Source organism: Patagioenas fasciata, chromosome Z, assembly GCF_037038585.1.
Source record: "Patagioenas fasciata isolate bPatFas1 chromosome Z, bPatFas1.hap1, whole genome shotgun sequence".
In the NCBI taxonomy this organism is placed as follows: Eukaryota; Metazoa; Chordata; class Aves; order Columbiformes; family Columbidae; genus Patagioenas; species Patagioenas fasciata.
This window is the reverse complement of record NC_092560.1, coordinates 2,086,475-2,230,653: the sequence shown is the minus strand read 5'-3', so window position 1 is coordinate 2,230,653 and position 144,179 is coordinate 2,086,475. Positions and strand designations below refer to the sequence as shown.

Below are 144,179 nucleotides of genomic sequence, written 5' to 3'. Positions count from 1 at the left end.
TGCTCAAGATCTGAATTCATTATTATAATGATGTTTCGGGTTGTGTTTGCCGGAGTCAGCCGTCTTGGCCCATCCAAGGTGCCGCTCTGTGCATCTCCAGCTTAGAGGCTCTTGCCACGGAAAGGCTCAGCAGCTGTGGCTCTTATCGCAGCATTCCCCAGCAGAATTCACCCACCACGGCCGCTCTGCTGAGAACCGAAGAGAGGAGCACCACGATAGGAAAGTCAGAATAAATTCTGTACGTCTTGAAAGCTGAAATTACAAACCCTCGCATGCATATGCAGAACTCTGTAAGATATTGACTAAGCAGATTAGTATTGGAAAGCGCCTTAATAAAGGAAATATTCGGCAACTTATGTCGAGATGCTGAAGAAACCCATAGGGGTTAAAAACTTTTTTGAATTATTATTTAATAAGGAGGATGTAGCTTTTCTGAAGCAAGTGCTCCCTCCTCACGAGACACATGGCTTCATGCATTCAGTCTTTTCAGTAAGTCTCGCCTTTCCCTGCACAAGGTTGTTTTAGTAATGGCTGGTATTGGGTAGTGTTTAGCAGCGAAATTAACTGAATGACCATTGGTGTCTATTCCGTTTGCAAACACACATTTCCCCCTCACTACCAGGTTGTGCATGGCATTGCCGTTTTCCCTCTTGCTCATTTATACATATATGCTTCTCTGATTTCTCTTGTAGCACCACTAACTTGCTCAGCTTGCAGGTGCCTAAATATTGCCATAACACCATTTTACCACCAGCCCTTCAGAAATGAGGAGGTCAACTTCTGTAGGTAGGTAACAACACAAACCTGGGGGAGGGTTCAATAAGCAGGATTCCTCTGATGCCTCCATGTTTCAGGAGCAGAAAACCAATAGCAACTCCAGAGCCAAAACTGCTGCACAAAATTGCACCTCTGTGAAACCCAAACCTGAACATTAGCAGCGGTAAGGGCTAGGGGAAGTTAGTGCAATTTAAATTTAATGCATGCATCTGACTCCCTGGTCTGCCATTGTGCAAAAACAAACTGCAGCAGACTGAGGTACAATAAAGAGCCAAATCCCACTTGCTGCATGCATTACCCTCCTTGAAGGTGGTAGGACTAATGGAGTGAGTAAGGTGAACAGAATGTAGCACAAATATTTTGCTTTGAGTTACTTGCAAATACCATGTCATGAAAGGGGAATTTCACACCTCACTTATTAATATTGTAGCCAAGAAATAAGAAATACATTTGCCTTCAGCAGACTGAGTTTTCCAAATTGCTGGTTCAGCTGAATCTCCCCTAGAACAATATTTATATAGGCCCTATAGATGAAGAAATGTCTTATCCCATCCGGATGTATGAATATCAAGATGCCTTTAATACCCAAATCAAGCTGTGTGTCTTCACAAAGAAAACTATACTATTTATGATGGCATACATGTGGAATTTAAGGAACCTAGAGATTTGTATGAGGAAGTGAAACGTTGGTAACACCTCTTTTACTCCTTGAAAGACAGATTGTATGCAAAACAGATGTCTTTTCTGTGAAATGTTGTTCAAAGGGACATTGTACTACTGGCCCCCCGTTTGATTGCCTCTAGCTATCATCCTCACGAACAAGAAAGACGGCTGTGAAGCAACTCAAGCATGTATACATCAGTAGTAGATAAGTATTAATGAAGCCAAATCTTCCCTCTGCAACATGCAAAATATAAGCAGTTTTATCATGTTATTTTAATAGGAAATTATCAATTACATTTGGGTTTGGGGCATGTTAGGTAAGACACTGACATACCCACACTCTCACATTTTCTTCTGTACATTTTTTTAAGATGTCACAAAAAATGACGTGTGTGTCAGAAAATGGTTTTATCCTCATCCCCCAGAGATAAAAGAATTAAACCTTCCTTTAAGCACCAATGAAATCTGGAAGTGTAGGAAGAGAGATCCATTTGCTAAAAGTATATTTTTCCGTGTCTAAAGTTGTGTTAAAAAAATGTATTTATGTATATATTCAGCCCCACAAACCTTTGCAGATTTTTGTTACCCTGCAGTACACTGAAATATTAACAGAAATTGCCTCTGTCATTATTTCTTGTTAAAATGCTATAAGGATGCTCATTCTCCTGGTATTTTAGTGAACAGCAGTAGATTTTCCTCCTGCAAAGGAGAACAATTCTGTTTAGTTCTGTTAGCATCCTAAGGGAATCATGTATGATAATACTTATTTATTCTAGGAGACTTTCTAGATGCAAAAGGATGGGCCTTGGCCACTGGGCAGTGATGGAGGTGCAGTAGAGTCCAAACACCGTGTTTTATGCCACTTGCTATAGTAAAAGCACTATTTTTCCACATCTATTACATAGTGCAGAGAGCACAGAGACATGTAAAGCTCTCTAGCTTACTTCCTGACACTCCTCCCTTCCATTTCAGCCTTTTTCAAATTGTTTTGATGAAAACTGATGTTTTTCCTGCTTGCAATTTTTGCAATTTTTGGCACTTGAGAAGGGACACTAGAGAGTGAAATCCTACCGGTTTCATTTGCAAATCAGATACAATATTATATGCCTCTTCATGATATTCTAATATTGACGTGAAACACATATTTCTCGTCAAGATTTGTCTCCCTTTAATGTCTAAATGATTTTGTCTGCTTTTGAAGCTCCATGTAAAAATATCAAGGTTTTGGAGTACTTTGCTGGTTCCCTGAATGCAGGTCCCTGGAACCAGTAGTATTTGGCAGCTTTTCTTGTTAAGTGGCAATTTCCAGCACTGAACAATTTCTGATATAATTCTGGGCTGAAAGCAACCTCGGCTTCCTGAGTCAACACAAAAATTTGACTGATAACACTTATTAAAAGGTGGATTGTCTGGGACTTAATTATATAATGCCCGTCTTTCCTCTTCCTGTTTGCTGTCAACTGTAATATGCTGAATTCTAATGTTAACGGGTATTTTTTAAGTCCACTTCGAGGCTTTTGTAGTTTTTCTCGTATTTATGGTAGCCTTTTCCCTTAATTATCTGTAAATTATTATTCTTGGCCATGCTGCACTTTTCCATCGTGAACTGTTTACCTTCCAAAAAGGTTTTACTTCCTCCTTATCTGTGCTGGCTCATTGATAGTTCCTAACCCAGCAGCTCTTTTCCTCCCCATGCATTGTGCACAAGCCTCCTCCTCCTCCTCCTCTCCAGCCATATCCTCACCTTCACAGCTCACTTCTCTCTTTCTTTCTCTCACTTTTTCTGAATAACAAACTGTTTCCTCTCTCATTTCCTCCCACAGAAGACTTTTTGGTCCCATTCCCAAAAGAAAAAAAAAGCATTAAAAAATGCCCGTTCCTGTCTTTCCAATGGGCCGGCTTCCAGATGTGTCTCATCTGGCCAGCAATTTGGGGCCAGGTCTGGCTCAGTAAATCACGTTCATTGCTCAGGTGGCATTCCTGGCATCCCTGGGTGGTGGGGACAGGGCTGGTGGTGCTTGTCCCTCCTCAGAGACAGGCTCTCCAGTCCACGTTTTCGAATCAATCTCAAGAAGTCTATTGTGGTATAATATGAAACCAGGGCTTTCTTTTTATTTTTTTTTTTTTATTGTAAGGGAAAAGGCTGTTAAACTGGGAAGTAAAGCGATGACTCAGCTATTTTTATGCTGCTGAAATACATCTCTCAATTTATTGAATGGTAAATGTATTATCCAATTACCTTTCTATCCTTAATAAAGTTACAGGTCCTTGGGAATAAGTTCAACAATTCTGGACAAAAACAAGAAAGATCTCTGAAGTGGAGGATTCCTCAGAAGTAGAGTTAAAGGAGATTGCCTTTGAAAATGCATAACTTTGAAAGGAATTGTGTTTACTCTGCTTCATACTGTTTTAAGCAGTTCTATTTTGTCTTTCACTTAAATGACCAAAAGAAATCAAAATTTCCTAAACAGCAATTAAATAAAATACTGTTTTTCTGATTTCCAGTTTCAAATTTTTGTTTGAATGGCCATCTCACAGAAAACATTTAGCTTTTTTCTCTATTGATTCAAATCTGTTAACTTAATAATACTAATCGACAGCCACTAGGTAAATAAGAAAATACATGAAGCAAGGATCTTACACAGCCCAAAATGCACCTTTAACTTGACTGAAATTATACAGTGTTATGCTATTTTGATCTTCACCTTCAGGATGCTGATAACCACAGACCTGAGTGTATGAATAAATTATCAGTAGGTAGACCTTCCTGTGAACTTCCAGCACAGCAACCACTCCATCGCAACTATGTCTGTATGTGCTCAGAATAAAATACAGGGTGATTTGAGTTGGTTCTTCCCCAGCAAAGAAAGGGAACCCTTCACCCTCACATTTACTGTTGCTTAAGGGTGGAGGTCCAGAGGGAAAGTTTAGCACCAAGGGCAAGAAGCTGTCTCCATTTCCAAACCCTTTAGGCTCTGACCTACAACCAGCACCCTGCCATCAGCACCCCTTGTCCACTGCCCCAGATGTCCCCCGTGAAACATATGACCACCCATCCCAGAGAGCACAAGGATCTCCCTCCTTCCAGTAAAGGTCCAACTTGTGCCCAACAGCTCCTTTGGAATACCATTCCCCTGAACTAAAGCATTTCTCAACAGTAATGCAGCTTGGATTGCACCAAGAAGTTGTAAAGAAATGCACTGACGAGACTAAGTTCATTAGGAGTTTGAGTCAGCTTCTACTATGCTAAAGGACAGGGGGTTTTATGAAAAGAGTTGTACTTCCGTCAGATGGCCAGTGGGCTCTACCCTACAAGTAGTTAGGCACTGAATTAATTAATACTGGGTATCCAAACACCTTCAGAAGATGGCTGCTTTAACTGAAACAACCGTTTTCAGATATCCCAATTAACAAGAGACCTGAGGTTAAAGCTCATTCATCAAATCTTGCGATGTTTAAGTCTGAGTTGCAAACAGCTCATTTTAATAGCAAATGGAGAAATAAAGACTGGTCAGGAGGCCAGCTTTGATCCTGGGCCAACTGAGAAGAGTTGCATCCTTGTAAAACCAGTACATCAGCAATGTGCATCCAAATCAGAGCCCATATTTTAGTCAAATATTTTTTGTTGAAAGAAGATAAATGACATGTCAGAAAAACAGGATTTCTGATGAGTGATGAGTTCATGTTTCACTACCTGTTTTCTAACAAGTAATATGGATTACCTTTTGTACGTCCTTTTTATTTTTTCCCTACAGTTTTCACAGTATCCTCGCCTTGCATAAAGTTTACAACCAGTCCGGGAACCCTAAAATTATGTATATAGACAAACTCATTCTAGAGGTGGGTCAGATTTGGGCCCATACCTTTTTCTAAACAAAGCATCTATTTTCCCAGGTGTAATGGCTAACAACTAAACTAAGCAGAATTTCAGCAGGTTTGTACAAGCCAACTGATGTTCAGAGAATTATGGAATAGAATCATAGAATCATTTCAGTTGGACGAGACCATCAGGATCACCGAGCTCAACCGTAACCTAATTCTGGCACTAACCCATGTTCCTAAGGACCTTGTCTAAACAGCTTTTACACCCCTCCAGAGATGGTGACTCCACCACTGCCCTGGGCAGCCTGTTCCAATGCCTGATAGCCATTTCTGTGAAGATTTTTTTCCTAATACCCAATCTAAACTTCCTCTGGCACAACTTGAGACCATTTCCTCCTGTCTTATCACTTGCTACTTGGGAGAACAGACCAATACCTTCCATGCTACAATCTGCTTTCAACTAGCTGTAGACAGCAAGAAGGTCTCCCCTCCCCTTATGCTGGCTCTGGGTTTAAATCTTGAACTAAGAAATATCTCTAGTACCATGTGTAAAAAATTATGAACACATTTCCATCATTTTCTGGTTTGAGAACTGCACTGAGGACCCTTTATAACTGGATCTCCCATTGCTTTTCTCATTCTTCCTGAAGACTCAAACTTACTGCAACACATTCATCTGGCTTTAGTGAAGAAGTTTGTTTCATTAAAATGCAAAATCAGTCCCCCAGTGCCTACTATGTCCCACTATTTCTAGATGGGTTTTGCTCTCTTTTCTTTTTGTTCATAAGCAGGGTTATATAAAACAAAACATTTAGCATTACAGATACTAGAATCACTTCTAAGCAGTGCCTTCACTTCCAAAACATGGTGTTTTTTTAGATGCTCAGTTAGTTACCTCAGCATATTTTGGAGGATCTAAGCTAACTTCCTAAACTACATATTGAGAGGCAGTGATTTGCTTATACTTGTCAAAAACTCCTGACTCTCAACATCATTTCCCATAGGACTAGTTAAAATGAGACAACTTCTCTGAAGTTATTTTCCACCTCTACTTTCTAATTACACACAGGTCTAGTGTTCTGATTGCTGTGCACATCTCTCTGAAAAACATTGTCTTTGCTTTTCTTTTACACTTGGCTGGAGCTGGATGTAATCACTTTGAGCACACTGGACTTTCTCTACAGATAAAGAAGAGTGTTTATGTCTCATCAGCTGTTTAAACATACATTTCATCTGCAAAATTCTGCATGTCATCCTTTATTCTGTGACTGTTCCCCCTTTTCACCTGTGCATTTGTTGCCCTCTCCTTCAAAATCTACAAGTTGTGGGTGAAGTGTAGAAAGAGTGGAGAGGACACCTTATCCAAAATCTGGGAACAACAAATTATTTAAAGATGCTTCCATCATTTCAAGCCTGCTCGTTCACATGAGGTACCACATGGTCCTCAAGCCTACTGCTGCTTTCTGCCTTATCCAAATTACCCACTATGTCACTATTCCCCTGCCCACTACGTCATTATTCCCCACCACTTGCCCATTGCCCCAGACATCCTTGGACCCACATCCTTGTGCAGATTCAGGTCTCCATGGACTTACAAACCAGACAGCATGAGACTTTGAGAAGAACTGTAGTGGCTCAAGCAGTGTCTCATTCCTTCTCCAAGAGCAGACAGGCTCCGACAGAAAGAGTCCAGGAAAATTAAGAGGGGCATCCTTCACCATGTCCACACAGGGTCCAGGATCACTTGGATCAGTCCAAGACCTGGAGATTTCAGCCCTCAGTAGCCATTATCAGGTCAATCCCCATCAAATTTATCAAATTTCCTCTGTGGTTCTCATTATACCTCTAGACTCCACAACACTCTGTGGCAATGATTTCCACAGTTTTGTCATGAAGACAAATAATGTATAATTCAGACGTTTGAGTAGTTTCACTGTAACTAGTAGTTTAACTATTCCTTTCTCCTCCCACACAAACAATTCAAAAACTTTCACAGTAAGGTTTTTACAAATATAATTCCGAAGCATTATCACCACTCTTTCATGTGTCATCAAAACAACTCTTTTTTTTTTATCCCCTTCAATGTACAAAATACATGTAAAAAAATATTTCTTTGTGTTAAATGTTGTAGGGAAGGAAAAAAAGTATATATATTTTTTAACACTTCATTGAGCAATTTAAAGGGAGAAAAATCCAAATGCAATAAAATAATATTTTGGAGGACACGTATGTTTTCCTCTACTCCAATTCTAGTGTCTGATTAAAAAGTTATTATCCCCACAACAGAAAGAAGATATAACAGCGGTTGTACGGAAATACCTGGCTGTGTGGTAGTCCCACTTGTAAGATCCAGGTTCACACAACACCAACACATACCAACAGCTTTCAAGAGTTAGGTTAAAAATGCAAAATTCGTGTAGGAAACAAACAGTGATGCACAGAAAACAACAAAACAGTAAGCAATTTCCATTATTACATTTCTAACTCTGGTATGTGCTATACCTCCTGCTCTTGATAAAACAGAGTAAATCCATTATACATAAATTATCTGAAAAGAATAGAAAAGAAGAACACTACCCACTGACCTTAAGGGTGCATGAGAACAGGAGGCAGATGAAATTGTCTTCTCAGGCCTTGATAGTGGCAAGACAGACGAAGTTGCACAAAGTCAAAAAATAGATAATTAACCCTGGGAGTATCATAGTTTCTACAAAATTCTAGGTTGTTTCTACACAATTCTAGGTTTAAGTCATCTCCTGTAATCTGCCAGTCTTCTCGACTTGTATGGATTTTTATTTAATGCTGTTTTGGCTATTCTTACCTATAAAAGCTTTTTTATTTTTGATCTGTTGGTCTTTGTACAGCACTGAGCTGTAAGAGGTTTTGCATAAGGACAGGAATTCCTCTATTTTGTTTGAAGTTTTCTGCATTACAACTTCACTGACAGGCCATTTCTTTACCATTGACTGCCTCTACACCTTCTATTCATGTATACATGTTTCTATTTTCTGATCACCCTCTGCATCTGGATCTTTATGCTCCATAAAGTCAATGAAAATTTTGCCATTGACTCCAAGGGGAACAAGATCAAGCTTTAATTCTTTTTCCCTCTAATCTAATCGATCTTTTCAGTCTCACTTCACACTGTCACATCAAATCTTCCCAAACTTCTCATTATACTCACCAAAGCTTTGTTGCAATTAGCTACCTCTGTGATTAGTACAAAAAATCCCCATTTATATCTCGTGGAGCCTCTGTAATCCAACCCCAGCTGTTTTTATGGATGTAGTATCACTTAGCCTTTATTTTGTTCTCTGTCTGAACCTGTTTCCAAGATATTTTGGAGTTTCATTATCACAGTTTTAGAGAAGATAAATTCATGCACAGAAGAGCAATTGATGGAAAGTTTTTCTGCAAGTCAGCACATCAAGCAGGAACAAATCCACTGCATCTCAAGCTTACATCTTCTCTACCCTTTTAGAAACAGGACCAAGCTTCCTTGAATATTTTTTCCCCCACTTTATGGACAAAAGGCACAAATAACACACTTAGTCAAATCAACTAAGCTAATTTACAATTATTTACTAACTACACTGATCTCTGAGAGTGGACTCCTTCTCCTCCCATCAAATATACAGGGAGTTTACCCTTGTGGCACTACAGCAGCAAGGAATTGTGAGAGAAGAAAAAAGTCCTCTAATTTCAGTGCACATTAAAAAAATCAAGGAGTCTATTACTATTTTCTGTGCACAAAGATGTGCATGAAGCTCTTGTCTTTATAGTGTGTATATCTCTTCAATCTTAAAATTTAGAAAATATGTATAATGTGGGCTTGGGGCAGGAGGGAATGAAGTGCTTGAATTGTAGTGGACTCATTTTCCTTATCACCAACTACAGAGTCAGTCCATTAGTTGGCTGCCGGCAGGTCCAATCATGCTAAATCCACGTGTATTAATGGATTTGGAGTAAAGGGTCAGGAGTTACAGAAATTCAGATTTCTTCTCTCCTATCCCCTCAGTGATGAGTGTGGATTTAGCACCTGGGAAAATATCCTTAGTTTTACATCAGTTTGTCTCAAAGGATGGCACAGAACAAAACACGGGCAGTAAAAAATTGCTTGGCCATTTTGAATGGAATATAATTTACAGAAGCATTATGCAGCTTATTGATTTATTTTTTCTTTAGTTTTGCTCACAAACAGAGCAAATCCAGCAAAAGAGGTAATAAGAAGCATCTGCTTGGCAGTTCTGCCCACAGCTCTCTCCACAGTGACAAACACCTGATAAACCTGTGGCTGATGGCATCGTAATTGGGTACCGGAGCCACGGCATGCAACGAGTGGGAGCACAAAGCACGAGCCCTGGGAAACGGCACTAAGCTGTTTATGATAAATCCACCGCATGAAATAATTTGAAAGTATGCATGTAACTAAATATATTTTTAATCAAACCCCAGATGTTGTTCGGTATGGTCCAGGATTACAGCATGTTACAGATTCATTGGCTTGGCCTCCATCCAGCCCCTGGGACGGCGATGCCTGAGCACCGGTGCGGGTAATCGCTGACTTGATTTCTCCTCAAAGGGGTTTGGTCCAGCTACAACTTCTAAAATTTCTATGAATGTTAGTTACTATCATCAGTATCTCAGACACAAAAGCATAGTGCGTGTTCATTCTTTCCTTTTAAACCACGGCCAGAGGAGAGGTGATTTTCTTTCCTGTCTCTGCGATAACTCAGTGATGTGAGAGCCCACCCCATCTGAAGCTTATCTTCTGCCTCTCGTATTCGAAGTCTTCATCTTTGAAAAAGTGTCTTATCTACCACGCAAACCCTTAATCAGAATATTTTCCTCTTGTCTGATTGAAGCAGCTCCATCACCCATAAAAGAATTCATCAATCCAGAGAGTAAGTAAGAGAGAAAGCGTGACAAAGAAAGTGAAGAGGAGAAATTAGAGGCAGCCAAGAGGATCTCACCCATTAGGACATTGTCTGGAAAGGATGCTGGTTCTATTTCTCCTGTAAGGACAGTTTATTTAGTTGACATGGAACAGTTTCGAGATTACCATAACGTAAGCATGAAATTGGCTTCAAGTCCCTCATCACTGTAAAAGCTGAGGAACTTGCGGGCAAAAACGAAGGCAAAATATTAGTCTCATTAGGAAAATACAATATAAAGCAGTTACAAAACTCAGATGCATCTAGCTTCAGCTGAAATGTTGGCATCAATTTTAGGACCATCAGTTTGGATCTAAGCACAAAACATAGATCATAAATTTGCTGATTATGAGAGAGTTGCAAACGCAGAAACAGAGACTGGCGGGCCACCAAAAATCCCATTCACCTCCTCAATTGTATTTTTTCAATTTATTTTGGTTTGTCGATTAGATCTTCATGGATAGCTGCAATGGAGATGAAAACTGCAGGAGGGAAGGGGGAGGAGAGAGAAGGAGCAGCATGCTGATAAATGCATTTTTACGGAAGACAAGAAATGTTTATTTGGAAGTCTTCTAGCAGGAAGCAATGAAGTGGATTACAGACTACTGAGCAGGGAAATCAAAAGAGTAGTTAGGAGAAAATAAAGCCAAAATAAAGCCAAAGACTTTGTAAACACTTCAAGTGCATCCTCAAAGTAGGACAAACCTGGCTACTCTGTCCCTGTTTAACCTGCCCTTAGCACCTCAACATGTTATGGTTGTCCTGTCTTCCCATAACGACCCCCAAAAATCTGGCTTTTTTGCAGTATCCAGCCTCGTTCCACCTTTCTTCAGCTGGAGCCGATAACTAGTTGTTCTACGCTCTGTGTTCAGCGAGGACAAATATCCTTACTCTTTTGCACAAGGCTTTTTGGTAGGGGAAGACTGTGACCATGTCCCCTGGTAGTCTTCATTTCTATGGGCTGAAGACCCTTGATTTAGGGTTTCTTCATGGTTTATGTTTCTTCTACCTTGTTCTCTGGACTTTCTCAAAATGCCCTCAGTCGTGTAGTGTCTGAAGTGAGATAAAGGATGACAGCAGAAGCTTCATTAACGTTGAGCGGAAAGATGGCTTCATGGGAGGGATCCTGGATATTTAAGTCATTGGGTCACTCTCTGAAACTGTGTCTCCAAATATTTGAGGTTCACTCATTATAATTCATGAGAGCAAATTCAAAGACTGAAGAGAGAAGGCATTTATATGCATGTGTATGTTCTGTCTGATATGCAACATACAGCTGTTCTGTTTTATGTCTGAAATAAGGGGAGAAATCATAACAGAACTACTCCCAGCAAGCATAATGAATTCCCTGACACAGTGGGTTTTTCCCTGACGAATACGAATTTACTAAAAGATTGTTTCTCAATCTGAAATAATAAAAAAAGCTCTAATTAGTCTTACCAACACAAAAAGTCAGCATGTTTGCATGAACTTTGCCAGGCCTGAGTAGAACTACTGGTCCTTAAAACCAGTTTAGCTGCTCAATAGAGGCCATTCACACATAGAAATGTTGCCATGAAGGTAGACCTAAAGCAACAGAGTCCTCTGTCACTGCTGCCTGTTTAACCTTGCAGTCTGCTCTTCTTTGCTACCCATTTATTATTTACATGGTCTGTACAGTCTTTCTTGAAGATTTCAGAAAAGTCCTTGTGACTTCTACCTCCTTAGAGAATTGTGTAGCCATATTTTCTCCACAAATGTTGTAACTCACTCTGCTTGCATAAGGTCATTCTTTTATTTCAGAGACACAAGTTTTCTAGTTTGTCTGTTTCTACGAAAAACAAAACATGAAAACTTTTTCTAAGTTGATTGCCCTTTTTTTGTGAAAAAAAAAAAAGAAACAAAACACAATCATGTATGAAAATACTTTGATTTTTAGTATAGTAACGTAGGCACTGTCACCCAGTATATAAGGGAAATTTAAAATTAAAGCACAAAAAGTAACATGGGCCCAAACCACCATTGTAATGAAGCTTTCTGTCACTGTGTGTAATTCCTCTAGCAGCACAGTTCTCCCTACTTAACTCAGTTTAGGAGGTACTATTATGAGTGCAGTTAAAATACCTTCACCAAAATTCAGATGAAGGATCTAAGTGCTGCAGAACTTTCAAGTGTGTGTCCATCCCATGTTAAAACAGCACTGGGTTCTAAGTGTAGGTTTGAGTTTGAGTTTGAGTTTGCACTGCTTTGTCAAAGAGGTGGTTAAATCATGCACGCGTTTAAACTGGCGTTCAGTCCTGGTGCTTCACAGAATGACAACCTGAAAATTTACAGGCTAAAACAAAGTGTTAGTAGAAAATTTTGTCTTGACATCACTGCTTTGTGAAATCCTTCGTGCGCCAAAGTATAGTCCCAAAGAAGTGGAAACATAGAGATAGCTGATGAACTATTTTTTTTTTAATGCTAATTTTCTTGTTTCAAATATAGATGTGTTATTGTTTCAGCTGCTATCAAATCTGTGTTTTCCATCGTGATAGCATTAAGTGTTAATGTGGGAATAGTTAAAGGAAGCACTTTTGTTTCCACAATTAGAAAGTTCCCAAAGGCAGATATAATCATTATGGTCTTCTGGGGACAGATGTTCAAAACTATTGAGTTCTGTGGCTTCTTTTGACATTGGACTCGGAGTATTGCAATATATCATAGCCAATTTATTCTTCTAACACCCTCTGAGATTCAGAAGACATTTTTCTAACCATTGAAAACAGTAAGAAAGTAGAATTAAACTCCTAAAACATTTCTCATTGAAAATTATTTCCAGGAGTATAGAAAACAAAGTAGTGTACTCATCCCCACTATCTAATGAGCATATTGCTCTATTAATCACGTGAATATCTGATTGCATGAGATTGTAAGTTTAAGAGTGTGAATCTCAAAATTCTGGTTTTTAAAGAAAAGTTTAAAATGCTCTTTTGGCTCAGGTTTCCTGCTCAACTGCAGAGCAGGTGGGTTCTTCCACACTCACAGACTGATCCTTCCCAAAGCGTCCACCCCTTCCCCGGGTGTCAGTCGCTCTTAATGAGTAAGATCTGAATGTACAATCCAAGCCCGGTTGACCCTTGGCTTCCTTCACCATTAAACCATTCAGTTTCATGAAGAGGTGGTGGCTTTGAAATGTGTACCGCTGATCTTCGGGGACAGGGGAGAGCTCATCAAACTCATTCCACTCGACAGCCTATTCTAATATGAAAGTTGAAACAGAGTCTTGCTGCTGAATTGAAATGTGTGTAAATTGATGCCTAACAACGAACAAATAAATAGACATATAAATAACTGATTTGTTCAGGCCCTCCAGTAAATCACTGACGTGCCTTTATTTAATTTACACGTTACTTTTCAGACTTCTCTTGATGAACCTCATCACACGCAGAAAAAAATAAAAATAAAATAAAATAAAAATAAATGCTTCTTCAAGCCACTCAAAACACAGGAAAAACCTTGACATTTTATATCTGCAAGACACGGCTGGTACTCATGCAGTGCTAAATCCAGTCAGAATAAGAGTAGCTCCTGAAAGTTTATTACCACTAAATGTTCTTTAAAAGCCTGGGCTTATTACGTCAAGAGGCAGAAGAGGTGGAGATTAAATGAGGCATCTGGTCTCCTGGGTCTCTGAAGTCGCGGGGAAATGCCCTCATCCCATCAACAACTACCAGCAAAATACACCCACACAGAAAAAAGAGGCTTTTTATTCTTGAGGTAAATATAGATCCAGTTTTCTCTTCATTGTTCAAAATGTGTGGGATTTTATAGCTTAGTGCTAGACAAGCTCAATACCTGACTGAAATAACCTTAGAGAAAGATACATATTGAGGGCTGAATTCAGACTGCTCTGTGAAAGTACATCTGTTTTATATGAGACACACAATCTGTCTCATTCCAACCTGCATTTCTGGGTCACTTGAGACATTTAAACTGCACTTATAATTAACAGCTATTTTTAAACAGCGAAAAAATAGAGCACTGGTAAGGTACAAAAGCATTAAAATTGCCCCAGTTTTGCTTTTCAATAGGACACACCACTGCAATATGCTTCAAGATCAAAGAGAGCTCAGAAAAAAGAGACAGGCCGATCAGTGGGGATAAATTGTTCCCATTATGATGGTGTAAGAATAGGGTTCTTTCAATTGAAACAATTTAATAACCACATTCATTACATTGGTGTCCACTTGGTTTTATCTGAGCAGTTTTTGCATAACTGGGGAGCAAGTTCAATTGAGCTTATTCTCTAGAAATTAAGATGTGCAGGGTTTGACATTCAGAAATTAGGCACTAATAGTCGGCAAAGCAGTTGTCTTGAGATTCCCCCTGGATGTAGCTGGATCTGCCTACCACTAATTATGTCAAATGCAAATGTATTCTCTAAAAGATATACCAAAAAATTTCATTAGCTCATTTCCAGACAGCTAAGGTTATACCAGAGCAATGACAGCTATCACAGCTTGGTATTTTCCGATTTTATGACATCATTTTCACAAAAGCAGAAGTCAGGCAAGTGCAAGACTGCTGTTTGTAAACTTTTTCCTTCACTGTCAACAGCAGCAGTGCTTTTAAGGGTCGTTCTTTAACAATCCTAAGCAAAACAACCAAGCAACGTCTCCGAGTGACATTTCCAGCAACATTTTTATAAGGAGAAAGAGTCATTGATGGATTTCCTTCTTCCTCCAGTGCTGACTTCAGCAGCCGACACCTACGTTTTAGCAAAGAGGAGAATTCCTTGCCTGGGCTGAGCGTGATTGAGTTTCTCAGTTCTCAGCCGCACGGCGGAGCGCGGTGCTTGATGTACGACGAGGGCATTAAGAGCAAATCTGCACAAGAGTTCCTGAGAAGAACCCAACCCGGAGTTGCAGACAATTTTAAAGTCCACCTTGTCCATTTCTGTCTGGTGGGCTCATTTTATAGACATTTCCAAGAGTACACAGAATCCTTTCTTGCGTTCCCCCTGCTGCCAAACCCGTGAAGAGCAGAGGACTGTTGAAGCATGCGTTGGGTGGCAACTGCATAACAGCGGCATTTCTTCCCTCTCCCTCTGTCCCCTTTCTTTTTTTATCAGAAGACAAAGTGCAAAAACCGAGAAGTTATCCTTGCCTCAGTGAAAGCTTTTAAATGGATGGCTTTTCCAGAAACAACAGTGCTTCTCTGACTTGGCCGTTTCCCCAGGTGGGATTTGCAGTATAAAACCATACATGGATCCGATATCAAGGAAAGGGAATAGTCTTGTACAAATTCACTGGAAAGATAAATATGCCGTATAGATCAATAAATAAAACCTGGTCCCCAAGAAATCAAACTCCAGCATTCCAGACCAATTAAGATGTTATTTACTGCTTACATGATTGCTAGTTTGACGCTCTCCTTATTCATTTTTACACTATAGGCATTTGTTTTGGTGAAAGATATATAACTGATTTGTAAATAGAAAATGATATAGATAGATTTTATGTCTCATAAAACTGTTAATCTGTGCTCCATATTAAATATATACTGTAGTATTTTTTTTTCTTAGACACAGCTCTAGTATAATTAAAATAAAGTATGCTGGCTTTATTTTTTCAGTAAGTCGTTTCCAAGCATAGAGCTCAAATAACAGTGCAACTGCAGCATGAAATGTGGTTATAATAGCCTGAGACCACATTTCCTGAAACTAAAACATGGGAGATAATAGTGTGAAGGTACAAATTAAATGCAAATAAAACAGATTCCCCATTGTTGCTAATCCCTGGATTGGATTTCAGTGAGAAAATTAGCTGTAATATTTAACTTCTTTGTATAGTAATCATTGACATATTATCAGTTACATTTTCAGAGTTTACATAGGAATTAATGCACAGGAATTTGAGAAAGCCGCATATCCACCTTTTACATCCTGAATGGACCTATTCTGTGGTAAACAATATAACATCTAACACAGAGACAGTTAGGCAGTCAGTTGTGATAGAAAGAAATAAAGGGATTTTTTTGGTAATGGATACGCATTCATTTGCTACCACTTGACTTACTGGATGTATGCTAACTTAGACCTTGTCTTACATTAAATAAAAAGTTCACAGATACAACTGCCATTTTAAAATTAATCTATCTGTTTAATAAGTCTATTAACAACACATTTATTTAGATACAAATTTAGGAAAACTTAGTAATTAACCAAGTTCATAAAGTTGTATCAACCCAGAAGAAATTTATTTGAAAGTCCACATATCATTTTAATAAAATGAATGCAAAATAAGTAAGGTAAATAGATGCACATTTTGCACATGGACAGCACTGTTTTGAGGAAAACATCTGGATGTTTAATCAAGTTACACCTATGTTTGTGAGAGCTCATTTAGGACAACTTATATTAGCAATTATTTTACTCACAGCATCACAGAAATGTGATAAATTTGTAGCATAGCTGGAGAGTTGAGTATTTCGATGCACAGTTGGAAAATACACTCGAAGGAATTAGGCAAATCATTTTAGCAAGCCCTGTGTCAAAGATCTACATACTAATATTTGAACAGGAAATCTTTTTCCTTTGGCCTTTCAAATGGTGTTACACAAGGAATAATACTACAGGTTGCACTTTTCATAGCTATGCTTATTTTGACAGAACAAATCACTATTTGATTTCTTTGGCTGTTAGTTTATTTCCTGACTTTGTGTGTGTTGTGGTTAGATCACATCTATGAAATTTTGAAATCTGAATTTGACATGTTGGTCGAACTCTAACACATAAACTCAGTTCTCATGTTCGTAGGCTACAAATGAATCTTGCAAATACGTGTTTCACCCTTAGCCAAACTAATTCAAAAGCACATGAAATACTGCAAGATCTCGCTAGAGTGAAGGAAATACTCCTAGAAGCATTTTAGGGAAAATCTTTCCGCTCTCCCTTTCTTTCCTCTTCCTTCCTTCCTTCTTTCCTCCCTCCTTCCTTCCTTCCTAAAGATCACAGATCATTAGAAGATCAGTAAATAATCCAGTGTCACATTTCCAGTGATGGAGAAGAAGCAATCTGGTCTTAATCCACTAAAGCAAACATCTGCTGGCCTCAGTGTGATCAGACTACTCAAGACACCTGTCTCAGCTCATCTGAATATTATAATGTGAATTTTGGTAACCGAGAGCAGGCTGTGGCACAACGTGGCTGTGATTGTAGCAATTGATGTTGCCAAAAGTGTCCACTTTCTCTTCTGTTTTGGAAGGTTTTTACTCGAAAGGTCGTGTGGACTTCACCATGCAAAGATGCCTGTTTGAAGTATCTCTAAAATACAGCAAGACTCTCATTTTTACCTTTTGTCCAGAAAGAGCAGTTAACACTATCATCTGAGGTAAGTAGGTGGCAAACAGAATGATAAATAAAAGCTACTCCCGAAACATCAGACACTGGCATTCCAGGACTTTGAAGATATCATTTGTTGCTCAAGTGATTGCTAGCTAGAGCTTTGCCTGGCTTGCAAACCTACTGCAAGGCCTTCCCAAGAAAATCACCGTATCAATGATGCCATTGTTATTCATATGAAGAAAATTCCCCACAGACAGATGAAAGCATGTGAATCCTGCACTCAGTGAAAGCAGAAATTGCGGTTTAGTTGAAGAAAATGGCAGTGCCCAAACAAACAGGGTGTTCTCCTCCCTGAGGAAACGTATCTCAGCAGTCCTGATGCCAGACAAGATGACAAAAGAAGGACAAGGCTTCGGTCTACCCCAGGGATATGTGGCTCACTTTCCTTGTCAGCTTGCTCTCAAAAGCTTCTCATACACCAGGACAGCTCCCACACCACTTTGATGGCAGAAATCTATTAAATTATGAGGTATAAGCCTCTGTTTTGCTCATCCACCCTGCTCAGTTTCTGACCGTACTTGTGCTTCTGGCCCCGCTCCAAGGCTGCCCCTTGGACATCCAGTTCATGGCCAAATTACCCAGAGCAGCAGAGGAGCATTAACCCTGGGTGACATTGCTGCTCAGAAAATTTTCCCTAATATTTCTTGCAAAAGGTGTATCTGCACATTTTTGCCAGCTGAGGTGCTGGTCTTTTCCAGGATTCCTGTATAACACCGATGCTCCCTCTTCTTTCTTCTGCTTGTTCAGCTCTTCCTTCTGTACGATAGGATGCACTGTGATTCTTACCGCTACTTTTAGAGTGTGGCTTCTACAGCCTTTCTGGGGTAGGCTGTGTTCATGGAATTCTTTTTAGTTAGTTGTAACCATTACACATTATTCCTACTGTCTACGGTTGGTACAAGTGGTTATGGAAGTATGGGGTTTTTCTAAATTCTTCTATACCATTATTTATAAACAAGCTGCTCTCTGTGCCTATGAAGTAGCAAGTGATGTGTTTTTGCATGAGTTCAAGCCAAATCTTGCATTTTTAGGGACACTGGAAGTATGAGCCTAAAACAAGCCAATTTTTTATGATGGTGCTTGGCTTGACTGAAAGAGGAAGAAAACATGAAGAGACCATGGACAAAATCACTGATGCAGAATTTATCCAGAAATAAACAGGAAAACATCTGGCAGCTGGCTTGGATATTAATAAGCCAATTGGCATATTATGGGATGGGACAGGACCTGCCACATGCATCATTTGGAGGTACCTGGCCATGGTGTGATACCAGTGCAAACAGTTTCTCATTCTACTTCTGGGCTCACAACCTGTTCTGTACCATTAGCAATTCAACTGCAATTAGCTAATGAGTTGAAAGCTTACTAGGACATGTACACAGACTTACCATGACCAAAAAAGCTCTGTTTCTTGGAACCTGGGGTGAAAAAAAAAAAAGGCAATAGAAGATTTATTCTTACTCTTATGTCTTTATTTTTATAGGCGGCTGTGGCAGCGATGGCTGCATCCCCAGCCCTCATGGAGGTGGTTGTGCCAACCAGGCTCAACTTTACAGGCAAAAGAAACCTGGTTTTAAAAGTTTGACTGGAGTTTTGGACTTGTGGCAAACAGCTGTCACATCCCAAAAGGCCAAGGAAAGTCAGCCTAGGTCACCTGACAATATATGAAAGACGAGCTGAAAGAAAAGTTTTGAATTTTTTTCTTTTAATGTATTTTTTTCTTTTAAATGTATTTTTTTCTTCATATTTTGCTTCTTCATGACTGTCAAAGGTCACAAGTATCCCAGAACAAAGCTCTTTGATATTATTACTAGGAGTACCAAACTGAAATGGACTTGCATCTCATTATATTGCTGAACTCGAGGGAATCTGTCATTTGGACTGTCACCAACCTGGGAACAGAGGTTGTGAACAGAAATACATTCTTCACCATGCATTGTCAGCTTTGATGTTGTGGCTGTTCAGTATTTGTTTTATGTCTATATGGTTTTTAATGGTTTAAATTATAATTTGAAGAAAGACATGTCAATCTTAACTTGAAATACAACATTTTAGTTGTTTCTAATGCAGTGAATAGTATTCTTTTAGTTTGGTCCTGGTGTTGCAAAATATTCACAAGCCTTCTCTAGAAGGCTCTTTTCCTTCCAGAGAAGAGAAAAATGAAGTAAAACAACTGGCGGACAAAAAGCTGAACCTGTGCGAACAAATCAAAAAGCAGCGGAGCAAGCGTCAAGGTTTTGGTCACAGGAAAAATCAGTTACTGGGTTTTCTTTTGTCAGAAATAAATCTGTCATTCCTAAAGCTCACCCTCTTTTTTCTTCTTCTGCTTTACATAGGTGCTGCCGCAAAAGTAAAAGACCTTCCACAGCAGAACAGAAAATCATTGACACCTCTACGCATGCTTGAAAAATATTTACCTGCATTTTGGCCAAACACTTATGTATAAATAATGAGGGGACTGGTCTTCTACCTCCTTGGTTTGCTCTCTGGAGTGAGACACACTTCTCTGTACAATGAGTGCTTTAAATGCTACCCTTTAAAATCTTTAGCATCCAAAAATCTGATGGTCTTCACCCTTCCCTACCTCTCAGTCATCCAACCACCCATGCATTATTTAAGTGTAGTTAAGTTTTCCACTGATCCTAACATAAATTTGAGCAATATATTTTTAAAACCCTCTCTTTTTCCTCCTGTTTTACGTGTTTTGCTATGCCAAAGTTTGAAGCAGAGTTCTAAGGAGCATGACACCACTCTAGTAAAGCTTTCAGCCATAAACTAGCACCCTGCTTTAACCGTGGGGTAACCAGTTCTGCCAGTGACTGTGTGTCCAAAACTTACTGTGTACACAGTACCAAATATTTAGTGTCTTGCAAAACTGAGTTGTAGCCCTGTTGTTAGGAAAATGTCCACTGCTCCACACCCTGAATGTAGGCCCATTTTCACAGATTATTTTTCACTGCACTGTATTCATAATATCAGAAGAACATTACAAAAAGAAAAAACCACCACAGCTTAAGCCCGGTTAACATGAAGTCCCTATTAGGTTCCTTTCTTTCACTAACTTCTTTAATTCCAACTCAAATGTGGATAAATATAGAAGTTTCACCTATGCTGAAGTTCATTAATGAAGATACTTGCTTCTAAATGTTCTCAACATCATGAAGTTAAAAGCAATTCAAATACTCTGCATAATAGGGGCTTTAAAATTTCATACTGGTGGACATATTAACATCAACATTAAATTTGTGTGGAATGTTATTAAAATCTTTCTAGACAAAAGCATCCATTTTATCTTCAGATCAGGCATCATCCTTCTAGCAGCTGTATATCAAGATTTTTAATGGTTGGACTCAATGATCTTAAAGGACTTTTCCAACCAAAATTATTTTGTGGTTCTACAGTTCTATCCCCTTGAATGTTGTTGGTAAATCCTAGATTTTCCAGCCTGGAAATCTAGTCTAGTCCAGTCTGCATACATCCTGTATACATTCCTGTCTTGGTAGACCCTGGGATACAGGTCCTCTGTCACTGCCTGCAGTGATTGCAGAAAGGTTTTACCCTTGGGAAAGGTAGAACTTTTGCTCTGAGAAGGTACCAAGACCACGAATTATTGTGCAGATGTCTTGTGGATCAGAGTTACTGAACATCTGTCCATTGATCTCCAGGTATGACAATAGTAGGCACTCTCAAGACCTGGGGAGAATTGAATTTATTTTTTCATTTATTTTACTTGCTGACCCTTAATCTTGAAGCTTTTAGTTGCCCTAGATAGAAATGATATTGAACAAATAATGCCAGACAGACCATTGCATACGTGTTGCTACTACATCTATGCACATTGTATATGTACATCTGGATATTGTACCTACCGTACCTGTAATTGTACTGTAACTTAATTTTTCTCTTACCAGTGCTCATTTAGGTGGAAACATTCGCTAATTTACGTGGTAGGCGTGGGTTTTACTCCATTAAGTGGTTTAATATGCTGAGATTGGATCACTCATATGCTGCAGTTTTTCTACCATTATGGACTCTTGGTATTAGCAGTTTTGGATCATTGGTCACAGCAGTTAACAGATAGATATCTACTCCTTAAGTTAAAATTCAGAAGCTTCTCATTTTCAGAGCACTTTAAATCAAATTTCAGTTTTATAAGCTTTTTTGTTGGTTTAATTAACTTAAGAATTGTTTTCAATAAAGCATTTTACAGGTGCCATTGTATAACAAAGTTGTTTAAGAGTATGGGAAAAATGCAGTACAAGAGAAATGCAAATCTGCATAAGCCTCATTGTGATTTAACCCTTTTAGAGTAGAACATAGCATAAAGGGCTTGACTTTTTTTTCCCCCTGCAAATGTATATAGACTGCACACAGACTGAACCCCTCACTTATCCTACAGCCTTGGCAATAATGTGTTCAGTTAATCTGCACAATGTAGAGTCATCCCCTCAAAAAAGTAATTCACTTCTTTAAAAACTAGGAGGAAAATAAATATGGTGCAGTAAAATTGTTGAGTAGAGGAATCTATCTGGACATTTCACAAAACATTTCATTATGCTGATAATTCCCAGAAGTGCTCTCAAGAGTGCTTTAAGCTGAGGATTACTGCACTGGATCTGATGGACTTTTTTTGTAGCCCCTTTAAAAGGCAGTGAACCGTTTTTCTATTTTATTTAAATAATGCCCCTTAAAATGGATTTTTAGAGGTATAATAACTCCTTAAGAGTCAGTTATGCTAAACAGTTTCTCTTGATAGAAATGTTGTAAAACTCGTTAACTGCACAATTTCAGATGCCGGCTTGGTGAACACTAACTGACATGTGAATGGCCAGAGTTTGTAAAATAAATTGAAATAGTTGTTGTATCACACAGCTAGCAATGCACAAGCTGTAGGCCACAAGGGGCTCAAACCTGACAGAAAATTACTTCAAGATGAATGAAAAGTGCTTGTTTCTCTTTATTAGTTTTTAGAGAACAATGAAAATGTTGAATTGTTTACAGAAGGGTTGATTAAATGTGGTCAGCAGGGCCATGTCCCTACTGCTAACTGTTAGCCTTCCCAGCCCCCAGCCCCTTCCCTCCACCCCATGCATCTTCTTATAGACTATTACGGTCACACATCTGTGTGTGAAATGTGCTCATTTTGACATTCCTCTGCTGCTCTGAGCTGTTGAGGCCTTTGTTAGGTAAAACACTGTTGTCAAGCCTAACAAGCAGGTCATGCAATTTGCTGGACACTGCGGCAGAGAACAACCCTGCTATGAATTGCTTCGGTGTCTAACAATGCTTGGTTCAATATCAAAATACATATGTATTTTTTGTTCTGTTTTGTTTTGTTAGGTCCTGATACTTTCTGTATTTTGAAGAAATACATATTTTACATTTAAAAAAAAAATAGGTTTGACATGACAGCACACTGTTTTATTTTTTTGCTGTTAGATATATTACATTGGGAGGTGGGGAAAGAAACTCTATCTGTCCCTTTGAGGCCTAAATTCACATTCTATGTGGTACTATATGCACAAGGAAAAGATGCATCGTCCCATACCATATTCCACCAGATTATTTGGCCTGCTTTCAAAACAATTCAAATTAAGGCCACTTTAGGAGAAGTGATATTTGCACAAGATGGCAACAAGAGAAAATGTCCCTTTGAGGCAGTGGCTTTAAAAACAGCTTCTTAAAGATCAGGTTAATTTAGCAGCAATCAGGAGAATAAAAAACACTGGACAACTTGCTATGGTTGTTGAACAAAATTGTCTTCGTTTTTTCCCTCCACCCTATTCCATAGCCTTCATCCCTTCCCCCTCTCCCCCAGAAGAAAAATCAACCACTAATGTGCAAAGGTTTGAATGCTATTTGTGGTAATCTGTCACTTTACACAGTGTTCCGCCCTGATGTGAAAGCAGGATTTTCTTCTTTTTTCCAATCTGCAGAACATGCTTTTTCAGGCCTATTATGTATATAAACAATAGCATATGTAATTACCTTTCTGGGGTGGCAATCATTTCTCTGCATCAACAATTGAAGTTCAGGCAGCCTGTCCTGCTGCCCCCCACCTCCAAATAAAGGATATCCTAAATATATGGGAAAAAAAAACCACATTTGGGGATCAAATCAAGGCTGCTTATGTCAGCCTGGGAAGGGACAGATACTATCACTGCAGCCTTTAAATGTCAGCATGATCTTTTTTTTCCTAGCAGTAATTGCTTTACATTTTTGCTCAGATTGAGTCATTTCAACCTTTGCCTACAAGCCAGTTTTTGCACCCCACCTCCTTACACAGAAAACTTTTGCACTTTTGCTAGGGTGGATTTCCTTGGCAATACTGTGGGTAAGAAAATACCATACCTGTCATGTCAAAGCTGTTGGAGGGTGCGAAGCACTGAGTTTCTTGTCTTGCTTCAAGCTACGAGAGGTTATGGTGGTGGATTGAGAGAGTGAGGGATGAAGGAGAGTTTTCCTTTTCTTCCCCCCATTATGTGTCCATCTTGCTGCGCATGATTACAGTCCTCAGTATTACTGAGGAATATCCGAGGACATCCACAGACCCATCTGTCACCATTTCACTGCGTCTGACAATTTAACCTACTTCAAGATTTCTACTAGAGCTTTAAATCCAGGATCTGACCCTGCAAATCATTATAGGATCACGGAATTGTAGAACGTCCTGAGTTGGGAGGGACCCACGAGGATCATGGAGTCCAAGTCCTGTCCCTGCAATGACAACCCCACAGGTCACCCCGTGTGTCTGAGGACGTTGTCCAGTCTCTTCTTGAACACTGTCAGGTTGGGCTGTGACACCTCCCTGGGAGCCTGTTCAGTGTCCAGCACCTCTGGGTGAAGAACCTTTTCCTCATGTCCCACTGACCCTCCCGGGCACATCTTCTGCCATTTCCTCGGCAAGATCTGTGCTGAGATTTCAGACCAGGCTACCCCAGACCCCTTAACCACATTCTGTGAGGATGGTCCCATTCCTGGTCCTCTGTTCAGAGACCCTGGGATGTTCTTGCTGCCTCCAGCGAGAGCCGTGCATGGGTAGAGTTGCAATGAGAGCAGTGCAGTGGTCCCAGTAGCCAGGAACTGAAGCTCATGTAATTCAGGCTCATTGGAGCAGCTTCATCATTAAGCAAAATGTCAGGGCAGATACTGCCCAAACACATGTTTACAAAGGCAGTCCAAACTATCATTTATACCTGGGGTAGTGAAGGGTGTGATACCGGTGCTAAAATGAAAGTCACACATCGATGTGCACTTCTTTTTCGCTGTTGATGCAAATTCAATTTACAAAATAAAAGTCTGTTCATCCAGACAACAAGTGCTTATATTTGAATCGGTGTCTTTCATCCTTTCTCAAATAGGTTTTGGTGGGGACTTTCCTTGGCAAAGACAATCTTAAATCTATGCTTAATTCTCGGGAATCAGGGTCAAACTGAAGTCAATTCTTGTAAGTTCCTTTTGCTCCTGACAATGTTGGTGTCAGCGTGTCTAATGAGGTACTGCTAATGCAGATGTGGTTAAGCGAAAGGTGGTTTAATGATGACTCTTTCACGCTCTCCCACACCCCGTGCACTGAGAGGATAGCTGCATGAATGGCCTCCATGTGTTATATGCTTATACGAATCAAAGAACAAAGGGAGGAACAGGACCAAGAAGAAGGATAAACAAGGTGTAAACTCAAATGCTTAGAGCAGCATCCACTTCTTGTCTCATATATACAGTCATTTTATTGCTCATAAAGATGTTAACCGGCATACATCCTAGTTTTCTATTTATCTGGCAAAAAAAGACGCTACACAGATAGAGGAAAGAAGCTGAACAGGTTAAAAATTTCCTTCCCTTCTCTCCAATTCCTCTGCTAGAGGGACAGTGAGCAGCAAATATAGGTAGTTACACACATTCTCCAGCTCAGGGACAACACCAGCATATTAATTGAACTGAATGCTGTGAGTAGCTTTCCCAAATTTATATCTGGTGGTGACGTCAACAGAGGGGAATAAGAATTAGTAGAAGTCTTTGGGTTTTGTCTGCCTGGTAATGGATAAAAGAGAAATGAAAAGCTCCTACAAAATGGAGATCACAAACAGGTCTGCTGGGGAATACAAACACAGCTTTGAAACCTTTCTTTTGCTTTCAATAGCTGTGAACATAAATCACACAAACCAAGCCAGGGGAAATATTAATCCTGCCACCAGGATCTGTCTCTAACTCTCTTCCTCGCCAGTTTGAGTAGGTGGTTTTGGAGTTACCCCAAGTGCTGATTCCACCATTGCTTAGAGTGTTAATGAGCTTTCTCCACAAGAAAACATTTTCCTTTGTCTCAGAGATGGTTCTGAGGGCAGCGCTCACCTCTCCATCTGTGGGAATAATATCTTTATAAGCTTTGAGCTAAGGTCTGTTAATGGAAAGGGGGAGAAGGGTATGCTGTGAGGTGATGGTATCACCCTGAGGTGGTGGTATCGTAAGCTGGTGTTACTTGACAGCTCATCTCCAATTATAGATTTCCTCTTCTATACCTTCTTTCCTACAAGGATCTCAAAATACTTTACTTGTCTAAATCAAGACCCTAGCCTCAATATGCAATGGGAAAGTATTCATACACCCGTTTTCAGAGGAATATACTGAAAAGCAGAAAAAATAAATGTCATTATCAAGAACACCAGAAAAGTTGTTGTTAAAGCTGGAAATAGAAGGGAGACTGGAAGAGCTCTCGTTCTGCCCAAAGCGTTGCTTATTCTGAAACCTAACTGAGAACTTCAGGTCACGTCCCAGCTGACAAGAATCACTACTGAACTTTCTAACAGAAACATCAGTCTGGTCCGGAGCTTTGTGTGTGATACACAGCATTGTTCGTAGTGCAGGGTGAGGATGTGATGACTTCATCTCCCCTAATCCACCCCCTAAAATTGGGAGTGCCTCCAGGGTTTTTTAAGCAGTGATGTAGTTTTCCCATTTAAAGTAACATTATGGGGTTTTGTCTGATGAATAGAGGAAGTGTTGTTTCTCACCCGTTTTTACAGTTCCAGCTTCCAGAAAACACTGTAGAGGCTGCCTTTTGGTAAAACACCAAGACTTCTCCTATCAGTAATCGTCTAACAAGCACAGGCACCTCCCTACTCCTATTTCAGCTCAGTGTATGTCCGATTCACCACTGATTTCATTCTTATCAGCTCAGGCAATGGGTTTTGACTAACTGCATAAACCTGTCATTAAGGGGAGGACAGGTTGTAGTCACTCCTCGGGATGTTACAGCTTTCTTCATTGTTTATTGCAGATGGCGTAATGTACCACAAGCAGAGACAGAGATGATAAAAGTAAGGTTAGTTAAACACTGAGCTACTTTGTGATTAAAAAGAGTGATAGTATCAGGCCAACAGTTCAAAGGTTCAGTGTAAATATTGTTCATCTGCTTGGCTTTTCAGTTGTGACACTGTTAGTGGAAAGATACCAAACTTCCATGTAAGACAAACCCAAATTTTGCAGAGGAAAGCCACACACATAAAAAATGGCCTCCATTCCCCAATGCGATAACAATTACAAATTTAAACCTTTGACCTCTGTAAACATTTTTATTTCTTGTTTCCTTTGCCTATGACCTGCAGGTGCTTTATGTCTTTCCACGGCCTTTTTACTCCAGTTTTCTTATCAGCAATTACTTACACAGTAATTCAAATCCAATTTCAATATTGACTACTAGGTTGTAAGCTCTGTGTCAGATGCTGGCTCACTAGCATGTTCTGTTTCCATTAGGAACTTAGGAAATAGTAAGGCTTAGGAAAGGGAAAGGAAAAAATATCTAGCAAGTGATGGCAATGAGTCAATTATGCTTGTGCAGCACAGTGCTCTGAGCTCACATTAAACTCGTATTGCTCCTAGTACTTTAAAAGGAACATTTCTATTAAAAATTAAAACAGGTAAGGAGTGTCTACAGTGCATAACATGATTTTTTTGATTTTTTTTTCAATCTGGCAGCAGATCACAGCTTTGTCCATCTGCACAGAGCATGTGTCCCTCCTTGAATGATTTCACCAGCATGTCTAGGCCAACACTAATTAGCCTTCTTTGGGACCGGTCTTTACTGGTCTTTGCAGAAAAGCCCTGAATGAGTCACAGAGGTCACTTGGCCCCGGTATCCAGCCAGCTGCGAGCATGGTGCCTGGAGGAGCTGCTTTGGTGATGCTACACAACAGTGCTTTACTGAAAGTGCAGGACCAGCCCTGGCCAGGCCAGACTCAGAATCAAATATGTGATAATAGGAGTGCATGGATGCCGCTAGAGTGACATGGGGATGAATTTTTACCTCTTGGGTTCAGCATCACAGCCAGTAAGACCTCAACAGGATGGTGAAGTATCTCCAGTTAACTCCTTGGTGTTGTAAGCTCTTGGGCATGAAGAGCAGGTGTTTTGGTCCCACGTTTGCACAGTACCTAGCGCAAAGGGATGCTGGCCCCTCACTGCTATGCAGTGTGCCATTTCAAATACTTTTAGCAGCAGATGAACCCGCGTTGCTGAGTTTGCCAGTATTGCAGAAAGCAACTGTGGACAATGGTCTACAGTCTACAATCAAATATTTGTTCCACTGATGGCCTTAACTTCTGCTATGGGGAGTAGCCAGGGAGAAGACCCACCACATCACCAGACTGCCTCCCTGCTCTCTTATGTACCCTTCTTTTGTAGTGTGGATACTCCCGATTATTAAACAGAGTTTATTCTGTGGGTTGGTGGGTGTATTTCTGTCATCCGCTCTTGCAAACACTTTCTGCCTCTCCAGAAGCATCCTCAAAGAGAACATCCTTCTGCTTCTACATTATACCCCTCATGGTGAATGCTCCCTAGTGTGATCTGAGGGATTTCTCAGATATTTTCTTCTGATCACTCCCATTTTGGTTAAAGGTAGGGGTTAAAAATGAAAACTTTCCAGACTGATGATGACCAACGTATGGAAAACATCTCATATTCTTCTGTTTAACAGCACCACTGAAGGTGAGAACAGTATGTCAAGGTCTTGTGTGCAGCTGCTTGACAGGTGGCTAGCAAAATAACCTAGTGTTCTGATAACACTTTAAAGGATAAATACATTATTTTGTCAGGTTTGCAAAAAAATGCTCTGCTTTCCTTTCTACCTGGATATTTGTTAGTGACTGTCCAGGTTATTTGTGCATCACTGATTTCACCTGAAAACACTGGATTCATTGTTCCATATCTGGAGTTTAAATGCATTTATGCTGATAATAATATGAAAAAAATCCAAGTCGTCAATCCGAATTGTGTATGTATGTACATCAGATGGTCTGGCTGATATTCTTAGGACAGCTCTGCTTCCCCAAATTCTTAGACTAAATTTCTGCTTACTGTATGTCAAATGCTGCTCTCACTTTTGGAAGTCCTTGTGTGAAAGGCAGCAGAACTCTTAGACTTCTGAAAGATTCTGTATTAAACTTTTTGTGTTTCCAGAATGTAGTTCCTTTCTTCTCATACCAAAGTCCAGGTCCTGATCACATCTCATCACACCAGGCACTGAGAAAAATATATCAGTGTTGGGAGACCCCTGCAAGCACTTGAGTCCTGCATCTTTCCTACCATCTACCCCTCTGATGTTTTAGAGACAGTATAACCTATTCATGTGAAGTGAATCAAGATGTAGCACCAGCCAAATATATATCCAGGAGAATTCCTTTAACTATTTGAGTAAACAGCCTAAGAAGCTGCACTGCGTGCTGAAGTTTGTCATGTAAACAACCCTGCAAATTTTTGCATTAAAATTATGAGAAGCAATGATAATAATTACTAACTCACTTGTCCATCAGGAAATATCCCCAGTATGACTCACCCATTTTTTTCCTTACTAAAAATGTACTTGGTGTCTCCTCTGTCCCAGGATGCTGTTTCCATTTATAGGGCTGGGGTCTTCTTCAAATGCTGAAGTTGTGCCTAATTTTGCCAGGAGGGCAGGCTGGACCCCTTGCAGAACAGTTTGCTCTGACATCTCCTGCAAGGCTTCCAACCACACCGCCCTATTGATCTGTTCCTTGTCAGGGGTGGGAAGCTCAGCATCTCACTGACATCAGAAGCCACAAAGACAGGTCCTGATGACAGTGATGGCAACGCAGAAATGAGTGCTTTTGCAGAGAATAAAATAAAATAATAATAATAAAAAAAAAAAAGGCAGTTTTACTTAAGAAAAGAACCGTTCATAATTGGGCCTCTGTCACTTTAAATTTTAATGGTAATAGTAGTACTGGAACTTTAAATTACAGCTTTCAGTGGCTTCATGCTGAATCTCTCAATTACGCTTCGTAACTCCCTTCCCGGAGCGTGTGTTCCATGACATTGATATCGCCGTTCAGATCGAAATTCACGCCCAGGGGCCGGGCTGCGAGCTACATGCTGTGCACGGATCCTGCCCGACTCCACGGCCAGCAATATAGCAGACACATGGGAGCTGTCTGGGCAAATCCTGGTAGCTTCATGTAAAAATAATTCTATATTTCTGACATTGGTGTCCAGCCCATTCACACTCTTCCCATGGGATGGGATGGGGGATACTCCTTTAGGAAGAGCTTTTGGCGCAAGGGGAAGCAGCCCTGGGAGAGACGACACAACCCTGCCAGCGATTACAGCTATTATTGTTGTTGCTGTCGTTGTTGTTGTTGTTAGTATTAGTGTTAGTGTTAGTGTTAGTGTTAGTGTTAGTGTTAGTGTTAGTGTTAGTATTAGTATTAGTATTAGTATTAGTACTAGTACTAGTACTAGTATTAGTACTAGTATTAGTACTAGTATTGGTGGCTGTTGAGGTTGGCATTGCACAGAGCTGCTGGAGGCAGCAAGGTGGTTGGTGTCTCGCAGCTGGGATGCAGAAGGAGTGAGGAAGGATTCTCCGTCAAATACAGCGTGGCAACACACAGAGCAACCCAAGAGGATGAGGAATGAACAAAGAAGGACGGAAGTTTCAGGTGTGTTACATGGAGTCCCTGGAGGGGTTTAGAAGGTGTTTAGATGAGGTTCTTAGGGACATGGTTTAGCGGTAGAGTTAGGTTATGTTTGGACTCGATGATCCTGATGGTCTCTTCTGATCAAAATGATTCTGACGTAAATTAAGTTCGTATTATGGACTTTTTTTTTTTCTGTTGTTGTCACCACAGGTGGGGTTTTATTAATTACCCTGCCATTGTGGTATTTGTGCATAACCAGTGCCCAGCCCCTTCACCAGCAGCTCCAGCCCTTAGCCAAGACACAAGAAAACACTGGCGAGGGAAACACTCGCTTCCATATAACCTGAAAATACACTTTTAAACTCTAGAATGAAGATGGTCTCAAAAAACATTGCTGTAAAATTGCTTGTGTGAGTAACCAGCTTTGAAAATGCGCAGGGTTGATGGTAAAGAAGAATTCCAGTGGACGCAAAGAGGTTATTTTGTACATTGATGGGAGTTAAAAGTGGCTGAGCCTGCAGTTTACAATAAGTGGGTGGGAATAAGAGACCACTTTGTCCTTCCAGTAACCCTGTCTGGATAACTGGAAATCTGCATACGGCAGCTTAAAATCAGCTCAGACAGGGCTCCTATCTATTCCCACTTGAAGCCTGGATGAAAAGCACGAGGATGGAGGTCACTTGAACTCACTCTCTTCGTACAGTTCAGAGATATTTGCATAATCCAAGCTTTCATTTTAAACAAATTAAGTGTCTGGTACTTTGTGGTTGTGAAGAAACCTCCCCGAGGTGTGAGTGAAGTATGGAGATGCTGAAAGCAAAGTCCACTACAGGTCGAGTGGGAAATGGCAGTGCAGGGGAACAAATGCTTCATAAAGTAAACAGAAGTGCAAGAGACGGGAAATTTTTCACATTTTATTAAATCAGACTTTTACAGTAGTTGTTGAAAGCAAAAAACACTGAATTATATTTAGATAATCGTTCCATAAATAATGTGTGTTTTCACAGCAGTCACAAAGTCTGGAATTTATGTGCTAATTACAGACCCCAAATCATCTCTGCACAGATTTGCAATTAAAACTGAAATATTTTCATATACAATGTGAGCCCTGTATTCATAGCAACAGCTAAGAGACATGCTGGTTACAGTTTGCTCAGTAAATCTGAATATTTTATGTTTGAACACAATTGTTTCACTATTGTAGTCCTTACATTCGGTATTTTAAAAGCTGAAAGACTTTAAAGCCTAGTGCCACATTGTGGACTGCTATTCTTTTTAGAAAAAATATTCTCAATATAGTAATGTATATACTGCAACAATCTAAGGGAACAAACAATTATTGAAAGACATAGAGAAAGCAAAATTCCTGCGTATGGTTATCTTCTTAATAAATATTGTAAAAACACATACTTTTAAAACCCTGCAGTGACAGCAAAGTGCAGGAAGAATGCAAAATTAGGGAGAACGTTGAATAATTCAGTAGCTTGTTATGTGATTAGATCTGATTGGCCCACACTAAGATGCTGCCCATAAAAATGATTTCCCATGGTAGCATTGGTCTAGGGGTGGAGGGTTTATGATGTCCATAAAATGGGAGAACAAGGCTTACTGGAACTAATAATATCATGGCTGCGCAGAATGATTGATGATCTTTAAAAAGGCCCAGATTGGTTTCATCTTTCTTCAGATTTTATCACTCACTCTTTCTTAGTCACGTGCAATCACTAAGGCCAAGAGAGGTAACAAGTGTTTGATGTATGATACTTGAGCCACTTTTGTCAGAACTGCATTTATTTTAAACCGCTCTTGTATTTGATACTCCCAACATGTAGATGTTCTTTATGTTTATTTTTTCTCCAGCTGATGAGAACAGGCACTCCTGGGGCTGGGTCAAGAGGTAAGCCAAGCTTACGTTAGAGCAACGGTGCCAAAAATCGCAGTAAAAATTAAACAGATCCTCCTTCCTTGCACTGGGACCATTTCCATTACTGATTAAATGGATAAAAAGCTGCACAGGGCTGATATCTTCTTGGGAGAACCTCATATACTTTATTATTTGTAGTACACGCACACCTTTCAGAATGCCACTTACACTTCTTGGAATATATTATCTGTTTCAATTCACTCTATCCTTCACAATCTGCAGAGAGCCACAAAAGCTCCTTTTATGTCAGAAGAAATTTCAGATGAATAGGGGAAAAAAATACTTAATTTAACCAATTGGGAAAAAAAAGGTCATTTCCACTTGTTTCTGAAAGCTTACACATCTCCTCAAATATGACAAATCAAGCCAGATATCTTAATCATTTGTTGGAAACATCCTTATCAGTAACTTATTCATAAAGATTGCAGATGTGTGAGCTGAAAAATGTTTGGCAGGGTCCCAAAGGGGAAAGGAAGAGTATTAAAGGGTTGATCAAATAGCAATGTATTAGAGTCCTGCTCATTTGGAGAGCTTTCCATTATCCCCGTTTGTCCTGATTGGAAAAATAACAGATAAATCAGCAGGATGCCGGGTTTCTGAGGCCCATCACCGATAGGCACACAAGTGTTTGTACACACAGGTGTGGTTACAAGACCATACACACACCTGTGCCACACCTGGGAGCTCGTGCACGGCCACGCGTATGGACACGCGGGTCCTCTCGCCCGCGATGATCCTGTCTCCTGGAGAGCCTAATGGTTTTCTGTTTTGACAATTTAAACACTGTCTCAACCCTGTTGCACAAAATCAAGAGCGGTTCGTGGCAATTAATTTCTGCCGTCAATAGCGTTCTCAAACCGGGCAACTCCCCTCGGAACAGGGAGCCGTAGCAGCAAAGGCTGCGCGAGTGAAAGAGCAAGACAATTCATTAGACGACTCTGCAGCAGCTAAAAGTGGCGGGGGATGTCAGCCCGTGCTCCTGTGCTTCAATACTAATGAGTGTCATTGCATATTCATAACCCTAAATACAGTCAGCTTCTGATAAAAACTTTTGTCATCGAAGCTTCACACAGCGAGAGCAAAGCATTGCAGTCCTCGTGTCGTGGCACTTCCACCAAGCCAGTGCAAGAGCAAGATTGATTGTTTTGCAATGCAGCCTGACAGGGAACTAAGAGATACTGCCCCAAGGGTCCCAAAACTAAGCTTAGTTTGATTACAGGGCTCCAAGTAATCAAAGAAACAAAAGAGAGGGGGGAAGTGGGGGGAAGAATGTTGTTTTGTCTTGTTGGTGTGTTTGGGGGCTTGTTTTTTGTTTTTGTTTTTTTTTTATTGTTTTTTAAAGATAAAGGAGGCTCTAAAGATGTAGTTCTCCTTATTGAGTGTTGAGAGTAATTATCTGTTAGGCGTTTAAAACAGTTCATACCAATTTTTATCACGGAGGAAGAAGAATGGCAGGCGCCAGCAAACTTGTTCCCGTGTTGTAGGAACACTGCTGCATGTCTTAATAGATACAAATCTCTAAAACTGTATGAAGTTTCATGTCAATATGAATAGCAAAGATTAGTGAACTCAACCTGTCAGATATTAAAATCAGCTCTGCCAAGTGTTGTGCTACCCAGAATTCACTTCTTGCGGGTTCCTTTTCATTTTTGTTGTCAGCTCCTTCTTCTTCTCATCATTGTTGCTATTTTTATTATTAGTTTTGAGCAACTACCCGTCTACTTTGCTGGCAGTCAAATCCTGGAGGTGCACAGCTCTGCTAGCCTTTGACCCTGCAATACCTGTCTGCTGGGGCAGCTGTTAGCATCCCCTGGAGTCAAAGAAGAGAAATGTATGTTTCAGCACCCACTTTGAAAAAGCCTTGAGCATTTTCTCACTCATAATGATGTCTTCAGCTGGAATGCCAGCACATTTCCACATCTTTTTGACAGGCAAGCAGACTATAAAATATACATAAAATTAAATAAAACAGGACATTAACACAAAAGGTTTCAAAATCTGATTACAGTGCAGGGTTGCATTTTTTTTTTTTCCCACAATTATAAAATCATGCATTTGGGAAAAAAAAATAAAGATAAAAGAACTGCACAACTCAAGAGAAATCATGAAGGATTAAGGATAGGGAGGTTTCTCTAAACTTTAATATCTCAGTCATATGTATACAGGCTCTGAAAATAGAGAAATCTTGTAGTTATGATTGATTGAGGTAACTGATTATCCACAGATATTTTAAGTGTTGAGACATTAAATTGTCAGCCATATCAGTTTGATTGCAGTAAAACATGAAAACATTGACTTTTGTCTAGTTAGAGAAATTTATTTTTCCCAGAATGACAATCCTTTAAGTAGAAACCAGGCAGCTTGCCAGCTCTCCATGTCATACATTGAAGTTTGCAAATGCAACCCATATTTTCAAATGTTTCTCAAGGTTCAATGAATGGTGTATAGGTCTTAGGAAAATAGTCTTGTAATAAACAGATTTCCATATACTGCTTCAATCTTCCTTAAGCCTGGTGTAGACTAGTATTTATTCACCACGAATAAATGAATGGCAGAGACGGTGGTTTGCATTCAAGGTGTATACGTATTCAGAGCTCTTCACTTATGTAAAACATTTCTCTAAAAGAAACAGTAACCCTCCTTGGACTGAAGCTATAGGAACAAGTTTGATTAATATGTTTTACAAGCCTGAAGTAAATGCTCATCATAACTGTCAGCAAGCTGACAACTTTCAAAAAAGAGCCTTTGTTCCCAGAATGAGTAATTTGTGTGATCTTCTTTAAGAAACCACACTCAAAACCTTAGAGGAAGAAGGTGTTACATTCAGGCGAATTCTACTCAAAATGTGATTGCTGTTAAGTCTGCTTTGTATTCCAGATCCTTGATATGCACACAGTATTTGACAGGATAGCGATTTTTTTTATTATTATTATTATTTGTTGTTCTTGCTTGTCAGAACACTCGTGCTTTCTCATTAGGCAGAGGTGTACTCCACGAGTTTTGTACCCATGTGCTCAGGAAAGCCGCAGTTACCTCACGCCCTGCATCACTTACGTGTTTGCTTGTGGTTTAATAGGGCACAGAGAATTACAGGGTACCTTAAAATTCACATTTTATTGACTGAAAGTGTAAGGAAGTAGACAGAAAGTTGGAGGACCATAGAGGAGCAATTCAGTCATAGTGTGAGAAGTAAAGGGAGCAACTATTCCCTGTTTTCTGCGGTGTTAAATGTTTCCTCCTAACTGGAGTAGTAACACCCCTGCCACAAAGAATTGAGCAGTGGCATGTTGTGTGTCTCCAGCATTAACAAGCAAGAATCTCAGGAACATGTCAAGTGCTGAGAAATAAAACTGAGGTTACCCATTAGCACGGGAAAATATTTCCTTCCTGACCTCTTCAGGCAAAAGGGTTACTGTAGAGCATGAAGCATTGGGTTTGATTGCTTTTAGATAGCCAAACTCTGCTCTCAGTTGTATAATTTTGAAACCAGAAAGGAGCATTCAGCTTCAATAGTCACATAGTTATCTATTTATATGAGTAACTACAGTGAATAATAACGATGGGGTTGCATCTAGACTATTGTGTCCAGTTCTGGGCTCTCCAGTTCAAGAAGGACAAGGAATTACTGGAGAGTCCAGCAGTGAACTACAAAGATGATGGAGAATCTGGAGCATCTTTCTGGGTGAGTGTCAGAGGATGGAGTAGACTCTGCTCAGTGGTGCCCAATGCCAGGGTGAGGGGCAACGGGCACAGACTGAAACACAGGAGGCTCCATGTGAACATGAGCAGAACCTTGTTTGCTGGGAGGTACCAGAGCCTGGCCCAGGCTGCCCAGAGCGGATGTGGAGTCTCCTTCTCTGAGCCATTCAAACCCGCCTGGACCCACTTGTGTGATCTGCTCTGGTGAACCTGCTTTAGCAGTTGGGTTGGACTGGACGATCTCCAGAGGTCCCTTCAACCACAACTATTCCCTGACTCTGTAATTCTGTGAAAGAACTAATCCAATCCTTTTAAAAAATCCAGTTAAAATATTTGACTGAATGGTACTGGATTCCAGTTTGATTTCAAGCCAGATAAAAGAATTAATCTTTATTTCTGTCAGTCTGTGTGCCCTTCTATTTTTGATCTGTGGGTCTGCCTTGAATGGAGGAGATGTTCTTTGTTGTTCACCTATCTCCACTCAACTAGTCTTCTCTTTTACAGTCTTTGGGTGAACCCAAGGTGAGTTAGTCCCAGACTGAGGTCTAACCACTTGCTTTGCAATCCAACTCGCTAAATAAAACCTGTATCCAAGGTGTGTCACTGAGTGACAAGGGTGTCCTTTCCAAAGTGAGCTGAACAAACCTGGATGTGCTCCTACACCCAATGATGTAGTTAGTATGACAATATGACACTGATGCCTGTATTTTTACAGGTTTAGAGCACAAAAAACAACGCCACCTTATTTAATTGCTGGTTGAGGTATTGCTATTATTTTAAATATGGCAGAAACAGTCATAAGTTGACAGCCATCTTAGTTGCCCCAAAAGCCTTTCACTGGCCAAATTAATTTTACAGATGCCCCAGAGCAACGTGTTGACAGTAAGCCTTCTCCTTCCCAGCCAACTGTATAGACACATCCAGAGTAACACAGCAACACAATTTTAATTCAAATTCATGCTGTAGGGAGAGGATTGATGAACTACAGATAATAAAATATAGCCCAGTTTAATCCAAGGTAGGAATCCGTTCCTACCTACACAGCAATTGATTTCCTTCAACACTCTACTTAGATTATCCTTATTGTAAGATTTTTGAAAGTCCAGGGATTTTTTACTCCTTCCTCATTTCTACCTGTTTTGCCCTAATTCTGGTCCTGTTTGCAGAAACATTATTGTTTTGGACCTTTCAGGTTATTCTCCTGCCAAGTCCTGCGTTATCATCTTCTTCAGAAGTTTTCCCATTACTGAAATGAGCCTCAAATTCTGCACCATTTTTTTTAAATACTCAAAACCCTGAAATTAACAGTATTAGTGCCTTTCAAGCACTAAGAAGGAGAATGGGGGTGCTATATATTATTATTACTATCTTAAAAAGACAATATATATTCTCATCTATACACACTGTACTTAATAATTTCCTCACTTCAGAATTCTGGAGGGAGGTCATTCAGTCCTGTAATTTGCTATTACTGAATGCCTCAAATTGCTCCATCGGTTTCATGCCATACATCAGCCTGTTAAGGCCACATTTTTATTTTCTGTTAAAAGTGACCTTGGAATAGAGTTTAGAAACAAAAATGCATTAAAAGAGTGGGGGAACTGATTCACTAGAAAAAGGTTAAGTTCTGAGTATTGGTAAGTGTTGACAATGAGGACATGTAACAAAAATCTATGAATACTTGAGTGCTTTTAACAATAATCATGGAGAAGAAAAAAATTACTGACTGTCATTAAAATATTTATCCTGATGTATCTATCTTATTGGAGAAAATGGGCTCAGTATTTCAGACACCATGGTATAGTAACTGGTGTTACTTTAAATGTTTAATCACAACCACTGTAAGATAGTCAACTGAGATAATGTGGTGAAAATAGCAAAAATAAAATAGAAGGTAATGTCTGTAGACTTTATTTGAAAGCATAGTCCACTGGTTTATGCTGTAGCATCCCAGATTAATTTGCAGAATTGTCCTTAAACAGGTAAAACTCTAGTGAAATGCATGGTCAGAAACAGCCCTCACATATCATTAATGAAGGGGACAAAGGAAGAAACGAAGGAACACAGAAATCCAGCATCTGAACTGGCTGTCCCCTTGCTTTAGCACGTGGTACCGTCTACAGATGTACCACTTGCACTGGTAATTAATTTAATAATATTTTATCCGTTCTAGAGATCTCTGGTTATTTTTATTTCTCATAGCTTCTTTGATCTTTTATTCTTAACTGCTCCTGGCCTGTTAGTGTATGCGCTAATCTATTTATGTTAACCTGGCAGAGTTTCAATTCTGAAATTTCTTTGAGTTCTTGAGGTCCTGCTTTAACTTTCTACTTTCCTAAAATCAAATTAAAACAAATAAAGCTGAAGCGGGATTGTTTCCAACTGCTTTGGGGTGAAACATGAAGGCATGGGAGTTTGGCCCCTCATTTGATTTAAAAACTGAAAGTTCTGGGGAAAGGTGGACCCAAATGAGGTGAAGTAATCACAATTGAAACTGTGGTAGAGCCATGCAATCATTTCAAGTGTTTTGACCACAGATTTATTTATTATTTCATTATTTGCACCCATATACCTTATATTTTGATGACACCAAGTTGAGTGGTCCAGTTGACACATTTGAGGGACGGGATGTCATCCAGAGGGACCTGGACAAGCTGGAGAAGTGGGCCCATGTGAATCTCCTGAAGTTCAACAAGGCCAAGTGCAAGCTCCTGTATCTGGAGTAGGGTAACCCCCAGTATCAGTCCAGACTGGGATGCAGGGGTGGAGAGCAGCTCCCAGGAGAAGGACTTGGGCACAGGACACACATGGAGCTGCTGGAGAGAGGCCAGAGGAGTCACAGGAATGATCCAAGGCTGGAACAGCTCTGCTGGGGAACAGACTGAGAGAGTTGGGCTGTTCAGCTGCAGAAGAAAAGCTCCGAGGACACCTTATCGTGGCCTTCCCAGACTTAAAAGTGGCCCGTGAGAAAGATGGGACAGACTTTAGAGCAGGGTCATTGTGACAGGACAAGGGGTGATGGTTTAAAGTAAAGGAGGGAGATTCAGGTCGGACATGAGGAAGAAATTGTTGCCCCTGAGGCTGGTGAGAGCCTGGCCCAGGTTGGGCAGAGAGGTGGTGGATGAACCATCCCTGGAGACATCCCAGGCCAGGCTGGACGGGCTCTGAGCAACCTGAGCTGGTGAAGATGTCCCTGCTCATGGCAGGGGTGGCACTGGGGGAAGATTTGTTCTAACCCAAAACATTCTATGATTCTATTACTCTCTATTAGTTAATAGAATACCTTGTGGTACCATCATTTCCTCTACTTGTCACGACATAAAGTTAACTACTTGATGCTGCAAAAGGTTTAATGACTACCAAATTGCTTACTTACTTTTGAATTAAATAGGCATTAGCAAAAGGTAACCCTTTCGATTCACAATCAAAAAATAGACCAACTTCAGCTGGTCCACAGCAACCCTTGCAGTGAGATCCCTCCTCAGGTTTCCACAGCCCAGTGGTGGCAATCGGCTAATTGTGGGTGACACCAAACCTGCAGAAGTGTCTGCATAGCTGTTACGTGTGTCACCAGGAAATTTGATCTCTTCTCATTAAAACGGATGGATGGGTTTGCTCATTGCTTCGGAAGGATGTGTTTGAGTTTGCAACATCCTTTTATCCGTTAAGTTTCCTTACCTCATGCCTGGGAAGGAGGAGATTGCCTGCTTTCTGCCCATTTTGTTCTTGAACTTTCTAGGGTTGCAACCCTGGTCACCTGAAGTTATACAAGAAGTAGAGAGTTTCTATATTTCTCATAAATATATATGTTCAATCTAGCTGTTGTCCAGCCCTGTGTTACCTCATGGAAGAGGACATACCAGCAGCCTCTCATGGAAGAGGATGCAAGCTCAACAAAGATGAAACAAAGGTACCCTAGACATTTCCAACAGTGGGAATTGTTCTCTGCTTTCCACTGCTTAACAATCCCCCTTTTCTTCTTCAAAAATGCAAATCATCATCATTATATCTGAAAGGTACACATTTAATAACTTATTTTGAAAAAAAAAAAATCAAATCATTTGTTAATTTAATCTTTTTCCCTGAATCTTCGGCAAGAAGTTATACTAACATTGAAGCACATACCAAATTTCAATACTTCCATACATATACCACTTCCAGTTATTTTTCTACCCAAAATATTATCAGTCTTTTTTTATTTTGTGTTTTAAAAAATAAAGCATCTAGTGTTCCAGACAGGATATCTCTTGCAGGTTTTAAAACACAAAGAGGAATTTGGAAAAAAAATCAGAAAGTCAATGTTTTTAATTCCTGTGGGATACCTACTGTAGGAATAGCTACTATTCTCACCCATAAATATTTTCTGATTTAGCATCTTGGAATTCTGGCACATTCTTTTAGGTTTTTGCTATTATTATCACACTAATCATGTGTGCAAACAAAACTTATCAAATAAACCCACTGAGAACAATTTTCAGAAATAAAACCAACTTCTTTTTCATGATTCCTTTTTTTTTTCGCCTTTTCTAAGCATCATAGCTTGCTCCAGAAAATTACAACAAGCCTTTTCTGGAGCCAGAACTCACCCTTCCTTTTCCTTTGTCTCTGGTGTAACCTTTACTGAAACAGCCCCACTGTCAATTGATTAATATTTTCTTTGGTACCATTTTGTGCCTGCAGACTGGCACAGCAAAAGGAGCAGGTGGGCACGTAATCCAGTCATCGATTGACACAGGGAATTAACCATTTGCTAATAGATGGGTTGTTCGTGTGGCACTTTATATTTGGGTTGTACTTCTGTAAAGTAAATATTTATATACGTTGCTCATGTAATTTAATTCGTGTGTCCGTGTGTGTGAAATATACAAAGGTTATTCAAAGGTTATTTATGGTCTGTGTCAAAAGGTTATGAACAAATTGAATTTATGGAGAGGGATCACTGTTCCCTTGTGACCATGGCAGTAGCTGTTTTTCAAATCTTTCTGGAAAAAAAATACAGAGACCAGTCTTAGCCTGTTTGGTGCTCATCAAAACCAATGGCTCTTCAGCTCCTGACAGTGGTTCTTTAGACTAAGCAAGGCTATTTGTCACTAACACAGACTAGGAGATGTTACAGCATCAATTCTTAAGGGGAAGAAGCTTCCACTTGCAGACCACAAGTCACAGCACCAGGTACGAGCCGTGTTTCCACTTTCGGGAGACCATCACCTGGAAATCTGTAGGTCTTTCCTTACCCTCTCATTCTGCTGCAAGAAGTTCTCCATGTGGATGCGGTGTCCTATGATAAATGTTCTGATGCTCATGTTTTGAGGGAAAGAGAGGAATTTTTGGTTCAGCAAGCATCTTTCTCCTACCAGGACAATCTCTGGAATGCATCCTTGAGCCAGGTGGAAGACCTGTTGAGTAATACACAAATTCCCCTTACACAACATCAGTTCCTGTAATTAATATAATGGTCAATCTAGGGTAGAAAACTAGTAATTTTCTTCCCAAATAATTTTCTTTCCATTCCTTTGGTTTGCTAAAAAAACCCATGGCATATTATCAAACACCATTTCAATAGCTCTGATGTTCATCAATGAAAGTAAATGTGAACGTTACCAACAATTGTACTTGTTGTACTAGATGTCTGGAAAGATAATATTTATCAAGGTATGCACAAAGCCTTTTCTGTTGAATTTCCAGTCCATTACAACAACTTTTTTCTATGTATTTGCATCAAATCATATTCTGCTACTCTTCACGACAGGTCAAATGTGTTAAATCTGTATTCACAGATTTTAAAAGTTGTTTGCAAAGAAGTACCAGCATGTTTTTCAAAATTATCCGTTAATCATTATATATTTAGGATTTTAATGGGATTTTAACACATGACTATTGAAATTCAAATGTTTTATTATATTTTGACACATTTATTTTTACAGAAATTTTAAAATTAAGTTAGAATGATTTTTTTTCTTTTGTAATCAAGACACATGCTTTTAACTAGTGTGTAACTTCATCTATTGCACAGTGATTATAGACAATGCAACAGCTTAGAGTGTTTGCATAAAACGGTCAGGCACAGTAAACAATCAGCAAAAAATGTAATAACATCAGATTAAATCTTGAAGTTATTAATTCATTTTTAGTCAGTACTTAAATATATAAACATTTGGAGAAGTGATTGCAAAGAGCAGGTGATGACCTCAAGATTTCACCCAGTGCTAACAGATTTAGTCTGAGGTTTCTCTGCTGTTAGACATTAAACGATCTCATCGTCAATTAATCTGAATGTTTGCTTTAATATAGTTCTTGTATGACTGAAGTTTGAACATATTTCCTCAAACTAGAGATATCTTAGCGGTTTAATCTCATAATAAGTATTAAGCCTAACTTGACAATATAGATTATCAGACTGAATGGTTTTAATAAACTTAGAGTTAATTTGCTGAAAAATTATAATTACTTCTTTTTTAATCAGAGCTTGAGTTCATGAAGGGGGGAAATTAACTTTTTATGTATAGCCAAATCTCTATTTCTTCAATTTAGAGAAAATTCCTTTTCAACGTAGACTTGCCTGAGTGAGCATTGAATAAGGATTTGACTGTGGTAAATACAGCACCCAGGAAAATTATGTCTTTTCCTGATGTTACTATCAAGACAGTTGTGTTTCATAATAAATTGGCTTCGCCAAACCACACTAATGTTTATAAGCTATCAGTACTCAGTTTGTCCTGTTCATAAATAAGAGGGCAAAAACATTTATTAGTTACTATAAGTCAGTTTCTTTCTTTTTCTTTTTTTTAATTTTCCAAAGGTTTATGACACCAGTCTGTCTGTATCTCAGCTACCAGTTGCATAAATGTTCAGTTTAGGAGAAGCAGGAATTTTTGCACTCTGAAGTTTATGTGGTAAATTATTTTTCAAGAAGTGCACAAGAGCAGAGGTCTTCCATTGACAAGTCTGTGAGATGAGAGATGTGATTTGATACCAGGACAAAAGAATTGCTCACTGGAAGGCCCCAATTTTCTAACAGAAACCCTAAATTTATTTTAGGACCGCTGTCTATCACTATCAGTTACAGTTATCCCACAGCTTTACATGGAGGAATTTTGTCAGAGAAAGTCATTAATAATTTCTATTATTAATATGTGTTTGATTGTGATTTAAGAGTTGTTCTCTTGTCTTTTTTGTTTGGTTGACTGGTTATTTTTAGCATATGAGGAGTAGGTAAAGTCCATACTTGGTTATTTAACTCTGGTTAATCTAACCAGTAAGTCTTCAGATTGGAGGTGGACTGCGAAGAAATTTTGGCGGTGTCTTCAAGATTTTAAAAAAATCCATTTTTCCTGCTAATATTTTCCATTCTAAGTCAGTCTCATACCAATGTTTGTGGTGACTGTCACAAAAATACAGGGGATAGGTTGATGGGAGATCCTTTAGAAATCAAATCACATGAAGAATTTTATTAAAATGCATTGTATACTGAGTCCAGCTCTCTATTGTTCCTCCCCTTACACAGCTGCTGCAAAGCGGGTTTGAAATTACCGAAGCTGAACTTTGGTAATCTCAATGTCAACATGGTTATGAGTAATGGCTGTGTCAATGCGGGTAAGTTATCCCACACTCCAATCCCAAACTGCTTGCAGCCCAACCCAGATGTCTCTCAGACCCTTAAAATGTGAAACTGATGTTTGCGTTTTGGTCCTCTGGGAGCCTTGGCTGGTCCTCAAGACTTGAGCCCTTGTACTGTGCATGATACCCCCGGGCTGTCAAAAATTGCCAACACTCATGTCCAACTAAAGCAAGTAAACTAAAGGAAAGGAAATTCAGGCTGGACATGAGGAATAAATTGTTGCCCTGAGGGTGGTGAGAGCCTGGCCCATGTTGACCAGAGAGGTGGTGGATGAACCACCCCTGGAGACATCCCAGGCCAGGCTGGACGGGGCTCTGAGCACCCTGAGCTGGTGAAGATGTCCCTGTCATGGCAGGGGTGGAACTGGGTGAGCTGGGAAGGTCCCTTCAACACAAACTATTCTATGATTCTGCAAGTAAATTGCCATTGCTAGGACATGTTGCATTGCCATTCTTTCTGGACAAAAGTTTACAAACAACCTATCCCTGGTACCCAAGGTCCTGGCACAGGCAGGGCATCAAATTGCTCACACGTGATGTTTCTCCTGCCCCTTCTTCCCATGGCTCACAGCAAAGTAAACTGCTTTTAGATAGCACAGTTTTCAAAAAAAAATTAGGTTCATGTTCTATAAGAGTACTTTAGATTATTTTTTTTTCCTAAAATCCTGTCATTTTGTAGTACCTCATATATATGTATATATGTAGAAGAGATCATATACGTACATAATCTCCATGACTTGGAAAGTAAGAAATCATGTATATGCAGATATTCTTGTGCATGTCTGTGTATGATCTCTCCTAATTTAAAGGACTATACAAAAGGCTTGTCAGCATTTTGCTACAAAAATAGAAGTGGGAGAGAACGTGGCTTATTAACACCTGGAATATCACCCACCATCTGGTGAGGCTGAAGAGACACTGGAGATGTAAGATTTGGACACAAATTACTGGTGTGTGGACCCAGACCACAAGCTCAATCAGTTAGACGCATGTTGCATAGTTTTAGTCAGTGTTTTACACCCATTTGGCATCAGCATAAACGCCTACACAAGGTGCGGAGAAATAGAGAATTAGTCCCATCAAGCCTAATAAAAACCCAGGGAGGGAGGGGAAAAAAATCATAGTTCATTTGTGAAGCCTTGACATAATTATGTTTTTTATAACCTAAAAATGTTCTGGGACGTGCTAGTATAAAACAGAAGACCTCCTGTACAGCCAAGAGGAAAGTGTACAATACAAATGAAAACATATGGAGACTTTTAGAAACAAGCTAGAATTTGTCTTCTACAAACCCCCAAACACACGGTCTCCTGTTCTTCCTGCAGCTCGTGAGGAAAGGGTGGTTCTGGGTTTCCTCTCCAGATGGAGAGCTCAGCAACATATTCCCATTCCAGCATTTCTTCCAAAACTGCCACATTATCCCGCTTCCTCTAACACCTGCTACAAAATATTTCACACTTATTCTGTCTTGCTTGAGGTACAGGAGGAAAAGAACACTGGCACCATCAAAGGTTGTGCCCAACAGTACAGCTGACACTTCCAAAGCAAGAGGTCTCCGCCACCCTTGCGTTATTGCAGAAGGATGTTTGTTTCATGGACAACATCCAAGGAACAGCAACAACAGTACAGCTGCTGACACCTCAAATTCAGTGTAAATGGATGGACTCGTGGGATTCCTCTGGCCAGCCTTTCTTCTCTGATTTTATCTTCTATGATACGTGATGTTTTGAAGATGGAGTGCTACTGCTGCTGCTACACACAAGTAGCCCGTGGCTATGGGTGAAGAGAAGGCTTTTCCAAGCCTCACACAAGGAAATGCATTAAAAATGTAAACCACTCTAGCTGTCAAATATTTGCATGTTCAGGTGGCTTATTGGGATGTAGCCTATTGTGACACCACAAAATCTATTACATACATCTGTGGTTGCTTAATGTCGTACAGCTCTCATTAAACCCACGTTGGCCAAGGTTCTCCTGTCCTTCCAGATTCAGCTTGGTTCATGTAGATGCAAATCTCAGCCCAGATCCTCCCGTGTCCTACTACTAGTCAAGAGTGGAAGAGACTGAAAGCTGTTTTATCCCATCTCAAGCAACAGGGTCTCCAAAGCCCCATGAGCAAACTTGGAATTGCCACATCTTTATGTGAGGGCCAAAGCAATTGCTCCAAAAAGGTTCACATTCAAAACATTGTGTGGTAGAAAAGAAAGAGATGTTACAGATGCTGAGTATGTTGTCTAAGACCATCCTTCATGGACTGATCTCCACTGTGAGCAGCAGGTGGGAACACTGCAAAAGCAATGCAAATGGTCTGGGGTGCCCCTTAGATGCAGCCTCCTCATCTTGAGCCATTAACGCAAGTATGAGTTACAGGAACAGAACAGGAACAGAACAGAACAGAGCAGAACAGAGCAGAACAGAGCAGAACAGAACAGAACAGAACAGAACAGAACAGAACAGAACAGAATAGAGTAGAGTAGAGTAGAGTAGAGTAGAGTAGAGTAGAGTAGAGTAGAATAGAATAGAATAGAATAGAATAGAATAGAATAGAATAGAATAGAATAGAATAGAATAGAATAGAATAGAATAGAATAGAATAGAATAGAATAGAATAGAATAGAATAGAATAGAATAGAATAGAATAGAATAGAATAGAATAGAATAGAATAGAATAGAATAGAATAGAATAGAATAGAATAGAATAGAATAGAATGAAAGAGAAGAAGAGGAGAAGTGAAGTGAAGTGAAAAGTGAAGTGAAGTGAAAAGAGGAGAGGAGAGGAGAGGAGAGGAGAGGAGAGGAGAGGAGAGGAGAGGAGAGGAGAGGAGAGGAGAGGAGAGGAGAGGAGAGGAGAGGAGAGGAGAGGAGAGGAGAGGAGAGGAGAGGAGAGGAGAGGAGAGGAGAGGAGAGGAGAGGAGAGGAGAGGAGAGGAGAGGAGAGGAGAGGAGAGGAGAGGAGAGAAGAGAAGAGAAGAGAAGAGAAGAGAAGAGAAGAGAAGAGAAGAGAAGAGAAGAGAAGAGAAGAGAAGAGAAGAGAAGAGAAGAGAAGAGAAGAGAAGAGAAGAGAAGAGAAGAGAAGAGAAGAGAAGAGAAGAGAAGAGAAGAGAAGAGAAGAAGAGATTTCAGTTGAAAGGGACTTACAATGACTAGCTAGACCAACCACCTGACCATTTCAGGGCTGACCAAAAGTCAAAGCATATTATTAAGGGCGTTGTCCAACAGCTTCCTAAACACTGGCAGACTTGCAGCATCAATCACCTCCCTAGTTCCAGTATTTCATGACCCTCTCAGTAAATAAATGCTTCCTAATGTCCGGTTTGAAACTCCCCTGGTGCAGCTTTGAACCATTCCCACACATCCTGGATGTCAGGGAGAAGAACTCAGCACCTTCCTTTCCCTGTCCCCTCTTCGTGAAACTACAGAGAGCAATAAAGTTGCCACTCAGCCGCACTTTCTCCATACTAGACAAACCCAGAGTCCTCAGCTGCTCCTCACAGGACCTGTCTTCCTTTCACCAGCTTTGTGGCCCAGCTTGGGGTATTCTGACTGGAGAGCAGGGGCCAAGCTGCAATGCATAGGGTCTGTCTCAAAATGGTAGACCTATCACAACTGTAGACCAAGAAGGACCACATGGGAGCTTGCCATCTCCTGTTGGCAGCCCTGTATGCATCTGTCCAAGGGTGGTTCCTTAGAAGTGGACACTGAGTCACAGAACCACAATAGAGTTACTCTAAAGGTTAAGGATAAAGGTGTAGTGCAGAGTGCGATATGGGAATGGTTAATAATAGATCAAATAAAATAAAGCAAGTTGCCTTATTTTGCTCTCCAAAACTGAAACAATTGTTGACGATAGAATCACCATACTAAGGTGCAGATTTCCCAGAGGAGCCCAACGGTTGTACTTCTGCCCCCTATTAGTGCTGACCTGTACAATGGCCTGCTACGTAAAACGAAGCGGCCACGCAGCTACGTGGTGCTCCCCATGCAGATGAGCACCATGTCCACCCCAGTAGTGCTCATTTACACGTGTCAGCAATGAGATCTGGGCCCAACACAACGACTGACAAACCCTCCGCTTCCCAAAGTGAGGGTCACATTCTCCGCTCAAGGGTTGCATACATTGGGGCAGACATAGAAGGTATTTTAGAACACACAACAAAAGTGTTTTAATAGAATATAATAATTTGGGGAAATTAAACTCTGGTATTATTCTGATTTTCCTGAAAGGTGGTAGTTCCCACATTAACTGTTCTAGACATTGAATAAAACTTCATCCCACCAATAAGAGATATAAGTAGTATCACGTTTTTTAGCCATTGTCACATGGAGCAATACAAAAACATAAACTGACATACTTTTGTTACATTAGATATTAGATTTTTCAGTACTTACACCACCACAGAGAAATGATTTTCACACAGTACAAAAAATTTCAAACAACGGTAATGGGGGGGTGGGAGGAATTTGTTTTTCTCTTTTCTATTGTAACTTGGTGTTAACTTAATGATATGTGACATTGCTATCAGTGCAGCGCAATAAAAATGAAATGGTACCCAATGTGCACAGACACTATGGAAATTTCAAATGACAACAGCAACAACAAAAATTATACTTTCCCTTTCCTTTCCTATGCCCTTTGCATTAACATAAGGATATGTGACTTTGCTATCCATGCACTGCAATAAAAATGAAATTGGTGGCCAATGTGCCCAGACAGAACCTTCAAATAAAACAAAAATAAAATTATACTCCTTTACATCACGTAAAGGATACATGACGTGAGGCACAAATTTCACTTCGCTGCCATATCACAAATAATATGCCAGCTGAGAACCTATATTTCTTTCTCATCATAGGGGAGAAAAAAAGTGTACTTTGGAACAATTTTTTTATAATTTCTCTTCTTTTATAAACACTAAAAAATGTGTTTTAAAACAGTTTCTTATATTAGACTCATTGTGTTTATACATTTCCTAAATGAATGCTTTTTTGGTAAGATGTTTGTGCCTAACATTACTCAAATAAATAAAAATATACAGTCATTTTATGGGATAATAGGCAAACAGACATCTGCATGCAACATTTCCCTCATTAGATGTTATCATGTTAGCATATTTTTATGACTTCGCTGCAAAATACAATGTGCTGATTTGAAACCTTCTTAAACATAACTTATTATGCATGTTAACAACCCAAATGCTTTAGTTGCACTTGGAGAATTGTTTAATAACAGAGTAGTTAAGGGTGCTGCAGCACAAGGCGATGTGACCTGGAGGAATGTGCCCTCAGACAGCATGGGAGCAAGAACGGCAGCTCCTCATCCATGATCAGAGAACTGCTGATGGTCCACAGGTCCCTTCTTCAAGAGGACAGGGCAGCCCGCTGACCATCCTTGTTCACAGCTACTAAACCACGTTGCAAATAATTAAGCATATATTAAGTGCCTTGGCATTATTTTTCCACTAACTAGTTTTCATCATTAACACAAAGATGTTTAGCCGAAAACAGCTGGTGGAATGAACAGTTGTCCAGAAGATCACAGAATCACAGAATCACAGAATTGGCTAGGTTGGAAAAGACCTCAGAGATCATCAAGTCCAACCCTTGGTCCAACTTCAGCCCATTTACTAGATCATGGCACTAAGAGCCATGTCCAATCTCAGTTTAAAAACCTCCAGGGACGGTGAGTCCACCACCTCCCTAGGCAGGCCATTCCAATGCCTGATCACTCTTTCCGTAAAGAACTTCTTCCTAATATCCAGCCTAAACTTCCCCTGGCAGAGTTTAAGCCCATGTCCCCTTGTCCTATTGCTAACTGCCTGGGAGAAGAGACCAGTTCCCACCTGACTATAACTTCCCTTCAGGTAGTTATAGAGAGTGATGAGGTCACCTCTAAGCCTCCTCTTCTCCAGGCTGAACAACCCCAGCTCCCTCAGCCTCTCACCATAGGTCATGTGCTCAAGTCCCTTCACCAGTCTTGTTGCTCTTCTCTGGACCCGCTCCAGCACCTCAATATCTTTCCTGAACTGAGGGGCCCAGAACTGAACACAATACTCCAGGTGTGGCCTCCCCAATGCAGAGTACAGGGGAAGGATCACTTCCCTTGTCCTGCTGACCACACTATTTTTGATACAGGCCAGGATACCATTGGCCTTCTTGGCCACCTGGGCACACTGTTGGCTCATGTTGAGCTTGCTGTCAATCAGTACCCCCAGGTCCCTTTCTGTCTGGCTGCTCTCCAGCCACTCTGTGCCCAGCCTGTAGCGCTGAAGGGGGTTGTTGTGGCCAAAGTGCAGGACCCGGCACTTGGCCTTGTTGAACTTCATCCCATTGGAATCAGCCCATTTTTCCAGTCTATCCAGATCTCTTTGCAGAGCCCTCCTGCCTTCCAGCAGGTCAACACTGCCCCCCAACTTGGTGTCATCAGCAAATTTGCTGATGGTGGTCTCAATCCCCTCATCTAAATCATCAATAAAGATGTTAAACAGGACTGGACCCAACACTGACCCCTGGGGGACACCACTAGTGACTGGCCGCCAGCTAGATGCAGCCCCATTTACCAGCACTCTCTGGGCCCGGCCCTCCAGCCAGTTCTTAACCCAGCAGAGAGTGCACTTGTCCAAGCCATGGGCTATCAGCTTTTGAAGGAGTATATTATGGGAGACAGTGTCAAAGGCTTTGCTGAAGTCTAGATAGATCACATCTACAGCTTTCCCCTCATCCACTAGGTGGGTCACCTGATCATAAAAGGAAATCAGGTTGGTCAGACAGGACCTGCCCCTCCTAAACCCATGCTGGCTGGGTCTGATCCCTGGTCCATCCTGGAGGTGCTGTGTGATTGCATTCAGGATGATCTGCTCCATCACCCTGCCAGGCACCGAGGTCAGGCTGACAGGCCTGTAGTTGCCAGGGTCAGCTTTGCAGCCCTTTTTGTGGATTGGGGTAACATTTGCCAGTTTCCAATCATTTGGGACCTCCCCAGTGAGCCAAGACTGTTGGAAGATGATGGAGAGCGGCTTGGCGAGCTCTTCTGCTAGCTCCAAGATGGTGGGTTTTGAGACAATCTGGGCCACGCTTCAAAACAACAATAGTACATAAAAGGAATGGCGCTGCAGGACTGAGAGTAAGGAACTCTCCCAGTTTAATGGGAGGGAGCTCCATCTTTAGGTGCCGTAAACCAGTTGCTATAATGGTTTAACAGGAGCACAACTGTCATGGTTAAACACCCTCCTCGGAAAAGGAGGAAAGGATGGAAGGTTCAGCTGCTGGCAACACCAGGCCAAGGAGCCAACAGCACATGAGCAGATGAAGGTACCTGCTGGTTTCAATTACACTGGGATGTATACAGCCACCAAAGCAAAAGTCAAGGAATCAGAGAGGTTGATAATCTGGCCGCAAAAATGCACAAATTCACTCTTTGGTAGCTGTTGCATCACTGCACAAAAGTCCCAGGCAATTCGATCTGTGGAGAGAAGAAACTACTGAGGATGTGATTTACACACTGGTCAGTTTGAACAAACTGTTCTGTTCCGAATGCATTTAAAGTCTTTCATTGCCGTGATTGTAAGAACAGAATGAATCCTCCAAACCATTAGTGCTTTCAGCTGGGTTTGATCAAATTGTTACACCCTCCATGCCCGCGCTCTGAAAGATGAATGCATAATTGAGAAATTCTCTCTTCTAAAATATTTCTTAAATCCAACAACAAAAGAGTTTAATCAGAAAGTTACTCCCTTTTCAGAGATAGTTCTGCCATAGCTGTTTGGTTAAAATGACTGGAAATCAGAGCTACAGTCATTTAAATAATCTGTTAAAAAGCTATTACATTTCCTTAATGCTAGTCATTTTTTAAATGGCTCTTGGTTTGATTCATGAACAATACATGAACAGTACATGATTCACATGGGCAATTTTTATTAAGCACTTATTCCAAAAAGAATGTCAGAGCTGGTGAAATCCATTGCATAGTGCGACATTTTCTTATACATTTTTTCAAATAGCGTATGTTAAGGTTCAGCTTCTCATGGACTAAAGTTAACAGAGAAGTTGGGCCTGCCACAGAAGATCAAGGAGCCAACAGAGGCTGAAAGATATTATATAGATAATTATAAAGATCTTGCTGCTGTTCAAGTGCTTTTGAAGTTCTGTAATGACTTTTTGCTATCAGAAACTGTCAGGTTTAATTGAAGTCAAAGCTTGCTACTTAATCATGAGATCCATAAGTGTGTAAATATTAGTGCTGCTGCTAAGCAATGAATTGCCTTATTATTAGTTAGGGGAAAAAAATGCTTTGCACTGCTTTAAGGGCACGGCACACATTGGGCTGCACTGGCAGGTGCATTAGTGTGTTTGCACGGAGGATCATACAGCTTCAGGGAATCGGGAGCTTCTGCTTTAAATATCATTTCTAACTGACTCACTTTTGGGCTTAGCTAAGTTACTTTCCCTTCACACAACTGCTTCTCATTTGTCCCAGTCATAAGATATGGATTAAATAAAAAATTACCCACCTAACTGGGATAGTGCAAGGATTAAAAATCTCACTGTAATCTGAGAATATTCTACATCTTCAAGTGTTCAGATATTCCTAAAGTTTAAAGTTCTGCACAATATGTGAGCATAAAGGCTGTCACCTAATGTTTCATAACCCTGGTGGTGAACCTACCCGCGCTTCCTATGCACAACCAACGTGCGGACGATCCCAAAAGAAGAGTTATTGCTAATTGTCATTTTGAGACAAAAAATACATTGTGGGTTGGGCAACGTGATCAAAATCCAAAGCATTGTTTCTGCTGTGTTATAAAAGACGTTGGATTATGCAATTCAGTGCCAAAGTGACTTAGATCTGCTTAAAGAGTTCTAAATTATGGTAATCATTTAAACTGATAAGCAGAGATTTAATATGAGCCACAATAGGATTAATGAATAAATATCAGGGTCTTATGTTACTTATTTACAATCACATTTAAAAGCAGTACTACAGCTGTTAGTTATACTCAGGTTACACTGGACAGTGGGCAGTGATGTGTCTCCCAGGATGTAATTTTTCAGTTTTGCAGATCACCTAGTTAAAGTTCATCCAGTTTTCCAAGTTTTGTGGAAATCTTAACACTTTTTTAGGACTAGGCACTCTTACAACACTACTACCCACCACATACCGAAGACTAACACTGGGGGAAAAAACAGTGTGGTTAGGATCCTATGCAAAGTGTTCTTCTAGGACACATTCAATTTTAATGCATCCCAGTGGTACTGTATTTTGGGAAACGATGCTTTGTTCATTGTTGAGTTACTCAGACCCGTAATCAGGTCCTTAATATGTTCAACAAAGCATCAGGATACATGAAATATCTTACTAGATAATCCTCTTTGGAATCCACAGTTCAGTTATTAAGTATTCCTTCTACTAATCTCTGTAATCCTCTGTTGATATAGGTCAGTTAAGCAGTGGCTAAACCCCATATGATAAAACTAAGTCAAGATTTCACAATCATTCCTTTTTTATGTTTTGTTATATTTTTCTCAGCTCTTCCCGCTCCTGACGGGATGTGACTGTCATTGCAGGTGTTGCACATGGCAAATCCAGAATCCATGGGGAAGGTCTTGATGCCGACCACAAACTCACACGTATTCAGAAAATGTATGTGAAAGTCAAGACCGGGATTATATGCTGTTTGATAACTGAGATGACATTAGCTCACTAGTGTTCACAGCCACTGGATTAGCAATCAGTGTTAAATCTTCACATGCAATGAAAGTTAACAATGCTGGTTTTATATTGTCCCAAAAAAACCATCGAGTCTGCTTTCTCCTTTTGATTACAGTTCATTTAAGGGAAGAACGTTGCTGCATGCTTTGAAAATGTTTTATGTGTCTTTGGCTGATAGAACACACAAAACGTTTGAATAGGCCCATTTATTTGAGCAGACGTATTAAATAATACTTTAAATGTGAACACGCGTGTCATAAATTTTGTAGTCTCTTTAAAGTAGGATAAATCTGTGTATTTAAAATAGTCTTTCTTCAAAGTCATCCTTTTCTTTTTTTTTTTTTCAAACAATCATAAAGGAAACTGTGATTTGTGCTGCATGAACAATGCCAACACCATCATTTTAATGTTATCCATATGGGCTTCTAATAATAGATAAGAGACTACATTTGTATTGTATGTCTTAGAGACATTTAAAATCTTGATAAGGAGAGGCTGATTTCATTGGCCCCACAGTTAAAGGAAAGCAGACCCTAATTAAAAGAATTCTGTTCTGAATTAACTAGTTTGACATGTGCTAATTGACAGTTCCTGTGAAATGGTTCTAATTAAAGTCAATATGTCTTTTTCAATTAAAAGGAAATTAAGAATATACTAATATACATTAACAACTTAATCTGCCTTCAATATCCCATACATCAGCTGCTTTTTTTCTAATGTTATTGGAGAACCATCTGACATGCATCTTCTACTCTTTGGTTATGGTATCTCATTATTACTCAACAAGAACACAAGCTCTGGTGGATATCCCCTAGAGCAAGACAAGGACCTGCCAATACTCCATGCGTGCAACTCCTTATCTCTCTCCTGATAAAAGGTAAACTCAATTTTCCATGAAAAAGAAAAAAAAATGCTTTTCTCATGACCAGAGATCTCCTTATTAACTGCACGCTGGGGCAAGTATTGACAATTAGTCAGCGAATTCAAACTTTTAATAGAAGCCTCAGAAGTAACAGCGCACTGCTGGGCTGTTCTTTCATTATTTGGCCCAAGGAAAAGCAGGATTTTGACTTTCGAAAGACATCTCTCATGCTCTGTTTCAGAAGTGAATGCAGGGCACAGTTCTCTGGTGGGAATGCTTTCAATTGTATATACAAGAAGAAAATAGAAAACATGCCTGCTTGGTAGAGCGGTGCTGAAAGCCACCCCATTGTTGTTGCTGGAAATGTGATGTGGCTGTTTATAGCCACAGAATTAAGTATTCAAATGTGCAGTTGACTTTCTGCTACCAGTTCCAAGGTTCTACTGCTACTGACTTTACAAACTAAAAAAAGCTCCATTAAAAATATCAGGCCTCATGTCAATAAGGTCACTATCTTGAATGTATGGTGAGCTACGCAGAAGATTAACTTTTGTTCATGTGAACTTTGCTATTTATTTTTCAGATTTTGTTTTCTTGTTTGGGAAACAATAATGAAAAACTCAGATACATTTTGGGGAGACTAGAATCACCGGGTAAACAAGCAGAGTAATTGACTTAAAAGATAATCAGATAGCTGCTTAAAAAAAAAAAAACAACACGCCTAATATAGGCCATTAAGAACACAATCTCATTTCTATGATAAATTTTGGATTTCAAGGAACACTACTTCAGCTATGAATATTCACTCTGCTGGATTTATCCTAAAGAGAATCTATTATCTAGCCAGATTTTACCAAAGCTTGACATGTCTCCAGCAGTCTATAACAGTTTTGGTTTTTTTCAAGTGACTCTTTTAAATCGTAACAAAAACATGCATCCTTTTTCAAGAAGATGAAAATTCAGCAGGTAATCATTTACCTGTTGCATTATTAGACAAATTAAGTGATAAAGTAGCTCCACAAACTGAACCAGTGGATTGTGGAGGGTGCAGCGAAGCTTCAGAAACCATATAAAATGTTCTGGGAAGATCTGGGGGTTGTGGTGAGGTGTGATTTTCTGCTCTTGTTTGAGTTTGTTTGCTTTCCTGATATTTGTTGAAAATCATATTCATATCAAGAAGCAACAAATATCTAAAATATCTCATACTATTGAAATAAATACGACCATGTTGTGTATTACTGCCTGGTTCTGTTTAACAGAAAGAAAACAGCCAGGTTTTCAGGACTGTATGACCAGGTTTCATATAGCCAGCTACCTAATTTTTGCAAAAACAAATGTCCATGAAAGGTTTAAGTCTTTGTCCCAAACTACATACTATACAGCTTAAAATGCCTTATCTTAAAACTTAAAATAATTTCCTTGATCAAACCTCTTAAACTCATAAGGACCACTTACACAAGGTTTTGGTCCTAGCAAGATACTTGGGCCAAGCAACTTAATTCTCAGTCTAAACTAAATGTTTCGGCTAGTCCTGAGATCAAGGGCTTCAGAAAGTTTCTTACCCCTCTCTTGTGCTGCTGGTGGGTCCCTGAGATTCTAAAGGAAGATTTTAAAAGGTAAAAGAATTCAGAAAAACCTGAACTAAAGAAAAGGAGCAGCTGAGATACAGACCTTGAAAAGTGTCGGTTTGAGTCTGCCAAGTGGGGTTAAGTGCCCAGCTCCCATTGAGGACTTGGGATGAGGACTTGACCAAACTAGGTGCTAAGCTTATCAGGTCCTAGAATCATCCTTCTCTGAAGGAAAAAAAGAGCCATACATTTACAGCAGAAACTCAAATTGTATCATATTTTTTTATTTTATTTTATAATGCTGAACACTCCCAAAGCAAACTGGACCGGAGTCTTTTATGCTATGTCTTCGTATCCATTGAAATATTTTAATATCTCATAATCTGAGCATGGGACAAGATTTTCAAAGATCTTTTATACATTTGCCTAGGACCATATATGACTCACAAACACCACTCTTCTCTGCATCAGATCTTTAACCATTGCCTCAGTATGGTGCTGGTACAAATGCATCACTGAAGTAAGATGTTAAACATGTCTCTAAATTAGTAAATAAACAAACCTCTGGGAGACAGCAAAAATTCTGACTACTTGTATTCATTAAAATTCCATGGTGCTTTGCACAAGAGGAATGCTAATCCCAGAGCCTAAACTGAGACCCAACCTCACAAGCCCCTAAAATGTGCTTAAAATACAGAAAAACTTCTTGCAAGGTTTAGTTTATGGACTGCAGCTCAACAGAATTCTGCCCGTCCGAAATGCTGCTTGTTTTTCACTGGCTGCATTATTCTCTCTTCTCTCACCTCCTTTCACTGTGGCTTTGCTGTAAACTGCTAGAAACTTTTTTCATATATTCCATATTTCAGCCGTATTTCATGCAAAAGCAAGAGGATGAGGGAGGGTAATGGCACGTAAAGCACTCAGAAAATCACTTCCCTCTTACTCGCCTAGCTAAACCTGGTTCAGTATTTCAACTCCTTGGCCTAAAAGTGGGGAGAAAGGCGGAAAGAAGATGGGGCATAGTTTAAAAAATAGTTGGCTTGAATCTGAAAACACCTATTAATGAGTTTCGTTTGGACTCATAAAAGTAGTCATACTGATTTGAAGAAGCCACTGTTTGCTGGGGCATGTCAGTGAAGTGCATTTCCAGGACGTGTAAGAATCTTCTTCTCATAATACAAAGTTTTACAGTAAGGTCAGCACTCGTAGCTCTGGAGTACCACAAGTAGTCTCAAAATCCAGTGGGGCAGGTAGGAAGGGAAAATCCTTGATCACGTAAGGATCCTGTTTCATACAAATACTTCACCATTTAATAAGCAGTATCAAAACTCTCAAGAAAAAATAAAATAAAATTAAAATTAAAATAAAATAAAATAAAATAAAATAAAATAAAATAAAATAAAATAAAATAATAAAATAAAATGAAATGACATGAAATGACATAAAATAAAATAAAATAAAATAAAATAAAATAAAATAAAATAAAATAAAATAAAATAAAATAAAATAAAATAGTCACTGCATTAATCAGAGCAGTAAACTTGTGAATTACCTTCCTGTGGATGAAGTTCTAGATGCTTTTCAGAGGAGTCTGACAGCCCTGAAAGTCAAAAACACAATAAGACAAAACAAAATAAACAAATGAAAAACAATCCGGTTCCTACGAACCTTCCAGAATGCAGCTATCTTTGTCTTTGTATAAATAATTAGTGAAGCAGTCTTTCTGTTTATATCCAGCCTCGCTAGATAGAGCTGTTTGTGTGGGGAAGGAACTGCTGTGTTCTTGATGCAAGCCAAGCACATCCTATAAATTCTAGGGTCCAAGAAAAAATTTATCTTGGCAACGGGTCTGCCCAAGAAATCAGCATGTGGGACACGGGATGTTGTGGTCCATGTAAAAACCTCTGGTTAGCAAGCTTTTTCTCCTCAAGCATCTGTCCTTTTTGCGACTCTTTCTTGTTTCCCCCTCCCCTTTCACAGCTCTTAGCCGTGGATGCTGTGCAAGCTATAGATCCTCTTAATACATACATCGTGGGATGCGTTTGTTTCTGCTGCTAGAACAGATAAACGTATTTTCAACATGGATTTGCTCATGAAGTGAAAAACAAAGTCATGTGGGGTGTTTTTAATATCTTGTTGGCTTTGCTATTGAGAGCATTTGGCCCCAGGCAGCATTCATTTTACATACCATGCCCCACATCTTTTCTATTATTGTTAATTGAATATTCGCATTTCAGTGTTGCTGATCCTGACCCCTATTTGTTCCACGCATTCATTTGTACTCCGTGGCATTAATTTTTCTGGCATTATTATTAATATTTTCATGTAAATAATTATTTTACTAAAGTTATCCCCTTCACTGACAGCAAAATCAGTTTAAAATTGGTAATGTGTCTGTCTCCTCATTTCATACAGACAGGTAGATTATTATAGAAAATAACCATGGCTAATGAGGTATACCAGTTTCCAGCTTAAGTTCCTACATTTAAGTATTCAAAATTTCCTAAGCTTTACTTTCAAGCCTTTACGTTTCAGGCTGAGCTTTGTGGTCTTCACCTTTGCTCCGAGGTGTCATTTTTAAGTGAAAGCAAGAAGTTAACCAGAAATATATACTTTTATTATCCATAACAAAAGCTTAATCCAAAACAACTGACAGTTGAAATATAACATGGAGCAACTTTCCAAGAATCTTTCGTTCCACCATGACAGAGAGATCTAATTTGAACTGTGCCTTGATGCAGATTTTGATGGCTGTATTCAGGTCATATGGAGTGCACAGCCAGGGAAGACTGTGCTGAACATGTACATGGGTGACAATGCTGCCGAATGGAAAATGGAGCAGTAACACTTCAGAAAGCCTGTCTAGATTACCCTCTGCAGTGTGCTCAAAGGTTGAAAAGAGCTCCTTGTAAATCCAGCAAGGAGTAACCCCACTGGGATACCCTTTGAAATGTTCTGCAGCTCCGGGTAGATATCAAAATGACCATCCAAAATCAGGTAATGGTTTGGATTCATGCTCCCTGAAAATATGATTTGTTCAACCTCTGCACCTTTGTGGGCAGCAATGTGGCTTTGCATGAGCCGAGGAGATGCAAAAAACATTGAATGCCACGTGGATCCATCCCAAGACCTTCCAGTCCTGCTCTAACCTGGACAACTTATTGTAGACACATAACACACCAGCGTTACTTCATGAGACAACAGACTCTGAAGCCTTAAAGCAAAGTTTTTCTTCTTAGTCCTCCACCATTTTTGCTTACACTCAGGGAAGGTATATTTAAATACTGAAACTGTCAGTACATACAGATTTCATGACAGTGTACTTAACAGCTAGTAACCAACCAAGCTTACACTGGTGTTCATGCTTTGGAAAATAACGGTCAGATAAACTCACTAGATATCATCTTGTGTACAATGTGACAGGACACTTTTATTTAAGTCAAACCCCAGTCTCTGTACTTGCGACGCATGCCTGGTTGCCTTACCAATGCACACTGACACAACAGGGTTCATGCAGGTGCATCCATATGTCTGTAGGCCATATATTAAAGGAGTGAGATGTCTGATACATCTATAAAAAGAGACCATGCTGAAGTGCTGCAGCGACCAGTGAATGTGCCAGGCAGAGTCCAGTGAAAAGTATATGGAAAGTAAGTACCCTGTAGAGAGTACTCGTACTTCTGAACACAGGTGATGTTAAAATGGATAGCAGTGAAAGCAGATTGGCACTGTGAAGCTCTCTAAAATGTGTAGGTACCTTTGCTCCACTGTCACAGAAATTGTGTCTCTGTTCAACGGTCTGACAAATTTTTGGGGTGGCTAATCTACCTTCCAAACCCGTGGCACCCAGAAGGGAGACCATGCTGGCAACTGAGGTGGAAAAAAATAGGCTGTAGATTTCAGGCACAACTCATTCTGTTTTGGAAGTCAGTGGGAGAGTTTCCATGGACTTCAAAGGGTGTTGGCTCAGCACCCACCAAATTGCAAGAGCAGATCCCTGTGCAACACGGGAGAGATCAGAGTTGGCCTCTAAGTGCCAATATCTCAAAATCTAAAGCTAGAAATTGCATCTCCAGCACCAAAGTATAGCTGTTTTTTTGAGGTTACATCCACCTTTTTGCGAACTCAGCAGCATTCATAGAAACTCCTTATTTCTGAAAACAGGCACCTAACTGCTATGATAGCACATACAGAAGCAAGTTTGGAAACTTCAGTATAAGGCAGCGAAGACAGAGAAGAATAAGCGTGCAAGGATTCAAGGGGAGTAATGGATGTCCTGAAAGAACCACCTTTTCTGTAGATACTGCCATTCACCGCTGTGTATACCAAATACTCCTCATTGTCTAACCTTTGCATGATGTTCGTCTGTCTTCTTAAAGCCATGGGAATACTGAAAGAACATTATACTTTTTTGGTGGAGAACCACCACACATCTATGAAGCTAAAAGTTAATGTAGTCTCACAGACATCAGAATAAATGTTGCAGCGGAGCTTCGTCATGTTCTTGTTTGGGTAGTTAACGATTATGGCCTTGATCCATGAAATGCCTTCCCAAGCCAAAAAAGCAGCCCACTGACATCAGTTAAGTACACGTCTGTCTATGCACAGATCAGATTGCAAGGCTGGAGCCCTGAGGTGGTCTTAAAACAAGGCCAGATGATGCTCTTACGTGAGACCTCTTACTCAGCCCAGCAGAAATCAATGGGGTTGTTCAACGGAAAAAAAATTATTTACAAATGAGAATGAGGAATTTCCAGTCTGACCTTTCACGTTCCACATGGTTTGTGTATACGGTTATTGAAAATGCGATGTAATTTTATATTTTATAGTTTGAATCATATAGAATCAGCATAATTTATGCAGGATCCCACATGCCTGTTAAGTAGTCAGAATGCTTTTCATGAAGAGAAAGCGTATATGAAGACAGATCTGAGATATCTATATGTGTATGCGTGCAATGAGCAGACCAAATTTACTGAGAATAACTTACTGGAAAGAAACTCTCTAGCTGTGACATTTTACACCAGTTCTCAGAACACAAGAGGACAATCTTTATACGTATCAATAATTAAGAGAGTTTTTTAAATTCACTCCATTTTTTTCCCTGTTTTTCAGTGAACGCGAGATTGCAGTTTGCTGCGATGATGGGGAAGCACTATCCTGCGGTTTCTAAAAGGCCAGGCTCAGCAATGTAAAGCAAGACATGTCGATGAGTTGTGTTTGAGGGCGTGCGAGCGAGCCGAGCGTGTGCGGGGAATGCCAAAGCAGAATCCGGCTTGGGTTGCGGCAGAGGCGTTGTGTTGTGTTTCTATAGGTCAGTGCGTGAAAGGTGAGCCCTCCCAGCCCTTTTTCATCACCACAGTTGTGATTAAAACATCTCCTGTCCCTGCTCTTGTAGGCAGCTGCCCATCTTCCAGCTCGCTGGTTTGGGGGTTGAGAGGACACATCCCTGTTTTCAGTGCGTTTTCATGCTCTGGCGAATTAAACTGGAATGAAAACCGAGTCTTTTCTTTGTGCTTACGTTATAGCTTCCTCCTCATCTCTGCATACACGGCACAAGTGGTAGGTCCTAGATCTGGGGTACCCCTCATGTTGAGGTCTTGTTTCTCACTGCCATGCAGAGTACACGCTTGTGTGTTTTGTCCTCATTTCTTGAGAAAGGTTCTATTTGTTGCCCATGTATTTGAGGTGTGCATGCATATATTCAAACAAGAGCCAATGTACATTCACCGATGAAACGCAAATCCCACTCTACATAGTCTATGGAAAACATCTGCAGATTTTAATTAAACTCATGCATTGCAGTCAGGGCTAGAGCCAAAATCTTTTAAAAAGAGTGAAAAGGCAACAGAGGTATAAGGCAAAGCTGTAGCCTCACAAATTCAAGTGTCCTATGCACCTATATACACAGTACATACACGAGTAATTGCATCAGTGTAGTCCAAATTGAACATGACAAATAAAGTACTCAGAGTTTTTTTAAGAATAACATTTTTGACCCTTTACCAATGTGTTGTCTACAAATATCTCTCTTTTATGTACCTGCTATTTGGCATGGGGTGGTCTGCACAAATTATCTTGGCAAGAAAGATACAAGAAACAATAAAGGAAACAAGCCCAAGAAACAATACTGTTCTCCAATAAATTTTTAGGATTTGCACCAAACAAAATGACAAAGTAAGGAAGAAGAGCGCAATGTTTTAGCTTCAGAGCTAGAATTTGGATGCATGTGAAGTGTACATTATTATTATAGAGAGTCTTGTGATCCTTCTCTGTGTTTTGCTTTGCAGCCATAAGATGAGGGGGTGATCAACAGTGGGAAATGAACAGTCACTGCGGTATCAGATTGGGCTGGAATCTGTCATACTTGGAAACCAGTGTGAACTACGTGGTCTTACACCCAGAATAAGAAAGGAATGTTGAAGTTCTGATTGGGAAAAACGATCCCCCGATAAGAATAAAGCAAGACCACTCAGTTCTTGGCGTGTATTTAAACATATTTTGACACTTCACATAACCTAACCTTATACATCTTCTTAAAATTTGGCTGTTGTGGTTTTGTTTCTTTGTTTGTTTTTAAAAAGCGCAATTTTTAAAAAAATAGCTGGATATTTGTAATTGCTCAGGACCTTTTCTAAATATTCAGTGACTTACTCTTGATGACTTACAGTAAATCCAGACTTACAAAGCCGTGGTCTTCAGGAACTCGGTCTTTTGTAATGTATGGCTTTTGTTACAAGTTATTCTGATGAAGAAGGCACAGCCCTTTCCTGAACGCACCACACACAAACAAGCCCTAGTGCAGATTTGAGCTAAGATAATATTTGTTGGTATAGGAAGAGGTTGTAATGGTTTAATCTAGAAAAATAATTACAGTTCTTTCAAAAGAGGTTAATGATATATTTCCTTTTTTTCCCCCTCCAAAGTGACAAAGTCAACTAATCAAACACAAATTAGAGTCACCTTGGCACATAATCCATTGACTTGTTGATGTCAACAGATGCATAGAGTTACTGCAAACTACCAGGTGATCCACAGGACAGGTCAGGGATGAGCATTTTACTCTAAACTCCCTGTACGTTGTTGTCTATTGGAGTGATAGACTGGTCTTTGTAGTCTAGGGCTAACCTTGCTTGTAAAGAAACCATAATTTTAACAACAATGGTTGAGCGCTTGAAGTCTTTATATGCCTTTTGTGACCACACTGATTCGAGGCATTTGTGACCGTAGCTTCTTGAGGTAAAGGACATGGCGTCCAAATGAAGCAATTTGCAAACTTTACTTGGAAAGCTTCCCAACTTGCATCAAAGCAAAGTTTATGTTTGGCACCAACAGGGCCATAATTTTGCCTGGATTTGCCGCTATTGACCATTCCAGTGTTGTATAACCTTAATGTGTAGGAACAGTTAAAGTCAGGTTTTCTCCTCAAAACACATATGCATATGGCATAACACCGTTTGAACATCACTTACATACATTTATTAACCTTTGACCACAAGCCAGGAACCTAAAAGAAACTAGAAAGTATTCCAGTATCTCTCCTTAGCCTTATCTTAGTATACTGAACCCAGCCTACAATCTCTTCTTAACATTCTTAGTACACCTAGTCCAGTCCTTTGGCAGAATTTCTGAGGGTTTTCAGGAATACAGGATCAAGCTGTTCCCTGCAGCCTAGGGCCTTGTGCTGTCTCTCCCAGCAGCTGTCATACATGAAATGGTATCATCACCTTTTGAAACTTTTTCATGTCTTATGGGAGATGCGTAGTTACTACCATAAAATGTTATAAAACTTAACTTTTTTTTTTTTTTCTCGACAGAGACTTGGTTTTTCACTGTTCATAGAAAAATCTAGCTGTAAAAAATGTGTGGGACTCAACTCACCCACCCTTAACTGCCTAAAATTTAGTTCCTCTGTTCTAGAACTATTTATTTCCCTCCACAGATATAAAAGGGCAGAAAACAAAGATAAATACAATAAAGCTGACATTTTTATTTCAGGTTGGGTACCCAAATAAACCCCTCTTTGTCCGAAAGAGATTTCTACAGCTGGGCAGGATTATCACAGTGTATTGTAGGTATCTTGCCTTCTCTCATTGACATTTTTAATTGTTAATTTTTTTTCAAAGGTTTCAGGTCTACTAGGCTTAGAAATATAAAGCAGTTGGGGAATATAAGACAAGTGGTGATCTAATTTCTACACTGTGTTTAGTTTCGTGAAGGGGATGTAGGGAACAAAGTTCATCATGGAGCACAGATGCTCTTTGGGCTTCCACCCTTGTGCAAGAAAGACAGATCACATCTGGCATGTAAGTTCACATCCTAACTATAATATTCAATCAGTATGGGAGAGTGGACTAAGGAAAACCTTTGCTTTATTCTCAGGATCACTTTGGAAATCTAAATTACCAAGTTTCATCTAGTCTGTTGTTTGGCAGTTTTTTATCCCAAAATATTTGTGTCTGTTTGCACGAAGAAACAAAGTTGTTGCCACCACAGAGAGGCCACATGTAAATTGTATTATTCACTGCCAGCATCAAGGTAGAAAAAATAATTTCAATATTTCTGGACAGAACAAAGAAAAAATCCATCATTCATTAAAAATGCTATCTGCTATAAATTTCTCAGTTACAGGTACCCTCCACAATATCTTTCTTTACTTGCAAATGTTTTAGAAGCAGAACCAGATTTTCAAAAAGGTCTAAGGGGATAAAAAAGCATAGAGAGTAACCTAATTTTGCAGCATCTGGGGAAATCCTTAGCCCTGAGTTGATGCCTGTCTCTGCTCTGCTGCAACTCAGATCTGCACATGTCTCCCTGAAGCTGACATCCAACCCTGTGTCTCCGAAAACACGCAGCGCTGTCTTCCAGGGTGATGCTGTTTTATAACTGACTCGGGGATTAGGACTGATCCTTTGATGTTTTGGGTGAACGACTGAAGTATCGGTTTATGCAAAGCCTGGCTGTATTCCCAAGTCATCCCGCCCTGCGTTGTTCCTTCTCACTTTCCGTCCTAGTTCATAAAAACATGCTCTTGGAGAGATTAAATTAATCTGGGACAAAGATGGAAAAGCCACCCAGAAAGGTGACCGCAGCCTTGGCTCCCAGGACTGCTCACAGACCAGCTCCCACGTCCCACCAAATTGCTCCGGTGGGTGAGAATTCACTCAATCTGCAGCATTTTTAAATTCTAGTGCTGGAGACATTTAATTAGTTGTGTGCACTTACACATAGGTTAATAAAGGCGGATAGATGGAGAGACAGGGTGTGAATCAATGGCAGGGTTTGAGCGATTTTCTCACAGGACTATTGGCCACCTCTGCCACTGGGATTCAAGCTTTGGGGTGAAAGGAGGAAAGCAGAGGGGAAAGGTCCTTTCCTCCACAGTTTTGCTTTGGTGGACAGCTGTGGAAAACTGTCAAAAGTGTCCTGTCAAAATATCTGAGTCCTACATCCACAGTCACCAGGCATATCTAACCGTGTGTTTGAGAAGCTTTGCCTCACTCCATCTAGGAAAAAAAAATGATGTTTTTTTTCCCTAGGAAAATGCAGGAAAGGGTATGTTGAAGGTAACTAAAAATTCATAAAATTCTGAAGCACCAGGAAGTTATGAACTGAAATTTTCTGACTTCCTCACCATGGTTAATGGTATCTGTATATTTTTTACTTTTTCCTCAGATTATTCAACATAGCGCTTCCATTGATAAAATTAATAAATGCTATGCAGGCCAGCAGACAACTGGAGGGCAAAGAGCAAACCCCATCTATTTGCCACAAGCTTACATGGGACCATTTGAGATGTTACTGCTTTCTTGATGGGATGAAGTTTGGCTTTGTTGGTCTCAAGAACGTGACACTGCAAGTGTTATTGACAACCTTCAGTCACACAGGCACCTCTGAAGCAAAGGCAGCTCACGGTTCCACTGTTGCTTATTTTATGGGAAGATTGTTAATGGTTTTATTCATCATGTACTTCAGGCCAAAGGATAAATGTACTTGTTTAGATGAAAAGTCAATCTCTGTTTACAATAGCTTGTATTTTACACAGGCAGAGGCACATTTGTACAAACCAGGAAACAACACAAATTGAGGTTCAATTTAAAATAATAATATTAATAATAATCCAAGAATTTCAAGCTTAGTTTCTTAACTCATTTCGTTCCACCCAACTGACAGCAGCTCAGCACACCAAAACTCCCCATTACTCATCAGAGTGAAGACCCAAGTACTTTTTAAGGCTTTATTGGTGGGAAAGGGCTTATTCTTCTCATCTGCACTTCTCACCTACGGGTCTCATCTCTTTAGTTAACGATAGGTGAGCTCAGCTCCTTAGGTGAGATGCTCAGACTTCCAAAATGTTTATTTGCTTTCTCTGATTTTTATTTCCACGACTTCAAACTTGCTCAGTGAAAATAACGGACAGAGATCTAAAATGGAATAAGTAATTGCTTGATAGCTCCTCGCTAAGTCTTTAAAGTGCTGTGCAGCTGCTGATGTGTGTTTGTGCTGGCATCGCGGAGTGGAGCCCTGGGAATAAGGAATCTGATTTCAGAGAAACAAGAGCCAGCTTCAAAGAAGTGAGCAACTCTCCCCAGCTGATAGAACTTTTACTGAAGGAAAACAACAATGAAGTAAGAAACACACCAGCAATATCTCCTGTTACTCCTCTACAATCCTTTTCAAAACTTTCTTCTCATTTATCTGATTATGCACTTCCGTTTCTAAATTCTCCCTTGTGGTGGCTTTACCTTTTCTGTTAGTTTAGGTGTTTGATTGTAGATTTCAGTGTCAGTCCACATTACTTCAAAGCACTTTATATTAGTTATTAAAGGGGGGGAGAACCTCCTGTGATTGCAATATATCCTTGGAGGTCTCTTCAGAATGGGAAACCAATTCGAGGTTTATTAGACAACCCTTTAAAAAAAAAAAAAAATTAAATAAAAAAGTATTATCCTCTAATAATGAGCTAGCCCAGAGTTTTTTGTCCACTGATGCTACGGTATTTCAATATTACATCTAAGCTAGTTTGATCGTATTTATTCAGGAATGATCAAGTTGAAATAAACACTTTGGCCACTGAAGTATGTGTTCAGCATTTCAAGAAAAGGCTGAAAAATGCAGGGTACAAGAGGCTACGTTGAAAACTTGTGTGTTTTAAAGTTCAGTTTTTCAAACAAAGAAGAAGAAAAGAAGCATTCCTCCTCCCATTCCACCTAAAACAGATTTGGCAGCTTACTTTAAGAACAGTAAGTCCAGATTCTTGCAGTTGTGGATCTAGTCGCTCATATGGTGAAAACTCCTGGACAGAACAAAATCAATATACCTGCGCCGGCTATGTCATCCCGATTTACACCAGCTGAAGAGCTGCTTACAAGCAGTCCTCCCCTGCACATTATTGATGTGCGATAACATCTCTGCCTTTCACTTGCGGAAGGTTTTTCTTTTTCCTCTTAACTTTCCAGGCACAATTTCCTGACACTAATAGGTTGGGATATTTCTGTGGGAAGGCTCTGTGAAAGTTGTTCTTTGAGCAGGGAGAGAGCAGCACCGGTTTGTTTAGTTATTCTGAGTGTATGATGGATGAAATGTCAGAAATAATTCCACAGCCTGTTGATGCCTAATCCCAGAGGACAAATGCCTGCATTTGAAATCCCACTGCAGGTTTAATTTGCCCAAATGAATCCCCATTGCAACACCTTTTGTTACTTTTGTAAACAGTAATAAAGTAATGCTGACAAACTGTAAACCAAGAGCAAAGGGATTCTGGAATTATTAAATACCACTCACAACTAAATTTAGCTGTTAAATTTGTATCCATAAAAAGAGCTTTAACTAGGAAATACTTTCTCAAGTCCCAGTCAGTTAAGATATTGAACATCAAACACCTCTGGACTGCAAAATCTTTAGTGGATCCTGAGGTTGCAAGGACAATCGGGAGCTCAGACAATGCTCAATTATCATGGTTTATATAAAGATGTTGGGATTGTTTCTCTGAATTTGAGAATACAAGATGGTGGCTCTGGCAGCAAGGCGAGACCCTTTTATGATTCCACAGCAGTAAAACAATATATTCTGCACAACCTGGAAAACGAGGTGGGCTTCTCACTCCTAGGGTCACACTGAGGGGCAAGGACAGACTGGGAAGGAATAGGTGACCAGAGGGACCAGAAAAAAGAAGTCAGAGGAGAAAAGACTATGTAAATTAAATTGCAATATTGAATCTAAATTTGAGGCTTGCTACCACAGACAGTAAATAACTATTGACTTGATATAAGCTAAGTGTTAGTGTTTCCTTAACTTCTACAGTCTCTCAAAGACCAAAAGCAGCTATACAAACTTGACAGTTATTTTAAGTAAGCCCATCCTTATTTATATCTTAATAGCTGAGCCTGAGGGAAAGAAGAAGAACCCAGCTCTGAATTTCAGAAAGGTTGTCTAATTTTCCAAACATCAGTGTGCACCTACAACTCACTGAGTGGAAAAATAAAGTTTAAACCTCAGCCTGCACAGAATGCACATGCAGGGAATTTGGTAGCCATCCATTTCTCTCACTACGTTTTTTGTATACAACTACTTTGTAAAAACTGTTTCTGTCAGCTCACTCTTATTGCAAGTAAGAGTACACTCAGAGTGGGAAATCAGACCCTCACTGTTGTTGATTGCCTCCTGTGCAAACGGCTCCAACATTTCATTCCTAGCTGGGTGGTCAGATTGTGCTTCTCCCTCTCTTTATTTACTAGGGCTGAATTTCACTTACTACGTAAAAACGCCAATTTAAGACCTATACAAATATCATATAAGTCTGTAAAATCACTATTCCATGTAAGCAATATAACAGCTGCTTCCCTGGAACAGTAGTAATGCAGAAGAGTGTATTATATTTTAGTTTTCTTTTTTTTTTTTAATTTCTTTTTTTCTATAGAGATGATGTATAAACATCCTGGGTAAAAAGAGAGATGCTTCACAAGGTCCTTGACTAGTGAGAAGTTGGTACATGGGATTCACTTGGTATCAAGAGGCAAGTTACTCTATAAATGGTTTGAGATCAAATTCTACCCACTGTAGCTTATGGATATTTTCATTATGCATATAGATGTTTAATCCTTTTTGAATCCTACTAATCTCTTGGCCTAGGTTATAACTGATAGCAATGAGTTCAGCAAGTTAATTACAGCTTTTGTTTAAAAAAATAAAGAAAAAGAAAAAAAAAGGAGAAAAGGAAAAAAAAAGCTTCTTTTGACTACATTTTTCCCCTTTTCTGCTTCATTAAACTCTGTTTCTTGAGTGGGTAAACAGAAGAACCTGTTTTACCTTCTCGGTATGATTCATTATGTCAAATAGTGATACTGTATTCCTTCTTGCTCATTTTTGAATAGTCCCGATCTCTTTGATTTCATTTCATAGGAAAACGTGTGCTTCTTATATTGTTTTTGCAAGGCATAGTCCATGTTCTGCGGGTCAGCAGAAGGCACTGAAACCACACCACCGTGTCATCCCAGTCCCAGGACCGCATGGTCCTACACAAAACAGTCTTCAAATAAAAGATGGAAACAATCCTGGGAGCAGAGAGTGGAACCAAAAGGATGCCCTGAGCCCTGGAGCTGTGCTCCTTTTCATCTTCAAATCCTGAATCCTCCCCTTGACCACAGCCGCTTCCCTAAAGGGTGGGAAACATGGGTTTGAGCTGCCCGAGGCAGAAGGGGAAATGGGACCCACGTGTCCCCCTTCCTCTGTGACTGCTCTGACAATAAGGCTATTGCATTATGAGAAAGGGGCAGGCACTATCGTTTTCTACCTCCTCTTCCCAAAGTATTTTAACAGAAAACAGTGACTCCTGCCTCAGCTCGCTGAGAAACAAAGCGGGGAAAAAAAATAAGACCTACACTCATGAGGTTGTTTGGCTACCAACTGAATAGATGTTTTCGTCAGCTGTTTTGAATTCGTTTTGAGGTGCTGGGTAGGAAACACGGGCTGCTTGTTTGGCATTTTGGATTGTATGCCAGGAGATGTCTGCAGCAACATCAGCCATGGAGGAGGCACTTCAGTCCAGGATGACCTTGCTGTCTTCACAAGCCAGCAGCCCAGAACCTGCCTGTCCTGCACACCTGATGGGCTGAACTAACTCCAGGACATCCCTGCCTTCTTCACCAGTGGTAGAAGCAGTCCAGACTGCCAAATATTTAAAAGGATGAAATTAGGCCAAATCCCACAGTTCTGCAGGTTTCAAGACACTAGAAACAACCAAAGCCTCAAAACCAGATTTTAGACACTAGAAGGAAATACAGAACTGACATACCATTTCTATATTATTGTTTTCATGCAGCTTGGGTACCACTAACGTGTTTTAATCTGACCATTCTCTGTTTGCACTGGAGCCTCTGTACTTAGCTTTGCCCCATCCTATTGCACCTTAGCAGGAAATAAGACATACTTGTTTCATTTATTTGACGTTTAGAGTTCAGTTACAACTATTTATAAAGCTTCACTGCTGATTGCTAAACATTATGGCACATGTTCTGTTGGAGCAATGGCTTCTCAGTGAAACAAGTCCTGCTACCTCATTCTTTGCAACTGATGTCATCCATCATGATAGCAATCCAATTGAGAACACACAACAAAAGTTAGCAGGACCTTCTCAAACCATATCAAAACACCACCACATGAAGCAAGGTGACACATTTCTGGGAACAGCTATCAACCAGCGCTTTGTATGAGTCAAAGTCATTTCCAAAACCTCTCCCTCACAAGCATAACTCTACAAGCAACAAGAGAATTGGATTTATCTGAGCATTCATTCAGCTTTGTTGAGTTTTGCTGAATTCCAATTCCCTTTCCTGGTTTTATTTATGCTTTCAGTTGGACTTTGGCTGGGTTTGAAGTAGTTGACCGATCTGTGTCCTTACCTGGCTGGGAAGACCAAGACCAAAACACGGTTGGATGTTTAGTTGGAGGACGTGGGCTGTGACACGTGGGGAGGAGGTTCACCTTTGTGCGTGCCACTGATTCTGCGGGCTGGGCTGGTGGGCAATGGTGGAGGTTGCAGACTGCTCCTCTTTGTCAGTCCTAACACATGTTGGTTTTGGGATCTGCGTAAAAATCTGTGACTCATGCTCTCTGTTGCTCTGCTTGAAAAGCAAAATAGAGATTTGTTGTTCAGTGAAGTTGTTGATCATAAGTTCAATGTTTATACATTAAACATCTTAATTGCTCTTTTTTTTTTCCCCCCAGTGGCTTTTTTCCACAAGGTGGAAATCCTTTCGTAGCGATGATTGTTGATAAGGCACGTTACAAGAACCGATGTGAGGAAGTAAGTGTTAGACAGTTTGTTCTCGGGTTGCAGTGGTGTGTAAACTCCCACAGCTCCTATGTCTTCAAAGTCCCTTGCAAATGCTAAATAACTATCACCCTTATCCCCACCTTCACAAAGGAACACCACTTAAGGTTTTAGCTACATTAGGCATGGTTTAAAATGTGTGATGGAGTGGCCTGGAAGCCCAGCTAGGCTAAGGTTTTCAGAGCACAAGCTCTGGAGAAGCTGCCCCAGGACTGGTGGCACCAACTGATTCTCAAGCATCTCCCTCATGGGGAATGAAGTGTCATGAACCATCTCGAGAGCAAAGCCCACACGTGTGCTGGAGGGAGGAGTGCAACTTGAATCCCATCCTTGCACTCAGGTCATAATGTTTTCATGAAAGTTACATTAAAAATGTTACTAGCATTTTAATTTAACAAGCTCCATCAGTTTCTAATGGCACCATGTCTATTCATCACAGCATCAGTACCGCAACAATTACTTGCAAGGTTTACAAGCACTTTATATTTATTTTTCTCATAATTATCCACAAATCTGAATTATCCTGGAAAACATACTCTTCTGCAGAGTACTTCCTAACAGGACATGTGTGCCAGAGAGGAAAACGCTTCTACAGCAGCAGAGTCCTGTGCTTTTCTGTGAAGACCATGATTGCAAATTAATCCTTTGAGTACCCCTGACATAACGTACAGACCCAGAAGAACAAATAAATCTCATGTAGCTGACAAAAACTCATGGGAGACCTGAACCCTGGCAACTCTTAGGACCCCTTCCTGATGATGACCATAAAGGACCAAATCAGGCAAGGAACTTGTGGGCAACTTGAAGGAGGAGCAGCCACCTGCCCCTGGGTTCACCTGGAGCAGCTGGGCTGCTCCAGTCGTCCTTGGTTAGTGCTATATGTCTCCAAGGAATTGTTAGTGGTGCATTTTGAATCCTGAAAGTCCACATAAAGTCCAAATATGCCATTCAGTTACCTCACTAAAGGTACAAGCCAGCTTGACCCAAAAAGTGGAGTCAAATTCTTTTGTGTTTCAACTCCAATATATTTCACTTCTTTGCACTAAAAAAAAAAAAAAAAAAACAGAAAAGGATGCAGATTTTTATAACACTAAGAATTTCCTTCACTTTCTTTCATAATATGCACCATGTCCTACTACTCAATACAAGTGCAACATATGCTGTTAGGTGGGCCCATTAATTACGGTATCTCACTAGACCTTTAAAATGAAAGCTACTGCCTCTGGTGGTTTAGGTGGAACAGAGATATATAACCTCCTAAAATATCTGCAGTAGCCCCAAGTTAACAGCCAGTATTTTTTAATCCTTTTAGTTATATTAATACCCCTTTTTTTTTTTTTTTCTGGAATGGAGTTTGCCAATATAATTTGCAATTATTACTTCGGATAATAAATTCATCATTTTGGGCTCCTGACTCTGAAAAGCAAATCACCCTGAATATATTATCCATGGGAAATGAATCTGTTTGCGTGTTTCACCCAGATATATACAAAATATTCCTCCTCCTGAGGTGGAAGGGAAGGGTGGGATAGATTTTAATGAGACAGAAGAAGAATCGAGACGGTTTTCGTAATAAAATCCTGCCTAAGCCAAGCTCTCGCAGTAACAAATGCCCTGGCAGGAGGCCTGTCGGTGGACTGTGTCCAAGACCTCGGCCTGAACAGCAGCCAGGGGCTCTGCAGAACAAGCCCAACATGGTTTATCACCTTTCCCCTCCGACTCCTCACCACATTCGGCCAGCTCAGGACCTTGCTCCAGAGTGTTCCCCCTGCTTACAAATAGCCTCTTTATTCCTCAGGAGCCGCTTCGAAGGACACATCCAGGTCACCTAACCTCGTCTTGTCACTTTTCCTGTGCACAAGCCAAAAAGCAGGAACGTTAGACCGGTTGGCAGTGTCACTAGGTCTCTGAACTGTTCAGCCCCTGCTGAATTCACCACCCACCATAAACCCTGTCTCAAGTTTTACCCTGTAAAAACAGACTTAAGCCATAGCTGCTGAGAATCTTGCACTCATCAGCTTTGCGCAATATAACGATGGATGTGGATTTTTCCTGTTTACCTCAGCCTCCCAAGTTAATTTCGGTAGCTGTGCTTTCCTTTATTCTTCCTGAGGTTTAAAACCACGCCGGCAGCTTCGTGCACATTCTTTCCCTTATTAGTTCAGTTCCCAGGCTGACATTTTTGTCTCTGCTATAATTTTCATTTAAGCTAACAACTTACTTGCTGGGCTGCTCATTTGAGTCAATAGTCATGAGGGTTTGCCGAGAACACTAGCCAGGAGGCAATTGCTTGATGTTGTTTTGTCGCTGCTGTTGCTTCAGAAAAAGAATAATAATTAGAAACAGTGAGTTGGTGCGGTTGCTCTCACGGTCAGATATCATTTCTTTCACATTAACAAAAAAACACACAATGACTTGTACAGTGTATCGACATATTGTGCAGGTTGTATCCTGCACCGATTTGCCAGTCATGTTATTTCAGTTACTTAACTGCTGTTGTGCAGAGTGAAAATTGGTGAAGAATTTGACCTTTCTAGCTCTATAAGCGTTTCATAAGGAAACTTAGAAATCCTTCCTACTTCTGTTCTAATTCCATCACTTATTAAATGTTTGTATTCGGGCTTGTAATCTGACTTGATAAAATTATTCATGTGTCTTTTCTTCCCATCAATACCTTGGTACAGTGATGGGCAGATCAGAGCACAACAGTAATATTTTGAGTTGCACACAATGTTCATCTGCCTCTGTGCAGACCGGTAAATGCTTGTGTATGCAGTAAGTGCATGAGAAAATATTTTTACTGGGCTTTTTTTTGCAAGTCACAATGGACTGCAGTCGGGCTTTCTTTTCTTCTTTTCTTTTCCTGAAGAAATAATACTGCCACTTCCATATGTGATATTAAAAAGCTCCTACCCCCGTATCTTTTACTTCTATAGTCAATGCTGAGATCTCAGCCAACGGTACAGCCTAGGCATTTGCATGTCAAGATGAAAATAATCCATTTTGATCCTCTATAGAAAATGTGGGAATAGTGGAAGAAGCTCAGAAAACATTACCCATCTCTCTGTGCCATGGGAGTCTTGAGGGAATAGCATTCCAGAGAGGGGTGTGATGCTGCAGTGCAGCGCTGCCTGAAATGCTGGGAAGAGCACAAAGAGGAATTCAGACACAACAGAAGTTATCCTAACACAAATTGCATCTATGGTAATGGAGAAAAAAATATAAATTTTAAAAAAAAGAAAAAAGGACATAAAAATAACTGCTGAAATAAAGACTGGTTTCATCCCATCTAGTGCTAGCACTTAGATGTCTGAACACAGGGTGTTTGAGATGTCTAAACGGAGGGTGTTTTAACCACAGATACTCAGTACGGAGAGAGAGGATCCTGAGGTATTTATGAACAGTAGGTAGGTTGAATTAAAACCAAGATGGATCAGGCAGGGACTGAGAAGATCAGCTTATACGTGGATTTGCAGCTGGGTGTACACTCTTCTTTCTGGCCACCAGACCTGTGCTTTTAAAACGTGTTACATAGCTGGGGCTGAGCTGGCTGAGGAGCGTGCTGCTCGAACCAAGCAGTGTGTGCCCCTGCGCCATAACATTCTTTTTTGCTCTAGAGACAGATGCATTTCTCCATTCAGAAAGTCTTCAGACAGTGGGAAGGACCCCGCTGGATTCCTGCAGCTCCTGCTTTCCAGACCATCATGCATTCACAACAGGCAGAGCCTCTCCCAGGACCTGCTTTGGGTGGTGGGCTGTGGAGAGCACTATGTGCCTTGTCTTCACCTGCAGCCTCTCCTGTGGATGTGCTTTTTCCTCTTTGGAACTGGAAGAGTCATTTTGCTTTCAGCTAACTGCAGGAGATGTTTTAATGCAGGTTTTGGCTGAGCCAGGGAGAAAGTACAATCAGATTTTGAACCTGCACCACTTTCCTAAGCCAGTTCCCTCCAGGGCTGTCCTCAAGACCCACGGCAACTCTAGACTCCAGTCTTCAGAGCCACAGCTATTAACTGTTGTTGACTTAAAACTTCTTATGAATAACAACTATAGGCTGTAAAGTCCAAATGTATACAAAGACCAAGTTACAGGAGCCTAAGAATGTAAAGCAGTTAAAACAGAAACGGTGATCACATAAGTCTAACACGGATTTTGTAATGTTTTGTGTCCCCTCGGACTGCCACCCTTTCCAGCTGATGCCCTCTATGCTTTGCATATCTGCAAGCGTCAACAATCCTGATTTTAAACTTGGCCTTTAGAGTATGTGTAAAGTGCTGGAGGAAATGGTCCCACACAGCCCCCTCCCACACAAACACTCAGTGTGCAATGCAGTGTGCTCCTTCCTCTTGTGCAGGTCCCGAGGACATAAAACGTCCTGCTGGACCAAAAAGAAAACATGAAGAAGGGGAGCCCTGGAATGGGAAAAAGCAAGTAATGTTAAATAAAAATTCTAGGAGATAACATGCAAGAAACCCACAGGCCTATGAAGAAATCTGTTACAGACCGATTTTTAAATAAAAAAGTATGTATGTGTATTAATGTGGTAACAATGCTGATAGACAGATACTGGGATTTATGTTCTTCATTGCCCTTTGGTTGTAAATGTGCTCTTTATTTATTGCTAGGACCTTCAGAGCGAGCACACCCAATCTGTAGGACTGAACTACGGGAACTAAGAAAATTACTGTCTGTGTCTCTTTTTTCCTCTGTTAATCCTCAAGGATTCCTCCTACCAAGCTCTCATTTATTTTCTTACTCTTCGCCAGAGCAGAACTACTCCCATGTTCTTCTTCCTCCGCTCACCTGAGAATTATCCAGAGTCCTAACTGTTAAGACGGAGATCTCTTCTGCAGTAAAATCCTGTTTAAATCTCCTGGATATTTGGGAGGAAATAAAGACTCAAAATCTGAAAAAATAATATGTGCTAAAATTTGCGGAAGGAATAAAATTAATGCATATGCCATGGCACTACCCTGTACTACTTCCCATCTGGGAGGAAAGAAATAGGCATTTCAGCTTAATAATATGCATGGTTCTCCCATTAGATTCCAGAATCTCTTAATGTAGATACACATCATTTTCTGGATATCAACAAACCACTTGAAGTATTATTTATACTCAAGGCTAGAATGATTGCCATGAGAATAATTGTGTAAAGGCTGGAATAGGAAAACAAAATTAACATTGCTGAATGGTATTCAGGCCTCAGTGATTTGGCAAACTTAGCAAAGATCACATGTCAGTTAAATGACAGATATGAGCCGCTGCAAAAAATATAGTGGTATTTCTTGAAAATATCTGATAGAGTAAAGGTTAATGTTATTAACATTCTGCTTGGTATGTAGTTGGTGTGAATGCAATATGTTCTTTACGATTTCTGTTTTCAAATATAAATGATGCTTTATTTTTTTATTAATAGTGTGGAAGGTTGCATTGATTATTTTCTTTGGAAAAATAATTAAAGCTGTTAAGCTTGGAAGGAAAAGATCTAAACAGATCAAATCCCAGCCTACCTAACTGATCCTACAATACTAATTCTTTTATCACTCATTACAGTATTTTATTCATCTTGGTTAAATTCAAATTAATTTTATGCTTTTCTCTCTGGGATTTAAGAGCTGATTTTTTTCCCAGTAGGCCTCTCTCCAACTTAACTGGGATGTACGATGTTTTATATCCCACTTAGTGCCCTGAACCAATACAAATCCTGTGAAACCAGCAAACACTACAAAGAAAGAGGTAACATCTACTGTCTTCCCAGTGTCCACAGTTCACAGGCTGATTTTTCCTGCTTTTCCTAATGTTACTTTAAGTCACAAAACAACACTATTGTGAGCATAAGGAATTCACGTGCGAGTGATATGGACGTGATGGCCTCTCTGTTGTTGGTCATGTTATTAACCTGTCTTTACCAGGTTGACTTTGTCCACCTTTTAAACAGAGACACCCAACCTCCATCATCCCTTATTGCTAGACTAAGTTCTGCACCTTGCATTTCATTTCCTTCCCTGCCTTTCTTCTCCCCAGTCTCAGTTTCATGGGCACTGGTTTCCTCTCACATTCCCAGTAGGGAACTTCAAAGCATGCTGTAATTTCCATAAGCACCAACGACTCCAGAAATTCTTCCAGTATGTGAGTGTCTCCAGTTACTCATGCAGAGTTTTAGGAACACAAGTGAAAATATCTTGCCTGGTTTACAGACGTGTTAGAGCTCTGGAGGTGGTGAGCTGGGAACATCACACGTAAAGCTCTCTGCATTCTGAGGAAGAGGGAGATGGCCACCAAGGAGAAAGTGGTCACTGGGAAAGCTGCAATAATCAACTCCCAGCCAATATTTCAGAGGAATAGGAAAAACAACCTAGCAAAAGGTTGGAGGATGAAGGGTGTGGGTCTCTTCTCCCAAGTAACAAGCGACAGGATGAGAGGAAACGGCCTCAAGTTGCCCAGGGGAGGTTGAGGTTGGATTTAGGAACAACTTCTTCCCCAAAGGGCTGTGGGGCATTGGAACAGGCTGCCCAGGGCAGTGCTGGAGTCACCATCCCTGGAGGGCTGGACAGAAGGACATGAGGTTCTCAGGGACATGGGGCAGTGCTAGGGTTGGGTTGGCAGCTGGACTCAATCTTGAGGGTCTCTTCCAACCAAAGCAGTTCTATGGTTCTATGATTCTATAAAAATTCGTTCTATGTTGACAACTAGTGAGTTAAAAACACATGTAAGGACAGGTGAACAATGCTAGAAAGGCCCAAGATCAACATCCTAAACCAAACGCATCAAAACCATTGCTGTCTCAGTGTCTCTCAATGTGTTGGTTTGGACAACGACCCCAAACGGTGTGACACAGGCATGCTAGAGGCTGTTCTCGTCTTCTTGGGCACATCAGGGGACACAACACTGTCAGATGCTGTAACACTTGAGCAGACTTTCCCATGTCCTTTCACGTTGCGTACATTTGCCTGACAATGAGCAATGTGCAGTCTGTTGATCCGTAATGAGCACTTTTTACCTTTCGTGCTTAACCACATTGTATCAGGTGCCATTGTACATCATTTCCATGAAAGACAGACACGTGGCCTAAAGGTAAGTGAATTTTCTTTTCAAACCATTGGTTCAGTTTTTGACACGCCACCTCCTCCATTTTGACCAATCCGATTAAAATCCACCTGATTTTAAAACTACACGGGCTTTAATTTTACCCCTTGCTCAACCTTTAAATCTCATCCCCTAACTCAATTAACACAGCTTAGTTAAAATTGTTACAAACATCTTTTGGGGGGGGATTATCCTCTTAATCATAATTTTAAAATAAATGGAATATTCAATAATCTGTACTCATGATGTAATCAGAAATTTTTTAAAAATCCTATGAAAGCTATTTAATAATATTTTAAACTGCTCAGCATTTAATTAAGGCTATTAGAAGATTAGAAATGAGATAGAAAAATGAATAAGGAATAAATCTAAAGTCTGTAACCATTGTTTCTAAAATGAATGACCACATTAAGGTCTTCCAAAAACTAAAGTGGTAATACATCTTTTCTCCCACAAGATCCTGCTTTAGAAACATGCTTTTGTGTTTGGGAGGGGATTAAAGTCTTTGAAAATGTTCTATAAATAATGTGAATCCACTGAGTATCAGTCTGTCCCTTCACCAGAGCCAAAATAAGCACCCAAACACGAGGATCGTCTTCCTAAGCAGAAGAAAAATCCTCTCGTCCTTACAAAACTGGGAGCTGTGTTGAAGCTGCTGCACAGAACCCCACATGAGAAGATGCACCTCTTGTACCAGAAGACATCATGTACCCTGTCCCTCAAACCCAGTGGTACATCATGTACCCACAGCCCCCCAGTTTGTGTCACCCCAAATGGGAACTGGCTCTGCTGGTTGGGAGAGGGGCCAGAGGAGCCCCAGGAATGATCCGAGGCTGGAACAGCTCTGCTGGGAGGACAGGCTGAGAGAGTTGGGGTGTTCAGCTGCAGAAGAGAAGCTCTGGGGAGACCTTAGTGCAGCCTCTCAGTGCTTAAAAGGGGCCCATGAGAAAGATGGGAACAGACTTTAGAGCAGGGTCTGTTGCGATAGGACAAGGGGTGATGGTTTTAAACTAAAGGAGGGAGATTCAGGCTGGACATGAGGAATAAATTACTGCCCCTGAGGGTGGTGAGAGCCTGGCCCAGGTACCCAGAGAGGTGGTGGATGAACCATCCCTGGAGACATCCCAGGCCAGGCTGGACGGGGCTCTGAGCAACCTGAGCTGGTGAAGATGTCCCTGCTCATGGTAGGGGGCATTGAGGGAGCTCTGCAGGTCCCTTCCAACCCTTCTGCGATTCTATGATCAGGAGACCACCATGCTCAAGAAAGACCAACCGCCAGTCGTGGCTACATCAGATGTGCAAATGCAACCATAAAGGCTGTTTGTAGCGGTTTTCACCTTAGATACTTGCACAGATTTTAAGCATCCTCACTCTAGCCTTCTCTTTTCCCTTGTTTCAAATTTTGTTTCCCTGTAGCCATTCGAAGGTAAAATGCACCTCGCACTAAACCTATTCTAGGGGGATTTGGGATCTGATTGTGCATTTGTTCTGCAAACACCTCCCACCCCACTCTGCTGGTCATTCCCCCTGCATAATTTCCACAAAAGCCTGAGGGAGTTTTTCATGCCAGAGGACTTGAGGGTCAAGCACACTTTAGAAGAGATTCATTTTACTACTTTTTTTTTTTGTTTTTCTCAAAGTAAACTTAAAAAGCTTTAGAACTGTTCAGCCTTCCCAAGCTGAGATCAGAGTCAGACACAAAAGTGCAAATTGTAGCCCAGAATTTGGGTGTCTAAGGCTCATTTTCAGTGAGGGTGAGAGTGACTTGCTGCTCTTACCCCAGTGCCAAATTTCCACCGAGGTCAGCGTGCACGGACTTAAAATAATTCCAGCAAAGTCAAATACTCAAAAGCTCTGTCATCACAGCAGATTGCTCTCTGAGAATAGCAGGAAGGAATTACATTGCACACTGTTAAAATGTTAGCGACCACATTTCATTTTTGAAAAGGCAATTTATTTGTCCTGAAATAAAGAGTTGATTATATCTCTTATTACTGTTACAAGAACTTGATATATCACAAAGTGGAAGAGTTACAACATGTACCAACTCTCAACCAGGAAAAATGAACCTGATTCATAATTCACTTTGAGAATGTCTAGTTAGTCAATCAAGTGATTTGTAATCATAAAGGCTGCCAGGAACTGAATGAATAATGGACCATACTAAAATCCTTGGATTTTCTAGTATTCTTATTTCATTATGTGACTTTTATTGCTATTTCTGATAGTTGTCTCTCTTTCAGCAGAACAAATTAAACTATTCATATTTACTGGAAGGAATATATTTGACTGTTTAATGCGCATAATGAATATACAAATTGAGTGACCACCCTACGTGACAACCTAATGTGAGGTTTTTCTCCGCGGGAGCTAAACCTTCAGGATGTGAAGCTTCGATAGAAACAGTCGTTTCTCTCCCCGCCTCCGTTTTTCCTCTTGAAAGGATTTTTGGGGTAATCAATCCTAGCATACATCATATTGTTACAGTATATTTTCTCAAGTTGTTTTATAACTATGGAAATGACATAATTCATACAGCGTGGCATCTGTTAAAGCAACTGCTTTACCCTCTTTCTGCAGCTGAGAAGCATCTTTACACTCTGTGATTATCTAATAAAATGTGACCTCCAGCTCTGTATTTTTACCAGTTATCTGGCAGATTCAGATATATAGTTCTAGACAGAGCTGGAAATAAGAAACCACCACCTTAAACACAAAACTGTGCAGAAGTCGTAGCTCAGTATGTGTTAATTATATTCAAAACTGCAGATTTTTAATGTTTAGTTCCTTCTTCTGACTTTAGCTGCAAAACAAAACTTTTAAACCAGGCATTTAGCTTGACATGGAAAGCCCCTTAATTGCAGATTTCTATCGCATTTGAAGTTTAACTCGCTGTTTGCTATATTATTTATTGTTACCGTATGCATTTCTAGACGTATGTTTTCAATATCCTGACAACCGAATCAGACAATATGTTGTGATTTTTAAACGATCAGTGCACCCATGCTGTAAGCTACTTTATTCTTGGCATTTCCCCCTAGCTACAGAGCAGGTCCGCTGACATATTTCTGCTTCTTGTTCTCATTTACATTTATACTGATGTAATTTTATTTTGCTTGGTGGGGGGTATGCATGACAAAGGAATAGGCGTTAAGCAATAAAATGAAATTTATTATAGATTTTGCTGGTATTTCAGCCAGAATGATTTTAAGGATTTTACTGACCGTTTATTTGTCATCCAGATGTGAGGTTTAGACTTTGCCATTAAAACCAAAGGTTATTTCTTCACTAAGAAACTACGTTGGATATAGACACATCTTCACCTAACAATGAAGCTCAACCAGTCTGAGAGCAGAATGTGGCAATGGGAAAACAGTTATTTCAGGAAGCTTTGGATCAAAACTCCCAAATAAACTTGAATTAGAAAAACAGGATGTATTTAGCCAAACTGGAATACAGCCAGGACGCTGCTCCTACAGTTACAGGCATTCTCATGCTACTTTATAACAATCGCAAGGGATCACTGCCTGCATTTTACACCTTCTCTAAAGTTGTTGTCATTTCAGAGGGACAATATCAAATCAAATGTAAATTACAACTGAAGTGTAACTGCTTGCAAAAGTCGTGCCTTGGGACATATTTTATTTCTGGTAAAAACACGGCATTCTGAACTTAAATCTATGGAAATGCTCATAGCCCAGACAGGGTGCCACTGTGTCAGCAAATGAGAAAAGAAATTTGAAAACTGAAATGACAAAACTGATGAGATAGTTTTGGCTCTGTTAATGAAGTTGAGAAAAATGACAAAAAGCATTAATAAATTACTTAAATACTTCTGGTCTTACTATTCAAGTGCTAGGGGAAATTCCCCAAAAACTTGACTCAGAAGATAAAACACAGTTTTGATAGAGAAGTATCACAATTAATTTTAATGCCATTTCTGTCTGTTAATGTCATTTCAAAAAATTACTCAGAACACACACACACAAAAAAAAAGGTCAAAATTTAATTTAGTGTAATAAAGTCAATGCTGAGCTCTCTAGAAAGGGATGTCCAACAGGGATCATTTTCCAGTCATGAACTCATGCACGTATGTTATGGTTTTTGTGTCAAAAATCAGTGGATTTGGGGATGAAATCATCGTGATTTCCTTCCATGGCCGTGATCTACATCAACACATATACACGGTTTACTAGTGATGGTCTTCTTGGTACCCTGGAAAACAGTAAAGCTGAAAAGCTGCTTAGAGACAGAGCTGTATTTCTTTAATGCTGTTTAACATAGTGTAAATTGAAAGAAATGACTGGTGCAGCTAAATTTAATAGCTATGTAAAGCACTGGAACTATGCAGGATCCCACCAGTTTTAATACATTGCCTGTGATCGTAGTAATGAGGCACTAGTGTAGTAAGCCATGTGCTTTTAACTTTTTACTCACTTGGAAAAAATGAAGTATCAACACAGTGATGGCTGTAAAATCTGATGGAAGGAATCCCTGCTCATTCATTTGGTGTTTTTATTCATGCCATTTGTGGACAAGCAGAAATTTGTTATTCATTAAACACTGAATTCTAACTAAACAAATAGATTTAATTATGCTATACTTTCCATGTTTTTGCAAACTACAGGACTTTGATCTTCGATACAGCAACACATACAGCAGGGAGGTGAATTTTACTGCTGCTGGTATAAAAGACCCATAATAACAGAGGTTAATGGGTGGGCAAGAGACCATACTTCCTTTCCAAATACTGTTCAGAAGTGTGTGAGTGTTAACCACTTGCATGCCATTTCTTACGTTAAGCAACCTCAAATTTCTAGGTACATTAAAAACAAATGAATTCCTGGGAAAGCTGTGATTAACCCTCAGCAGACTTTTGAGAGACTCACAACATACCAGCTGTTGCTCATTCTTGTCTGCCTCGAAGGAAAATCAAATTATTTTCTGGGACAATATGGTTCTGGAAAAGTGGTGGTGCCCGGTTTTGAGGTACCTTGAGGTACTTTGAGGTACCCTGGTGTACCAGTTTGTTTCTAACCCTTCATCTGGCCATTTGAGCTAAATTTCGTAGAGATGTGATGATGTCCTCCAGCTCCTTGCACTGAAGATCTCCACGGCTTTCACGTATCCAACAGCTCCCTACCTACCCACACATACTTCTACGAATGCATGGCCTTCGGTAACAAAAAAAGAACAAAAACAAAAAGCTACTCCCTGCTGCTGAGCACACCAAAAATAAACTGTGTCAGAGGTCTGACTGAATGTTTACCTTTTCAGTCAGGATCTTCCCTTTAATACTATCCAGAAGTTGGGCCCAGGGCCTACCAATTGTCTTACACAAAATACATAAAGAGATGGATTCAGGATTAGCAAGACACAGATCTCCATTGTGCCCATCAGAGGAGATTGTTTCTCTTTCCCACACATTTGTTTTTACCTATACCTGTTGGTTCAGATGGACCGAAGCCAATATTTGAATCTTCCAGAACTGCAGGGTTTCAGTGCTGCAGCAGCTGAGAGCAAAGTCCAAGACCCCCACAATTTGTCAGGAAGACTGTTAAATGCAGTCAAAAACACCTTGTTTTAACGTGACTGTAAGATCTGATTTTAAAACAGCTGCTTTTGGCTTCTTCTTGCTTCTTTTATTAATATGAACTTGAAAATTGCGGATAATATTTTGAGACTGCTCCAGCAAAGCGTTTTGATAGTCTCATGTTCAAAGAGCTGATGAAACTGATATATTCCTCTGAAAACTCTTCTGCCAAATCAGTTTTTTCTTTAGAAATTGTCCGGTGGGACAATTTTTGGCCAGTTCACAGCTTGATCACTGTCTCTGCATAACTCCGTATACCGTAGCTCCTTCTGTTGTATCTTCCGATGCTGGATAATAAAAGATTTTGTGAATCAGGCCACTGCAGCATAAGCTGCTGGGTCAGGCAACTATTGCCAGAAATGTGCTTTGGGTAAAAACCTTTATTCTGCAAAGGATAGGGCTCATCACTGCACTGAGCAGCACTTGTGCCCATGGCCCCTGCACAAGGACCACTAGCCTGCCGGGCCCCTAGCCCTTCGATACATGTGCCGGTCATGGCAATGTTCAGCTCAGCTTTCAGGGTTTCAAGCTTATCCTGGTCTCTGACGTCCACCTCTTTTAAGCTAAGCCTGGTCTAGGAGGCCACCAACTGCCTCCCCTGCCACGTACCACATAGGAGATGTTTTGGGTCCATTTAAGGGATATTTGGTTTGGCTGTTGCAAGCTACCACTTGGTTACTGCCTCTGCCCAAGGAGTCTGAGGTCCACTTTGCCCATTCTCTATGCCCAGAAGGACATCTCAGCTCTGGTGCTCTGTCCCTGTTCCCAGCAGCTGGTCTGCACTCAGTCTGTGCTGCTCCAGCGGAGGAACTTGAGTGCAATAATTTACTGCAGACCACCAAGCCGAACAGGCACCCAAGAAGTTGCCCACGCGACCTTTCTCTGCAGCCACACATGTGACCCAGAGGGACAATTAACCAAAGCGTACTATTTTCAGCAGTGCGCAGCTCTGTTCTGTGTAATAAGGAGTACAACCATCTGTACTTCTGCTTGAGAAGTGGGTCCATGTGAACCTCATGAGGTTCAAAAAGGCCAAGTGCAAGGTGCTGCCCCTGGTGGGACACCCCCGGTATCAGTCCCGGCTGGGGTGCAGGATGCAGAGCAGCCCCAGGAGAAGGACTTGGGGCACTGGGCTGAGAGATCGGCCATGAGCCGCCACGTGCGCTCGCAGCCCAGGAGCAAATGGTGCCCTGGGCTGCATCCCCAGCCCCGTGGGCAGCAGGTTTGGGGGATCCTGCCCCTCTGCTCCGCTCTGGTGAGACCCCATGCAGTGCTGGTCCAGCTCGGGGTCCTCAGCACAGGACACACATGGAGCTGCTGAGAGGGGCCAGAGGAGCCCCAGGAATGATCCGAGGCTGGAACAGCTCTGCTGGGGACAGGTGAGAGAGCTGGGGTGTTCAGCTGGGGAAGAGAAGCTCCAGGGACACCTTAGTGCACCTTTCAGTGCTTAAAAAGGGCCCATGAGAAAGATGGGAACAGACTTTTGAGCAGGGTCTGTTGTGATAGGACAAGGGGTGATGGTTTAAACTAAAGGAGGGAGATTCAGGTCGGACATAAGAAGAAATTGTTTCCCCTAAGGGTGGTGAGAGCCTGGCCCAGGTACCCAGAGAGGTGGTGGATGAACCATCCCTGGAGACATCCCAGGCCAGGTTGGATAGGGCTCTGAGCAACCTGAGCTGGTGAAGATGTCCCTGCTCATGGCAGGGGGACTGGGGAGCTGGGGGAACTTGGAAGGTCCCTTCAATACAAACTGTTCTATAATCTGTAGGGGACACATCTGTCTGCAAGCTTATCATGGACAGCTCATCTTTTAAGTACATGCCCCAACCACAGCAGGCTTGTGTGAAAAAGCACCAGTTTCATTTCATCAAGTGTTTTCTCTTCATCCACCTGCCTTCACTAGACACCTAGGGCTGGATGAAGGCTCTTTATGGGACACCATGGGCCACACTGCTCATCAGTGTCCCCTTTGGGGCAAGCTTCCTCTGCCAGATGCTCCTCTCTCCTTTCTTCCTACAGGGTTCTTGGGAGCCCACGGCACAAGCATTTCTCCTACCATCAAGGGCTGGAAAGTTCAATATTTGACATCCAAATATTTGTGTGGATCAGACTCCAAGAAACCATTAATGTTTCATGTACTGGCTTAAACAATAAGCATTTATTTTCACTTATACAACTAAAATAAGTTTGTTTTCAGAAATGTGCTGAAGTGACTGCTACATCTGTAGAATTCCTGTGTTATGAGAAGAGTTAGACTAACACGAAAATAGGGTGTGACCAGCGTCAAGCCCAGTGTTTGTACCTAATCCAGCAAACCCTATGAAACAATCAACCTGTGTTTTCATAGCATAAAGTTTTCATATTTTAGTGGGAAGAAAATTTGACAAACATATTGTTCATCCCTGTTTTTTCAGATAAGTGGGTAAGGAAGGAAAATCTTGGAGAGGAGTTGCTTCCAAATTATCTAAATGGGAATAGATATGCTAATGTACAGTCAGTGAGAATCCCACGGGGACTCAAAACCTCAGGCAGGCAGAGTCTAAGCAAAGCTCTGCTATGTGCAAATCCAGCATTGGCATGGGTCTGTGTTTTGCCCAAAGATGAGCCGATCCCAGGGTCACAGCTGGAAGTTGTGTGTGGTCTGTATGCGGCAGAACCCCAGGCTGAAGCACGCAGATTTCAGCTCATCTGCACTGTGGATGCCAGAAAGGGGAACTGAGCTTTTAAAAGTGTGTCTTAACAGAGCACAAATAGCTTTTTTTCCAGCTCTAGTCTTTTGCTGCCTGGTGGGGAGTACTTCTTCACACAAACTTCTCCCGATCGATAGGGTGACAGCCCTAATGTATAGTTAGTGTATGTGCAAGGGTCATACAGCTGTCCCTTCAGTAGACATTAATCCTACATCCAGAACTATGCGAGAGGTTAATGTTTGCTAATCTAACAGACTCTCTTTCTCTCCGGTCCTGCAGGGATGAAAGGATGTGAGCTTCACTTAAGCTTTTTAAGTTGGGTCTGTGATGGATTCTGCCTGTTTTATTGCAAACCAGAGGGATGGGGGTGGAAATCTGTCTCTGCTCCTAACTCAGGTTTTCCAAGCCAAGAATATTGTTATCATCATTTACCAAGAGCAAAACTTTCCTTAGTGCCTAGCAAAGGAGAAAAGGACTCCCCTGTGTGAGCTGCAAAGGAGGAAGGGGCATAGGGGATGGGAGCATTTTCTCCCAAGCAAGACAAGCCCTGTGTTCAGAGCCAAATCTCCCTGGGGCTTGGCTATCCAAGCAGGGGAAAAAAAAAATGAACTGTTGCATTTTGTGCTTTTCCTTTCAAAGTCGCGTAACAGTGAAAAACCATTAGGAGTGGGAATGCCAGGCAGAGTGAGTCTGTGTTGTACCAGAAAAAGGAAGGGGGGTCGCTTGTACCAGAAAAGCCTTTGAAGGGAGGCTTGAGGCATTCCCCAGGACTCCAGCATTTTCCTGGAGACAGCCACCCTTGTCTTACTGCAGGCTAACCCACGCTGCAGGGCTTCCCCAGACAATGTAGGGATTTCTAGGGATTCCCAGGAGCAAACAGACAAGCCTCTTTATAAATACCGTTCTATTTCCTTCAGAACCTGTGTTGAGTGGAGAAGGAAAACGCAAGACTCTACACACCGCAGAGGGGTCTCATGCGAGTAAATACAAGAACATTGCTCAGGCAGGGCAAGGCATATTTTCTGGCATGATATCAAGGAAATCATGCTGTGACCCAAGTACTGGTATTTGGATTCAACCTGAAATTATAGTAAATTAAAATGGGAAGTAGCAGGCTAACATCCTCCAGGAGAGCAGGCGGGGGGGGAAATAATAAGACTGTATCTTCAGAATTTCCTGTGTTTGCAATGCAGTGGTTGTGTGCTATCCAGTACAACAAATTTACCATCCCTTTGAAAATATCTATTGAGCTACTCTCATCACAAGGCAGAGGTGAAATAAATGCTTCTCTACCCTCAGTGCTATCTAAAAATGCTGGTTTGGCACAGTACAGCTTTACACAAGCCTGAGCTAAAAAGACGTTATCACACAACAATGTTACTTTTTACTACAGGACTAATTACATCCAAAGTTTTACTTGAGAACACTAAATCAATACAATTTTTAGTGCCACATGGTGGGAACAACTAGATCAGCACAGTTGACCCATGTCTGCTCTCGATAAAGCAGGGCTGAAAAGAGTAGTGCTGTGGGCAGAAGAGCAGCAGTGGGATACATATAATGTGGGATCCCTTCTCTTCCCACATTCTGAACTGAAAGGGGTGTCTGAGTCTCTTTTTCCACCACATCCCAGCCCTTGGAGGCTGGATTTTCCCATCAGGTTATTCTGCTTTCAGCAGGCAGACAAATCGATCCAGGAGAGTCCAGTCCCACCCATCCCCACATCAGACCGGTGACTTCAGGACCTGACACAAACCGCATTTCATCTCGATACCCCAGACAGGCAGATGGATCAATGACAGATTAGCTATAGGCGGCCCAGTGATTTTAAGCAAGAATGAACTGCAAGATTTACGCAGTCCTTCTGCGATTCCTACCCCTGTTGTTAAGCATGAACAAAACATTTCTCCATGACTGTCAAATGCCCACTCTTCACATGCAGCCACTTGTTGAAATTATTCTTGAAACTAAACCAGCCCCTGAAAGGATCCAGCAACCTTTTTGTGTTAAAGGGGAGTGGGGAGATGAGGCAAGGTGGACTCACTTTGAGAATTGGTGGTTTTACAGCACAAGGAAAAAACTTCTTTATGGCTTTCCAGGGACTTCAGGATTCTGTGTTTCTGTTTTTACAAGAATGGGCTGATTTGTCTTAGGCTATTACTGTCTATTACTGCTGGAAGTCCCGGGGAAAGGTGGGAAGCAGAGAATTCTGGCAATCTGCCTAAAGAGAAATCAATGAAACAAATTAATCCTTCGCAGGCTGCAATGACACAGTAATCCATCATTCAGAGCTGCTTTTATACACCAAATCAGAGAGCAGAGGAAAGAGCCCTGGGGGACATCACAGACAACAACTTACAGCAACACTGGGAAAATACTAAGGAATCAGTTTATTTAAAGAGGATAGATTTCAGTTGATTGCCTATTTCGTTTTATAGAGATTTTTCTTCTGTACTGCTGCGAAGCCCTGGGCGGATGGCTCTATCTGCTTGCTGAACGTTGGCTGCCCGGATCTCCTCCGTGGGCTTCCAGAAGGGTTGTAAAAAAATAAAACGTATTTTTGTATTTTTACCCGTGACGGGTGAGGGGATGATACTGACTTTTGGAGGTATGGAGGGAGAGAGGAGGGTCCCCGAAGCCCCCGCGTGGGCTTTGCAGGATCGGGCCCCTGGGGCATCGGCGGCGTTAATCCTGATCCACTATTTCAGCTCCGTGGGATGGATGTGGGGCTAGAGACTCGCGGGGGGAGAAGGCTGGGCAGGATCAGACCAGACCTCCCCTCCCTAAACCCGCCTATCCTTGCACCCCCCTGCCGTCACCTCTTCGGGAAACCTGCGCAGCGGGGGGAGGCGGCACGCATTTGAAACCATCGACCCGTGCTTACAAGTCAGCTGGTGGTACCCAAATGACTGGACGGGGGTGGAGAGGGAAGGGGCTGCCGGCCACCCTCCCTCACCCCATAAAAAAAAAAAACAACACCACCCGTGCAGAGGCCGCGGTGCCCTCGCTGATGGTTCGTCTGTCACCGCGTGGATGTGACCCACGTCTCGGGAGCAGGGCACAGCCGGGAGCATCCCCCATCCTCCGAGACGACCACCCCCACACACACCCCTCCCCGGGACACCCCTGCGACGGCGGGAGTTTGGCAACACGCTGGAAATTGGCGCAAAACGCGTTGAACAGCAAAACGACCGAAACACGGACACCGGGGTGCTATCGGGAGGGTTTTGTTCTGTTTTGTTGGTTTTTTATTCATTCCCTCCTCCTCCCCATCTAGAGGCAAAAGGATAATTTTGGTAGCCCGCTTGCATGTCGGTTTCACCACCCTGGATACTTGGAAGGCGTGTTTTATTCTGGCTTTCCCCTACTTTGAAGAGATGGATAACGTAAGGACCTGGTGGTGCTGCTGGGGTCAGGAGAACTATGCTAATTGGGAAGCCTAATTGCTTCAAGCAGTCTTGCCTCTAAACATGGAGAGAGCCGTTGAGGGAGTCAGTCTGTTCTTAATAAAATGAAGAAGCACTGAATTTAATTCCCAAGAAAGGGACTATAAAAGTTTCCACAGTGTAACTAAATGACTTCACCTATACTATTACCCCTCAGATGACATCTTGAAAGAAGGCAGACTCAATACAGCCTCCATATTCATAAATTGGCTGTGCTTAGGCCAGTAAATCTGGACTGATTTAAAAAGACTTTTTCATCCTCCCAATCAAATGAAGTCATTGTTAATTAGATGTTTTCTGTTAACAATGTCGCTATTCCCTGCGTTACCTGCTCACACATTTAGTGAACTTCTTACAGCATCTGGATCAGCAGATTTTTTTTCCCTTCTTTTTTTTTGCGGTGTCACGTTGAAAGGTGGTTTCCCCCTTGTGACTTTCCTTTTCGGGGCGATTATCATTCACTCTGCTCCAGGCAGGATAAATGCCACCTCTGGATATTTGTAGAGGTCATTAATGTACCTGACGGGGCTTTGAGAAGAGGGAGCGCTGCGAACCCCCTCTCCAGGGGAAAAGCATGTCCGGGGTCCCCACTGGGATGGCAAGAACTCCCAACGAGCCCAGGCGGGTTTCGGGGTGCCCCCTTGCCCTACTTGAGACACCCGCCGAGAGTGACACAGGCTTGGGGACAAGTGTTCGGGAGGGTGAAAAACAACAATAAAAAAGGAAAAACCCCTAACTTCCCCCTGGTAGCTCGGGATGTTTGCAAACAAAAGAAAAACCGCAGCGTCAGCTCCTCGGGCTCTCATCTCACTAGAGGCATGTTGGGGCGTGTTTCCCTCAGTTTAAGTGGTTTATAAGAGGCATGCTTTCTCCCTGCGCCGAGAACCCGGGGGGATGCGACTTTTCCCTGCTTCCCCGCGGGTCTCGGTGCTTCGTAGCCTGCAGCAAAGCCCACGGGTGATGAGGAGGTCACGAGCGGCATCCCACAAGTTGTGATGGGATGGGAAGTTATCCCAGCGTGGGGTCTGGGAGGTGGGCGGTTATGCAGCGACGATGCTCTGGGTTACATTTGGTTGAACCGTCCCTTTCCTAGGCTGGCAGGAGAAAGCAGGGGAGTCCTGCTTAATTAGGTGTAGCAGGTGTTTTTTGCCAAGTGCTTTGCACCTAAACCAGTGACCTCTTCAGATTTTCCCCGCAATCCTTTTTGCCATTTAAGCCCGTCTTCATCCTACTTAGACAGATTCAGTCGTGTGTCTCTCTCCCGGAATCGGCTCCAAATAAACGGATCACGAATGTAAAACTATCCCCTCAAGACATATGACTAAGAATTGTCAAGGAGACTTTGGTCCACTATCCATGTCTATTATGCCAGTCACTCATCATGATCCCTTGTGGTGTGTCATACGTCATCATGACACTGATCCATGACACAGTTTAATACTATGCGGGGATGCTCCGGCACAGCACAGCTTCTTGCCTTTAACCTGCACCTTTGTAACTCGCTGTAACCGCGTCCTCTGGATCCTCTCCAAAGGACCACTGCGCAACCTAAATTAAAAGCCGCCATCCCGGTCCCTTTCCGGCCAAAAATGCGATAATCGGGGTTTCCAACTATTTCCCTGGTTCGAGGTTGTTTTGCCTGTGTTTCCCGACTCTTTTTTATCTCAGGTCCCTCAGCCCAGCGGCTGTCCTCACCCTCCCCTCCCAAACTCTGGCTGAACGGCTCATATCGGGGGATCTCCGCGCCTTGCAGTGCGCTATACCCCGCGTTAGGCGTTGAGCGCTCCTGATATTAAACTGGGAAAGGTGTCTGTCCCCACTTGAGATGTCTATTCCACTCGTGGGCGAAGGGCAACATCTGTGTGGCGGGTACACGCAGGGAGAGGTCGGCGGACGGCGAGGGAGGCTAAGGACACCAGTCTGCACCCCCCTGCACCTCCGTGGGTCGTCAGCGTGGAGGGAACCCGCGAGGTTTGCGTGGCACCATCTCGGAGCCACCATCCGACTCGGAGTCGGAGCATCCTCTGGGCTGTGGGAAGGAGACAGATCATAGCGGCGGCTGCAACGCCTGCGATTTATCACGGCAATGAACAATGTACAGTAATGCGGAGTAATTGCTCTTTCCGCTTCCAGAGGGAGCTCAAAGCTGGAAAATCAAGGTTAGAGTCTTCCAAACTGTAAACAATTTCCACAGGGCACATCCAAAGCTCACGCAGATAGACAGGGAGACAGACAGAGAGGGAGAGAGTTCCCCGTTTGTCTCGGAAGGGACTTTAAGATTCATTTAGCAACGTGCGGGGAGGGATAAAGATTCTGTCAACGTGTATTAATCTGTTTAGCTACAACACAGGGCTGAGAAACTTTTACCTGTGCGCAGCGGGAAGGAATCCGAGGTGGGGTACAAGGTGAGCGAGAACCCGGGCTGATGAACGACAGGATCAGCGCCGCAATAATTAATTCCCTGCAGACCACAGGGTTGTTTAGCAAGCACATAAACTCCAGCTGGAAACAGCGACCTGCTTGTGCGCGTTCACGTAGGGATCTCACGCGTGTCGGCTGCGAGTGAGGGCTGGTGTCCCGCCTGCGCGCAATTTCGGGGTTTTGGCTGCTGTAATACACCCGAGTGTCAGGTTGTAGCGTGGGATGTGGATATTTACATCCATCTCCGCATACGCACCTCTCCCTGTAAGTTTTCCCTCCGTGTAACTCTGCGCTCGTCCCGTATCACATGTTTTATTAAACGCAGATAAGCCCGCTCGCCGGTTCACAGTTGAGCAACGGTTGACGCTAAAAATTTAATGCTGACTCGGAAGTGGCGCTCGCTAATAAGGGGGTGCGTTGAGCACGGAGCTCTGGAAGGGCGGCTAGGATTTGAATCTGGGAGAGACGTTACTTCCCCTCTGCGCTGAGCTCGGCCAGTGCCGAAGAGGTTAAAACCATCCCCATCCTCATCCTCAACATCCTGCTCCAGCCCTGGTCGTGCCCTGCTCAACCTGCCCAGCCGGAGCAGCAGTGCATACCCACGCACACCCACGCACTCACACTCACCCCCGGGGTCCCTGACTGCTCCAGCTTCCTCCCTCCCCATCTCTTCTCCGCCCTCGCTCCACTCCCTGCCCTTCTGCCCCCCCCGCGGCCGTCAGGACTCCGAGTGGTGTCACATCCTGCGTATAAATCACGGGGAACAAGCCACAGGTTCGTTTCCTTCGGGGAAAGATAAACAAGTAAAAATAAATAAATGAAGCCGGCTTTATTGCTCTTTTAGCAGAGAGATTGCATGTCTCCGCTTATAAAAGGGGGGCGGGGGGAAGAAGAGAGTACATTAAAGAGCCACCACCGTCTCCCTGACAAGTCATTACGCCTTCATCCCCCACCAATTAACCACACCTCAAGGGGCTGCCGCTAACAGCTAAATTGGGCTGAAAACTAAAGGATCCTCTGGTCTGCCCGGGATGGGGAGGTCCCCTCGGGCAGCCCCCCCTGGAGCGGGGCAGGGTCAGTCACGGACGGGGGGAGCCGTGCCGACGAATTGCGCGCAGGCGGGCGGAGCGACGTAGGGTGCGGAGCGGGTGCGCACCCGCGCTGGGAGGCGGCAGCAGCGGAGGGGCCACGGGCAGGGGTCGCAGCTTCATGTACCTGGGGGAATCCTTCTTGAGCTGCCAAAACTTTTCTCTTTTTTTTGCTTTTTTTTTTTCTTCTATTCCTCCCCCAAAAAACTCCTCCCGCCGCGCTGGAGCCCTGATCCGTACCACAGTCCAGCAAACAATTCTATTTATCTCCTTTATAATAGCCATTTTATGCGGCACAATGCGACATATACAGCAATGAATATGTATAGAGAACTGCGAGAGGACATGAATGTTTTCGGTAAAATGCTACCTTCCCTACCTGTCTCTTTTCTTAGCTGGTTCGAACAAAAGGCATCCAGGATGCTTTTTGTGGCTCTGAATTAATTCCAAATATTTGGTACACAAACTTAGGAGCCTAAAGGAGATTAATTTTCCAGAGTAATCCAATTAAAAGATTTCTAAACTAATCTTTTGGAAAAAAAAAATAGTGCTAGGCTGAAGAGGAAAATCTGTTTTTTAAGACAGTGATTTATTGCACCAGTCTGGTCTATAGAAAGAAGCTTTCTTTGCTTGGAGATGACCACTATTCCTCCCCTCTGAGGTCGCAAATATACCCTGACATACATGTGGCTGAAACTGTTGATTTTATTTTATGGAAAGACTATAATCTAGGAGTGAATCTCACCCTTAACACGCCAAGTAAGGGAGTTTGGTCGCTTACAAGTACCCTAGACTTTTTAAAGTGCTAATAGATTTATGGTCTCTTTTCCGACGCCCATCCAGAGTAATTAGCACATATGTTCTAAATAGATGATAGTTTTGTGAGCAATAAAGCAATTACCCATCGCTGGAGCTGACGGTTCCTCCAACTAAACTCCAACCAGCAGCTAATTGGAAAAGTCATTTCAGCTCCATTGTCTGCAATTAGTCCTGCTAAACTATTACACCCAAACTACCTGGTTTGAGGTTTATTTATTCATTTCTATTTGCATTTACAAACGTTTACCAAGTCACGCTTAACTTTTCCAGGAGATGAGCCTCTCTGGGGCTGTTTTGGGGCTTGGTTTGTTGTTTGGTTGGCTGTTTTATTTCTCCCTCTCTTTTTTGCATCCAGGAGAGCCACGCTCCCATCTTGACCGTGCTGGAGGGCTCAGCGGTTCACAAACATGTGTCCACTCTGCTGAGCCGGGGTGATAAAACCCAATTTTTCCGGCCAGTGCAGCCAAGCGGGAGGGCAAGGGCGGTAGGGAGGAAGAAGGTTGATCCTGACAAAAAAAAAAAAGGAGAAAAAAGGAAAAAAAAAAAAAAAAAAGGAAAAAAAAGAAAAAAAAAAAAAAAAAAAGACCTTAATTCCCCTTCCACCCGCGCTCTGCATTTAGGGACAGCCTGGATGACCCCGCAGCACCACAAATAGCAGGTGTCCCTTGGCTGGAGGAGCCCGTGTGTCCCACTGGGGACATGGTGCCCCTCTGCCCCTTCCCATGGCACCGGAGGACGTGAAAAGATCTGTGGGTTGAGTGACCCCTTTTTTGTCGTCCATCCCCCCCCCTCTCTCCTCCTCGAAACTACCTCCTCCTGGAGGGTGGAAAAATTAAACAAGATAGCGGGGGTTGAGGACTTGTGCACAGTGAGTGGAAGAAATGTGTTAAACATCGGTTTGACGCCCCACCGGAGCTTCAAAATATACACCGGCTGGATTTCTTCTACTTAATTTAATCTTTATTGGACTGGGTTTCTTCTCGCCATCTATTCACCAGAAGTCCCAGCAAAACGTACCACAGGAGAGAAGAGAGGAGGGGGACGGGGACGGGGGCGTACTGTTTAGTCCTTCGTTTGAACTGCAGACTTTAGCAGGTATTTAGCAGGGAAGCACTCCAAGGAGTTTGAAATAGGTCTCTCAAGTCAAGACTTCTGCCCAGGGCTTGAGCTGGTCCTGGAGTGGAAAAGATTTGTGTGTTGGGATGGGAACTTGTAGCCTTAGCAACAAAGTAGTCACTTGAAGGAATTTAGAGCGAAAGCATCCCAGACTGAGAAAGAAACGCCGATTTCTGAGCGGCCAGGAGGGAAGAGATAGTGCCCTGGTTTGAGCCTCTAGAACAAAGCTTTTTCTATTTGCCAGCGACCCCCAATTTTGTCAGCTTCTCTTTTACCTTTTTTTGGTTAAGCCTAGGGAAAAAAAAAAAAAAAAAAAAAAAAGAAAAAAAGAAATCCTCGGCAGGATGACCTCCAGAAAATCGCTGGCAGCCTCGTCGCTGCCTGCACACGGGCCGGGCTCGGGCAACCAGCAAAGCAGAGCCAGCTGACCACCGATGAGCATCAGCCCCCTCCAAAACTCACCCTGTCTCGGTGGCCGGGGCTGCCTCTCCCAGTCCTGTCACCTTCAATATGTGAAAATTACCAAAATCCCGGGGTCTGAGGGAAAATAATGTCGGGCCGTCTCTCTGCGCTGCGCCTCCGAGCATCCACCCCCGGGAAGGGTCCTCACCGACCGGGCGCTGAGATGGGGGTTCGGGGGGGAACTCTGTGGCCCTGGCTGTCCCCCACTCCCCCAGGCCGCCCCGCAGGATTTGGGCAAGGGGTACAAGGGGTACCCTGCCCCGTAGGGTGCGCGCCTGTGTCTGCGGTGGCGCGCAGGGTGCGCGCATGGCAGAGGCTACCCACGCGTGTCCCTGTGTGCGCGCACCCACGGGCACCAACCCCTCCGGCCGCGCAACCCTCGCGCGAAAACATTTTCGTTGCTCCCAGAGCACACACACACATCCTTTTTTTTTTCTTCTTTTTCCATTACGAGCGATTAGATGGTGTCTATTCAAAGTTGCTGATCCAGAGAGAAAATAGGAGTAGATAAAAGGAGATTTCAAGTGACCTCCTCGTCCCTTTCACACCAACCTGAGCCCTAGAATAGCCAAGGATCAACTCGGACAAAAGCCCTTTCCTTTTCCCTTTCAGCTTCAGAAGATTCAGTGCAAGGGGTTAACAATAAAACATATAACTCTAGCCCCGTTTGGTAGGATCAGGCAATTTTGTATACCTTATTAACGACACCGTTGGATATGCCCGGGCTTCACCCCTAGAAACGTGTGAATTAAAAAATAATAATAATAATATTGATAAAGCCTTGGCGTGGTAAAATACATAGCAATCATTTAAGGCTCTTGTGTTGGGCTGGAGCGATTTGCTGTGTTTATTCTGTTTCGTTTAAACTTTATTTAAAGCGCATCCCCGTCCTCCCCACGCAGACAGAACACGCTATAATAAACATATCTTACTCTTGACAGTTTAAGTGAAAACTCTAAGGTTTATTACTCAGATCAACTTCTGATGAGGTAAATATGATCACAGCGCTACTGTTGTTACCAGCCGCACTGCTGCATTTTCCCCAGCAAAATACTTTTGCACCTTTTTATCTCGGGTGCTGGGAAGAAAGTGACATTAAATACTTAAACGTCTTGGAGCCGATGTCTGGTCTGCAGAAAGTCCAGCTCGAATCTCCTCCTGACGGACTAATCCCCGCAGTAAAAGAAATGGGATCTCTGACAGGTAACTATTAAGGAAATGATTATATACTGCCGTCGATTGCGTTGTCAGGACAATCTCACAACTTTCAAACTCGTTTCCAAACGTCAGCTCTTCATCAAAAGCCCCAGTCCAATTCGGAATGATAAATAACACCAAATTCACCCCTAACAGAAGGCGGGGGTTTAAAATACAGTCAGAGGTGTCTCAACGCGAAGCCTCGTGCTAATGGTTTTTGTACACTTTTGTTTCTCTTGGCTTCGGTGCTCAGATCACCGCAGCTTTATTTGTGCCGAAAGTAAATATTTGGTCCTGGATCCACCAGTGTGTTGAAAATTATTCCCAGATTTGCCTTGTATAGGAAGGTTTTATTTGCATCAAGAGGTCATAAATTTCTTTTTCCTGGAGCTCTACCTGGGAATTGCCATGCCTTGTGTTGTTAGACAAGTGGCCTTGGGTTTGGGTGCTTTCTCTCCCCTTCGCACGCAGGCGTGGAATAGGGTTTGTTTGGTTGTTTGTTTTTTGTGGCTTTTTTTCTATTTTATTTTTTATTTTTACTTCCAGGCACGGTTTTTTTTTTTCTGTTTGATTTTTTTTTTTTAATTAAAAAAAAAAAAGGCAGGTTTTCGGATGCTCAGGCTTATCAGTTCGAACGCACGGCGAGTGAAAACTTGTGATTCAGCGTCCTGCTTTCGGGTTGGCACCGCAGCCCGGTACTTTCGAGCGCTAACAAATGACAAACCCGCGGCTTGGCGCGGCCTCGCTGCCGGGGAGACTGCGGGGACAGCAGATTGCCTTCCCGAGGGGGTGCGGGGGGGGCGGACCGGGAGGGGGGGCCGTTGTCACGCCGCTTTTTTGCCAGTCCCGTCTAGAATAATTCCAGGGAAGCAGGCGGCGTGCGCGATCGCCTCTCTGGGTGAAGCACACAGGGAGGGCGAAAAGCGAAGTGTGTTGGGGCGGGGGGACTGGGAGGGGACCCTTCCCGGGGGTCGTGGGACCCTCTGGGATGTGCGAACGCTACGGACAACGTGGGGATGTAGCTCACGACCCCAGGAGCGTGTTTCGGGCTGAAGAGGAACAAGTCCGCAACCACGAGTGATATTTTGAAAAAATAAATACATGGGGCAGGATACGCGTGATGGGGTGATCAGGGGTACGAGGGCAGGGGGGCGCTGACGCGGGGAAAGGCGGAGGCCCCTCTTTCCCAAGGCCATTCGCCTTCAGTGAGATGTCGTGAAACGGCCTGGGCAATGGGCTTGGGCGATAGTGTCAGGGATACCTGGAGTGGGAAGGTGCCCTCCCCGGAGGCCGGGGAAGGAGAAGGGGGGGTGTATACATCCACCCGTCATCGGGCCTCCTTTAGAAAACGGCGGGGGTCGGCACGAAATGTCCCCGGGGGTGCACGTCCCGCAAGGCGGCTGCGGGCAGGTGCTGCGGGCGGCAGCGAGCGAACAGCCCAAACCAGCACCCGGAGGACCGGCCCCCCCCGGATGCCCAGGGTGCTGCAACCCACCAGAGACTCCCTTTCCAGGGTGGGGGGGGGACACGACACACCGCTTCCCTTCGTAAAGCACCACCTCCTGCCTGCACACCTTGCATTGCGCTCCTCAAAGAACTTGGTTGTTCTCCAGGTCTGGCTGAGGAGCGGGGAGAGAAGGGGAAAAAGAAAGGGGAAAAAAAAAAAAATAAAGGGGGTGGTAAAAGGGGAAAAAGGCCCCAGCACCTCTGATGGGAAATGAGGCCTGGCTGCGCATCGGCGGTTGTCGAGGCCTGGCACGGTACCACCGTCCTCAGCCCGGCTGCGGGGGACCCGGGTGGGCAACAGGGTCGGGACACACGGTGGCAGCTGTGGGGGGTCCCGCGGTGACCGGTCATCCCCGGCTTTGCAACAGGACCGGCCTGGGGAAGGGGTTCTCCCGACGGCTCCGACCGAGAGGAGCAGCAGCGGGAGGGCTGGGGAGCAGAGAAAGGGACCCCAAAGCGACTCTCTGGTTTTACAGTATCCCAGCTTGAAGGTGTCCGCTGGTCAGAGCAGGGGAGGGCTCAAAATGCTAAAAATTGGGAGCGAGAGGGACATTTTTGCACACCAGAACTGCTGTCGCTCCCTGTGACAGCAGCCTGTATATTTATTGTCCTCTGTCTATCCTGGTACCTCCGTACATGTATGCCCATGTGTGTATATACATATATGTATATATATATGTATATATATATGTGTATATATGTACATCCGTGCATGTACGAGTGTATTTATGTATACATGTGTTGCCTTGTGGAGCTTGGCAGATGAAGCAGGCACGTAACATTCGTTTTGGAAAATGCAGGCTACCGATCTCAGCTCCCAGCTCACATGCAACCGTGCCACTTACAAAATAATAATAATAATACCTTCAGCTGGGTTTTATATTATACTCTACGCCCCCTCGCCTTCCTCCCCTACAGAAATAACGTGTAGATGTTGTAACCACTAATCTCCAGAGGAACTTTTCCAGAAGGGGAAAAGAAGGCTGCAGAGGAGAGAGAAGCCAGCGTCGTCCCGGGTTGGGTTACACCGGGGAGAAAGAAAGAGAGACAGAGAAAGCAAAAGAGAAGGGGGGGTGGGGGAAGCAAAATCAAAAAAAGCCACTAAATTCTCTTAAAACCCTGTCACCTTCAGATCCCAGCCTGAGCCGGGCCTGAGGAAAGCGGTGTCTGGGGCGACAAAGGGAAAATTAAGTCTGAGCATGTCCCCAGCGCCGTCTCCTCTACCCATTTCAGATCCGCAGAGGTTAAAAAACAATCAAAGCTCATTTCCCAATTAAATGTGAGTTGTGACCATTTTTAAGTGTCCCTGTAATTTGTCGGGGAGAGGAAACGTCTCCCGTCGATTGAACTGTGCTTTAACCTGGTCAGCTGAAGCATGAGGCTACTTTTATTGATGGATGCCCTCCGTCCCGGCTCCCTCCCCAGCCTCCTGCACAACCACAGGACGCCGCAGATGGGATTTTCCCCGGGATTCCCGCAAACTTCACCGGTCCCTCATGTATCAGCTTTTTTTTTTTTTAACCCCCATTTTATAATCTCTTTCCCTCAGCATGCAGCAAATGAATACCGCCAAGCGCTCACAGACAGGCGAGGGGAGAAAATACCTCCCCGCCGCACACCCCCCTCCCCAGCCCAGCGCAATCTGAGCGGGTTTAGGTTTCCTCCTGATTGCGGTTGCGCCCAGCCTGGCTGGGAAGCATCTGACCGCTGCCCCTTTAATCTGTTGACATTATCACCCAGATAAACAGGCTGCCATCGATCTTTTCATTAGGTGATCAAATAACAAACAGAGCAGGTGAAAGAGAAGAGCGTCAGGATGCTCGCACTTCGCTACCCCGGCGCCCTGCTGCGGTTTGGGGACAGAAGTTGCGCTCGGCATCACCGTGGGGTCGGTGCCCGTGGAAACCCGCGTGGGTCAGCCCTTAGACATGCGTTGTGTGAGCGGCGGGTGAAGCGGGGTACAATACCCACACATAGGGGGAGAGGAGAGGGCGGGGGGGGTTGGTGGGGGAATGTGAAGAAAGTCTCTGGACAAAATAAGGTCTAGGCGCCTCTCCCCCGCCCAAATAACGGGATGCCCAAATAACGGGACGCCGGGGGTGAGGGCAGCCCGAGGGGGGGGTGGGAGGCTGGGGAAGGTCTCCCCGCCAAGTGCCGCGGCCCCGCTCCCCTCCCTCTGCCCCGAAAGCCCGAGGAGAGCAGCGGTGACTTGCCTGGGGTGTCCCGGGGTGTCCGGGAGCCGGGGCCGGGAGGAGCTGCGGGCTGCTGGGTCCGTCCACCTTCTCTCAGGCTTTTCTGCCTCTGTCTGTGTCTGTGTCTCTGTCTCTCTCTCTCTCTCTCCCCCTCTCTCTCTGTGCCTTGCTCTGCCTCTTTTACTCCCTGTCTCTTCACAGTCTGGGGAGTAAAATCTAGATGATATACATACCGAGCTTGCTTTTTTTGTCCGGTTTAATCTTATTCGTTTCACCTTTTCACTGACCAAGAGACAGGACCGAGAGTTTATTTGGAAAGAAGGAGAGAGAGGAAAGGAGCCTACTGTTGCATAGTCAATAACATCCTTTTTATCAATGCAATATACAATAGAGACGGCTTGGCCAAGGGACTCATTGAAAATCTCTTCATTATTTCGAGACAAAATCAAGCGTTTATTCTAATCTCAGAAATGATGAAGGATTCTCCTCTCCAGCCGGCTCCCAGCCTGAGATTTCAGAGCTGACAGAGAAAGAGGGGGGGGTGAGGGGGAAAAAAAAAAAAAAAAAAAAAAGAAAGAAAGAAAGAAAGAAAAAAGGAAAAAAAAAGTGATCACGATACATCACAGTTGAAGCCTTTTTTTCCTCTTTCTTTCTCTAAGTGAAAGCAACCTCCCTTTACAAAAAAAAAGAAAATTCAGACATACATTTCATCCCCTTTCACCCTCCAGGATTTTTCCCCCACTTTCAATCTGATTATAAACTTTTATGGGAGATAAGAGGAGAGTAGGGTTTGGTTTGGGGAATTTGGGTTGTTCGGTTTTGTTGGTTTTTGGGTTTTTTTTCCTAAGTTTGTTTCTTCTTTGTCACATGCAGTCCTTCGACCCAAAGCAAATTTCAGACTTCTGAGCAGAACAGGGAAGGCTGCGGGAATACAGGCTTCTGAGAAAGAAGAGACAGAAATTAAAAGGGGATTCTTCTCTCTAGTGCAGTTTTCTACTTAAAATAAAGAAAGGGCAAAACAAAACAAAACAAAAAAAAAACATAGAAGGGGGTGTGCAAGGCCGCAGACAGGCCTGGTGGCCCCCCCGGGCTCCCCGGGGCCGGCGGAGCGGTGCCACTAGATGGCAGCCGGCGCCAGCGATTCCCGCTCCGCGCCGCCGGGGCCGCGGAGGGGAGCGGAGCGGGGCGGCGGAGGGGCGGAGAGGAGCGGAACGAGGTGACCGCCCCCCCTGCGCATCCCTCCCTTCCCAACCCCGCGCTGATCAACTCACTTTTGGAAAAAGGATCCACGGATGATGGGGGGGGGGTGGGCGGGTGGGGTGCGGCATTGCGCGGAGGACGGTTGGGGTTGTTCTGGACATTCCCACACCCCCCCAAAAAAAAAGAATTAAAAGGGAGAGGGGTGGTGATTTCCCACGCGGAAAGCGCGGAGCCCAGCGGGGCGGTGGGAAGAGGTGGGGGCGGCACACTAGGTGAGGGGTGGGCGACAAAAAATAGCCCAAAGTGGAATGGGAGCGTGTGGGGATGTCCGGTGTGTGCGTGTGCAAGAGTCCGCGTACCGAGCGCGTTTTCTTCTCCATCATTAAAACCCCTGGCGTGGCTTTTGCAATTGGGAAAGGAGAGAGAAATCTTGATTTCAGACGTAGTGAGGGGGGAAAAAAAAAAAAAAGAGAGGAAAAAAACCACCAACTTTTCACGGGGAGCCTACATCGTTCCCTTTTAATTCCCCCTTTCCGCCTATCGCAATGCATCCTCCTCTGTCGATGTGTGTGCTGGGGTGTGTGTGAGAGGGGGAGAGAGAGAGACCGTAGACGACCCATACTAATCAGGTCTCAAAGTAAATAGCAGCGCAGGGCGATCTCAATGTAAATTGTGCTTGTCAGAAGAATCCCCTCTCCCTCCCTCCTTCTACCCTCCCTCCCTCGCTCGCTCCCCCCACACCCCTCTCCCTCCCCTCCCTTCCCCATCCCAGTCGGTAGGTAGCGGAGAATAAAAAAAAAAAAAAATTAAAAAAAAAATTAGAAAGAAGGGGGGGTGTGAAGCTCTGGGGGGGCAACCAATAGAGTGAAGGAGGCTTGGCTAACCTTAGCCTCCCATTTTCTCTCCCCCCAATTCAGGGCTCTGACCAGTCAGTCGCCTTTGATTATCAGTTGCCAGCAGCCCTTCTCTTGGCTCCTTGACACGAGCTCCATATAAGGCAGCGATCTCCATAGAAACGTGTCAGTTTCAATAGTAGTGTCAAAGTTCACTATATACAGACATTCGCGCAGATCCCCCTTTCGGAAACATTGCTCTGCTAGGCTTCCCGTTTAAACGCATTCATTTTTTGGGTCTCTCTCTCTCTCTCTCTCTCTCTTCCCCCCCCCCCCTCCCCTTTCTTGCATATTCTATTAGTTGTGTGCTTCCCCCCCCCCTTCATCTCCCTCTTCTCCTTCCTTTTCTTCTTTTTTCCACCCTTCCTCCTTGTGTCTTTCGCTTCATTCCTGCAGGAGAAGAGGAGAGAGGTGAAACTAAAAAAAAAAAAAAAAAAAAAAAATCTCGGAAAGAAAGGAAAAAGGGGAAAAAGCAGAGAGAGAGACGGGGAAAAAAAAAAACCGGAGAGAGAGAGAGAGAACGCGTTCACATCTTAATACCGTTATTATTTTGACCATTCCTGCCTATTTTTTTTATTTTGGGGGAGGGCTTCGCTTCTGGCTGATGAGTTTTTACCCGAAATACTTTTTTTAGGCAAACAAACAGAAAAAAAAAAAGAACGTTTTGTGGGGGGCGATTTCCACCGATTTTTTTTTATTATTATTTTTTTTCCTCGCAACCGGCATCGTGCACTCTCACAAGAGAAGAAGAAGGAAGGGGCAAGAAAGAGGAAAAGAAGAGGATTTATTTACCCGACCTACTTTGGATCTCTCTTTTTCCTGCGCGTGTCATTATTATTCCCGTTCTCTATTTTTACACTTCGCCGTGAATTCGTCTCCTCTGCGAATTTAGTCACATCCGATTTTTTTTTGCGAATTTTTTTCTTTTTTTTTTTTAAAAAAAAAAAAAGGAGAGAGAGAGCGCGAGCAAGCGAGAGAGACAGAGAGCGAGAGAGAGCAGCTCGGGAGAGAAAGAGCAGCGACCGGCAACCTCCTCCTCCTCCTCCTCCTCCGCCGCCGCGACAGGAGATCAAACTGCCTCAGCTCCCCGCCCGCCTCCGCCGCGCTCCCCGGCTCCACCGCCCTGAATGGCTGACGGCGCCCTGCCCTGGACCTGGCCCCCGGACACCTCCATGCCCTGATCGCCGGCGGACGGCTCCTCTCTGCACCTCCCGCCTTCCCGAGAGCCCCGCACCGGCACCGGCGGCTGCAGCGGCAGCGGGAGCAGCCTCCGCGGGAGCGGCGGCGGCCGGGCCCCGGCGGCGGCGAGCGGCGAGCGGCGACCTCCTCCTCCTCTTCCTTCCCCTCCTCCTCCTCCTCCTCCTCCTCCTCCTCCTCCCTCTCCTCCTCCTCCTCCTCGGCGGCGCGGCGGTTTCCTCTATGCCTGCACATCCTCCGAGCTCGTAGCGCCCGGACCGCGTGTGCCTGTGCCCGTGCGTGTGTGTGCGTGTGTGCGCGAGTGGGGAGCCGTGTGCCTGCGTGTGCGTGTCCGGCGTGTGACTCTCCTGAATGCCTCTCCCGACAGCCTTGTTTGCCGTTTCTGATTTTGCAACTTGAAGTGGCGGCGGGGGGGGGGGGGGGAGGGCGAGGAGAGGCGGCGAGGAGAGCGGGAGTAGAGGGGGGAAGCGGCCAGGCGGGGGTCTTTTAAAGAAGGGGGGGTAGCGCAGGAAAGGGAAGGGAAGGAAAGGGAAAGGGAGGAAGAGGAAAGGGAAAGGAAAAAAAAAAAGAGAGAGAGAGAGAGGGAGAAAATCCTCCGTTGCCCCCTCCCCCTCCCTAAAAAAAAAAAAAAATAGCGAGAGCGCGAGCGAGAGGAGGGGGGCTCGCGGCGAAAAATAAATAAAATAAAGAAAACGGCAGGAGCGGCTCCAGCCGGCAGCAGCGGCGGCAGCAGGGCAGCGGCGGCGGCGGCAGCCGAGGCGGAGGCAGGCGGCAGGCAGGGTCCCCTCGCTCCCCGCTCGCCCCCGGCGCCCGGCCGGCCACCTCCCCCCCGCCCCCCGCCTCTCTCCCCGGCAGCCCGCAGCGAGACGCGCCGCTCCCCAGCACTTTTTTGGGCCCGAGATATGGCAATGGTAGTTAGCAGCTGGCGAGATCCGCAGGAAGACGTGGCCGGGGGCACCCCGAGCGGCCCCAACCCCGCCGCGGCGCAGCCGGCCCGGGAGCAGCCACCCCAGCAGCAGGGAGGCTCGGCCGCCCCGCACACCCCGCAGACCCCCAGCCAGCCGGGACCCCCTTCCACGCCGGGCACGGCCGGGGACAAGGGAACGGGCCAGCAAGGCTCGGGTCAGAGCCAACAGCACATCGAGTGCGTGGTGTGCGGGGACAAGTCCAGCGGCAAGCACTACGGCCAGTTCACCTGCGAGGGCTGCAAAAGTTTCTTCAAGAGGAGCGTCCGCAGGAACTTAACTTACACATGCCGCGCCAACAGGAACTGTCCCATCGACCAGCACCACCGCAACCAGTGCCAGTACTGCCGCCTCAAGAAGTGCCTCAAAGTGGGCATGAGGCGGGAAGGTGAATATTTCTTCCCTACTATGCTATCGCTCCCTCTTCCCCGCGGCTGTGCAGGCGTGCGTGTGCCAGGGCTCTCCCTCTATGTGTGTGTCTGCCTGTGCATACGCGCACACACGCGCACCTATATGCATATACATATATATACACGCGCGCACACGCGTGCATATATATATATATATACATATATATACAAAATTTACGGCTCTCCGTGGCGATCTAGGTCTCTCTGTATTTCCATGCACATGTCAATCTCTCCCTCTGCCTGCACTCCATCTGGCAGCTTTGCGCCAGGTTTTCTTGTTATTGTTGATGGTGGTTGGTGGTGTTTTCTTTTTTGCTTTTCGGTTTGTGCCTCCTGCCCTCCTCCCGCTCCTCCCCACCCCCTTCCCCGGCACTGCCGCGCTCGCCCCTTCCCCACTCATTGTGCCGAGAATTTATTAGTGTTATTAGTATTATTATTATTTCGATCGCTTGCTAAATATTTATCATTAAGCCGCTGTCTCCGCTCCCGCGCGTGTGTGTGTGCGTGTGCGTGTGTGTGTTTGGATGTGGTTTTGTCTATTGTTGGCATGAGACCGGGGGGTGGGGGGAGATACATCTCTCTCCCGTACGAGATGTGCTTCCATTCAGCTTCCTTCCCCCCCACCCCTCCTTCCGCCCCATCATTTCTTTTTAAACCCGCTACACTTCTCGGTAGATCCATTTCCCAGCCTCATTTTTCACGAAAGAAAGATGAAAGACGTGTAAGTAGGGAAGAAAAGAGGAAAGTTGGTTAAAAAGAGGAAAGGGGAAAAGAAATAAAAATAGAGGGGGAAATGTGCTACTGTATCTCCGCTTCCCTGTGCTTCACTGTGCCCCGGAGTGTGTTTCTGTGCGAGATTTGGCCTTGTTTTCACTCCATGCGTTCAAAGGAAAGTTTGTGACTGAACCGGGTTTCTGCTTCACTTCTGTCATTTCTTCTTTTTTTTTTTTTTTTTTTTAGCACGCTGCTCATTTTATTTCTTCATCAAACTCCACCCTCTCCTTAAAGCCTGCATACAAATCGCGATTTATAACCTATTTACCGGTCCTTCTCATTTTAGCAGAATCCGCAGCCTGCATCTGGCAGCGGGCTCTTCACCATTTCCAACTGCTCTGCTATTTATTTTCCTTTTTTCCCTCCTCCTTTCCAAGAGTCACTGTGGTTTTCCTTGCGTTCAGGCTCATTCTCGCGTAGGAAGATTTCCTGCCCTCCTTTCTCCTCGAAATGTGTTATCTCGGTTTGCAGTTAAAGTTTACCCTGTGACTGTCGTTAAAGATGTCTTAGAGTCACATCAGCGAAACAGTCGGTTTTGCGGAGCGGGGATTACCACTGCCTTAATTGGTTTTTAAATTATATTTTATATGCCACGAGAAAAAGGAATTGAAGCTGCTCCAGATCTGAAAGAGCTCGCAAATATGACGACTTCATTGATAGCTTCAGGGGCTGTTAGGGGGCGTCGGGGGGGGCGGTGGGGAGGCGGGGGGGGGGAGGAAAAAAGAAGTTAGAATTGTGCTCTCAGTTAATTGAAAAATAACTGCCAAGTTTACAAGCAGATTGAGAGGGAGAGGTGGGCTGGAGGGCAGCAGGAGAGAGGTCCGGCCCGGGAGGGCTCTTTGGGGAAGAAAAGAGAAAGTTGGGAAAATGTGGCACGCCGGAAAGATGAGTGACCTGTGTGTGTGCGTGTGTGTGTGCGTGTGTGTGTGTGTGTGTGTCTGTGTGTGCAGGGAACGAGCCTGAGTAGTCATATCTCCCCCCTGAAGTTACCTTTGTTTACATGGCATGCGGCTGCAAACGCTGGCACTGATGGAGTAAAACACGCACACACACACTAAAAAAAACCCAACTTTGGTCAGCTTTCGGGACTCGAGGCATGCTTACGCTCTGTGTGGAGATGGTTAATGAATCCAGTGTTTTTGCAGTTGCAAGCTTGTGCATTCACTGTGCAACGCTGACTGCAGGCTTTTGCAGTGGCAACAGCGCACCAAAGATATTAATTACACCGTCCCCTTTTTTTTCCACGAATGTTTGGCTATTGTAAGTTCGGACCTTTTTTTGTTTTATTTCTCCCCTTCCCTTGATAATATTTAATATTTCTCTTCCTTTTAGCAGGGAGAACTTTGCTGGGCGGGGGAGGGGGGGTCCTCTATGGAAAGCTGGTTCTGTGTAATAAAGTTAGCAGTGGGGAGCTGGGGGGCTGCGACCTGTTCCAGCTCGAAGGGCTACGACGCGGTATTTTTGAAGAATACGGATGCATTTATTACCTTTATGAATTTTATTTTTTTTAAATTTCATTTTATTTCAAAAAGCGACATAGCAGTTCACTTGTAAATCTCAGTGCTACCAGGGCAATCGGCTGGGATCCACAACAGAGCTTGGCTATATTTTTAACAGCTGGCTGTGATTTTTAACCCCACTTTCTCACCACCCGGAGGATTTCTTTGATTTTTTTTTTCTTCTTTTTTTATTTTTTAACGTGCGGGGCTGCCTTTTGTTGCGAGAGGGGAGGGGGCTGGGAGGGAAGAAAAGGGGGGGTACGGATTTGTCTTGTTTGCCTTGGCTTTTTTTTTTTTTTCTTTCTTTTTAATCTGTGTTTATTTTGTGAAGCTTGTCTGCATTGGGGGCGGGAGGGGGGCGGAGGGGGGGGAAGCGCTTGACTGCTGCTGGGCTGGGGCTGCCCGAGCAAGGGGTCGGGGCCGGGGCCGTGTCCGGGCGGGGGGGGTGATGCAGGTCGGCTGCAGCTGCCCGGCTCCGCATGCCTCTGTCTGTCCGTGCCTGTGCGTGTGCCGGGGGCGAGGCGTGGAGGGGGGGGGAGGTTGGTGTGTGTAAAAGAAGCCCGGCATTGTCTCCGGCTGGCTGGCAGCGCCGCCGGGGCGATGCCTGCTATCCTCCTGGATGCACATTTCCTCTCCCTTCTCTCCTTCTTGTTGTCAGCGGTTCAGCGAGGAAGGATGCCGCCCACCCAGCCCAACCCCGGCCAGTACGCCCTGACCAACGGAGACCCCCTGAACGGGCATTGCTATCTCTCGGGATACATCTCCCTGCTGCTGCGGGCCGAGCCCTACCCCACCTCCCGCTACGGCAGCCAGTGCATGCAACCCAACAACATCATGGGCATCGAGAACATCTGCGAGCTGGCCGCCCGCCTGCTCTTCAGCGCCGTCGAGTGGGCCCGCAACATCCCCTTCTTCCCCGACCTGCAGATCACCGACCAGGTGGCCTTGCTGCGGCTCACCTGGAGCGAGCTTTTCGTCCTCAACGCCGCCCAGTGCTCCATGCCTCTTCATGTGGCCCCGCTCCTGGCCGCCGCCGGCCTCCACGCCTCCCCCATGTCGGCCGATCGCGTCGTCGCCTTCATGGACCACATCCGCATCTTCCAGGAGCAGGTGGAGAAGCTGAAGGCGCTGCACGTCGATTCGGCCGAGTACAGCTGCCTGAAAGCCATCGTGCTCTTCACCTCAGGTGAGGAGGGAGGGCGGGGGGGGGGGGGGGGTACACCGTCGTGTAGGGGCAAAAAAAAAGGCGGAAAAATTATATATATATATCTTTTTTGGTAAGAAAAAAGGCATGAGGCCGAGGTAGCATAGCGCCCGAGGGGGTAAACCCGGCCCAGGGATCAACCTCCTCCTCAGCCCCACCATATTGGCATTGCACCCCCCTCCCCCCCAAAAAATGCTAAAAAAAAAAAAAAAAAAAAGAAAAAGAAAAAAATGAAGTGTAGGCGGTGGAAACATGCATGTTAACAATTTTTCCCTGTGATAGATGGTTCGAATTAACTAGCGGGAAAGTGCATTAGCGTCGCCTTTGAAGTGCTCTGGTCGTAGCCTATAAGAATATAATACATCTTCTATTATTGTAACCTGCGAGGGAGAAATTTATAAACATCAAAGGCGAACGATGTGGAGGAAATATAGGAAATGGAAACAAGGCGAGATAAGAGGCCTGGCAGTGTCATTTTTTAATTATTATTCTAATTATCGCCACGATGGGGCTAATTGCCACTTTTTCTGCTTGTTTGTTTTTCCTTCTTTTTCCTTCTTTTATTTTTTCCCGCCCCCCTCTCCCCTGTCCCCTTTGCTCCTCTCTTGTCCCGGTTTCTCCCCGCCTTTTCCAAACCAGTCGTCCCGGTTAGCAATGACTAAACAGCTCCGATAAATCTGGCTTAAAACTAGGCCGAGGCAAAATTAAAAGCATTCCTGAACAAAGATGGCAAATCGTTCAAAGGCCTTGTTTAACAGTAAGCAGTTTATAATCCATCAATATTTGTTGCCTTTCATGCATGAAAAATAGTATTTACATTGTATTAAAATGACTCCTAAATTTGCACAATATTGTAATGTAGCAAATGTAGTATAAATATCGATTTGAACATCAGATAATTTATTTAGACAGGAGTATCTAATTTGTATGCAGGGTGGTCGGAGACATGTACTGTGACTGCCCCCTTTTACTTCCAGTGCAAATGCAGTCTCGCAGCGTTGGAGGGAATATTTCTTTGTAAAGGATAAAGTGCAGATCTTAAAGCAAATGGAAGATTTACTGAATAGCCAGCTCGACATTTTAATGTGTTTTATCTTAATAAGTCTTCTTGATGGAAACATGTTTTTCAAAAGTGACAAAGAGACCTGCCGGCATTTATCAGGCTGATTTAACTCCACAGCTTGCCTGCAGACTCACAGACTTTCCTTTCCCATTCATTTCAGGGTGCTCATCGATACAACAGGGACAGGAGTGGGGGAGACCCCTTCTCTTTTTTTATATTATAATGATTATCATTAATTTTTTTGCCAGACCCAACTTTGAGAGATTCTTCCCAAGCAGAGAAGGGCTGGCCTGTGCCTTGGCCCTTCCACACATGGGAGGCCCCAGGAAGGCGATTGGGGACTTATTTTGGGGGGTATTTTAATTTTTCCTCACTTTTGTTTCTTACCCGTCCCATCTCCCCACTTCATCAAACAATCGACCTTGGCTAGAAATGCAGTTAGTGGCTTTAAGGAAGACTTTCATTTACATACATTAGGAAAAAAGGTAATAACTAATTGTTTGCAAGGGGAGAAACTCCATCCCACAATGGTGCGGAGCCTGAATGGGGCTGAGGAAGGGAACAATAATATTATTTCGGAGCAGGATCGCACGGGGCATCTCAGAAAATGGAAATACAGCTGTCAGGAGTAATCTACCCCTTACCCCCATCCGCACATTTCCACTTTTCACTAAACTTGTTTTGATTGCTTAGCCAGAGGGGAATTCATGGGAAGCCTTTCTCAAAGTCATCCAACTTTTAAACAAACTTTGACTGATGGAAAAGACATTTTTAGGCATATTGTCCTAAGTCCTTTGCTAAGGACTAAGTACTTAAAGCTGGCATGGGTTTCTCCTGTTGTGGTTTTTACATTCGGGCTCCGGATAGCATGTATTTAATCCGTAAAATTCTGGACACCATCCAACGACTGGGTCATGACCCAAAATCTGCTCCTTTCTTGCCTCTTTTTTTTTTTTTCTGTTTTTCTTTTATTCTTTTTTTTTTTTCCTTTTATTTTTGTTTGGTCCACAAACTTTAGAGTTATTGATTCCCGCACCTAGCTCTTCCTCATCATAAATAAATGTTTCCAGGTAGGGACCAAGCCAGACAACATAAATCCAATAAATCTATTTGCAGCGCAATAAGAACTTTGATTTCTAGTTAGATGCCAGCTGATTACATCTATATTTTCTGAACACTAAACTCTTCTGAACGTGTAATATGAAATACATTCCCGCCACTACAAAGAGGAAGGCTGGAGTGTGCTGAACAGTAATGGTTATTTATTTACATAATTTCTTTTCCATAGACTGCAGGAAGAAATATAGAGCTTTCCCTTATTGACACACTGCCATATAAAAAAGTGAGGCACACACAGGATTTTCACATTAGCCCACTTTCTGAGATGGAATAATAATTCACATCCAGTAAACATGGATTGCTTTATTTCTCCAATGGATTGCACCTCTCTGGGCTCCATAATCTAATCGAGCTGTGCATCCCTTAATTATTATTATTTTTAATCCTGTTCTGAGGGAAGAGTTAAGCCATCCCATTGCCACCTTTAAGGAAGCAGAATAAAACCCGAGTAAAGGCATATGCCAGGCCATTTAAAATAATTAAAACTCAATAGATATTATCGGCATGAGAAAATCCTGAGTGTTTGGACGTCTAAGGCAAAACCCAAGGCGTATTTTTCCAACCACCCTCCTCCCCAGGCTACTGCCCTTCTAGCGAACAACTTCTCTGTCCGCATTGTCCAGTGACCTGCAGTTATAGGTGCACTTATCATAAATATCTGATAAATATTTTACTAACCTTAAGGGTATGACATATGGGGCATAAAGAAAAAAGCCCTGCTAGGGTATCAGTAAGACCCTTTCATATTGCATTGTTTGGAAGTTGAATAGGATCCTAATGCATAATGGGCAGATAATGCATGTAAAATAGCAAGATATATGTAAATATGGAGTGTGATTTGTGGCAATCAACATATGAACAGGCCTGTTTTTTTGATATATATTGCAAACAAGAACAGGCCCGAGCTTTTGATAGATATATATGTTGCAACCTGGTGCTTTAGATGTTGCAAAATATCATTGCATTAAAGGTACAGTATGGATTAGCAGGGCAGCCTGGCTCAGATAATTGTATATCTGAGGGATGCCAAGTCCGCAGCTCAGGTCAAAGGTTCTCCTTCTCAGAAGTTCCTGAATTATGGCTTGTTTTATTTGTATTTTCGCTCGAGGCCATAGTATTGTAGATGAAGGTGTTCAGAAATCTTTGTAAAGCCAGTTCTTCATGTGTGAAGACTTAAACTTCAAAAATGTGGTTGCGACAGATTTGATTTTTTTTCTTTTTTTTTTTTTTTTTTTGCTTTGGCTTTGAATAATTTGTGGTGTCTTTCCAGGGTCATAATTCTACATTCACAATTTTGTAATGTCCTTTTGGGGGCCATTAACATGCATTAATTTATATTCGGATCTATATATTAGCAAAGTCTAGCTTTGATCTGTGTTAAACCGCACTGCCAGCTGACTGCCTCCCTCTGATCCTGATGTTTTATTTTAAATATTTATTATTAATCTCCGAAACAATGTGGATGATTTCAACCACCCGGGCACAACCACCACTTTTCCACCACCGCAGTTTCCTGCACAAGTCCCTCAACAAGCAACCGGTGCAGAATTATGCCCTGTTTGGGGTTATGTGTTCACACGGATAGGATGTAAGCATGTGTGTGAGCGCACAGATGCATCTATACCTCTCTGCCCATATCTACACGCGCACGTACACGCAGAATAACGTACATAGGTACACATGCACGGATGCGAAGGATTTCTGCTCTCGGATTAGTACGCATTTGCCCAGGTCGCATCATTCTGCAAGGTGCCCAGGGGGATGTTTCCAGGCGTATACGTGCCATAGGGACCTATAGGGAGGCCACGTTTAGGCAAGGCTCACCCGCCGCAGCTTTGTGTCTGAGAGCTGCAGGCGCCGGCTCAGCGCAAACCCGGACTAACCCAGCCGCTTTCCGCCGGATTTATCGCACAGCCCCGCAAAGACGCAGCCGATCTGCCATCGCTGGCGGTGGGGCAGGGACAGAAGGGGACCCCCTTGACCCCCGGCACCCCCCGGCCGTCTCCCTGCCAGCCACTGCAGTCCCAGTCGCTCTCTCCCTCTGATGTGCAGCCATGTCAACAAACTCCCCCTGCCTCCCTCTGCGTGTGCGCGCCTCTGATATTTTTATCTATTATTATTTTCCTCAATACTCCCCTTTTCACCCTCCTTCGGTGTTATTTGATGGGGGCTGGCCCCGACTGCTCCCTGGAGCCGTGACCGCGCTTGCCGGGTCGGAGTGTCCGGGGACGAGGCGCGGGGGTGGGAATAGGGACGCTGGGTTGGGTGTGGGCACCCTACCGCATCACCCGTGGAAATACCCACGGGATCGGCGAGGAGCGGGAAGGTCGCGTTATTTATTCGGTGGCGATGCGGGATGGGATGATGGGGGCAGGAGAAGGGGTGGGGGGTGCGCCTTTGGAGGTGGCCCCCCATCCCAGCGGCGCTTCCCCGTGCACTTGTCCGCCACTAACCATCTCCCCCCCTCCCTTCCTCCTCCTCCTCCTCCTCTCTTTCCTTCCCCCCCCCCGCCGCCGCCGTTCCGCGGCTGCCTCCGCGGGCGCGGTGCGCGGCGGGCAGATGCCTGCGGCCTGTCGGATGCTGCGCACATCGAGAGTCTGCAGGAGAAGTCTCAGTGCGCGCTGGAGGAGTATGTGCGGAGCCAGTACCCCAACCAGCCCAGCCGCTTCGGGAAGCTGCTGCTGCGGCTGCCCTCCCTGCGCACCGTCTCCTCCTCCGTCATCGAGCAGCTCTTCTTCGTCCGCTTGGTAGGTAAAACCCCCATCGAAACCCTCATCAGGGACATGCTACTGTCGGGGAGCAGCTTCAACTGGCCTTACATGTCCATCCAGTGCTCCTAGAGCCCGTCCCGCACCCCCGGCGGAGAGGCGGCGGAGCGGCGGAGGCGGGAGCGCTCGCACCGAGGGGCAGTAGGGGTGCGGGGGGGGCCCGGGAGGCGGACACTGAACAAAAGAAAGGGCCGAGTAGGAGCAGAGGTGTGGCCGTGGTGGGGAGAAGGACGGACCTCGCGTCCGTGGAGGTTGTGGTGTTTCGCTTTTTTTTTTGTTGTTTTGTTTTCTTTTTTTTTTTTTTTTTCCGGAGAGGAGGAAAAATAATAATATTAAAAGAGACAAAAAAAAAGGCAAAAAAAATATTAAAAATAAAAAAAAATACAAAAAAAATGAGTATTGAGGGGATATTAATCACACCTGAAGGGGATACTGGATCTTCCAGGATTTATTGTGGACTGTTGTTGATATATGCTGTACAGTAACAAACAAAACAAAACGCGTTGAAACTGAACTGAACCTTGTGTAGAATGAGAAAGAAAAGAAAAACAACAAGCAAGCAAGCAAACAAAAAGATTCCACGCGCAAACACTTACCACGAGCATTGTTACTCATTTTGTAAAATATTAGTCTTTATTTTCATTTTTTGTAAAACTTACAACATCGTATGCGCATAAAGGAAAAAAAAAGAAACGAGAATTAGGGGAAAATAACATTTTCCAAATAATTATAAAAAAATTGTCCTGTGTCTATGTATCTATATCTGTTTTGTATTTTTTTCTGGTTCCAAACCAGGTTTCCTGTGATTCTATACTAATAATTTTTGATATAACCCTTTGCTTCTTATAATGAGTGCGATATATGTTGTCGAAGCTGTTCTTCAAGAATTAAAATTGAAGTGAGAATTTAAACAAAAATAAAAGGATTTAGCAAAAAAACCCCAACTTATCACCCCACAACCCATGAGTCTTGTTGCTTGAAACATGCCAACAATTCACCAAAAAGAAATAAAATACAATAAAAAATATCTCCCTGGATTTTTAACTCCTGTATTGGTGTTAAAAGGGAGAACTTAGGAAATACTTGTGAAGGGTAACCAAGTTGTGCAAACCACATGGTGTTCCAACACTGACTTGACTGTGTAAACTTAGGACTGAGCTTATCAAGGCCTAGAAGATGGAGAGGGACATGGTGCGGTGCTGTATGTAACCTCACCTGGCTGGGACGTCAGAACGGCCTCTCCCACAAAGCTTGATGCCCCCACCATGCTGGCCCACCCCATTTTTGAAACACCTTTTCCCCATCAGCTGGAGTTTCTGCCAAGTTCACACCTTGCTGCTTGTTCTTAGACGCCACGCACACGGATGGAAGTCACCATATGCCACCACTGCTGCGTGTGCAACGAGCAGCGCACCATCACCATGACTCCTGCTCGGTGCAGACATGGTGACTTTCTGTTTTCGGGGGCTCTTGGGGTGGCTTTCTTTTTCCTTTTTTTTTTTTTTTTTTTTTTGCTTCTTTTCTCTTCTTTTCCACCCCAAGGACTCACAGACCCCGGCGTGTGCTCCGATGTGCATGCCTTGTGCTTGCTGTCAGCCGAAACATCCCTCTCGCTGTTTCTCCTGACTCCAGTCGCTGCGTGTGGAGGGTATTCCCAGCCCATTAATATAGAAATCCAACTGGAAGCTTGCTCGTTGGGTGGCAAGCCGGCGCGTTTCGTGTGTGCTCATGTGCCATGGCCACGCAAGCCGTGGTCGCCCACCTCAGGGGCCCGAGCCCTGTGCCAAAAGCCCTGCTTGGTTTCAGCTCATGCCTTTTTTTTTTGGCAAAGAACATTTAAAATTGTTTCTGTAATGGAGCTCCTTTGAAGGTAAAGGCTTCACAATGCGTCTAGCTGGTGGTGCAGATCTCTGTAACAGCTTTCAGTGCATTAATGTTTTATAGGATCTGAGACGGAGCTGTAAGAACACATACTACCAAGGGAGCTCTTTCTTAACGTATTAATAAAGCTGGATCTTTAAAAATAACATTCCCCCCCTCACACAGACACCTCCTGTGCCCTCCAAACAAGCTCGGATGAGGCAGGCTTTTCAGTTTGTGGAGTCACAGGCAATGTTTTCCTTTTAATTTGCTGTCCTCCATACTCTCCTTCTCTCTCTCCCCCTCTCTCTCCCTTTTTTTTTTTTTTTTTTTTGCATTAACAAGATCCTTCAATCCAACCCGCTTGGGGTTTTTAATATTCTAGGCGCAGCAGATCCGAGGCGAGAGCAGCTCTATACAGTAGGCACTTATAGCTGGATAATCAACATTGCGGGCAGATCCTCTATGGGGGCAGAGCCCATTTCAGGGTGGAGAAGCGGCCTGTACTCATAGGTGCTGTGGGGGGGTGGAATGGATGATTCCAGACCTGGGCGCACAAGGACGGGAAATAGACAGACAGACAGACATCCTCCCTTTTCTCGTATGGACGCTGTGCAGGCGACAGCTTTGTTCCTCACCCTGGTCACCTTCCTCGGGCAGAGGGGGGTCCAGCAGCCCCTCTGGGCTGCCAAGGGGGATGCTCAGTGCTGAGAGCAGCTCTTCAGCATCGCTTTTTTGGTGGGATAGGTGACTAGGGACTCAACTGGGTTAGCCGTTAGAAACCAACAAACAGAAGCTAAAACCAACAACGTAAAACACAGCAAAACAACAACAACAACAAAAACCCACCGACACACAAAACCAACAGAACAGGAAAGAAATAAACCAAACAAATGGGGATACGGAAGAGAAAGACAGGTCTCGGTTTCTTCCAATGAGATGTAAATATATTCATTACAGTGCTATCCCACTGATGAAAACAGATAAACTTTTTCGTAGGTCAGAAACGTATTTTTCAATTAATTTTCATATTTATGAATAATAATAACAACACACCGGTTGCCAAGAAACTTGCAGGTGTAGAGGGGGTGTACGAGATGCACTTATTTCCATGTATGTGCCTAGAAAGAAGTGTTTCAATCCCTTATTAAACTTTGCTTATAAGACGGTATCGTGTTCTGAAGTGTTAACTACCCAGTCTGCGTTGTGTCGATGGATGTTTTCCTTTGCCAGTCTCCAGCCTCTCGGGCACTCATACCATGGCTAAAAATATTGTATCATCACGTCACTGAGCGTCACTATTTGCTAAGAAAAAAAAAAAAGACAATATATTAATATGGACAGGGGCCGAGGTCCCTCTGCAAGTTTCTGCTGACTTGTTCAAACCTACAATACACTGATTTAAAACCAACTCCAGATACATTTTTCCTGCCTTGTTGTTGCCGGGCGCTGGGGCACTACCCTCAGGGCTCGGACCCCGCAAGCTCTGCTGGGGGGTTGGGCAGGGCCCCCCGCTTCATCCTTGCACCCCTCCATCCCTCCATTCTTCTATCCTTCCATCCCTACATCCCTCCACCCCTCCATACCTCTATCCCTACACCCCTCCATCCTTCCGTCCCTCCACCCCTCCATTCTTTCATCCTTCCATCCCTCCACCCCTGAATCCCTTCATCCCTACACCACTCCATTCCTCCATCCCTCCACCCTTCATCCCTCTATCCCTACATCCCTCCACCCCTCCGTTCCTCCATCCCTCACTCCCTCCATCCCTACACCCCTCCATCCTTTCATCCCTTCATCCTTCCATCTCTCTATCCTTCCATCCCTCCACCCTCCATCCCTCTATCCCTCGATCCCTCCACCCTCCATCCCTCTATCTCTCTATCCCTCTATCCCTCCACCCCTCCATCCCTCCACTCCTCCATCCTTCCACATCCCCCCTTGCTGTGCAGGGCTCCGCGGCCCCTCCGCGTTCACCCCGGCAGCGCTTCAAGGCGGGGGGAAAGCAGGGGGTAGGTGGGATTTGACGGGGGAGGGAGCAACAATCCTCCCACCCCAGTCAAGGCAGGGGACTCGCTCAGGGCACGGCAGATACAAAAGGCCCCCCCACCTCTTAGCTCCTCGCTAACTAGTTCGCCTCCTCCCACTGCCCAATTAGGCCTTTTCTATATGTGCAATCGAATAAATATTTGGAAATGGTGCTAAATGGTAGGTTGAACCCGAGGTGAGGCGGGGGGGCTCCGCAGGGCAGAGGGCGATGAGCTCACTCCCGTGGGGAGGGGTAACGACAAACTTCCCTCGGACCCCTCGAAATTAAGTGGAATTGGCGGGCGTGGGGATGTGACCCCACGGCGAGTGGCCTCTCTCGCAGTCACCACGAAAAGCGGTGGGGCCAGGTTTAAAAACGGTCTTTCCCTGCGAGGTACGTGGAGGGTCTCGCGTGGAAAAACTCTGGCTCGGGGTCATTGCGAGTGGCAGCAGAACTAATGCAAGAAAAAGTGAATTCTGCGTTGCTTCACGCCCAGGAAAGTGTTTGGTTCCTCACGCAAAGAGAGAAATATATGTTATCCGACGGAAAGGGCTTAGTAGACCCTTTGGCTTTTTTTTTTTCTTTCTTCCTTTCTTTTTTTTTTTTTTTTTTTTTTTTTTTAATACATATATGTTTGTTAAATTACCTGTGGGGTACAGCAGCCAGGCAACTTCCCAACGCACAGCAGATGTGACCCCACGGCCGAGGGATGCGCAGGCAAGGCTGGCGGGGATGGATTCTCCGGCGGACGGACAGAGGGACGGAGAGAGGCGGGGGGCGTCAATTCTTGCTGCAGCCGCCCCCCAGCAGAGTCCGAGCACGCAGCCATTCATAGGCAATGTCCGCAAACGCGTGTGCACGGCTATTACAGACACTGTCGACATGCTTCCTCCGGTTTCATGGGCCATTTTCACTATTCAAAGGGTTAGTTTTTAAGTCTTGAAATAGTGAGTTTGGAGGTTTGGTTTTTTGAGGGTTTTCTTGGTGGTCTTTTTCTTTTCCTTAGCCCGCCCCGTGTATTTATCCTGTTTGGTCTCTGCTTTTCTGGGAGAGGCAGGAATCGGTCCCCTCGCCTTTCCCCACTTTTATTCCCATTTCTTTCCATCTTAGGGCTAATTTCAGAAGCGGCGTGACCTCCACGAAAACGTGTCTATATATTTGTTTTTAAAGTCTCCCTTTCTAATTGGCTTCACAATCACTGACTTTGACGTGAGATTTTTTTGTTTAGACACCCCCCCCCCATTTAATCCCCAGTGGGTCAGAGCGGCTGAGAATGAGTGTTCTACAGTGATTCCGTAGTGCAGTAAGAAAGGGAAATAAATGCATTTCAAAAGCCACAACTCACGGCTGCCACCAGTAAACCCCTCGCCCGAGTTGCCTGGGTACCTTGCAAACCTGCCAGGTTTCCTGGTGATGTGGGGCATCCCTCCCACGAAAACGTGTTTTCGAGGGGAAAATAATGTAAAAGGAGAAAAAACAGAGAAAAAATAAACAAAACAAAAAAAAGAGGAGAAAGAGAAGGAAGGTGGAAGAGAAGCAAAAAGAGATGAAAGCGGAAAAAAAATCCAGATGCGTAATGGAGGAGAGGTGAACTAGGATGGAGATCCGAGAGCACAAGTGGAAACTAATAAAACTCTTGTTAAAGTGCTTGCTCAGGATCCATGGCGTCACCAGGTCTTTTACTTAGGAAGCCAAAGAGTTTTATTCCTAAATGAGTTAAAGAGCCATTTACCTCTGTCGTGTTCTATTCATCAAGCCACAAGTCGAGAGTCCCTAACATGAAACTATTTGTTTGCTTACACAACCAGCTGGGTGCAATTTCACGTCTGAGATATCTATCTGAAAGCGCCGCTCATTTATTATCCTTACTTGTCAGCGAATCCATTTTCCAACTTTTTTTTTTCTCCCCCACTCCCCCACCACCGCCTTCTTCATTCATTGAAGACTCTGGGTTTAAATGCTTCCTTAAATATTTCAGCACCTACCCCTTCTCCCTTCTGATCACCTTCAGCGCAAAATAGCTGGAGAATTAAGGCTGGAACTGCAGAGGTGGGGAAGGCGACCACTGCCCAAGGTGACTCCCTTATCACAGCTCCTGTCCCTCTCTCTAGCTCCTTCCCCCTTTCTCTCAAGGTTTGTCTGACAAAGGTTTGGGGTTGTTTTTCCCCTCTTGTCCATTTTTTAAATGAGGGCATCCCCGCTGGACCTTTTCCCGTGGATTCCTCGGTGCAAGGTGCAGCCACCTGAAAAAATAAAATGACATTACCCAGCTGTGGGGAGGGGTCGGAGGCTCCTCGACCTGACACTTTTGGGACCGCAGTGGGGTTGGGGGGCAGGTTGCCCCATTTTTGTGGTCACTGGTGTGCAAGGGCTTGTGAGCGGAGGGTATTCGGACGGATGCTTGAGGAGGGATGTCAGGATCTCTTCTCCCACCCCCACGTGGCTTCCACTAGAAATACAAAGACACTACGTGAAAACGGGCCCGATCGGGTTGTGAATGTAATTCCGAGGAAAGAAAACAATTAACAAAAGGGACAGTGGGAAATTGTATCTCCCCTCCCTTCCCTTACCCCCAATTTTGAAAAATCAGGATAATGTGAGTAGTGTTTCAAAGCAGGACCGTCTGGCTGACAAGAGACTCACTGTTAGTAATCTCAATGATGGCTGTATAATAGTGTATATACATCTCCTTGTCTGCAGAACCCTCCATCAAGCTTAAAGCAATGGATCAAATCCAAAACTACAGGGTATAAAATATCCCCAGTTGTTAAAAAAAAAAAAAAAAGAAGAAGAAGAAGAAGAAGAAGAAGAAGAAAGGATGGGGGGGGGGGGGGGGAGGTTCCTTGAAGGAGAAGCGAGCTGGTGGCTGCGAGCTATCCTATTGTGTTGATTTAGGAAGACATTTGCTATATATAACGTTTAAGGCCGGTCATACCGCGGGTCGGTCAAATAAATAAAAGCACCGGCCAAAACGTGGGGTCGCGATTGATCCCTGCGAGGAGTGAGGGGTGTGTGTGTCAGAGACCCCTCGGCTGTGTCTGTGTGTCTGACTGTGTGTGTGTCTGTGCCAGGATCTGCATCCCCCTCGCCGAGGGGCTGATTTACATTCCCCGGCAGCCCGTGGACCTGCGCTGACAACTAACAGAGATATCCAGCTCAGCGCTAGGCCTTCTCCTTTTGTCTGCAGACCCCCGCCGGCAGCGCGGACCCCCCGCCCCTCTGCCCGCACCGCTGCCCGCACCGCTGCCCGCCCACCAGCCGCCCCCCCACCTGCCGCTGCCTGCGGTCCCCCCACAACGCACCTCCCCGAGCGCTTACTTCTATTTTCTTTTCTTTTTTTTTTTTTTTTTTTAAACATGTCTATATATTTTCACCCCGTCCCCTTCGCTCGTGGAAAGTGGGGAACGCTGCCCAGCCCACCCGGAGTCCCCGCGTCCCGCAGGGTTCCCAAAAAACCCCTTTTTTACAGCGTTTCTTCACTTTTCCAGAGACGCTGTTTGCACTGAGGGGTCGGGTGTGCCGGTGGCTTCCTTCAACAGACACAGGAATCCCCGTTTACTTTCCTTTTGTCTTTCCCCGCACCCCCAGCCCCCCTCCCAGGGTTATTTTTTTTTTTGGGGGGGGGGTGTTGAGATATCCTTTGAAGTGCTCCACGCAAAAAGCCGATAAAGAAGGAACTGGGACTTAAATCCACAGGCCAGAAAAGCGCTTTAAACTCCCCATTTTGAGCCCAACTGCAATTCTGAGCGACTGAAGAGCCGCACAAACTTCCAGCAAAGTAGAAAGTCGCTGCAGCTCCCTGAAGTGATAAATAAAACTAGACAGGTACTTTTTTTTTCTTCCCCCTAGAGACCCATACAAATTGGTCCATGTTGACAGATGTTTGTCACTTAGTAACTTCTTTCCAAGTTTTTTCTTCTTCTTTTTTTCCCCTCCCTCCCTCTCCCTTCCTCTAAGCCTTCTTCCGAGCTTGCTTTGTTGTTTTAAAATATGCATGTCTCTCAGGAATGCAAGTCACGAGTCCAAACTTCGTGTCCAACCTCCCACAAGAAATGATCCTTTTATAGGGAACCCGATATGTCTCAATCTGCACTTCACTCAAAGCCTCTGGATATAGGGCACTGGTCCCTGCTCAAAAATAACTCCGCCGAAAGGCCTTTCCACCTAAAAAATCCCCACGAATGACTCCCAGGGAAGAAATATAGCTCCCATAATTAAAGACGGCAGCGGTCAGAGGGGAATGCAGCCTGGAGGAGAGGAAAGAAAAAAAGAGAAAGGAGCAGAGAGCGAGAGAGCTTTTATTTTTGTGCTGGTTACACTGGGCCGTCATTAGCAGCAGGTTTATCAAGACGAGCCTCTCTGGCAGCTCCGGGTGCGTGGGGAGAAGGCGTCAGCTCATGAGGAGCAGAGAAGAGAAGAGATTAAGGAGCAGAGCCCAACTTCGAGAAAAGAGTAAGTGACCCTCAGTACAATGCAGGAGCCAGGGGACCGCCGGGCTTTGAATCAGCAGCCCAAGTTGGCTTGCGAGTGCGAACAATGGCATGGGAATGGGGAGAGGAGTGGGACGGGACGGGGAACGGGGCGGGGGGGACACCGGGACACCCTGTGTGGGAGTGCGCCCCGACCTCCTGTCCCTTCCCCGTGGGGAGCCCGGGGGGCGAGCATGGGGACGGGGACGGGGCCTGTCCCGGGTTATTTATGTGGAGGAAAAAGGGAAAAAAAATAGAATTAAAAAATGAAGAAAAAAAAAAGAGAAAGGAAGAGAGAAGGAGGGAGGGAGAGGAGAGAGAGAAACTTCCCAAGTGATGAGAAACAGATGAGCTCCTGCCTGGGTCACGTTTGCTCCCCGGCCCTGATGTGAAGTGACGTCAGCAGTTGCGTACCCTATCGTCGTCAGAGCGAGCGGGACGGGGAGAGAGGGGCCTCCCCTCTGCCCCCCCTTCTTCCCCCGCTCTGTCGGGACAAGCTCCCATCAGGATTATGCAAAACCGCGCCCGAGGAGCTCCTGGCCGAGGCGACACCTTTCCCTCCGTGTGCCGCATCTACATACCCCAACATATGGAAAGCTCGCAGGCCTCTGCGCCTATAGGAGCTGATAAGGCATTAGTTTTCTGCAATATTTACAGCAACCGCTTTTAATACGCACCAGATGGTTCGCGACGAGGCTGCCCCAGCCAGCGAGCTCCTCGGTTTTTACTCAGCAGCGTTTTGTTACAATTATACTCCATGCTGAGACCAATTTTATTGGTGACCTATTTTTTTTTGTTCATATTTGCAGCCTTTTTTTTTTTTAAAAGACCACAAAACAAATAAACAAACAAAATAACCCAAATCAAAACTGTCCTCCGCGGCCCCTTGGCACAGGGGCAGGGATGACAGAGGCAGGAGAGGCGGCTGCTGCCTCCGGATTTGCAGACATCTCATCCTCAGTAATGAGACGCTCCTGCCTGTGTGTGTACATGTGTGCACAGATAAATAATACATATGCATATTTATTCATTATATTTGATCAATAACGCTCCTATTTGTTAAACCTCAATTGAGTGCGCTCGCCTGACTGATAACAAACATCACAGGGGCGATAAATATTGCATACGGTTAATTATTATGCCGTCGCGTTGTGCCTCGCTTCTCTTATGTACTCAAGCCCCTCGTAAAACTCCTCGAAAACGCGAACATCTCTCGCAGATATTTTGCTGCGGAGAGGGAAAAATCCATTCCCTTGAAGTCTCGGGGAATTCTTAAACACTGACAGGAGGAAACTGTGGCTAATACATTCCTGCGAGCTAAACGCTGTGCTGTTAAGGAGAGAGAGGGCAATCCTTGCCTAGAAAACATCCCGGGGCTCTTAATCCACTGCCCGGGATATGTTAGCAAGTCGTGCAGAAAAACTACAGCCAGGATCGCGTTTTGCCCGTGGAGTTTCTCAACCCCCTTTTTTACTGTACAGCGGATTTCGGCGTGTCTGTGTAAATACTCAATTTACTCCTTTGCAGGTGTGTTCTCCCTCCACAAACGTTTTCCCCACTTTTATAGGAACTCTTAATTTTTTTTCCCCTCTCCTGCTAAAATCACAGATGTTTATTTTATTGATATAACCTATGCCTTGGTTATGCCGAGAATAATATGCCTCGACTAAGAGTCATTCAGCAAATAATAGAGGCGCTCTGGATGCTTTCCAATGTTACACATGTACTTGGTCATAAAATGATATGTGAAAAAAATTAACATCTGCTTTCCTAAAATAAAGTGTTGCAAGGAGGTTTTTATGAATGCTTCCCTCATTTTAAAAAGAAATATGTAGAGATAAACTGGCATCCATATGTATAGCATATTTATAATGGTTTTAGGATTTGAAGGTAGCTATTCATTGCATAAGCCATTTAGAACTGACGTTTTAAAAGCTACTTAACCTCAGACATCCTTGAATCTTAAAGAAGGATTCCCAACGATATTATTTAAAGAGGAATTTGCTGTAATTTAATTGCATATCAAGGCGGAACTGTGCACAGGCATGGCCCCGGATGCTGCGTTTCATACCGCTCCAACTCAGACGTTATTTACCTGCGTCCTCAACACGTCCTCCCCTCTTCCCTTCAGACCAGATGCCCGGGAGGTGCGATCCATCTCCCTTCTCCTTCTCCTTCCTCTGCTCCCACCTTTGTCCCGGGGACCCAGGCGATGCTTCCCGGCGCTGCTCACACCCGGGCTATTTCATCAAGCTTTGTCCTTTGTTTGGGGAGGGGGGGGGCAGAGGGGAGGTGAGGGGGTCGGGATCTACAACCACCCGTGTCTTTTTACCAGTTCTGCAATAAAAAGCCAGACCCTTTCTCGGAGGAGCCACCGAAACGTTTTGCAGATGTTCTCTGCACCCAAAATGACCCTCTGATGCTTCCTCCACCCACTCCCAAACCCTCTAGAAAGGGGCTCTGAGATGGTCCCCTCGCCTTGCCCCTCCAGGACTGAGATGTCAAAACCTACCGAGTCTGGGAAGGGAAGGGGGGACTACTAGGCGACCCCCAGCCGGGGTTGACCCACACTTGGGAGGGTGGGGGGGCGCGGAGGAGACGGACACCGGGGGCTGCAGCTGTACTGGGGGGGTTGAGCTCGGCTGGAGCGGTCTCGGCGTGGGGTCAGGGCATGATGTGGGGTGGAACAAATCCCTGCCCCACTCTTTATGCTTCCTCCTGCAAGGTGTTTGGTCTCGGGGGGACCTTCCTCATTGTGTGTGTCCCCCCCCCACAAGCCTGAGGCCTACCCTGCCCTGCCTCACAAAGTAGGGGTGGCAGGGGACGGTGGGACTGCTGCCCCCTCCCCGGGCGGGTCTCTGTGCCCCTCCGTGTCCGTGTGCGTTGGAGGCAGAACCATTCGGCCTGCCTCTTGGGTGTGGGGCAGAGAGGTTAAGAGAACGGCCCCTTTCTGAGTGACAGGGTGCTTCTTTATTATTTTTTTTGCCTTCTCCCCCCCAAAGGCTGACCAGAAAACCGCTGCTAATACGGGCAGGGGAATTTCCAGCACTCCGCAGAGCCCCCCTGCTATTTGCTTTGGTGGGGTAGTTTGTTCTCTCTGACACCGAGGCTGGTCCAGGGAAATGCGGACTTGGAGGTCAGCAGGGAAAAATCATATACAATTTATGGAGAGGGAAAACAAAACAAAACGAAACAAAACACAAAAAAATAAATCAAACTCAACACCCCCAACCCCCCATAACCCTGCTTGAGTTGGTAAAAATCATTAAAATACGTTAAGTGACATGAAGTTTGGATTTTTGTGGACACACCGGACAGAAAGTGGACAGAGCCAGCAGGGAGAGTCACGCTTTAAGACAGGGGGTCTTTATTTTAAAACGGTGTATTTATAGGGAAAGAAAAGGAATATCTCACAAAGCTCTCACTATACCCCCGATAACAAAACCTGTCACATCTTTACTTCTTGCTAGAAAAGAGCGAATGTCCTCATTTGAACATCTCTAAAGTGATTATTAGATGCCTCTCTGAGAAATCAGTTTGTGAGACCGAGCCTGGAACACACACACCAAAAAAAGAAAGGAGGGCGTAGAGAGAGGGAGAGAGAGATTTGTTCACACTGTGTCCATCTCTTATTTTACCTTCTCAATACCGCTGGAGTATCCCTCCGCCCGCACTCTTATTGAAGGACCTTTCGTTAGTGCAAACAACCCCTGCTTTAAAATAAAAGGTTTGCACCAGGGGTGGGAAAAAATGGGGAAGAATAGGAAATCCAACTCAGAGTTTTTAAAATATATTATTATTATTTTTGTTACCCTCCAGATTCGTGAACTTCCCCCCCCCACCCCCAACCCCGAGAGTGTGAAATGAAGGACACAAAGACAGTGTATCGGTGAAAAGAAGAAAGTGGCCTTTACATGAGAACTAAAGAAAACCAAAACGTAGATGAAGTGTACCGTAAAAGCTGCTTCAAAGTACAGTCTAATTCCCCCGAGCTCAGCCATCAGATAGATTTGGTAATTGGGAGTTTACTGCGAAGAGGTAAGGCAGTGCGGTGTGGATAACCCTGTATTTCTTCCCTTCAATAATAATAGATACGTTTCACTCACTGTCTTTGCACTGAGTCATGAGATACTGGAGACCTCTTACTCCTACAAATGAAGGAAAAGCTACTCTTCACCATTAAAAAATTTAAAATAAATTTTAAAAAAACCTCACAAACAAACAAACAAATAAAAACAAACAACAAAAAACCCCACCGTACCACCCACAAAACACACCAACCACACAACCTCTACCTGCATGTTCCAAGTTAAGATTATTTGCCCCTTTCCTAATTGTGATCCTGGCTGCAGATGGACTCTGGCAGGGGCGGTAACAGCATCAGCTCGCTGCTACCTTTATTGGTGTTTGCCTCTACGCCTGGCTCTCATTCTATGTGCATTTTCTGACCTTAGCTTTTGCTGTATCACAAAAAGTCCCCACAAGTAGCGGAGCGATAAATCCAACCAAAAATAAGACAGGTTTCCTCATCGATGTGTAATAAAGTTAAAGGACATTGTTTTGTCAGACAAGCGCTAAGTAGAAAATAAATCTTTAGGTCTGGGGAAACAAAACGGAGTGCTGTTGGCATGTGTGTAAATTTACTTTTAAAAGCAATAAATCAATGTTAAATTAAACAGCTGGGCTCCCTATCTCGGAGAAGGTTTCAGGTTTAAGCAAACCCTGGCGAAGAGGTGCAGCCGGACACCCCGCTCGGTGCGAGCCCCCCACATCCCCCCCACTGACTGCCCCCAACCCAGGGAGGGGGACGGAGGCGCAGTGGAGAGAAGGGGCGGTCGGGGAGGGGGTAGGGCGCCCGGTGACACCCCCCACATCCAACCACCCAACCCGGACCTGCGGGTGGGCTGAATATCGCGAAATAGCCCGATATTGTGCTAATTTCATGATTTCTGCATGGCGAGGCGGATGCACGGCGTGCGGCACAGAGGGGCAGGAGCCTCTGCTCTTTGGTTTTGGGTTTGTTTTCCGTTTTTCAGTGATAACTCCCCATTTCAAGAGTGTTCAGGAGTGACTGTGGAGAAGTTGGGTGCACCTGCTCGCCACGGGACCTCGGGCGTTGGTCGCCTGACCACATTTGTGGTTTGTTTTCACAGATGTTGGGAGAGCTGGACACAGGGAAGGAGAGGGAGAAGGGAGAAAGGAGGGGAGACAGGAGGAGATAAGGACAGAGAGAGAGAGGTAAAGTGGGAAGGAAATAAGGAAAAAAGAGGGAAAGAGAAAGAAAGAGAGAAAGAGTGAAAGAGAGAAAGAAGAAAAGGGAGAGGAAAAGAGAAAAAAGGGGGAAGAGAAAAAGAGGGTAAGGAAAAAGAGGGAAAGAGGAAAAGAAGGAAAGAGAGAAACAATAGAAAGATAGAAGGAAAAGAGAGAGGAAAAGGAGAAGAGAAGAGAAGAGAAGAGAAGAGAAGAGAAGAGAAGAGAAGAGAAGAGAAGAGAAGAGAAGAGAAGAGAAGAGAAGAGAAGAGAAGAGAAGAGAAGAGAAGAGAGAAGAAAAGAAAAGAAAAGAAAAGAAAAGAAAAGAAAAGAAAAGAAAAGAAAAGAAAAGAAAAGAAAAGAAAAGAAAAGAAAAGAAAAGAAAAGAAAAGAAAAGAAAAGAAAGAAAGAGAGAGACAGAGAAAGAGAGAAAGAAAGAAAGAGAGAAAGAAAGAGAGAAAGAGAGAAAGAAAGAGAGAAAGAGTAACAAAGAAAGAGAAGCAAAGAAAAGGAAGCTAGAGACCTGCAGTAACATTTTAGCACGCTCATGTAGACACAACATGAATCAATAAGTTATTAAAACCCCCAAACAACAAAAGCAATATTGCAGAAGAGAAAACGGCATGGTTTTCTGTTAGGAAGTATCTGTACGTGATTGAAAATTTTGAAACCATCGAGTAAAATATTTAAAGGACTTGACAATAAAGATATTTTAATACATAGGCGTGCATTGGTGTTAATCATTTTCTTTCCAATACTCGGGCGAGGGTTTGGGCAGAGGGTTTGTGATGAGCCTGAGCTCTCGAATGCTCTTAGACCACTCTGGTGTCCGTCTGGTTTATTTTTGCAGAAATAATAACACGATGTGGAAGCTTTTTTTTTTTTTGGTCCCTGAGATCCTTACGGGTCTCAGAAATAAAAGGTGACCCTTGACGGGACGGGAGAGCCGCAGTGGTCATTTAATACACCCCTTTGTTTTGCTCTCTTGGAGAGGAGGATCTAAATAACCCGGCAAAGTTTGTTCGCTTGTTTGCTTGTTTGTAGATAAGGACAATTTCAGTTTCTAAGTTTCACCCAAGGCACGACTGCTGCTATCAAGTAACATTTCAAGCATCCTATTTGGTTCCCCTTGGTGCCTTGACAAATCACCCTGGCTCCTTGGGCACCAGCACCCCGACTGAGCCATTGCTCCTCGGAATAACACCAAGAAGAGGTTTCATTGGTATAAATATATATATTTTTGTGCTTTGTTGTTTTCTCCGGAGCTGGGATGGCGAGTCCTGGGCGGTGAACAGCGCGGTGCACGCCGTTTGTCCCTCCCTCCCGTCAGTGCCCAAATCCGCGCGTCACCGACCGTATTCACATATATTTATATATATATTTTTAACTAAACCCAAACAAATAAATAAATTAACAAAACTTGGAGTAACAGATCGTCCTAATAAACAGGCGAACAAATGAAGGACAAAGACCAGAGCAGTCCCTTCGGAAGCGCCGCGCAGCGCTTCCCCCCGCATCTCCCCCGGCCCCCGGGGCCGCCGTCGGGCAGCTCCGGCCGTTCCGCGCCCTCGGACCGCTCCGCGCCCGCTCCGCGCCGCCGCCGCCGCGCCGCTTCCCGCGGCGGGGACTAGATGGCGCTCGGCCACGCGGGACTCGCCGCGCCACCTGCCCACGCCGCGGCGGGCAGCACCGCGCCCGCGCTGGCATCCGCGGAAAGTCCCGCGGGGCGCAAGAAGGGGGACCGGCTGGGGCTTGGGGGGGGCGCGCTGCCGAGTGGGTGGTTGACCACGCTGTGCCGCTGGAGGGAAGGGGGTGAGGAGGGTCCTTGACGCCCACGCGTGTCCTAAAGGAGCCGGTGAATCCCCTCGGGGCTGAGCGTCCCCGGGTGAAGGGCGCGGGTCCGCGGGTTGAGGGTGTTTTGCCGGGGGTGCGGTGGAAAAGGCTTCTCGGGTCTCGTTTCGGCAGGAATATAATCACGTCACCCGGAGTTAGCCTCCGTGTCACTCTGTCATTAACCCATCAAAACAATTATGATGCATTCAAAGTGCAAGGGCCAAAAAATCAAATACGGGCCTTTGATCTTTTCAGGGCTGTGAGGCATTCTGTGTTTGTTTTTTTTTTTTAATTTTTTTTTTCCTCTCTTTTCTTTCTTTTTCTTTTCTCTTTTTTTTTCTTTTCTTTTTTTTTTTTTTTCTTTTTCTTTATTTTTTAAGTCAGACCCGAGGTAAAGATGGAAAACGCTAAATAGCAGAGGAGTTGGGGGACATTTTCCAAATTCACTCCTCGCCCTGTTAGGTCTCCATCACAACCCTCGTATTTAAAGGCTAATCGTTAGTTTTGTGCAGGATAGATTTCCTTCTTGCAGGACAGATATCTCTGAAGTTATTGTAGGAGACAAAATTAACAAAGAGCGAATTATGCCTTGGACTATCGGTCTGCAGTGCGGTCATCACCAAAGGTGCCACAATTGTTATCGCTGTTATTAATTGAATCGGAGGTTTCTGTCATCTGCATCATATTCTGTGATACCTTGAGGAAAGTGGCCTATGAGACAGGGAAAACTAATAGTAAACAGTGAATCACCAGGCGCTGCCTCGCAGACAAGGCGGGATGGGAAGGATGCTGAATTGCTCATTTGAACTCATTTTCTCAGAGACGTGGCAGCTCCTTTCTCAGTGGGATGAATCCGAAGGAGTTTGAGTGGCCTGATTGGTAAACTTTATTAGGGATTTTGGATCGGATTATTCGGATTTGGTGCCGTGGGATCTTTGTGGAGTCTCTCTCTCTCTCAATAGGTGTTAGGCTGTAACTAGGAGGCGCTGAAAACCTAAGGCGGAAAATTTACAACTTGATCAGCTCCAAACCACACACACCAAAAAAAAAAATCTGCTACTGTTGCAAACATATGTTACGGATTAAGTTAAGCAAATGGCTCTAGTTTTGCGAGGTTGAAAGCTGATGATGGAAACTTATATGCTAAAGAGTTTGGCTTTTGTTCTAACTCCACTTACTTAAACGCTAACAAATCTCCTCTACCTTTGCGCGAATTAAAATAAAATTAAACCAAACAAATAAACAAACAAAACAATAAAACCAAACAGACAAAAAACCCCACGAAACTTCATCTAGGTGGGAAGAGACCTGTGACAATCACCCTTCTGCCGGAGTTGTGGGTGCCCTGGGCTTTGAATTTCTCACCAGCTAAGTCCGGCCAGGTATTCGTTTCAGGGAAGAAGTAGAAGGGGGGTCTGTGCTTTCCTGGGGCTGAGCGCTGCTCGGTGGCCAAACCAGAACGGGCCCCCCCGCTCATCGTGGGGTGTCACCACAGACAGACGATGATCCCGTTTCCCCCAGGATAATGAACACCCCAGGAGTCTGGATTTGTTTTTTCTTTCCCCTCTTTCTCTTCCCACCGCAGCGCAAAAATTCCGCACGGCAGCTTTGGTTAGTGCTCCCTTCGCTGAGGAAGATCGCGGCTTTCGGGAGGAAGGCTACATCCCAAACTTGGCCCCCTCTTCCTACCCCCTCCCCCGCTTCCCGGCCGAGGTCCCCGCTGCTCTCCCCGTGCGGGGGGTGTGTGTTCGGGACATCCCCGCTCGTCCCGAAGATGCCGCATGTCGCGACATAAAAACAAAAAACAAAGAAAAAAAAGAAAAAGGTCGCCCGAAGTTAGGGGTGGTTGCCACGGATCCGCACCGAGGGGATCGGGGGTAAAGGATGGAGGGTGGGTCAGTGGGATCGCGAACGCGCGGGGCCATTCCCACCCCCTGAGCGGGCAGCGTGGGATGTGACATTGACAAATGGCCGAAAGACGGGAAAAGTAATTTCCAACGACTGTGAAGGGCTGCAAGGAAAGAGGAAAAGAGTAGAGGAGGTCTCGGGACTCCTCCTCGGGCTGAGAAACATTTGTTTATTTCTTTCCAAAGAGGCGATGGGCGGGGAAGTCTCAAAATACTAAAATAAAATACATTTTGCTTTGTTCGCATGAGAAACTTTCTGTGCTCCCCAGGCGGAGGGGAGCTCAGATGGGATGAAACGCGTTTGAACGACCCTTTTCTTCCCGCAGAACGTGGCCAAGTGCGCGGGGCTCCGCGTGGGAGCGGGACCGTGGTCACTGCCACACACGGCGGGTGGGCAGCGCCGGGGGTGCGGGGGGCACAGCGGTGCCGCTGGCTCCACCGGCTTAGGGTGAGAGACAGAGATGGATCCGGTCCTGGAAAGGGAGACAGTAACAGAGATCTTAAAAAATAAATAAATAAAACAAAACCCTCGTACCCTTCAAACCACCAGAAGGTGCAACTAAATCTGGGCAGTGCGGATCAAAATCCAATAAATTTCCTAAGGAAACTCTGGCGTTTGCTTTTGCTTGTAAAGCGCTTGGAGAGCCCGGGGCTCGCTGGAGATCCGTGGGTCCTTTTTTCCTGTCCATAGTAAAGTGAAGAGTGGAAGCCAGCTCTGTTTCCATCTTCCATTTAAGAAAAAGAAAATAATAATAACAAGAGAAGGAGAGCAAGAAAGAAATAGAGAAAAAATGAAATGAATGAAAAGAAATTGAAAGGAAAAAATAAACCATTCTAGATTAATGTTCAGCGCTGCAAAATACTAAAGCCTTCGGTTTCGTGTGCTTGTGGCGAAACCTTTGATGCAGGCGTCTCCCTCCGTGCTGAAGTCGTTGGGCGAAGCCCCCTGTGGTGTGGGGAGCCGTGGTGGGGGGGCTGTACAGACAAAAATGCCCCCGAGCCTCCCGCAGCTGGGGTCGCACCACCTATGCCCCGGGGACAGCCCGCACCCCTCCACGGAGGTGTGTGACGGTGGTGGCTTGAGATAGGCCGGGGGTCACCTCCAAATCACACCTGAAAAGCCTCCAAACCACAATGGGGGTGGGGGAACGAACAACCGGACAGCCCCCGAACAGCCGCGGCGGTGGGACTGTGGGGCAGGGGCACTGAGCAAACGGATTCCCGGCCCCCGGCCCCTCCAGTGCACCCTGGTTCGGGGGGTGGCCCGGGTGGGGTGCCCTTATCCTCCAGGGCCCCACGCTGAGCCCCTCCAGGGACAGTCCCCGCACCCCGGTGCGCTGCGCTGGGACCGGGGGAACCGCGCTGGGTGTCTCCCCGGAACGGGTTGTGGGGTCTTGTGCTCCGGGGTTGGGCCCCATGGGGGCCGGAGGACGCTCACACAGCCCCAGAACAGCTGTGACACCCCCCGCTCCTCCCGCCACCCGGGAGGCGAGAAACGCAACCAACTTTTCCCTCTTTCTTGTTGCTCCCCTTCCTCTCTTTTCCCCTGCTCGGCAGCCGCAGGCAGACGAAGAGCTTCTCCCTGCCATCCCCTCTGCTCTACTTATGTCGCGACAGCCAAGTGACCAAGCGACACCGCGCAGAGCCCCCCTTCCCAAGACCCTTTCCGCAGGCGCGCCCCGGGACGAGTGGAGGGTTGGGGATCGGGTCTAGGGAGAGGTCCCCACAATCCTGGAAGATGCTCAGTGGGGCTGGGCTGCGCCTGGGGGAGAACGTGTCACCCCGGGGGGTGACGGGGGTGGCCGTGGGACCCCCCGAGTCCCGGCGGCCGCGGCGGCGGCTCCAGAGCTGTCCATGGTGCTGGGCCCGCCCCGAGCGCCGCCGGTCCCGCCGCCCCCGGGAAAGAGGGGGCGGGAAGGGGGACAGGAGGGGGTTGATGCTCCGAAAACCCCTGGGAAGTACAACATCTTGGCCAGGGGTCCCTGTCCACACCGCGCCATCGCTTTTCGGGAACGGTCGTGGCTTTTTGGACTTAAGTCAGTGGCATGGGGACCCCACGGTGAACACCGCAACCCCCACCCGAGGTGGTCATTGCTGGTAGTTCTGGTGCTTCCCCCAACCCTCCCCACGGAGAGAGGATGCACGCAAAACTGGCAGAAAGCACAGAGGAAACCATCTATAATCCGAATAAACTTCGTAATAACGAAAAACACCCGAAGTGCACGTAGAGAGGTGTGTGAGGAGGGGGTTTCACCGAGATCGAATCAAAGGCTGAATCTTAGTCGAATTAGTGAAGAAACTCGGTGGGAGCGAAGGTGAGGGAAGGGGATGGAAAGGCAAGGAAAGCTGGCGAAAGCGATCGGCAAACTGGTAGCGCTTGACTTGCTGCGAGCCACCAGATCAATGTTTACAAGTTCCGTGTAATGTTGGCGGTTTTCTCCACAAAATGCAGGCAAACAGGACCGTGGAAAATATTGCGCAGGAAGCTACCTTTGTACCTGCGTGTTGCGGGGCTACACGGAGGACCCTTCACACGGAGGGCTTTGCTATAGAAAACAAAACAATATCTCGTCGGTTTGGCGAATCAAGCTTAGAAGGAGAAGGCGTAAAACGGTCCCGGGAGGAGGGGAGATGCACAGGAAGGTTATTTATCTAATTGTGTCAGAGATAGCATCTTTAAAGAAGGAGTTTGAAGGCAGAAGTCTGGAGACAGTCCTTTGCCAAGCATGAGGGGATTAGGTGGGGCGTGAGTAAAGAGGGATGGAAAAGACAAAAGGAGACGACCCAGGCCTTTCCTCAGAGGGGTCAGCTCTCTCCTGCGCCGCATTTAGTGGGAAATAAGTGATGCTATTGTCTCCGCCGGGATAAACCAGCCTGCAGAACCATTCCCCGGAAATATTCATACTTACTTGACCCCGGTTGAGGGGTGCGAGGGGCGTGAGGGGTATTTAAGTGTCTTATTTCAATCTGCTGCCGGGCAGGGAGTGGCTGGGCGCGGGGTCTCTTCTGCGGGTCTCCCCGGGCCCCGCATCTCCCTGGGACCCAGCGAGAGATGGCGAAGAGACTCTTGTCTCCCAGAACAGTTTTTCATTTCCCACTCGTGTTTCACTTTGTTCCTGCGAGGCGAGGAGGCGGTGGGAGACTGGTGTCTGCCTGGAGCAGGGTTTGGAAACCGCTCCGGAGTCAAAACTTCCCCACGTAACTCCTGCAAACTTCCCGGGTGCCAGCTGGAAACACAAATCCCTTGGGAAAAGCTTCTCGGGGTGATGTTAAAGAAAGAAAAAGTACGGACAGGGTAGCAGAAACGCTTTTCCTCCCCAGACAGAGCCCACGCAGTGTCGTGGGGCTGCGGGGTCCTCCCAGGGCGCTGCTGTCCCCACCACGGGGTCAGAAGATCATTGCGGTCTATGTTATCGAAAATAAGCCCGTTTTTAAAAAGTTTCTTGTTCCCAAGAGCTTAGAGGTACCCAAGTGCAACGCTGCGAACAGTGGGGACTTCTCCCTTCCTGGAAACAAGATAAATTACTATTATTATTATTTTTCTTTAAAGTTAAACCTGGGTGGCATGTCCCCCAGGATTTTGATTTATCTATACGCCTGGGAGGTCCCCCCCTTCGCCTGCGTGAGTACTTTTATTTTATTTTAAATCGACTCAAAGCAAGAGTTAACATTTCCAGCACTCCGGGTGTGGATGGAGGAGGAGGAGGAGGAGGAGGGGGATCTTCGTCGCCGGCCAGTCCCCATCACCAGGTTTCTTCCTCCTCACAACAAGGCGTTTTGATCGAGAGGGAAACTTGGAGTGTGTGTGTCATAACTGGAGCGTGCGGTTATTGTGCAGCTGATGGACCAGAACAAATTCTACAGCTCGGGAAATGCTTTTTCTTCGTGTTTATGCTCAATATCTATATCTTTATATGGGGGGCGGAGATGGAGGGAGCGTCCAACACTAAAACTGTCTGAACGGGTAAAATGAAACCCACTGTCCACTACTATGAGAGAGGGGGCGATTGTCTGCATTTTTTCACATTTGGTCACATTTCTTTCTTTCTTAACAATCGTTTAAATGACAGTCCTTAGGACGGCGAAATTTAGAGATGCAGTAAAGCTGCTTGTCTGAATCCACTTTGAAGTAATAATGCTAGTGGATCTGAAATCCAGATCTACGAGCTAATCTCTAGTTTTGCCTTCAAACGGAATTCAGTTACAAAGAGCTTGGAAAGATTTTGCGTCTATTCAAGAGGCACAAAATCTTTAATTTTCTGAGGAGCAAAAACTCCCCAAGAAACTTCATATAGCTCCTTAGGTTTTGCTTAGCATACGTGATAAAACATTGATTGTCGCAGTTTGGTGACCCATGAAATTTGGGGGTTAGTTTTCTCTTCAGACCAGAGCATATAATTATGCAAATAAAGAGCTGTCACTGATCTAGTGAAATACTCACAAACACATGCAATCCGAAATGGAACAGAAAAGTGAAAATTTGTGGTATTATGACGGTACAATGATAAATGACATCTCCTTCCAAGTTTCTCGAGAAGTACATTTTTCACACTTTGTCGAGTACGTCAACATAATGCGGGGACACACACACACTCACACATATACACATATATACGTCCCTGCGAGATCCAGATATCCACGGATGCGTGCACAGACACACACGCATCCCTCAACTTTGTAAGATGTCGCTCTACCCGGGTGTGTGATGGAGGTACATACACATTCTTGGCAGGTTATTTTTGGTTTGGCTGACTCGAGAACGGTGCAATATGTGGCTCCACGCAGTTTTAGATGTGACACTTTTCGTTTGTACTTTTGAATGAAATTCCTAGGAGAGGTGGGGGGGAACAACAACAACAACAACAATCTAACGATTAGTGATGTTTCTCGGGGACAGAGGAAAAATGCGCATTCGCATGAAAAGCAGCATCATCTTTGGGCTGAGTTCGGGAAAATCACACCCCTGCAAACAGCATATAGTGCACAATGCAGATTAGGGGTTTCTTTTCTTGTTTCCCCCCATATTTTATTTCTCCCCACTGTGCTTGGGGGTCTGCTGGGTGATTTCTTGGCGGAACATTTTTTTCTGCCCCCGCTTCTTGGCGAGCAAACACCGCTCCCGTTGGCCCATGGCTACAATGTGGATTTTCGACTCACACAACGGTGTGCCCAAGTTTTCGGGCGGGCCATGAGCGTTTGGGTAGTGAGGAACTGCAGGATTCTCATGTAGATCCTATCCTAGGGTACTTTTTTTGGTTATGCGTCACTTCGGGACTCCCATTCTGGATGTTAGGGGTGTCAGGATGTCGGGGAGTTTTCCCGGGATGAAATCCGGAGCGGGTTGCCGTGTTGAAGACATCACAGCGTGAGGGATCGGCGGCGTCCAGCTTTAAAAACATCCCCCCGAATCGATTAAATTAACACCCACCCCTCCTAAGTGCGCCTTAGGGCTGCCGTTGTCACCTTTCCAGGGGACACGGACGGGACACTCTCATGTCCTCCTCTGTCCCCGCTCCCCCGGGGTGACCTTTGCTACGGTCCCCGCTTCCCGCGCATCCTTCGCTGGCAGGGGCGGAGATACCACCCCCCCGCCTCCTCATATCCTTCTCTGCTAAGAACCGGTCAACCCTTCCTCGCAGGGGTAGTTAAAGGGGAGAGGGGCGGCGGGGCGCGCTGTCCTACGCGGCTCCCCGCGGAACTGGGGCGCCGAGAAGCCTGCGCTTGTCCTGGAAGCGGGGGGTGCCAAGCTCTAGGCTCACACCTTACCCCCCTAACCCGACCGGGGTCTTGTTTGCAAACACTTCGCCCCTCCCTCCGCCCCCGCGTAGCCCCACGCTGCCCACGAGGGACCGCGGAGCTCGGCGCAGGGACACGAAGAGCACAGAAGAATAGCAAAGAGCATCTTTATTTTCTTGTTCAGTGCAAGCGGAGAAATATCAGTGGCGAGGACCCTCCGCTCTGCTTTTACAGATCCCCTACAGGAGCGAGTCGGGCCAGCTGAGGAAAAAAAGCATTAGAAAAAAGGGCAGTCGTTACAGTAGAAACTTTTGTACACTTGGTTTCTTATCGATACTTGAAATAGAATAGATCCGTTTAATAAAATAGACACTCAAAAATAGATCCGTTCCCGCAACATCTGGCACCCCGGAGAACCCCATCTCGCCTCCCTGGAGACGGAAACGGGGTGGGGGGCACACACACAAACCTCCTCCGGCTGTGGGAAGAAGCACAGAAACCCAAAACACGCGGTGTAAACCCCTTCCTGCCCCCCTAAACACACGGGGGTCCGGGTGGACACAGGCCCGGGGAGCGGGGGAAGCGGTTGCAGACCAACTCCTCTGCCCCCGCCCCCAGCAACAGGTTCCCCCGTCGGGGGGATGCTTGGAAATGGGAGAGGTTAAATGCAGCGGGGAGGTGGGGGGGAAGGGAAACCCTATTGCCGGTACCCCCAGTCAGGGACGCGAGCACTCCGCGGTTGCGGAGAGACCCCCAAATGGAGGGTTTCCGCCCCAAAGGGTCGGGTTCTCCCTTGCACCCCCGCCATGGGTGGAGGGGGGGTCCCCATGCTCCGACATCACCTTGTTTTAACGCTCCCCGCGCCTATTCCCGGCCTCAAGGGATAGGAAACATTACAGAGGGGTGTGTGGGGTGGGATGAGGGGGTCCCAAATCCACGTGTTTTGAGTTTCGCCTCCTCGGCACTAACAGCATCAGAGGCGAGGTGGGCGCGGCCACTGAAGAAAAGATCACTTTAATTTAGCATCATCAACACTAGAAGAGCTTAATTAGCGCGCTCGCTCGCCGGGCACGCTATCAGGCACGTCTTGTCGCTTATCAGATGTTTTAGCGGAGAAAAGCTGCCTGTGGATACAGCGGTATCCCCGCCCCCCCGCCCCACACGTGGCGTGGGGTCCCCACGCAGGGTGACACCCCCTTCCCACTCTCCCAGCGCCGGGGATGAACCCGTTTGCTCAGGGAAAAAGGGAATAACTACCGGATGGCAAGGTCATTACAAACCCGGTGTATGAAAACGGAAGCATCTTTGCATTTACAAATAAACAGGAAAATGTGCAATGTGTGCCTCTCCTTTTTGTTGTTTGTTTTTTTTTTTTTTTCTGTCATATTTCACAGTGTGATCCAGCCAGTTAATGAATAGGCATTTTTTTCTTTAAAAGTGGAGCTTTCAAAAGGAAGAGAAAATCTACAGATAATGCCATTGATCTGGCAGGAGGAGAAAATCTCTACAACAAAGGGGCTTGCCTATAAATCTGGACCAAACTTCTTGGACCCTCCTACCAGCAGAAAATGAAAGAGCCAAGAGTTGATCCCACTTGGTCCCAGAGAAAAAGAAGGGTGTAAACCCACAGGCTGGCTTAGCACTTCTGAGTTTAGAAGCATCTTTTGAAAAACAAGAAAAAAACAACAAAAAAGAGTAATTCCTGTTTTGTTCTGTCTTAAAATAGAAGGAAGCAGCTAAAAATCCTGCAGGCAATAGGACCACGACGGAGCTGTTAAATTCTGGCATCAGCTTGGTGCAGGGCTATGTCAGGGCAATTAGAGCTGCACCATGCTGCACTGTGCAGTACCACTGTCAGCCTTAATCTGCGCGCTGATGGGCAGCACGAAATCCAAGTTACAGCCCACAGGAAGCACAACCAGTGAACCCATATTGCTTTGACAGTTGCACTCATCTAGAAATAATGCAAAACGCTATTTAGATGTATACATCACGACCCTGTGCTCTAGGAAGAAAACAATCTAATGAGGGGCTGGGAGACGGCTTGCAGAAAACAAGCAGTGAAGAGGTTGGTGTTGGTGCTGTTTTTTTTCCTTTTTTGCTTTTTTAAAAATTCTTCCTCCCCTCCTTTTACAATTCTTCGTATTTTATCCTGTTGGAACGCCGCGTTGGTGTTGGTTTCACTGAGCTGTTCTTGGCCTCCATGGCTTCGCTGAAGAACTTGAAAATAGACGGAAAACTCTTCCAGGAAGTTAGTTCATGCCGCTCTGTACCTGCAAAAATACAAAGACAGTTCGATCGGGGGTCGTTCTGCTGCTGCCGGACCCGTTTTGTTGATGCAAAACCTGGGGAACACACAGAACTGATGGCGGTTGGTCTGGGGGAGTATAGGGGGGCTTGGGGCACACACACATGTATGCACACACATGTATGTACACACACACGTATGCACACACACGTATGCACACACATGTATGCACAGACACATGTATGCACAGACACATGTATGTAAAGACACATGTATGTACAGACACATGCACAGCTACACAGATCCCAGATCCCAAATGCATCTCAGGCCTGGTAAAGTGAGACCTCAAGGCACCCTGTTAGGTAAAGCTTTGCTGAAGCACCTGATCTTGTCCTGCCTAACTTGGAAAAAGAAGTGTCTACTTTCCAAGGCTGCTGTAGTTTGCACTATTTCATTTTACATCACTTTTAGCCTCACGTATGCATTTTTAACCAACAGAGAACACCTGACCTGAACAACAACCGATGCATCACGAAGGCATCCTTGGTTCACCCTTTCCCAACAAGCCCATACATGATATTTATGCAGTAAAGTGAGCCTTTCCTGCTTATCCCTTCCCTCTGTGTACAGATTTTCTTGTTTTGATGGGTGCTCCTATTGTTTTACAAGTGTTCCCTTCCACGCATGGTGCATTTGCTTTATTTAAACAACAAAAAAAAACCCACAGCAACCCCCAAAACAAAACCAAGACGATGGAGATAGGGAACCAAGAGCTATGAAAGAGTTGGGATGTCTTTCTGGGTAACCCAATTACGCGGAGATGCTGCCTGGAAGTCTCAGGATCCTGGGCCTCTGTTTGATACTTTAACATTGTTAATGATAATTCTTTAGTCTGTAATAGTAGGTCATTGCTATGGTTACTCTACAATGGTGCAACACTTCGCTTTCCCCTTCAGCTATTCGCTGAGACCCAGTAACCACATTTGTTGCCTAGCAACAGTTTTGTGACAGTATCACAATCTGGGGGTGACAACAATGAAGGACACGGTGGCCATGGCCTGCCCGGTGGAGAGAGATGTCACGTGGGGCAGCCGGTGGTCCCCGCAGGACGTGGGGTGGCTGGTGGTCCCCAGGGATGCGGGTTGGCTGCCCTGGAGGGATGCTCTGGTACGGCAATACCCGCACATCCACCTTCGCATCCCTGCTGGGACCCTCATCCCCCGTGTACCCATCCTTGGTGGCTCCATGCATGCTGTCCCCTCCAGAAAGTGCTAGACGGAGGTGCCACCCATCACATCTTCCTCCCCGGTTCACTCGCAGGCAGCCATCAGACAAGCTCCTCCAAAAAAGAGAAAGAGCTCTCGACAGAAAGACACCACTTCCCACACAAAGAGACGTTTTTGTACAAAGAGGATCCACGTCATGTGCACACAGATTCTCCCCCACCCTCCGCAGTCGTTGCATGGAGACAATTCATCACATCTTACACAAATCTCCCAGAGGCGCCTTCTATACAAACACTTCCCACCTGCAAATTCACCCATCCTTCCGCAGACCCTCTTCGCTGTGAGTTTGTCACATCTTGCAGGTGGTTTTCAGTGCAGACCACCTGCCCCAGCCCCTACGAGAGCCACCCCACAGCCACACTTGCCAAGGCTTCTTCTCAGAAAATCCCAGAAGGCGAGGGGTTGGAAGGGACCTGGAAAGCTCATCCAGTGCAATCCCCCCATGGAGCAGGAACACCCAGCTGAGGTTCCACAGGAAGGTGTCCAGGTGGGTTTGAATGTCTGCAGAGAAGGAGACTCCACAGCCTCCCTGGGCAGCCTGGGCCAGGCTTTGCCACCCTCACCCCCAACAAGTTTCTTCTCATATTTAAGTGGAACCTCCTGTGTTCCAGTTTGCGCCCATTGCCTCTTGTCCTATCATCGGTTGTCACCAAGAAGAGCCTGGCTCCATCCTCCTGACACTGCCCCTTTCCATATTGATCCACAGGAATGAGTCCCCCCTCAGTCTCTTCTCCAGCTCCAGAGCCCCAGCTCCCTCAGCCTTTCCTCACACGGGAGATGCTCCACTCCCTTCAGCATCTTGGTGGCTGCGCTGGACTCTCTGCAGCAGTTCCCTGTCCTTCTGGAGCTGAGGGGCCACAACTGGACACAATATTCCAGGTGTGGTCTCCCCAGGTCAGAGCAGAGGGGCAGGAGAACCTCTCTGACCTACTGACCACCCCCTTCTAACCCACCCCAGGTACTATTGGCTTCCTGGTCACAAGGGCCCAGTGCTGGCTCATGGTCACCCTGCTGTCCCCAGGACCCCCAGGTCCCTTTCCCCTACACTGTTCTCCATCTCGGGGTCATCCCCCATGCAGAGATGTCCCACCACATCAGGCAGATGAAGCTCCCAGCACAACTCCTGGCCCAACAGACCTGTTCCTCAGGTCATGGCATGGTTGGGCACGCTACGGTTGCATTCGCACTGGCAAAGACACCATCTACCAAAGCTGGTTTTATGGAGGAACGGGCTGCCCTAGCGCACCCCGAGGACACTCCTGCACAGGTCGGTCCCCTCACACAGGTGTCACAGCGTGTGGCGACATCATGTTGAGCCCCCAAGAGGCAAAACATCTCCCTGCGAGGGTTTCTGGCCTCAGCAAGGGCTCTTCCCACACAAACACGTCCCTGCCACTGTTGCCCGCCTGCATCCGTCTCCTCCTGTCTCCATCGTATTCATCCTCATTAATATCCACTGGATTAAATTAGATGAAAATAGAGGCAGTGAACATGATGCTTTTTCCTCCCCCCCCTCCTTTTTTTATCAACAACCTTCCTCCTGTGTGAAAGGGCCATGCAGAAACAAAAAAAAAGACAAAACAATAAGTTTTCTGAAGCCTCCCCATCCCTTTCTCTGTCCTGCCTTCTCCCATGCACCCTCCTCGTGTCCTCAGGAGAGATCAGGCTTACATTCACTGGTGTAACTGAAACTGATTAACCTCCAGCTTTCCTGTAGCAACCCCTCTCAACCCACCCCTCTCTAAAAACAATTCATGCTTTGAGTCCAGAGGGACTCTATGATTCAGCGGTCTAAAGCAATTCTAACACTCCCTATTTTCCCTTTCCTAGTAACAATCTTACTGACAGATGAACAATTTCCCTGGTGATAAAATCACTACAATGGCTATTTAGTTTCCAGGATTATGACGATTCTTTGCTTGATTAATATTGCAATAAGAAAAGCTTGCCAAGTATCTGCCTTGGCCCTTTATAGTCATTTAAAGGTCAAATTTTGTCCTTACGAATTCACATTCAACTACTACTAAAGGGAGAGTCCTAAAAATTTAATACTGCACAGACTGTGCATTTATGATTTATATACCAGAGGTTTGGAGAATTAGACAGAAGCAAGAGGACTTAAGTCCTAAAGGCGACGATAGATTTGGCCATAAGGTTTTCACCAGAGGAAAAATACCACTGACGGCTACAATTTCAATTGTGTATTTAGTAGCAGACAAATCTAAATTAAATTCATGAGCAGCCATCTATTTTTCGATAAAAGGAATCACTTGTGAGAGTCAGATAATAAGCTGTTGCACTAAAGCTGAGGTCCTCTAAGGTTTTTACACCCTTAGCACTCCCTAATTTCAAGGGTTGTGATGATAAACTGCAGGATCCAATATACCATATCAAGCGATCGGTTGTCACACAACGTATAGTTATTTCAGACATTAATTCTTCGACAAATCTTAGGAGCATATAAAAACTGTTGAGTGTGGGAGACAGCTAGAACATCCTAAAATATGCTAAGGCTACAGTCGCAAGAGAGAAAATAATATCACTCCCCCTGCTCCCAGGACCACAAAATGAGAGAAATGCCATTTAAGCAGAGCAACCAGCCAGTTGCTAATGTAGAATGAGTTAGGGAGGACTGGATGTCTATTTTAACATGTACAGAACATCATTGGAAAGGAGGTCCAAAGAGAAGGTGTATCCAACAATGCATGAGGTGAAATTAATAATGGCTGCAAAACAGTGAACAAGTTTCAGGATCGATTTACCCACCACCACATAGAGATATTGACAGGCAGAAATAAGGAAGACTTGCCAATATAGTTGTTGATACAAAAAGATCAGGTAAGGGAACAGACGCAAAAATTTGATATACAAATCATCAGGTCTGGATGACATGCATCTGAGGGTCCTCAGGGAATCAGTTAATGAACTTGCTGAACTATTGGCAATTATTTCTGAGAATTCATGCACAGGCACTAGGGGATGGAGGTGGGGGTTGGAAGAAAAACAATGCTAAGCTGAGAAAAGTAGGATTAATTGAAACTACCACATGTAAAATTTACCTTTGAACAATAGTAAAGTAAGACATCAACATTTAAAAAAACCACAAACGCCTTTAGGGCAACAGGAGCCTTAGAACAAAAGAGGCTCTGATTCGACAAGAACAGATGAAAACCAAACTTGACCACTTTACTGAATCAAAAAAATCACCAGGCGAGAGATTTATCAATTTCTGTGTTGTTCCACATAAGTCTGATAACTCGGGGGTGGTGGGAACCTGGGGAATCACTTAAAATGGGTTATGACCTTCACTGCTCTACTGAGCTGCAGTCACCCCCAACTCCTGTTTGCAAATGATTTGCTTTACTTCATCTGAGGGCACCTCACAATACTTCAGATTTATGGTAAAGCAGCTCCCAACTGTGCGGTGCCATGCCTGTGCTGGCTCTAGATGCAAGCATCACCTCTACCAGTGTCCACCATGAACAAAGCACCTCTGCAGGCTGGGTCCAGACTCAGCATCTCATCTCAACTCAACTCTAACTCAACTCAACTCAACTCAACTCAACTCAACTCAACTCAACTCAACTCTCAACTCAACCCAATTCAACTCTCAACTCAACTCAGCCCAACTCAACTCTCAAGTCAAGGCAAGG

The 144,179-nt window shown here is 44.2% G+C and overlaps 2 protein-coding genes and 2 long non-coding RNA genes across 23 annotated transcripts in view; 2 read left to right on the top strand and 2 right to left on the bottom strand.

Moving 5' to 3' along the window:
- Positions 1–31,395: 31,395 nt before the first annotated feature.
- Positions 31,396–101,351, bottom strand: LOC136115251 (uncharacterized). Of its 17 annotated transcripts, none has more exons than XR_011736664.1 (7): positions 100,838–101,351; positions 73,422–73,516; positions 72,928–73,051; positions 72,157–72,242; positions 70,770–70,991; positions 57,422–57,469; positions 31,396–41,513 (listed from the first exon to the last, which is right to left on the bottom strand). It is a non-coding gene; the product is annotated as an uncharacterized lncRNA (long non-coding RNA). The 17 variants fall into 17 exon arrangements; XR_011736666.1 differs by having other exon boundaries at positions 70,770–70,988; XR_011736674.1 differs by having other exon boundaries at positions 72,977–73,051.
- Positions 101,352–104,624: 3,273 nt separating this feature from the next.
- Positions 104,625–114,867, top strand: NR2F1 (nuclear receptor subfamily 2 group F member 1). Of its 3 annotated transcripts, none has more exons than XM_065860465.2 (4): positions 104,625–105,459; positions 107,401–107,515; positions 108,413–108,940; positions 113,700–114,867. In XM_065860465.2, the coding sequence occupies exons 1-4, from the start codon at positions 105,009–105,011 to the stop codon at positions 113,893–113,895; spliced, it is 1,290 nt and encodes a 429-aa protein (XP_065716537.1). In that variant the 5' UTR covers positions 104,625–105,008; the 3' UTR covers positions 113,896–114,867. The 3 variants fall into 3 exon arrangements, with proteins under 3 accessions (XP_065716537.1, XP_065716538.1, XP_071658732.1); XM_071802631.1 differs by having other exon boundaries at positions 105,338–105,459; positions 107,450–107,515; XM_065860466.2 differs by lacking the exon at positions 107,401–107,515 and having other exon boundaries at positions 104,630–105,459.
- Positions 114,868–121,194: 6,327 nt separating this feature from the next.
- On the top strand, positions 121,195–126,942 carry LOC139826539 (uncharacterized). Its single transcript, XR_011736662.1, has 2 exons — positions 121,195–122,249; positions 126,086–126,942. It is a non-coding gene; the product is annotated as an uncharacterized lncRNA (long non-coding RNA).
- A 10,201-nt stretch (positions 126,943–137,143) lies between these two features.
- Positions 137,144–144,179, bottom strand: part of ARB2A (ARB2 cotranscriptional regulator A) — a 261,097-nt gene continuing 254,061 nt past the window's right edge. For both annotated transcript variants that reach the window (XM_065861305.2, XM_065861304.2), the window contains exon 11: positions 137,144–139,265. In XM_065861305.2, coding sequence (XP_065717377.1) covers positions 139,123–139,265 — 143 coding nt within the window. In that variant the 3' untranslated portion in view covers positions 137,144–139,122. The remainder of the gene's footprint in view (positions 139,266–144,179) is intronic.

Bases quoted from the DNA above. Each gene is read 5' to 3' on its own strand.
- NR2F1 (XM_065860465.2), top strand. From the start codon at position 105,009: ATGGCAATGGTAGTTAGCAGCTGGCGAGATCCGCAGGAAGACGTGGCC. The intron at 107,516-108,412 runs GTAAGTTCGGAC...TCTTGTTGTCAG, and splicing joins TCCACGAATGTTTGGCTATT to CGGTTCAGCGAGGAAGGATG. The intron at 108,941-113,699 runs GTGAGGAGGGAG...CGCGGCGGGCAG, and splicing joins CATCGTGCTCTTCACCTCAG to ATGCCTGCGGCCTGTCGGAT.